Here is a 144,179-nt window from a genome sequence, read left to right as displayed (position 1 = left end):
AGTCAGTGTTCACAGACAGTATGTACAGTAGCTATACAAGCCTGTGAACAGTCAGTGTTCACAGACAGTATGTACAGTAGCTATACAAGCCTGTGAACAGTCAGTGTTCACAGACAGTATGTACAGTAGCTATACAAGCCTGTGAACAGTCAGTGTTCACAGACAGTATGTACAGTACCTATACAAGCCTGTGAACAGTCAGTGTTCACAGACAGTATGTACAGTAGCTATACAAGCCTGTGAACAGTCAGTGTTCACAGACAGTATGTACAGTAGCTATACAAGCCTGTGAACAGTCAGTGTTCACAGACAGTATGTACAGTAGCTATACAAGCCTGTGAACAGTCAGTGTTCACAGACAGTATGTACAGTACCTATACAAGCCTGTGAACAGTCAGTGTTCACAGACAGTATGTACAGTAGCTATACAAGCCTGTGAACAGTCAGTGTTCACAGACAGTATGTACAGTACCTATACAAGCCTGTGAACAGTCAGTGTTCACAGCTTGTATAGCTACTGTACATACTGTCTGTGAACAGTCAGTGTTCACAGACAGTATGTACAGTAGCCTATACAAGCCTGTGAACAGTCAGTGTTCACAGACTGTATAGTAGCTATACAAGCCTGTGAACAGTCAGTGTTCACAGACAGTATGTACAGTAGCTATACAAGCCTGTGAACAGTCAGTGTTCACAGACAGTATGTACAGTAGCTATACAAGCCTGTGAACAGTCAGTGTTCACAGACAGTATGTACAGTAGCTATACAAGCCTGTGAACAGTCAGTGTTCACAGACAGTATGTACAGTAGCTATACAAGCCTGTGAACAGTCAGTGTTCACAGACAGTATGTACAGTAGCTATACAAGCCTGTGAACAGTCAGTGTTCACAGACAGTATGTACAGTAGCTATACAAGCCTGTGAACAGTCAAGTGTTCACAGACAGTATGTACAGTAGCTATACAAGCCTGTGAACAGTCAGTGTTCACAGACAGTATGTACAGTACCTATACAAGCCTGTGAACAGTCAGTGTCACAGACAGTATGTACAGTACCTATACAGCCTGTGCTGTGAACAGTCAATGTTCACAGACAGTATGTACAGTAGCTATACAAGCCTGTGAACAGTCAGTGTTCACAGTCAGTATGTACAGTAGCTATACAAGCCTGTGAACAGTCAATGTTCACAGACAGTATGTACAGTAGCTATACAAGCCTGTGAACAGTCAGTGTTCACAGTCAGTATGTACAGTAGCTATACAAGCCTGTGAACAGTCAGTGTTCACAGTCAGTATGTACAGTAGCTATACAAGCCTGTGAACAGTCAGTGTTCACAGTCAGTATGTACAGTAGCTATACAAGCCTGTGAACAGTCAGTGTTCACAGTCAGTATGTACAGTAGCTATACAAGCCTGTGAACAGTCAATGTTCACAGACAGTATGTACAGTAGCTATACAAGCCTGTGAACAGTCAATGTTCACAGTCAGTATGTACAGTAGCTATACAAGCCTGTGAACAGTCAATGTTCACAGACAGTATGTACAGTACCTATACAAGCCTGTGAACAGTCAGTGTTCACAGTCAGTATGTACAGTAGCTATACAAGCCTGTGAACAGTCAATGTTCACAGACAGTATGTACAGTACCTATACAAGCCTGTGAACAGTCAGTGTTCACAGTCAGTATGTACAGTAGCTATACAAGCCTGTGAACAGTCAGTGTTCACAGTCAGTATGTACAGTAGCTATACAAGCCTGTGAACAGTCAGTGTTCACAGACAGTATGTACAGTAGCTATACAAGCCTGTGAACAGTCAGTGTTCACAGTCAGTATGTACAGTAGCTATACAAGCCTGTGAACAGTCAATGTTCACAGACAGTATGTACAGTACCTATACAAGCCTGTGAACAGTCAGTGTTCACAGACAGTATGTACAGTAGCTATACAAGCCTGTGAACAGTCAGTGTTCACAGACAGTATGTACAGTAGCTATACAAGCCTGTGAACAGTCAGTGTTCACAGACAGTATGTACAGTACCTATACAAGCCTGTGAACAGTCAGTGTTCACAGACAGTATGTACAGTACCTATACAAGCCTGTGAACAGTCAGTGTTCACAGACAGTATGTACAGTAGCTATACAAGCCTGTGAACAGTCAGTGTTCACAGACAGTATGTACAGTACCTATACAAGCCTGTGAACAGTCAGTGTTCATAGACAGTATGTACAGTAGCTATACAAGCCTGTGAACAGTCAGTGTTCACAGACAGTATGTACAGTACCTATACAAGCCTGTGAACAGTCAGTGTTCACAGAAAGTATGTACAGTAGCTATACAAGCCTGTGAACAGTCAGTGTTCACAGACAGTATGTACAGTAGCTATACAAGCCTGTGAACAGTCAATGTTCACAGACAGTATGTACAGTACCTATACAAGCCTGTGAACAGTCAGTGTTCACAGTCAGTATGTACAGTAGCTATACAAGCCTGTGAACAGTCAATGTTCACAGACAGTATGTACAGTACCTATACAAGCCTGTGAACAGTCAGTGTTCACAGACAGTATGTACAGTAGCTATACAAGCCTGTGAACAGTCAGTGTTCACAGACAGTATGTACAGTAGCTATACAAGCCTGTGAACAGTCAGTGTTCACAGACAGTATGTACAGTACCTATACAAGCCTGTGAACAGTCAGTGTTCACAGACAGTATGTACAGTACCTATACAAGCCTGTGAACAGTCAGTGTTCACAGACAGTATGTACAGTAGCTATACAAGCCTGTGAACAGTCAGTGTTCACAGACAGTATGTACAGTACCTATACAAGCCTGTGAACAGTCAGTGTTCATAGACAGTATGTACAGTAGCTATACAAGCCTGTGAACAGTCAGTGTTCACAGACAGTATGTACAGTACCTATACAAGCCTGTGAACAGTCAGTGTTCACAGGCTTGTATAGCTACTGTACATACTGTCTGTGAACAGTCAGTGTTTACAGACAGTATGTACAGTACCTATACAAGCCTGTGAACAGTCAGTGTTCACAGGCTTGTATAGCTACTGTACATACTGTCTGTGAACAGTCAGTGTTCACAGACAGTATGTACAGTACCTATACAAGCCTGTGAACAGTCAGTGTTCACAGACAGTATGTACAGTAGCTATACAAGCCTGTGAACAGTCAGTGTTCACAGACAGTATGTACAGTAGCTATACAAGCATGTGAACAGTCAGTGTTTACAGACAGTATGTACAGTAGCTATACAAGCCTGTGAACAGTCAGTGTTCACAGACAGTATGTACAGTAGCTATACAAGCCTGTGAACAGTCAGTGTTCACAGACAGTATGTACAGTAGCTATACAAGCCTGTGAACAGTCAGTGTTCACAGACAGTATGTACAGTAGCTATACAAGCCTGTGAACAGTCAATGTTCACAGACAGTATGTACAGTACCTATACAAGCCTGTGAACAGTCAGTGTTCACAGACAGTATGTACAGTACCTATACAAGCCTGTGAACAGTCAATGTTCACAGACAGTATGTACAGTACCTATACAAGCCTGTGAACAGTCAATGTTCACAGACAGTATGTACAGTAGCTATACAAGCCTGTGAACAGTCAGTGTTCACAGACAGTATGTACAGTACCTATACAAGCCTGTGAACAGTCAGTGTTCACAGACAGTATGTACAGTACCTATACAAGCCTGTGAACAGTCAGTGTTCACAGACAGTATGTACAGTAGCTATACAAGCCTGTGAACAGTCAGTGTTCACAGACAGTATGTACAGTACCTATACAAGCCTGTGAACAGTCAGTGTTCACAGACAGTATGTACAGTAGCTATACAAGCCTGTGAACAGTGAGTGTTCACAGACAGTATGTACAGTACCTATACAAGCCTGTGAACAGTCAGTGTTCACAGACAGTATGTACAGTAGCTATACAAGCCTGTGAACAGTCAGTGTTCACAGACAGTATGTACAGTACTTATACAAGCCTGTGAACAGTCAGTGTTCACAGACCGTATGTACAGTAGCTATACAAGCCTGTGAACAGTCAGTGTTCACAGACAGTATGTACAGTACCTATACAAGCCTGTGCACAGTCAGTGTTCACAGGCTTGTATAGCTACTGTACATACTGTCTGTGAACAGTCAGTGTTTACAGACAGTATGTACAGTAGCTATACAAGCCTGTGAACAGTCAGTGTTCACAGACAGTATGTACAGTAGCTATACAAGCCTGTGAACAGTCAGTGTTCACAGACAGTATGTACAGTACCTATACAAGCCTGTGAACAGTCAGTGTTCACAGGCTTGTATAGCTACTGTACATACTGTCTGTGAACAGTCAGTGTTTACAGACAGTATGTACAGTAGCTATACAAGCCTGTGAACAGTCAGTGTTCACAGACAGTATGTACAGTAGCTATGCAAGCCTGTGAACAGTCAGTGTTCACAGACAGTATGTACAGTAGCTATACAAGCCTATGAACAGTCAGTGTTCACAGACAGTATGTACAGTACCTATACAAGCCTGTGAACAGTCAGTGTTTACAGACAGTATGTACAGTAGCTATACAAGCCTGTGAACAGTCAGTGTTCACAGACAGTATGTACAGTAGCTATACAAGCCTGTGAACAGTCAGTGTTTACAGACAGTATGTACAGTAGCTATGCAAGCCTGTGAACAGTCAGTGTTCACAGACAGTATGTACAGTAGCTATACAAGCCTGTGAACAGTCAATGTTCACAGACAGTATGTACAGTACCTATACAAGCCTGTGAACAGTCAGTGTTCACAGACAGTATGTACAGTAGCTATACAAGCCTGTGAACAGTCAGTGTTCACAGACAGTATGTACAGTACCTATACAAGCCTGTGAACAGTCAATGTTCACAGACAGTATGTACAGTACCTATACAAGCCTGTGAACAGTCAGTGTTCACAGACAGTATGTACAGTAGCTATACAAGCCTGTGAACAGTCAGTGTTCACAGACAGTATGTACAGTAGCTATACAAGCCTGTGAACAGTCAGTGTTCACAGACAGTATGTACAGTAGCTATACACAGTACCTGAACAGTCAGTGTTCACAGACAGTATGTACAGTACCTATACACAGTACCTGAACAGTCAATGTTCACAGACAGTATGTACAGTAGCTATACAAGCCTGTGAACAGTCAGTGTTCACAGACAGTATGTACAGTAGCTATACAAGCCTGTGAACAGTCACAGACAGTATGTACAGTAGCTATACAAGCCTGTGAACAGTCACAGACAGTATGTACAGTAGCTATACAAGCCTGTGAACAGTCACAGACAGTATGTACAGTAGCTATACAAGCCTGTGAACAGTCACAGACAGTATGTACAGTAGCTATAGACCAAATCAGCGGGATGTTTACATTTACTTCCGGGTACCCCTGAGGTCCACACATTATAATGGCGGTGGACGGCACAAACTGACGTGTTGAAGACAAAAACAGACAAAGAAGACAAAAATGGTTTGTCCGTGTTGTGTTGTTGTTTAATATCATTCATAACAACACTTTCACTAACGTTAGTGGAGACCAGACTAGCTAAATTACCTGTTGGACCAGACCAGAGTAGACTTGAAGCTAAATTAAATTAACGTGGCGTCATGAGCTCTGTCTGTAACGTTAACAAGTCTGCAAAAAAACAGCGAGTTTGACAGACAAACAAACGTTATTAGCTAGCTAACACTACATAAAACAAACACAGAAGAAAGGCTAGATACGTCGGACAAGCATGTTTACCAACCGTTTAACCATTTAAATTGAAAGTAGTCGGCCGAAAACAACGAGAGGGTTTGACAGCATTTATTTGACAACACGCACATTTAAACCTGCCGCCTTCCCCAAGTGGTACCCGGAAGTAAATTTGTTTACATGGTGACGTCACGGTGATTTGGTCTATACAAGCCTGTGAACAGTCAGTGTTCACAGACAGTATGTACAGTAGCTATACAAGCCTGTGAACAGTCAGTGTTCACAGACAGTATGTACAGTAGCTATACAAGCCTGTGAACAGTCAATGTTCACAGACAGTATGTACAGTAGCTATACAAGCCTGTGAACAGTCAATGTTCACAGACAGTATGTACAGTACCTATACAAGCCTGTGAACAGTCAGTGTTCACAGACAGTATGTACAGTACCTATACAAGCCTGTGAACAGTCAGTGTTCACAGACAGTATGTACAGTAGCTATACAAGCCTGTGAACAGTCAGTGTTCACAGACAGTATGTACAGTAGCTATACAAGCCTGTGAACAGTCAATGTTCACAGACAGTATGTACAGTAGCTATACAAGCCTGTGAACAGTCAGTGTTCACAGACAGTATGTACAGTAGCTATACAAGCCTGTGAACAGTCAGTGTTCACAGACAGTATGTACAGTAGCTATACAAGCCTGTGAACAGTCAGTGTTCACAGACAGTATGTACAGTACCTATACAAGCCTGTGAACAGTGAGTGTTCACAGACAGTATGTACAGTACCTATACAAGCCTGTGAACAGTCAGTGTTCACAGACAGTATGTACAGTAGCTATACAAGCCTGTGAACAGTCAGTGTTCACAGACAGTATGTACAGTACCTATACAAGCCTGTGCACAGTCAGTGTTCACAGGCTTGTATAGCTACTGTATATACTGTCTGTGAACAGTCAGTGTTTACAGACAGTATGTACAGTAGCTATACAAGCCTGTGAACAGTCAGTGTTCACAGACAGTATGTACAGTAGCTATACAAGCCTGTGAACAGTCAGTGTTCACAGACAGTATGTACAGTACCTATACAAGCCTGTGAACAGTCAGTGTTCACAGACAGTATGTACAGTAGCTATACAAGCCTGTGAACAGTCAGTGTTCACAGACAGTATGTACAGTACCTATACAAGCCTGTCAACAGTCAGTGTTCACAGGCTTGTATAGCTACTGTACATACTGTCTGTGAACAGTCAGTGTTTACAGACAGTATGTACAGTAGCTATACAAGCCTGTGAACAGTCAGTGTTCACAGACAGTATGTACAGTAGCTATGCAAGCCTGTGAACAGTCAGTGTTCACAGACAGTATGTACAGTACCTATACAAGCCTGTGAACAGTCAATGTTCACAGACACTATGTAAGGTAGCTATACAAGCCTGTGAACAGTCAGTGTTTACAGACAGTATGTACAGTAGCTATACAAGCCTGTGAACAGTCAGTGTTCACAGACAGTATGTACAGTAGCTATGCAAGCCTGTGAACAGTCAGTGTTCACAGACAGTATGTACAGTACCTATACAAGCCTGTGAACAGTCAGTGTTCACAGACAGTATGTACAGTAGCTATACAAGCCTGTGAACAGTGAGTGTTCACAGACAGTATGTACAGTACCTATACAAGCCTGTGAACAGTCAGTGTTCACAGACAGTATGTACAGTAGCTATACAAGCCTGTGAACAGTCAGTGTTCACAGACAGTATGTACAGTAGCTATACAAGCCTGTGAACAGTCAGTGTTCACAGACAGTATGTACAGTACCTATACAAGCCTGTGAACAGTCAGTGTTCACAGGCTTGTATAGCTACTGTACATACTGTCTGTGAACAGTCAGTGTTTACAGACAGTATGTACAGTAGCTATACAAGCCTGTGAACAGTCAGTGTTCACAGACAGTATGTACAGTAGCTATGCAAGCCTGTGAACAGTCAGTGTTCACAGACAGTATGTACAGTAGCTATACAAGCCTGTGAACAGTCAATGTTCACAGACACTATGTAAGGTAGCTATACAAGCCTGTGAACAGTCAGTGTTTACAGACAGTATGTACAGTAGCTATACAAGCCTGTGAACAGTCAGTGTTCACAGACAGTATGTACAGTAGCTATGCAAGCCTGTGAACAGTCAGTGTTCACAGACAGTATGTACAGTACCTATACAAGCCTGTGAACAGTCAGTGTTCACAGACAGTATGTACAGTAGCTATACAAGCCTGTGAACAGTGAGTGTTCACAGACAGTATGTACAGTACCTATACAAGCCTGTGAACAGTCAGTGTTCACAGACAGTATGTACAGTACCTATACAAGCCTGTGAACAGTCAGTGTTCACAGTCAGTATGTACAGTAGCTATACAAGCCTGTGAACAGTCAGTGTTCACAGACAGTATGTACAGTAGCTATGCAAGCCTGTGAACAGTCAGTGTTCACAGACAGTATGTACAGTAGCTATGCAAGCCTGTGAACAGTCAGTGTTCACAGACAGTATGTACAGTACCTATACAAGCCTGTGAACAGTCAGTGTTCACAGACAGTATGTACAGTAGCTATACAAGCCTGTGAACAGTGAGTGTTCACAGTCAGTATGTACAGTACCTATACAAGCCTGTGAACAGTCAGTGTTCACAGACAGTATGTACAGTACCTTTACAAGCCTGTGAACAGTCAGTGTTCACAGTCAGTATGTACAGTAGCTATACAAGCCTGTGAACAGTCATTGTTCACAGACAGTATGTACAGTAGCTATGCAAGCCTGTGAACAGTCAGTGTTCACAGACAGTATGTACAGTACCTATACAAGCCTGTGAACAGTCAGTGTTCACAGACAGTATGTACAGTAGCTATACAAGCCTGTGAACAGTGAGTGTTCACAGACAGTATGTACAGTACCTATACAAGCCTGTGAACAGTCAGTGTTCACAGACAGTATGTACAGTACCTATACAAGCCTGTGAACAGTCAGTGTTCACAGTCAGTATGTACAGTACCTATACAAGCCTGTGAACAGTCAGTGTTCACAGACAGTATGTACAGTACCTATACAAGCCTGTGAACAGTCAGTGTTCACAGACAGTATGTACAGTAGCTATACAAGCCTGTGAACAGTCAGTGTTCACAGACAGTATGTACAGTAGCTATACAAGCCTGTGAACAGTCAGTGTTCACAGACAGTATGTACAGTACCTATACAAGCCTGTGAACAGTCAGTGTTCACAGACAGTATGTACAGTACCTATACAAGCCTGTGAACAGTCAATGTTCACAGACAGTATGTACAGTAGCTATACAAGCCTGTGAACAGTCAGTGTTCACAGACAGTATGTACAGTAGCTATACAAGCCTGTGAACAGTCAGTGTTCACAGACAGTATGTACAGTAGCTATACAAGCCTGTGAACAGTCAGTGTTCACAGACAGTATGTACAGTACCTATACAAGCCTGTGAACAGTCAGTGTTCACAGACAGTATGTACAGTAGCTATACAAGCCTGTGAACAGTCAGTGTTCACAGACAGTATGTACAGTAGCTATACACAGTACCTGAACAGTCAGTGTTCACAGACAGTATGTACAGTACCTATACAAGCCTGTGAACAGTCAGTGTTCACAGACAGTATGTACAGTAGCTATACAAGCCTGTGAACAGTCAGTGTTCACAGACAGTATGTACAGTAGCTATACAAGCCTGTGAACAGTCAGTGTTCACAGACAGTATGTACAGTAGCTATACAAGGCTGTGAACAGTCAGTGTTCACAGACAATATGTACAGTACCTATACAAGCCTGTGAACAGTCGGTGTTCACAGACAGTATGTACAGTAGCTATACAAGCCTGTGAACAGTCAGTGTTCACAGACAGTATGTACAGTACCTATACAAGCCTGTGAACAGTCAGTGTTCACAGACAGTATGTACAGTAGCTATACAAGCCTGTGAACAGTCAGTGTTCACAGACAGTATGTACAGTAGCTATACACAGTACCTGAACAGTCAGTGTTCACAGACAGTATGTACAGTACCTATACACAGTACCTGAACAGTCAATGTTCACAGACAGTATGTACAGTAGCTATACAAGCCTGTGAACAGTCAGTGTTCACAGACAGTATGTACAGTAGCTATACAAGCCTGTGAACAGTCAGTGTTCACAGACAGTATGTACAGTAGCTATACAAGCCTGTGAACAGTCAGTGTTCACAGACAGTATGTACAGTAGCTATACAAGCCTGTGAACAGTCAGTGTTCACAGACAGTATGTACAGTACCTATACAAGCCTGTGAACAGTCAGTGTTCACAGACAGTATGTACAGTAGCTATACAAGCCTGTGAACAGTCAGTGTTCACAGACAGTATGTACAGTAGCTATACAAGCCTGTGAACAGTCACAGACAGTATGTACAGTAGCTATACAAGCCTGTGAACAGTCACAGACAGTATGTACAGTAGCTATACAAGCCTGTGAACAGTCACAGACAGTATGTACAGTAGCTATACAAGCCTGTGAACAGTCACAGACAGTATGTACAGTAGCTATACAAGCCTGTGAACAGTCACAGACAGTATGTACAGTAGCTATAGACCAAATCAGCGGGATGTTTACATTTACTTCCGGGTACCCCTGAGGTCCACACATTATAATGGCGGTGGACGGCACAAACTGACGTGTTGAAGACAAAAACAGACAAAGAAGACAAAAATGGTTTGTCCGTGTTGTGTTGTTGTTTAATATCATTCATAACAACACTTTCACTAACGTTAGTGGAGACCAGACTAGCTAAATTATCTGTTGGACCAGACCAGAGTAGACTTGAAGCTAAATTAAATTAACGTGGCGTCAGTAGCTCTGTCTGTAACGTTAACAAGTCTGCAAAAAAACAGCGAGTTTGACAGACAAACAAACGTTATTAGCTAGCTAACACTACATAAAACAAACACAGAAGAAAGGCTAGATACGTCGGACAAGCATGTTTACCAACTGTTTAACCATTTAAATTGAAAGTAGTCGGCCGAAAACAACGAGAGGGTTTGACAGCATTTATTTGACAACACGCACATTTAAACCTGCCGCCTTCCCCAAGTGGTACCCGGAAGTAAATTTGTTTACATGGTGACGTCACGGTGATTTGGTCTATACAAGTCTGTGAACAGTCAGTGTTTACAGACAGTATGTACAGTACCTATACAAACCTGTGAACAGTCAGTGTTTACAGACAGTATGTACAGTAGCTATACAAGCCTGTGAACAGTCAGTGTTTACAGACAGTATGTACAGTAGCTATACAAGTCTGTGAACAGTCAGTGTTTACAGACAGTATGTACAGTACCTATACAAGCCTGTGAACAGTCAGTGTTTACAGACAGTATGTACAGTACCTATACAAGCCTGTGAACAGTCAGTGTTCACAGACAGTATGTACAGTAGCTATACAAGCCTGTGAACAGTCAGTGTTCACAGACAGTATGTACAGTAGCTATACAAGCCTGTGAACAGTCAGTGTTCACAGACAGTATGTACAGTAGCTATACAAGCCTGTGAACAGTCAGTGTTCACAGACAGTATGTACAGTACCTATACAAGCCTGTGAACAGTCAGTGTTCACAGACAGTATGTACAGTACCTATACAAGCCTGTGAACAGTCAGTGTTCACAGACAGTATGTACAGTACCTATACAAGCCTGTGAACAGTCAGTGTTCACAGACAGTATGTACAGTACCTATACAAGCCTGTGAACAGTCAGTGTTCACAGGCTTGTTTCAGTTTCAGCCATTGTTTTGCACGTGTGTTGAAACCCTTCAACTCTGTCAGTTGTTTAATGTCAGATGCTAATGTGTTCCACAGCTGTGTACCTCTTAAGGGGCGTTCACACCGAGATATTTATTTTTCGCTCTGTCGCTCAAGTCAACCCTTTGGAATCGCTCTGTCGCTCTGTTTAAATCGCTCATCAACAGGCACACGAAATGACGGACATGTGGGGGATATAACGTTACGCAATGTCATGCTGTTTGTCCACTACGAGCCACCGTCATTGTTTACAAGCTAAGCCTATCAGCGTGCTCCTAATGCGAGCTGCATACCGGTAGGACAGACTTCACTTCATGTCAGCTGTCAGCCTGTCAATGCGGTTTGTTGCCACACAATAAACCAGCTGTTTGTTCCAAGCCAGTGTGATCCTTGACTCGCTCTCACACGGCAGCCAATCAGCATTGAACAGCGAGCGACTGATGCCAGCGTATTTTCGCTCGAGTTGGAATATTTCATCTTGAGCGACGAGCGTATTTTCTCCCTATCGCTCTGTCTCTGCCGCTCGGACGCCCAGCGATTATTCTCCCAGGCGAATATACGCTCAATCGCTCGTTTGCATTGACTTCGTATGTAAACTCGACGCCAGCGACAAACTTTAATAGGTCGGTGTGAACGCACCTTTACTGAGAAAGATGACTGACCATGTTCTTCTGTGTTTTGCTGCTCTACAATTTCCACTTGTTGCACCTCTAGTTCTGATCCCACTGTCTTGTTTGTTTAGCAGTTGACAGAATATATCTGGGGGAAGGTTGTTTACACACTTAAAAATCTGTTTTATCAATGAAAAGTCTATGAAACTGTCAAAACTTAGTAGCTTATGTTTCTGTAGAATTATGCAATGGTGCCATCTGACTGATGCCTGTTTATACAGTATATAAAGATCTAATGGGTGTAATTGTTGTTTGGTTGGACTGGCCCCAGACGGTTATACAGTATGATAAATGAGAAAATATCATGGCATGCATAAACTGCTGTGCTGACATCAGAGGTAGGCTATATGTTCTCTTATTAAGCGGAAGCACTTAAAATTTGTTTTGACGGTTTTGCACAACTTCTTTACATGTTGTCTGTCCAACTTAAAGTCGAGCTGAACCCAAAAATGAATTTTCTTTTCTTTTAGTTCAAATACCTGGGTATGCAGTGCACCTATTTAATAATGTATGCAAAACAAATCACAACAATCTAATTTCTTTAGTTTTTCACACTTTTTCACATCAAAAGTTCATTTTTCAAGATTTCATTGATAACAGTAATTTACAGTTTGCTGACGTCACCTAGTACTATCAAATTTCTACCCCATTTCAACCAATCATATCACGACATGCAGCTGTCAATCAAATCTTCATTTCAGGATCATTTTCTCTTCCAAATGAAGGGGAAAATGGCGCCTAGTGCCTGTCATCTGGCAGAGTTTCTAGCCCATAAACTAACTACTAACTTGAGCAATTATGCAAACTAATCAAACGGTAATTTCTAACAATGCAAAGAAATGTAACTGGCTTGTTAAAACACGCATTCCAGGAATATTATTTACATTTATAACGATAATGGCGCGCGCCTGACAGCCTGACAGCCTCCCTGGCTGTCAGGGGTCGTCTCTCGGAGATTCCAGGCGGGCGGGCAGCACCCATGCATCGGATTGTCCGCTCACTCCGCACGAAGCCGGTGGCTGCTTGGTATATGGTCCGCCTCTCAATTTGTTTTCAGTCTGAAACGGACTCAGATGCACGTGACGAACGGGTTCACCTCGACTTTAACATGGGAATCTAAAATAACACCTAAAAATTTAAACTTATGTACTTCATCTATCTCTTTCTCATCAGCATTATGGCTTCTCTCCAGTGTGAATGTGTTCATGTCTTGTTAGGTGTCAAAGAGAACGGACGTTGAGGCTTCCCCAAACACAACTTGTCTGTGAATGCGTTGATGTATGAATAGGTCACTTGAGAGACTGAAGCTGCCCTCACATTGGTCACAGGAATATGGCTTCACTCCACTGTGAAAGCATTGATGATGTGTTGTTAGGTTAGCTAACCATCTGAAGCTGCTTCCACATTGGTCACAGTGGTATGGCTTCTCTCCAGTGTGAATGCGTTGATGTGTTGTTAGGTGAGCTAACCGACTGAAGCTGCTTCCACATTGGTCACAGGAGTATGGCTTCTCTCCAGTGTGAATGCGTTGATGTCTTGTTAGGTTAGATAACTGCCTGAAGCTGCGTCCACATTGGTCACAGGAGAATGGCTTCTCTCCAGTGTGAATACGTTGATGTTTTGTTAGGTTAGATAACCGACTGAAGCTGCTTCCACATTGGTCACAGGAGAATGGCTTCTCTCCAGTGTGAATGCGTTGATGTGATGTTAGGTTAGATAACTGCCTGAAGCTGCTTCCACATTGGTCACAGGAGAATGGCTTCTCTCCAGTGTGAATGCGTTGATGTGTTGTTAGGTGAGCTAACACACTGAAGCTGCGTCCACATTGGTCACAGGAGAATGGCTTCTCTCCAGTGTGAATACGTTGATGTATTTTTAGGTGACCTGACCCACTGAAAGATTTCCCACACTGCAGACAGTGGTGGTGTTTTGGTCTGTTGGTGTTTCTCTGTTTCATATAGAAAGATATAAAGGATATGAAGTCATTACTATCTCTGACTATTAAGACTAAGTATTTTATGATATGAAAGCATGCTAACAGACAAACATATATCTTGTTGTATGTACTGTGTAACATATCAGATTATCACATCATACAATAAATGACATCATATTTTCTTTCATCCAGATCTGGACAACAGCAGCAGCTTTGCATTGTAAAATATCTCATCATAAATGTATGAATAACCAAGCCAACATGCTAATGTTACCACAATTAAGGAGGCAGAGAGAATAATTAGCGATCATGCTGACGACGTACAGTACAGCATCCTATAAATAAACGAGCTAACGGGTTAATTTCTTTTCTTTTTATTAAAGCAGCTACGAGCAACTTTTTCGATTGTTATTCAACAGTATAAATTTAATATCAATGCATCACATCTTACCTCTAATAGTCGACGAGACCAAAGCCGTGTGTATCTGAGATTGCTCCCTTAGGTGATTATTAAGTCTATAGTCTGTCTAAACTCGCGCCAACAGGGGGCTCTCTAGAGCGACCGGACCGGGTAACCCGGAAGTGAAACGCGGAAGTGAAACCAGGAAGTGAAACGCAGCTGCCTTCCTACGCCGTTTGCGCTGCCTAGCAACATAACATAAACAATGTGAACGCCACGCATACTCGCGGGAACATCTCTCGTTATATTCTAACAGGTTTTTTGGAAGTTATTTTGTGGTTATGGCCGAAGTGGCTGCTGCAAACCGTTTCATTTCACTTCCTGATCTGCCCTGGCTACAGACACACTAACACTGGCCGATTCACTCGGGGTTCAAGCGAGACTACTCTGCGTTGGTCCGCGGAGACTATTAGAGGTAAGATGTGATGCATTGATATTAAATTTATACTGTTTAATAACAATCGAAAAAGTTGCTCGTAGCTGCTTTAAGTTTCACAAAAAACATTCAAACATTTCATAGTCAGTTGTGCACATTTCGTTCAAACCCCCACCCTCCACCCATACACTTCTACACAACTACGCCACAACAAAACACACTGGAAAGAAGGAAGAAAGGAACACACGCGCACACACACACACACACACACACACACACACACACACACACACAAATAGAACAGGTTAATTTTACCGACAGATTCAAATTTTCTCACCTCTTCTGAAGAATTCATCTTTCTCTCTTGCTTTCCTTCTCCACCAGATCTCTTCCTGCCAATCAGCTCTGACATAATCAAGCAGAGACCGTTGGTAAAACAATATTAATAATAATAATAATAATAATAAAAACACTATTTGTAAAGCACGTTTCACACAAAGTACATAGCAAATAAAAAAAAAAGCTGAGAATTCCAACAACAGTGCTGTGAAATCAATGTAGTGGAGTAGAAAGTACAATCTTCCCCTCTGAAATGTAGTGGAGTGTTGCTAGAAATTAATTTGTGTCATTCATGTCCAGGTTAACGTTAGGCCAAGTTCAGCAGCTGCAGATCACGAGTCAGGGAGAGGCAGGAGGAAGCAGCTCTATCTGACTTATTTCCTGTGTGTTGAAATAGACTATAGGCCCACAGCCTGTTCAACTATAGACATTGATCACAGAACACTGAGTGTGACTTCTACATTATAGATGATCTCAGACGGTGACTGGCATCGACTACACTACAGCATGTCCAGCAAGAACACGACGAGACGATGTACACTACGTTACTTTATTTACTGTCCTCTTCTCTTTCCGTTACAACTAGGCCTCTATTGTTATGTGTGGTTCTACAGAAAGAAAATACCAGATTTAAATTGCTGTTATCATACAGATGCAAATGACTTGGCATAGCAACAAAATTAAAATAAATTAACTCTTATTACAAAGGTTATTGCAATTGATATGACTTACATTTACTGGAGCTGCCCGCACAGAGACTCTGAAAGTAGAAGTGACGAAGCAAATGGAACAAGTACACCGCTTCTTCTTTTTCCTCTACTTCCTCTTTTAGGTTTTATGGCGGTTGGCAACTTGTGTTGCATTACACTCCCACCTAGTGTTTCACATTTCACATTTCAAACTACTATAATATGTGTCCTATTCACCCAACTGTCCAGACTGTGACCCAAAGTGTCTACGCTGGTGAGAACGCTTCATTCAGTTTTCTGTTCAGCTCGTCTGCTGAAATGTCCCCAATGTTTAAGAACCTCCTGGCAGCGTCCAACACACAGGCACACCACATGGTGAAGGTCTGGACTTGTAAATGTCCAATGTTGCACCATGCCATATTGTTTATATAAAGTTTGTCACAAACAAACAAAAACACATGGTGACAGTGAAAAAATAGTGGAATATTAGTGCGCATGTATTCGTACTCCTTGTTATTTTATACATGCAAAGTTACCAGGAGGCAGGAAATAATCTCTCTGGATGTTAACATTGTTGAGTTTAGTTGTGAAAATCTGTGGCCCTGTCCAATTCTCAAGTGAACGAGCTATATACAGTAGGTGGCATTTCTAGGTAGGAAGTTGTAATTAGGCCGTCTGAAACCAGTTTGATACATAAGTTCACTGAATTTGCAACCTTTCTAGGTACCTGGTTTTGCCCAATTTTCGAGGAACCATACAATGGTACCGTTGATGGGTTAGGATATCCCATAATACAATTGCGACCCTTCCAATCGACGAAGAAGAACAAAGATCTCCCCCCAAACATTATTTATTATTCATTTATTATGTATTTGTTTATTTGACAGCCAATTTGACAGTTTATAAGCCAGGGTTTCCCAACCTTTTTTGGCTTGTGACCCGATTTTGACGCCACAAAACCCTAGACATTCAAATTGCGGTACACCATCAATAATATCATCAGTGACATCTTACATGTAACAGTATGCTTCTTTTTCCCCTCACAATTCTGACTTTCATCTGAGAATTATGTCTTTCAGAATTCTGACTTTATTTTCAGAATTCTGACTTTATCCTAAGAATCTTGATTTAAAGTTATAATCTCAAAATTTTTCATCTAAAACATTTTAAATAATTAAAGTCACTGATAGTCAGCCCATTGACACTGTTTCACCTGCAATTACCACTCATCGCCATACTGTAGGTGTCACCCAAGAGAACAAAACTGAAGTCTTAGAGATGATCACTTTCACTTTAAACTCAGAACTAAAAAAATATCTAAAAAATGCAATTGACCCTAATCATCTTGGCTAGTTTTAAATTGTGTGTGGTGTATTTTTTCTTCTTCTTTTAGACATTTCAGGTGACCTTATTTGAATTCCAGGCGACGCCAGTGTCACGACCCTAAGGTTTGGAACCACTGGTCATAAGCATTGCTACATTTAAAATGTGCAACCGATGCAGTGTATATAGGACTTCTAGCCATACTGTAGCTAATTTGCAGTCCTTGTCCCTGGTTAGGCTTTTGGAAGCTTGGATGCACATAGATATATAAAAACACATAGGACTCAAACTAAGTAAAACTAAACTCATATGCAGAGAAACAAAACAACCATTACAACAGTAACTGAGACAACAATGAGTGAAGATGACATTTGAGGGCAACACAAGGGAAATAAAGTATGTACAGTAGCTATACAAGCCTGTGAACAGTCAGTGTTTATTTATTTATTTATTTATTTATTTATTTATTTATTTATTTATTTATTTATTTATTTATTTATTTTTTGCACATATTAAAACATACAGAAATACTGAAAGTTACCAAGATAAACAAAAATAAATAAATGTGCAAAGTAGAGGCAAGAGACGTGCAAGGGCCTATACGAGGCCTCTACTTGTGAATAAGTATAACATAAGTAGAAACAAAATCAGCAAGTATGAAATCAAATAAAAATTTAACGAGAAAAGAAACGAAAGTAAGTGTTCACAGACAGTGTACAGTAGCTATACAAGCCTGTGAACAGTCAGTGTTCACAGACGGTATGTAAGGTAGCTATACAAGCCTGTGAACAGTCAGTGTTCACAGACGGTATGTAAGGTAGCTATACAAGCCTGTGAACAGTCAGTGTTCACAGACAGTATGTACAGTAGAGCCTGACCGATATATCGGCCCACCGATATTGGCCGATAACCGTTATATCGGTATCAGCCGATATGTTTGCCGATATGCAGATATTTTTTTTATTTTGTATTTTTTAAGTCATAGACAACATGTTGTGTATATTTGATCTTTTTTCTTAATTCAAGTTATATTTTATATTTGTTATATTTGTGTTTTTGTATTTCTAGTTATTTATCATTATTAAATCCCCATTTAAGTTCACTATTTCATTGCATTGATGTCAATTTGGACAATAAATTTGATTGATATCAATCAATATATAGTTGTTTTTTCCACGGGAGGTTCTGGTGAGACGAAGGAGGTGCCCGGCCTGGAATCACCCCACAGGGCCTTAGACCTCCATCCACCGAAGGTCTCTCAATACTGCGGTGTAGCACTAAACTCTATTGCAGCGGATTGGGCGTGATCAACCCTTCCTCGGGCAACGTTGCAGACAGAGTAGGAAGGCTGATCCGTGAGCGGCTGCTTCTTGGACGCGGGTCAGGGTCGTAATTGGCCTCGGCTGGGTCTACTGGGCGAGGGTCAGGGCCGCTGCTGGCCATTTGGGTGCCCTAAGCGTAATTGTTTTGTGGTGCCCCCCCCCCCCCCCCCCCCTCACATTACATTACATGTGGCAAACAAACAATTGTTAGAATTACTGTACATGTCAGCAAACAAGCGATTGTTAAACTGTACATGCAAGCAGGGGCGGACTGGGATCATAATTCAGGCTGGGCATTAGATACCAAGCAGGCCAGGCCGATATGGGCCGACGTGCGTGCCGGCGTCCGAAGGGCGGCGGCGTAAAATTTGGGCTGTTTGAAGCCCAATTTGGGCCGTTTGAAGCCCAATTTGGGCCGTTTGAAGCCAGATTTGGGCTGTTTGAAGCCAGATTTGGGCCGTTTGAAGCCCGATTTGGGTCGTTTGAAGCCAGATTTGGGCCAGTTGAAGCCAGATTCGGGCCGGTTGAAGACAGATTTGGGCCGTTTGAAGCCCAATTTGGGCCGTTTGAAGCCCAATTTGGGCCGACTCCAATTTTACAATGAGATGCACCCACTTTAACCCTGAATAAAGTAATAAAACCACTAGTAAACCAGTAGGCGGCGCCTGGCCTGCTGTTCAGTGAGTGGCCTGACTGAGGGCACCAAATTTTTTTTTTTTTTTTTTTTTTTTTTTGGTGCCCTCAGTCACATGATGCCCTACGCAGTCTCCGTACTCTGCGTATAGGGTGCGGCGGCCCTGGCGAGGGTGTATGATGTTGACAGACCCGAAACACCCCACGACCCCAGTTAACATCACTGATGACGCATGCAGTAGTATGTATATTTGAACAGAACGATAAGCTGTAAAATATCCTGCCTACATTACATATCTTAAGTCATGTCAAGTCATATCTTTGTCAAGGGTTTGATATTTGAGGGATCATTGCAAAAACATTGTGTAATATAATGTGTATATTTAATATAAGAATATCGGCCGATATATCGATATCGGAATTTTTTTACTCCCTAGTATCGGCATCGGCATCAAAAATCCAGTATCGGTCGGGCTCTAATGATTACTTTACAGCGGTGCATTAAAAAATAAGGTGGATAGAGAGCCAAAGTGAACGTCACTTCCTGCTTCAGCATGCGTACCAGAGATTTTCATCCGCAATTTATTTTCCCATAGACATTTCGGAAAATGCTTATAAAAATACTTTTACTTGTTCAAACCAAACGATTCAGCTATATTTAGAAACAGGGAGACCACAGAACATTTCACTCTGACCAAAACGTAAAAAAACTGCAGATTTAAAGAAAATATCTTTTAGATGTTTAAAGTTTTGGTCTCAATGAAATGTTCTATGGTCTCTCCGGATTCTAAATATAGCTGAATCGCTTGGTTTGACCAAGTAAAACTATTTTTATAAGCATTTTATGAAAAGTCTATGGAAAATAAAATGACAGATGAAATCCCTTGGTACACATGCTAAAGCAGTGACGTTCACTTTGGCTCTCTATTTAGTGTGTAGTAGTTAAATTTGCACAATAATAGAACCTTTACATCCTTTTATTACATAGACTAGTGCAGTGCCTGTTAGCCTGACTGCTTTATAACAACTGTGAATGATGTCATAATAGATTGTGATGTCATTGGCAAAGCAGTGTTCTGATTGGGAAACAACAGACACAATCTGTAGTCAGTCATTTTCTGAACATCTGCTGTGAATCATCATGAGGTTTGTGCACAGTACTAAAAGCTGTGTCCTTGTGTGTTTTCCCAGGGAGCTGGAGCTGCCACCTGTGCCTGGCTGTGCTAAAGAATAAAGCCTCCATATACCAGAGAACCAGAGCTCCCCCCTCGAGTGACATCCACAACGCCAAGCCCCGCCCCCTCGGCAACGGGACAATACAATACAAATTGAATTAAGTAGTTATTAAAATAATGTAACTGAGTATAGCACAATAATCCAAAATCTAAATAATATCACAAGCCTCAAGAATAACATAAAGATAGGCTACATGACGGTACACAGCTACAACAAGCCCTCTTCCAATCAAATAAATTATGTCGCAATTACAACTTATGCCCACATGGCGGCAGCATTGACCTTTCCGTAATTCTTATTAATTGCTATAAGCCATGTTCGTCAAGAAAAGGAAAGAAAATGATTGTGGCTACTATCGTACTTTAACTAACATATAGCTATGCTTTCAAATGAAAATACTCATAAATATTAACTATAACAGGCATCAATTTCGACTGTATATAGTGTACATCCAATACTAGCATGCATGGAATTTCAATGACCATCATCATAAAATATAGTCAGAACAATTCGACAGCTACAGGGAACTAGTCACACACAGCAAACTACTCTTTCTATGTTCGTCTCAGGACTTCACTGTAGTAAGAGCCCTCTTACCGACCATAGGATTTTCATTAGACAATCTGTGTTGGACATTAAACTCACCTTATTTCTGAAAAAAGTGAGCTGCTGTTCTTTTTATTTCAGCAGCAGTGGTGCACCGCTGCTGAATCCATATTGGGGAAACACTAGGCATGTTTACATGGACCATAATAATCGGCTTGAAATAGGTGTAACAGCCCAAACTGATTAAAAATGCTCCATATAAACATGTCAATCGATTTAAACAAGCCCAAACCATTGCAGAGGGCTAGTTTAAACCTTTTCATAAACTGATCAAAGGGAGAAATTGTATCATGTAAACGATGGAACCAAATTTTGTGTTAAAACGTTAACGAACGTCTTCATAATAATTCTGTGATTACCATTAACGATACAAGTCACCATTTTGATGTGGCTGTGACGTCAACTCGGACAAACCGGAGCTCTGGATGATACCCGAATTTCTGAGCTGTAATATCGGCCTGGACGACCGTTCAATTCGCTTTTTACAGGTCGGAACTAATTTCTTCTGGTGGTCCGAGTTGTTTTGAAAGGGGTCTGTAATATACAGGGCTACCCCAGACTTTGTCATTTGAATTGTCATTTGAAAAAAAAAAAAAAAAAACTAACTAACTTCACTTTACCACTATTCCTTCAGATGTTGTAGTTGTAATAGACTGTGTTGCATAGTTGATCGCTCTATTGCTGACAAAAATGTGTTATTGTAAGTCGCTTTGGATAAAAGCGTCTGCCAAATGACGTAATGTAATGTAATGTAATGTAATTTACACAGTGCACCAAGCCTGACATGGTCGTAGCTGCGCCTGGTCTTTAGGCTGCGGACGTGCGCGTCCACGTGAATACGTGCTTGTTGCCAAGCAACACGCTTCTCTCAGATGAGCTGGAGACAGCTGACAGACAGCTTCAACTCTCCTCAAACTTATAGAGTTGTATTCAAAGCATAGAAAAGTTCTCACAGCTCAATTTAACAGCACCAACACAAACAAACAGAAACAAGATGCATGAAATTTGTTCATAAGTGCAGTCAAAAATGAATGTGATGGCAGACGATGAAGTCAGGAAGAAATGGAGAGATCTTCGGAAGCATCAGCGTTTAAAAACACCTAGAAAAAACACCTAGGCAGTAGGGATGGGCATTTCTAGCAAAAACACTATTCGAAATTTGCTGGCCAAAGTCGACTTTTAATCGAAATTCGGGGGGGGGGGGGATGTAATTTTTTTTTTTTTTTTTTTTTTTTTTTTTGTGTGAGTGAAATGTTGCATTGTCTCCCCTGATTCTAAGTCTAAGGCTTTATTAATTAATAGAAAAAGCTTCTGCTGTGGATTTTTAGCTCAAATAAGCATTGCACCACTGAAGTAAAGAACATGTTACATGACATTGACATTTTCGAAAATAAAAAACAGTTTTGACAATCATGAGTGGTTCATTAAACATTTAGTAGGCTCAGGTCTGAGTGCCAAAGGGGTGCCAAAGTCACCCCCTCTCCCTCTTCATGGGATTTCATCCGCCATTCATTTTTCCATAAACCTTGCTTAAAATGCTTATAAAAATTGTTTTACTTGCTCAAACCAAGCGATTCGACTATACTTAGAATCAGGGGAGACAATGCAACATTTCACTCAAAAAAAAAAAAAAAATCGAATATCGACTTTCAATAATAAAAGTCGACCTTGATAATAACAACGATCATTCGAAAATTCGAAATTCGATGCCCATCCCTAACGCCCAGTTGGTGCACTCTGCTCCAGATGTCACATGCTCCTGACAAAATCCTGAAGAACAAGGCTCTGCTCTATGAGCCTTGTTCAATATGAGTCTTCCCTGCATCCCTCTCCATGACCACTGATGGGTCAAACTGTGTGCTCGTACTGAGAAGAACATGTGCATTCAACATCAACACATACATGCAGATTCAAATGTAATACTTGCTCTCCTATCTTCTTCACTGTATAGTATCTTTGCCTGCGGTAAAATATTTACTCCATCGCAAATATGGCAGTGGTGGCCTTCACTGGCCTAAAGGTTATATACAGTATTTATAAAACGGCTCTCTCAAATCAAGCAATCTGATTGGTTCACAGCCATTGTATAAATCCAATAACCCACTCCAATAAGGGTTATTGGTTGCCATGGCAACTCTCTTACTAAAAGCCTTTGGTTACCTCAAAAAAAAACAAATGGCGGAGACAGCTGTCAGATCCTTGTGAATCGATCTTCGCTTATAACTTTACTAATACTTCGCAGAAAATTATGTTTTGTACAAGAATAGATGCGGGCTAATGTCTTCTTTGCAAAAAAAAGGCTGTTAACCCCGCATTTAACCCCGTAACGTTAGTTGGTGTCGGGCTTTGCAGAAAGCACTCAGCTTCTCAGCAAGCGCTGAGAATGCAGCGCTGCGCTCGAGCTGCCTGTCGGGGTTTCCAGAAAGCTCTCAGCTTCTCAGCAAGCGCCAGGATTGGCCAATGTCAACTTCAGTCTCCAGAACGATCCAATCAAATCACCCGCACGTCTATCTTCTTGCTAGAGGTCCTGCCTTACAGTAGTGTTTCAACTGACTCTATCAGAATACCATGCCAGTCGGACTTATAGTATTATTATTATATTTATATTATCATACTTGGAAACCGTTTTATAAAAGCAATATAGCACTCGAGCAGCGTGTGTTGTGGCATATATCCCGCTGATCAGTTGTTATCCCACGAGGCCGCGAGATGACCTCTTCCCCAGTGCTAGTGTTTCTTCTGTAATCTTCTCCCTGTTGGCTTTGGGGTTCAGGGGGGCGTCTGTGAGCAGGACAGGGTGCTCCTCAGGGGCCACTCTCAGCTCATTGTAGAAGGTGTGATGCCAGATCTTCTCCGCTCCTGGGCCTGCCCATACCGGTATGTGCAGCATCTCCAACACTCCGTGTGTGTGTGTGTCTGTGTGGAAGAGATGGGGACTTGGACTTGAGTCGCACTTAAGTCTCACTCAGTCAGTGCGTTTACATGCAGACAATAAACAGTTTATTAGCGGATTTCGGGAGTTACCTGATTATTCAAATGGTCATGTAAACAGCATAAACCGATAAGCTTTATCCGTTTATGGCCGTTATTGGGTTATGAATAAACAGATAAACATACCTAGGTTTTTGGCCAATAACCCGTCTTTTGAGTGCATGTATACAGCGTATCAGGTTTCTTGTGGGTTTATACATCTGCGCATGCACAAGTTGCATGTAAAAAGTTGAATTACCGCCACCTTCTGGAGAGCAATCCGACTAATTGACTGAATCATGTAAACCCGGGTTTTTCCTATTGTCGGATTATTAAAGTGCATGTAAACGCAGAAATCGAATTATTGCCATAAACTGATTACTCACAGTTATCAGTTTATTGGTGTGCATGTAAACGCACTTGAGACTTGACTTGAGACTCGTCCTCAAAGACTTGAGACTTGACTTGGACTTGAGTTTTGGGACTTGTGAACAATCTTTATTTTTTCTATTATTTTTTGGGTGCATTAACATTAAGGAACTCTATAGTGATGTCATCCAATCAATGCTGTTACTGTATGCTAATAGATAAAGGAGTGAGGATAATACAGTACATGCTTTGAATCCCTTAGTTTTAGCTCTGCAGTGTTCTAAAGGTGCGTTCACACCGACCTATTAAAGTTTGTCGCTGGCGTCGAGTTTACATACAAAGTCAATGCAAACGAGCGATTGAGCGTATATTCGCCTGGGAGAATAATCGCTGGGCGTCCGAGCGGCAGAGACAGAGCGATAGGGAGAAAATACGCTCGTCGCTCAAGATGAAATATTCCAACTCGAGCGAAAATACGCTGGCATCAGTCGCTCGCTGTTCAATGCTGATTGGCTGCCGTGTGAGAGCGAGTCAAGGATCACTCTGGCTTGGAACAAACCGCTGGTTTATTGTGTGGCAACAAACCGCATTGACAGGCTGACAGCTGACATGAAGTGAAGTCTGTACTACCGGTATGCAGCTCGCATTAGGAGCACGCTGATAGGCTTAGCTTGTAAACAATGACGGTGGCTCGTAGTGGACAAACAGCATGACATTGCGTAACGTTATATCCCCCACATGTCCGTCATTTCGTGTGCCTGTTGATGAGCGATTTAAACAGAGCGACAGAGCGATTCCAAAGGGTTGACTTGAGCGACAGAGCGAAAAATAAATATCTCGGTGTGAACGCTCCTTTAGCAGACTGGATGATATGCAGCAGATGATAGAACGCTCATCCATAAGAGACTTGAGACTTGACTTGGACTTGTGACCAAAGACTTGAGACTTGACTTGGACTTGCACCTCAAAGACTTGAGACTTGACTTGGACTTGAGCTCAAAGACTTGAGACTTGACTTAGACTTGCAAAAATTTACTTGTGAGCATCTCTGGTGTGGGGTCAACCAAAGACAATTTTCCACCCTGGTGGACAATAAAGTTATATTAATTTTGATTCAATTTAGCCAAGGGAGTTAGAATATTGAAGATCCCCCCCCCAATATGTCTCCCAGTCTTCCTGCAAGGCTGGAGTGTATCATGGAAACTGTCCAGGAGAAGATGCCCTCTGACCCCGTTGAGGCAGAGCTCATCCTCAAGATTGAGGCTGCGTTCCGATCAGCTAGTAGTTCCCCTTCGAAGTGGACTGCATATAGCATATAGCTGAATACTGTGTGTGCAGTCCACGTCGCAGGGAGCTACTAGCCCAGGGGTGGTTGTGGGCCAAACAATATTAAGCGCGGCAGTTTTTGCGGCAAAAAATTGGACCAGAAAACCCTTGTGCGGCCTCGTGGGATAACAGCTGAGCAGCGGGATATATTTGCCACAACACACTGGCTCTCATGCTATATTGCTTAACACATTGACTGCCAGCCTTTTTTCAATGCTGTAGGTAGGTTCTGCCAGGGGGGTTTTTGAGGATTCTAGGCTCATTTTACAAGAGCCGAGGATTCTTTTCTGTTAGGACTTCGTGAACACCAATCATCTAAAAAGAACTAATATAATGTGTGCTTTCTCTGTCTAAAAGAGTTAGTTTGCAGAGTTAGTAGTTATGTAAGCATTAGCAGTTGAATACAGCATGGTGTCAGCGTCAGAAAAAATATTCAGAGATAAACGGCTTTTTGTGAATTTCGATAGAACAGTCACTTTAACCATTCATTTTTGGCATCAGTAAGACCTAAACAATAGTTTTGAACAGTAATTTCCTCCATAACAGCAGGAAACTCCCCTCTGCTTCCAACTCCTCCCTCCGTGGGCGTTCTTCTTGGCTGCAGCGCCGTGTCACAAGCACTTTCCTACCTGTGCAAATGCACTTTCTCATACTCTCGACCTCTCAAATAAATTTCTGAATAGAAATTAAATTACTCTAAATTAGAGCGAAAAAGAAACAAAAAAGAATGGGTTGAAAATCCCATTCTAAAAGCCTTTTATGGCTGTTTCCAATTTGGTGCTATTTTGCAAGGCAAAATGGCCTGCTGCACCACAAGCTTGTCACCAGTCTCACTGCTTTGCTGCATCTGTGCGGCTGTGAGCCTGTCTGCGCGGCCGCTCTTTGAGGAAGTCTGGTTGGACTCGCTCGCTTCTTGGAGTTTTGGTTGAGAGCTTTGATAAAGCTTTTGCGATTCTGGTCATATTTATGCTGCGTGTTTCAAAGTGTGTTCCATCCGTAATATATTATGCAAATTTGCAATCCCGCACTGCCAGCAATCAGCGCGAAAACGAAAGCCTTTTCGCCAATCCATTTTCATGAGAATGGCTTCGTCACACTGCTTTTTGCTTGCCTTCCTCCTTCCTTGTCGCCACTTAGTGGGTCGGTGGAATGGGTTGTACACGTTGTACACGTCCAATACTTATATAAGAGATGTAAAAGGGTTAGATGCACATCCCACCGTCAAAAAAAAAAAATCGATTCTGACGACGTGTTAACACGTCGTTGGCAGTCAACAGCTGGATTCTGAAAACGTGTTAACACGTCGTTGGCAGTGAACGTGTTAAATATATCATATGATATAATATGATATGATATTATTTATTATTGGCTTTTGCACAATGGTCCATCCCTAATTTGGAGCGCTTAATCAGCAGGGCTAGTTGTCTGAGCCCCTATTTGAAATTGCAGCTGGTGAAGAAGGCATTATTTGACCTAGCAATTAGAATGTGATGACTGTAATGTTCCCCTCTTTCAGGTCTATGTATCTGTTTGGGGGGCTTCTCCAGCGTGCTGCTCAATGATGTGCTTGTCTACCGGCCCCCCAGCAGAGGAGGGGTGTGTGAAGACCATGCAGGGGGTCTGCTGCATCTGGAGCAACGGCCACTGTCTCCCCTGGTAACCCAGCAGGGCTAATGGCAGCCTCATTCCTTTTTTTTTTTAAAGTCCCTGATACTTTTGGCCATCAGGGGGCTGATTTCTGAGAGAGAGAGAGAGAGAGAGGAGGGGGGAGAGGGAGGGGGAGAGGGGAGGAGAGACAGAGAGGAGAGAGAGAGAGAGAGGGGGGAGAGAGAGGGGGGGAGAGAGAGAGAGAGCACCAGGACTCATGCATTTTTGTGCTCTCTAAAGCTGTGTTCACACCGAAATATTTATTTTTCTCTCTGTCACTCGATTCAACCCTTTGGAATCGCTCTGTTTAAATCGCTTGTCAACAGGCACAATAATTGACGGACATCTGGGGGCTATAACATTACGCAATGTCATGATATTTGTCCACTACGAGCCACCATAGTTGTTTACAAGCTAAGCTTATCAGCGTGCTCCTAACGCGAGCTCAATACCGGTAGTACAGACTTCACTTCATGCCAGCTGTCAGCCTGTCAATCAACTGTCAATGCGGTTTGTTGCCACACAATAAACCAGCGGTTTGTTCCAAGCCAGTGGGATCCTCCTCTCACACGGCAGCCAATCAGCGTTGAACAGCGAGTCACACATTTTGGTCCTCTGCTGACGCCACTCTCTAAATTGCTCTGGGTTAAATGTAGTTTTCAAGACATGTGATCGATTAAATGCATCGTGATTCGTTGAGATGCACGTGGGGGAGGCGACCGCCTCTCCCAGGAAAGTCTGCAGCCAGCAAGAAGCGATGGTACCGGCGCTCTGCTTCAAACACACCTTGATGCTGCTTGGACAAGAGAGTCTGAAGCACTGGGCAGCAGGGCTGCGTGTCTGAGCACATATGATTGAAAGGTGTGGACCCACATAAAGCACTGCTCTTCTTGTCTCCTCTGTGCGGTGTTTAGATGCTGGAGATGTTTGAGAAGGATGACACTGACATGCAGAAGCTCCAGCACAGACCTTGTCCCTACAGCCCAGTACCAGATGCTTAGGAGGGACTTTGAAGCACTTCAGCTACTCTCAGGCTCAGGCTTCAGAGGCCTCCAGCATGGCAGAGGAGTGGTAAGATCTCTATATATTTGTCATGTATTTGTTGACATTTTGGTCAACATTAAAGTCCACACAAAAAGAAAAGCACAAATGAAAATATCCTACAATAATCCAAATAAACATCGCAACCCTGACAAAAAAGAAAAATAGTGTCACATCAGCAGCACACAAACACAGTTACAAACGCACACCGCATTTACATCGACTTAGAGACAGGAGAAACATCTTCACATCATCACAACTTCTTCCGAGTGACATCAGTGATGGCACCCACAGAACCGCAAACTCATCTTCGACGTCACCAGTGACATCGCATCACGTGAGCAATTGAGGCATGATGATGTCATGGATTTGAATCTGACTGTTGACCTCTGTTACATGATTTCTTCTCTTTCTAACATCTTCCCTGTTTCTCTCCACTCTCAACTGATAAAACAACAATGTGTATGTGTGTGTATTATAAGAGGTTGTGCTTATGCACTTTAGTTGGTAATGTATTGTACATTTTGATGATGATGCTTTCTTCGTTGTCACAAGTGATTAATTAATTGATTCATGGCTTGACTGATTGATAACCATAGTCTTGTTTTGCTCTCAGGTCTCACAATCCAAACAGCTGATGGTCAGAGTAGAAGAACTCCAAGCTGCACTCTGGCCAAGAGAGAGTCTACGAAAGAGGAAGGAGGAGAGGTGGAGACGGAAGTCAAGGTGGCTGAGTTGGAGGGAGCGCTGGCAGAGAGCAGGGCGTCAGGGAGGCTGGATGCAGGGAAGGAGAGAGGAGGAGATGTGGAAGGGGATCTGGTGCGTCGCCTCCAGGGGCATATGGGAGAGCTGGAGGGGGAGCTGAGGAGGTTGTATATGATATTCTATGATATTTATATGATATTCTTATAATAAAGATGAAAAACAAACTACTCTCCTGCAATTGAGCCTGTTCTTTATACAACCGTTCATATTGACATACTGCCTGTTTTGAGATTGAAAATGTTCACTTCTTGTTCTGACAAACTCTTTCTGACTGCAACACGAAGTAGTAGGGGTGCTCCGATCCGGCTAAGCCACGATCCGATCCGATTCCGATTCCTGGGGTCACGATCCGATTCCAGAATCGATTCTCGATTCCAACGATTCTCGATTCCAGAATCGAGAATCGATTCTCAATTATGTAGTTTTATATTGCAATAACACACAAAGGTAAATATAAGACAAAAAATGACAAATGTATTAATGCTGAACTTCAAATTGAACTTCTGTATTACAGTCAGGGCCTAAATTCATTTTGCAAACTAGGGGGGAATTCCCCCCTTATGTTCTTCAGATAAGATGGATTTATAGGCTGGGGGGGATCTGTAGACTTTGAGAAGGATTTATAGGTTTTGGGGGGAATACATTAACCAGAGTTCTTAAGTGCAAGAGGTGGTGGCACCGTGGCAGTACAGTACACAAATGACATGAACATTTGGACACTTATTCAGCCGGTATCTTCCATGTTGCGTTCAGGTGCAGTAAAAAAAAAAAAAAAAAAAATTTTTTTTTTACAATTTTAAGAATCGATTCTTGGGAGTTTGGAATCGATCCAGGAATCGTGGCATTAAGAATCGCGATCCTTTCAGAATCGATTTTTTTGGAGCACCCCTACGAAGTAGACAGAAAAGGAAATGGTTTAAAAGCTAGACATTAATGTTATTGTCACATATTATATCACATTCACATTGAAAACAAATATAATTATTTTTCATTATTTCAATGTGGTTGCTTTCACTGAATTCAAGCAAAGTGTTCTCTAATAAACCTTAAAATGCTTACAGGATGAGGTTAGGTGCGCTTCACCCAAGCAGCCCAGCAGGTTGGTCCGATGCTCTCAGAAGAGGGCAGTTTTGCAGGAGAGACTTCAGATAACCAACGGATCAAGTGTAGAATATAATTTATTGACGACTTAACGTTTCAACACTGAGTCTGAGTCTGTTGAAGACGCACATGGAGTTGAAACATTACTCCTCAATAAAAGTATTTTGTGGGGTTCCCAAACTGGGGTCCAGGAAGTTCCAGGGCTCTTAGTAGAGAAACTGAGGAAATGTCTTCTACTGTGGATCTATTTAGAAATATATCAGATTGCTGCTGTTTAACAGCCGGATACATAGATAGATGAGCCATAGATGGATGGATGTTCAATTTAAGATTAATTTTAGTTTACAAGTTTAGATCCCCCCCCCCCCCCTGTTCAGCCACTAGAGAGAGGAAGAGGTCTGATGGTGAATGCAGAGCAGAATACCATCTGAAGAGCATGTGTGTCACAGTGTAAACACTTTAATCTAGATTGTTGTGAATCCACTTGTGTTCAAAAACTTATTTTGGCAGCAAACACACACATACAGAGAAACAAACATGGGGAAACTACACAACTACCCACAGAAGCACAACAGCGCAACACACACACTGGCAGAAACACCCTTATGGTTGCCAGTTTGTGTTCACTATAATCTCTCTCTCACACACACACACACACACACACACACACACACACACACTAATGAGCTACAGCCTGATGTTTTGATGTGGAGTAATATTGTTCATTACTTTCTGAAGCTGTCCTCTCCTCAGGTCAGAAACCTCCCAGTTCCCACTTGTCACTATAAAGCGTGTAAGAGGCAGATGATAAGTCACACAGGACACAAGCTGTCCTCTCCTCAGGTCAGAAACCTCCCAGTTCCCACTTGTCACTATAAGGCATGGCGATGAAGAGGATTACGAGGACAAAGCAACAGAGATGAGTAGCTTCAGAACCTGCCTTAACTCCCTTTTAAGGCTGAAAGGGGAAGAACACTATTTCCTATTGTCCGGCATCATCCGATCAATATGAAGCAAATCAGCAGTTTATGTCTGATGATTTCACAAGTTTGAGGAGAAGTTCTGTCTTGAGTTTTTCTCTTCAAAAATGTGGATTGTAGGCTACTGTACTATGCCAGAGCACAGGTGTAACATGTAGAAGTAGTACTCCTAACAGGTGAACAACTGTGCTCATCCTCCCTTCTGCAGAACACACATCACAGGTACAGAGAGAGCAGCTGATATAAGCAATAAAAACTAAGCCAGTAGTAGAGAAATACATGGGAGACCAATGTGGGAGACCCATAATAAATTACCTATATAAAATAAGGAGTTGACACACTTCCGGGTCAACAGGTCTGCGCCCGCCCACCCTGCTACCTCATTGGTCGGGGAAGAGAGGTCAATTTCATCCCGCGGCAAGTTTGAAACCAGTTCGATCCGGTCTCTTCATTAAACTGCAGCAATGAAGGATTACACCCTGAGTTCGGCACCGTCTTTCTTCACAAAAGCAAGGTAATGTTACTTAGCATTTGATGGTTACATCACTACAAAGCTACGAAATGTTTTCCGGGCAATATTTGGAAGAAAACTTTTGTCAGCTAACATGACACAAAACGCCAGTCAGTGTGACAGATGGAGAACGTAGCTTGTCAGTAGGCCTAAAGGGGCTGAATAACGGTCAAAAGTGTATTTTTTTGTATTTCATAGATTAATAACATTGGATATTTTAATAACGCTAGCTGCCGCAAAGTCCTACACTGCTGTCAATTTAATCAGTTGACAGAAAAGATCATTCTCAAAGCTGGCTAGATGTATGCTAGCAAATTCGGTAGCTAACGTTAGCATGCAGGACAACTTGCGCACTAGTTAATTGGCGAGTAGTAGCTAACAGTCCAACCAATGTATCTTGTCATCTGGTTAATGTTTACATTTAACGACTGACCTAAATACGTCTTTGGCACAAGACCGGGGAGTTTCTAAAAGGGGATGGTTAACGTTAATGCAAGGCCTGGCCAAAGACGTCCAGTGCCCGTTTTTACCTGTCCCCGATTTCAGAGGCTCTAGAAGGCTAATTTTTAAAGCTGTAGTGAAGTTACTCCGCACGGTTCGGCACGCAAGTGAACCGAGGATGAATTGCTAATTTAACCATCAGTGCGAAATACAGTTTAACTGCCGCTATTACTTTTTTGAAAGTGTAACAATTACGTTACATCTCCATGTGCAGTGAAAGGAGACGGATGCGTCAGGTTTGGGAAGGAGAGGGGGAGAGCGAACGACTGATTTATAATTGAGTGACATTCCATATAGGCTGTGAAGTTCGGGCATTTTCAGTCGTGTAACTGGGAAACTGGGCATGCTTGTTGTACTCATTGAAATAGATCACAAGATTGTGATGTTTATATGCAACTGAACCTACACGGCGATATGCTGCCTGGCTGCTGGCTTCCCCTCGAAAAACAGACAGAGACAGCTCCACTTGCTGTGAAGGCAGGGTGTGTTCAAACTGTAAAACGGTGTGCACCTTTTGCCACAGTTCCAAAGTTGTTTTCCTCCACGTAGTCTCGTAGAGACTGAGAACTGAGTCTATCCTCCACGATTCAATGCACCGCTGTTTCAGTTTGATACTGTGGTTCTCAACCTATGGTAAGGGTACCACCAGTGGTGGTACGCGGGGCTCCCTTCCTATACTCGGGCCTGGCTGAATTGGACCAGCTGTCTCTTTGCCTGTCTGTGGCATAGGCGTGTAATTAATCAGCTGTCTGCATCAGAGTCAAAGTAGCAGATAATTATTAATGGAGTTTATTTTGGCTATCTAAATGTTTTGGAGTAAATAATTATTACATTTATTTGTTTATTTAAATTCATATTCTTGTTTCTTTGTATAGGCTACCATAGGCTATGATGAGAACATCTGCACTGTTTGCATAGCCTATTTGAATATTTTTTCTTTAATCAAAGTAGCACATTTTAAAATTAATTAAAAAAAATGCTGATCCGAAAAATGATCCAATCCATGGCATCAAAACCGTGACACGATTCGATCTGTGAGTAAAATAGCCTACATGATGACACTGGAATTGTCCCCCTTTTTTATTTCATAGATAATAACATTGGATGTTTTAATGATATATTGACTGCCGAACTGGAAATGTCCCCGATTTTCATTTCAGAAATCTGGTCACCTTAAGCTAGCATGACATAGTTGTGGCCAATGCATGCCGTAGGTCCTCTAGTTTCATATGATACCAGTATATTCACTCTAGCTTATGAGCCCGCTAGACGAGAGCCTCTGAAAGACGGTAATCTCGGCCGCGGATGAGGATTAGAAAATCGGGGACATTTTCGGGGACAGCTCCAGCCGGGGACAGCTCACCAAAAATGGGGACTGTCCATCGAAAATCGGGGACGTCCGGTAACCTTAAATTAGACGCTATTTGTCTGTTTCTTTGCATTTTGTTGCTAACTGAACTCACTGCTACTAGTGCAGCAGGCAGCATCTTGGCTGAGTGAAAATGTCTTGATAGTTATTGCTCATATGTCTATTTTTATTCCTCTCCATTAGAAACGGAATAGTCATGAGTGGTTGAAGAAAATACATTACATTACATTCAATGTAACGTACTTTCGTGTACACTTTTATCCAACGTGAAATACAATATCACATTTGTCAACAATACAGAAATCAACTATACAACGCAGTCAATGACAGCAATGTTTTGATGGAATAAAGTAGCACTGTAGAAAGTAGTTTGAGGAGGAAAGGAACCTTCCCCATCTTTCTTCTTTTTAAAAGAGGGAGAAAGCTGGAGTGTAGCCTGAAAAGTTGATTAGTTATACATTAGTTACACTATTCAATTATTAACAACTATTCTACCTGTTTTAAGAAAAATTAGTACCTCAGCTGAATCTAAAATCATGTATTGCTTCTCTGTTGTAGGATGGCAGAAAAACAAAGTCCTACTTTTAAGGAGGTGACCTTCTCCCACCTCGGTCACAAAATGAACGAGCCAGTCTTGGGTCACCTCTGTGCCAAGTTTGGTGAGGTGGAGGAGATGGAGCTCCTGTTCCACCCTAAGACGTGGCAGAACCTGGGCCTTGCCAAGGTGCTGTTCACCAGCACCAGAGGAGCCATCGATGCTGTCAAAGGCCTGCACAACACCTCGGTCATGGGCAGCATCATTCATGCTCAACTCGATATCGAAGGTAATATAACGCCTTATCTGTGGCGCCTTGAAAGATTGAGCTGATTCTGGTTAGCAGATTGTCAGTGATGCTGCAGACACTTAGCTGTGTGATTTATACAGGAACTCATGAAGAACATAATGTAATATGTAATAAAACTTTCAATTCATTGAAAGAAATGTGATTTATCTGCGTTTTGCATAGATATTACGCCTACGCATGTCAGATTGTCAGGCAATAGCAGTTCTAAAAGCCTTCATTTAGTTTAAGGGCAGGGAAATGTGCAGCAGGCATGGATGTCTTCTTGTGTGTGTAGACAATAGAAGTTGCAAAGCAATTCCATTTAGTGGCTTTCAAAGCACCTTATCTCCAAGTTGAAAGGTTGATGTTTTGTATTTATTTTGTGTTTGTCTCATCAGTTTTCTCCAACAGCTTGCCAATAGTCATGCTAGAAATATCAGTTAGGAGTCACGTCTAACATTCTTGCATGGTTGACATTGACTTTCAACTTCCAGTTCAGACCCTGGATCATACATGTAGGCTTCTGTGTTCTCTCACTATTTCAGTTTTAGATACTAGATTTAATTAGCTGCTCAGATCATCTGACCATCAAATCACCCTTGTAAACTTACCTGCAAACACATTGGGAAATATATATCATGCACACTGAATTACATCCGACAGTGTTTGACTTGAATGCTACAGATGACGTTAAAACCTAATAGTAAGAGCATCTGACTGACATCTCAGACTGTTAATATACGTCACAAGTTGTCCCTGTGTTTATTTTTGTGTGCCTTTGTTTTGTTACAGGCCAGCAGAGGAAGAAGTATTACGACCTGATGGTAGGCTGTTCCTACCCTCCTCAGACGGTCCCCCTCGGAGGCAAGGTTCTGACAGAGGGGCTGCACCCTCCGGCCACCACACAGCCTGGCACGGTACAGTTGCAGCATGATTATCACTGCAATTCTTTAATGATCAAGATTCAGCATCTCAAATGTACTCTGTGAATGAGTATTTAATTTACTCTGTGAATGAATATTGAAAAGCAGCAAAACAATTGAATGGCCATCACCTTCTGTAATTGATCTGTAATGAATCAAATCAAGTTGAGTTATGGAGGCTTTTAACAAACATTATTGTCAGACATAATTAATTGAAGATGTATTTCTCCTCACAGTCGTCAGATATCAGATGGAGGCCCTCCATCACCCCTTGCTCTGTGGGAACGGGCTACAGTGATCAGCACCTGGACATGCCCCCCATCTCCATGGCACGCCCCTACACTCCAGGCTCCTCTGCCTCCTCCCAGTGCAGCGGGACACCCTGCAGCTCTCCTTTCTCACAAGACTCGGGCTACACCTCCAGCAGGTTAGTTGTTTGATATTTAAACCCAACACATTCAAAACTCTTGATTTTTACCATGGCACTATTGCCACAGCGTCATCGTTGTCAAGACTAGAGGCAAATTCAGGTATTTGAGTCAGAGATGGGTACCTTCACTTCTCCATACCTGTACATGGTCAAACTGCATCACAGTTTACAATATTTGAAATCATTTCACGCATCATGTCTGTCCCCATTGAGCCGCGCCAAAATTAATACAAGTAATTAAACATAATGTTATTATCAAAACCAGAAATTTTGCTCACTGCGCACAATCGATTCCTGGGGTGGATACCTTGTTCATTGTTTAAAATCACTTTACTTTCTGTAGAAACAACTACAGTATATACTGTAGCAGTGATACTCAACCTGCGGCCCGCAACAGGGTTCGGAGTGGCCATTTTCTAATAATTTCAAGTTATAAATAAATAAAGTTTGACTGAGCTCCAGCTAAATTGTCAAGTACCACCGTCTGCTCGCTACCCAGGCACTTATGTATGTACTTAACCTAACTAACTATCCGGTGTGCACAACATTGTCAGATTAAACTCCGGCTTACACCCCAAAAACCTACAATACACTACAGAAAAATGTATATTGTTTGTTTATTAACTGGCCCCTGGCCTTCTATCATTTCACGAAAGTGGCCCCTGGACAAAGCAAGTTGACTATCCCTATATAGCATAATGCTGAATGAATTTTTTCCTATGTTATGCAGTAGGTGGCAGCAAAACCACACATTTAGCAGTAAGGCTTTGTCTAAAAACTTTAAGTTGTTTGACTGGTACACTGCGATTTGACACTGCGCCATCCTTTTGATGGATATGGGCAATTTCAATTTGATATTATTTACAGTTGGGTCCATATATAGATTTGGACATTGGACACCATCGTCATCATTTTGGCTCTGTACACCACCACAATGGACTTGAAATGATGTGCTGTAACTGCAGACACCTAGCTTTAATTTGAAGGGATTTACATCAAAAGCAGGTGTACTGTAGGAATTACATGACATCCTAAGGGCTCAAATTACATTTGAAGGGACCAAATAAGTCATTGGACAAACTAACATAATCATCCAATTGTCCAATGATTTCTGAAGCATTTGGCTGAATATGAGCAGATAACATTGCCCGGAACACTTCAGATTGTTGCGTTATGTTTCATGTCATGTTGTGTATGCTTCACCCTCTGCCTGTCACTCACAACACCCGATCCTCACTCCACATCCAACTCAAAATTCCCAAATCCACCACTTCCCTTGGCCGTGCATCATTCCAGTTTGCTGCCCCCTCTGACTGGAATGCTCTGCAAAAAACCCTCAAACTGGACAAACTCATCTCCCTCTCTGCCTTCAGACTCACTATTTCAGACACCCTCACTGATTCTTGTTCATGCTTCCCTTCTCTGTAGGGTAGCACTGGCATCACTTCCATTACACACCCCCTCTGTCCACCTTTACTTGTTTTTATGCCCCCTTGCGCTCATGTCTGTTCACTTTCTGATTTTATACCTCTCTGTGTTATTGTTGCTGTCCTTGCGTTGTTGTGTTATGTGCTTTTTACTGCTGTGTTTAATGCTTATTGTTGTTTTGTTGCATCTCATTTAATTGTCGATTTTAATTGTAGTTTTATGTGCTTTGTTTTTAACATGTTTTGATCTTTTAGCCCTCCTCCCTTTTCCCCTTATGAGGCAGGCCGACATTGTAAATAAGAATTTGTTCTTAATTGTCTCGCCTGGTAAAATAAAGGTAAAATAAAATAAAAGTTTATTTAGGCTACATTTTGTAACTACAACACTGCAAAAGCATGCTTATATGCTAAAATATGTCAATTACATTATGAATCTGAATAGACAAGTGTAACTTTGCATTGATACCAAATTAAATGACTTCAGACTCATACTGAATTACTTCCCCAACTATTTTTCCCTGCAATCCATATCTTGCATAATTTCCTATTGATAATGACTCTTCACTCTGTTTAGGAGTGACACCTCTGACGAGAGCTTCGACGACAGCCATGTTGGAACAGTCATCAAGGTTGAAACAACAACGGTCATTCCACCTGATGTGCTTCACTCCATCCCAGCCACCCAGCTCTCCACACACATCGATGCAGCAGTAGGTGTTGTTAATGGTTCCTCAGTGGCTTGTACAGTAAACATAGTAACGTCATGACAAGAACTTATTTAAATTATGAAATCAATTGTTTTTGAGAGTACACGCATACAGAAAGGGGGTCCTAACAGCTTTCCCATTACAAAGTAGGAAACATTTGGACTTTTCCTCCGAAACTTGGTTGGATGTTTGGTACTTCAGTAAATGTAACCCACTGCTCAATGACTGAAGCGTATTGATGTAAATCTGTTGCTCTGTGCAGGTGGATGAGGCCTGGTTTCCCTTCCTCAGCGACAGTGAAGACGGCAGCAGCTCTGAGAGCAGCTCTGACAGCAGTGACTCTGACAGCAGCTCTGACAGCAGTGACTCTGAATCAGGTTAGCTGCTCTCCTCAGCACTTTTTTGATTTTTGATTTTGCCTTTATTTAAACTGGTAAATCACATTGAGACTGAGGGCTCATTCTCAAGTGTGACCTGTTCAGACAGCAGCAGGTACAACAGTTACAATTAACAGACAGACATGGTGACGTTTTAAAAACAAACAAAAAAGCAGGTTTGCTAATGTGTATTTCAGGGTTGTTTAATGTGAACATGACAGCTTTCCCTCTGTGTGTAACAGATGAAGCCATGTCAACACAGCTAGGCTACGTGGGGCGCCTGAGTGACACCAGCAGCTCGGAGGAAGACTGCAGCGATTCAGGAACAGGTTAGCTGCTCTCCTCAGCACCACTCTTCACTTAAGAGAGAGAGAAGCTACAGTATAGGCGTGTCCAAAGTCCGGCCCGGGGGCCAATTGCGGCCCGCAGACCGATTTTAAGCCGTCCTCGGCTTGTCTCTCACAATATACTATATGTGGCCCTCCACACAGTAAGCTATTGGTTCATCAAGCAAGTTCAATTTGCGTTTCTTCAGTTCACCTAACGACAACAGCACTATCATACAGTTTGTAGACAAGCGCCAAGTAGGAACAACACAGGCAGAATCATGTTTTCTCAGATGGTAAACAAAATCCTTAAAGTACAATTGTATTGTATGTGATTTTTATTGATTTATTTTTAATAACCTATATCAGTGATACTCAACTTGTGGCCCATGATGGAATTGCATTTTTTTTTTTATAATAATAGAGTGCACCTGAATGCAACATGCAAGATACCCCCTGAATAAGTGTCCAAATGTTCATGTCATTCTGGCCAATACTCCACTTCTGTTATAGCATTTCAGTCTGGAATATGGAATATCTTTCAATAATCTATGATTTAGCTGCGGAATTGTCAAATACTGCCGCCTGCTCGCTACCCAGGCACTTATGTATGTACGTAACCTAACTAACTTAACCTAACTATCCGGTGTGCACAACATTGTCAGACTAAACTCCGGCTGACACCCCAAAAACCTACAATCCGCTACAGAAAAATGTATATTGTTTGTTTATTAACTGGCCCCTGGCCTTCTATCATTTCACGAAAGTGGCCCCCGGGCAAAGCAAGTTGAGTATCCCTGACCTATATGATGCGAGAGGCAGCTGACCCCCCGCTATTTTCACGTGATCTAACCTGGGCCCCATTCAAAAAAGTTTGGACACGCCCGCCGATATTGCTACAGTTCACCTGTGTGTGTAGTTTATAAATATGTTGACAATGTTTGTCTGTAACTGTGTTTTACTGATGTGCTCCTCACATATTGTGCTGAAGAGAATTGACTTTATTTCTTCGACAGATTGGTCTGCTGCGCTTTCAGCAAAGGAGACAGCTGCTTGTCCTCCAACTTCTCCATCCCTGAGATCTCCTTCCAGTCTACGTGAGACCAACTCCTTCCAGCCTACGTGCAAAGGTGACTACTTGGTGTCTTGGTTATTAAACCATTTTTACATGTTCCTTTTTTTTCCTTCTTCATTATTTCATGCACACTTTCATATCTTTACACTTTCATATCTGCCCTCAAGATATGCACAGCTGTCACAAAGCCATCCCAGATTATTGGAGTAAAACATTCACATTTTATTTAACTTATGCCTGACATGCTCCTTCAATACTACTATACTGTTGGCTTCTGATAAGCCATTCAAAGCAAAAATAGATCAAATGTTATACAATTGAGATGTGGGCTAGATTGGTATTTGCAGTTTTTTGATGAAACACCACTGTATGGTGCTGTGCACACAGGACATGTGTATTTGAGCTGCCAGCGCCTTTCTGCAATTCATTCTCTATGGTACGGACACTCTAGGAGCGCTCCTCTTTCAAGGACCGCACCTGGGGCCGGTTGCACCAACTGGTCTTACACTGGTCTTAAGCTAATTTGGTCGTAACTTTACGACCTAACAGCTACGCCGGTTGCACCAAGACGACTTAAGCCTTATTTTCACTAAGACCAGGCGTAACTCCTACGCCTCGTCAGGAGGAGGCGTAGAGCCTGCCTGTAACAGAGATCTCCGCGGAGACCTTTTTGACCGTCATCGTCGTAACACCGCCAGTTCGCCGTCTTTGAAAGCACGACGTTAGATTATAACTAACTAGTTAACCTAACCCGCCTTCCAAAATGTTGCCGTTAGTTTTTTAGAAGTTAATACATAGAATTGGGAACGTTACATTCAATTTCATTCAGACTGACTCTGTCTGCTCAATAGCCGCCATTTTTCCCCCGGAGCGAGGGAGGATGGGAGGAGGGAGGGTGTTTTACAGTAGTGGCTGAGAGAGCGTAGTGGCTCAGTGCTCCAAGCAGGTCGCGAGGCACATTTTTTGCAACATCATCCAATCAGCGTGCATTCCCTGGCAATTCACATGGACGCGCATTGCTACGACCAGCATAGTTAAGACCAGACATAAGCCGTGTTGGTGCAACAGGCGTAAGTCCATGGTCTTAACTAAGACCGACGTAGGAGTTACGACCAGGCATAGTTAAGACCAGTTGGTGCAACCGGCCCCTGGTGTTTAAGCGCTCTTGGCGGCTAGTTGTTTTTTTGCCGGAGCGCTCCGGGCGTCTCAAGCTGAAAAAAGTTCAACATTTGGAGGAAAAGTGCGCTGCTTGTCATAATGTCACTCCTCCTACCTGTCCTCCTGCCAGCGGGATCTTCAACCTCCGCTGCTGCCAGAATTGCCAATAATCTGGCTTTCATGTTTACAGTGCGAACAATCAACAACATCAAACAGACGAAACCAGCTGGCTACCTGCCGTGTGTGATGTGTGTGTGTGTGTGTGTGTGTGTGTGTGTGTGTGTGTGTGTGTGTGTTTGCGAGCGACTGTGCGTGTGGTTTATAAATATTTTGACAATCTACATTTATCTGTAACTGTTTTACCGATGTACTCCTCACATACCAGTATTGTGTTAAAGGTAATTTACTTTACTTTATTTCTTCAACAGATTGGTCTGTGCTTCTAGCGCCCCTGACCGCTCCGTGGCCTGCACCTGCCCTGGACCGCTTGACCAACAGCCTTGAGGTACTTCTGATCACACAGCAACACTTTTTTAGTCCACTGTTGTCTGTGACATTCAAATGTGAATGACACCATTTCTGTCACTCTGGAGCTCTCCGTGGTGCTGAACATGTGCTGAACACTAATTATTATTTTTCTCTCCTTTCAGCCACTGTTGCTGTCCGTCGAGGCATTCACAGGTAGCCCTCCGCCCGCCACCTCCTCTGCCTCTTCCTGCTCCAAGAGGCCAGCGTCTGCCTCCACGCCGCTGTTACCGCAGAAACGCAGACGGGTAAGGAAGATGAATTTCTCTAAATCCATTTTTGTTCTATTAGTTTTCTAATTTCTCATCGTCTTCTAATTTAATTGTTTTACGTTTGAAAAGTTCTCTGCAAATGAGGCTTAGTGATTTTGTAAATATGTCGCTCTGTGCAGGTAGTCGTATGCGAGGAGGAGGAGGCCGTCTTCCTAAGGAAAGCCTGCAATCCGAAGATGGTCTCCTCAGGACCAAAGAGAGCATTGCAGTGCAATCAGGTAACACACACACACACACACACACACACACACACACACACACACACACACTCACACACACACACACACACACACACACACACACACACACACTCACTCACTCACTCACTCACTCACACCACACACACACTCACTCACTCACTCACTCACTCACTCACACACACACTCACACCACACCACACACACACACACACACCTCAAAGCTTCCACACAGGCTACTTGAGAGAATAAAGCAGCGTCTTGGTTTGTGATGAAAGGCTTTTGCAGGTTTTTGTCTGCTGGATCAGCTCCAAATGACGGCAGGTTTTTCTGTGTTGAGTTCCATCTGAAGTGTTTTCCCAGAGGTCAAATGATGACCTCATTTACCCCCCAGCATCAAATAACACAACAGCAGTCTAAATGAAAGTGTCTGTTGTTCTCTGCATCACAGCTGGCTCCCATGGACAGCAGCTCCTCCACCAAACCATCTCAGAGCTCCTCCCAGTCCCGCCCCACAGCACCCACAAGCTACACACGCAAGCCACAGGGGGGCAAAAGTAAGTGTTGGGAGTCAGAGTGTGTGTGTGTGTGTGTGCGTGCGCGTGTGCGCGCTCAGTCAACGGAAGTGAAAAAATATGACATTAGTTATCAAAAGGAGAACACAGAATAGCCTAAATGTGTGAGATTTTGTTAAAGAGATAGTCCAGAGATACAGTCGTTTTGTGGAATGTTTTTCCCACTTTCCCAGAGTCAGAACAAATAGATGCCTTCAGACACACCTATTTATGCATTTGGTTTAGTCTGAGGCATCATGTCAAACAGCAACATCAGGCTATCTTGTCTCTGGGATAAATAACATCATCATGATGCCATAGAGCAGGGCTATTCAACTCACTTGTTCCGGGGGCCACATTGTCAGAAACCTAAGGGACCGGGGGCCGGACCGTTCCCTGAGCCATTATATGTATATATAATATGTGTTCTATTATTAAATAGCGGGCAGCGTCGAAGAAAATTTGATGTTTTTTGGACTTTTATCCATATTTAGAAGAATATTTAATTTTAAATGAACATTAGGATTATACTGTTGTGATGTCATTATTCAGTATCTTCTCCTTTTCTCACTCACTTTCATGTAACCACCTGCTCTCCCTTTAGTCGTTTTGACTCACACATTTGACTTGGGACTTCTCCTCAAAGACTTGAGACTTGACTTGGACTTGAGATTTGAGACTTTATTTTTATTCTCAAATACACTACTGCCGCATGCGCTGGGACGCGTCATCAGTGATGTTATCTGGGGTCGTAAGGTGTTTCGGGTCTGTCAACATCATACACCCTCGCCCAGTAGACCCAGCCGAGGCCAATTAAGACCCCGACTCACGTCCCAGAAGCCGCTCACGGATCAGCCTTACTACTCTGTCTGCAACGTTGCCCGCGGGAGGGGTAAGCGAGAACGCCCAATCCGCTGCAATAGAGCTAGTGCTACGCCGCAGTATTGGCCCTTCGGTGCATGGAGGATCTAGGCTCTGTGGGTTACTCCCGGCCGTGCTCCTCCTTCGTCTCACCAGACCCTCCCGTGGCAAAGGCAATCCAGAGGCTGAGAGGATGCCTCAAGGACGCCTCAAGAGGGCCTGTGCGCTGCACGTCATTTACCTGCGTCGAGCACCTCGCTCTAGCCTGGAGGACCCCAGGCCGCGCCGATCTTTGCGCAGATTTTCAGGAGGCTAATCCGTAGCGTTCGTGGATTTCTCCCTCACGAGAGAGCCAAGATGGGGTGCTAATCCCATCCCGTACCGGTTGCCGTCTCTCCGGCCGTCAACTGTCTCTCCAGCTCGTCACCAAACTATACTTGGTTGTCACCTAGTCTTTCCTAAGTGTCACTGGCCAGAGGCAAGCCAGGGTTCTATATTCTCAAATACACTACTGCCGCATGCGCTGGGACGCGTCATCAGTGATGTTATCTGGGGTCGTAAGGTGTTTCGGGTCTGTCAACATCATACACCCTCGCCCAGTAGACCCACCCAGTAGTTACACCCTTTATTTGTGTGTGTATTAACATTAAGGAAAGGTCTACTAATAATAATCTACTAATAATCAAATCAAGTCAACTAATCAATGCTGATGCTGTATGCTAATAGAGTGAGGATAATACAGTAGCCTACATGCTTTGAATCCCTTAGTTTTAGATCTGCAGTGTTCTAAGCAGACTGGATGACATCCAGCAGATGATAGAACGCTCATCCATAAGAGACTTGAGACTTGACTTGGATTCTAGCTTAAAGACTTGAGACTTGACAAAGACTTGAGACTTGACTTGGACTCTAGCTCAAAGACTTGAGACTTGACTTGGACTCTAGTTCAAAGACTTGAGACTTGACAAAGACTTGAGACTTGACTTGGACTCTAGCTCAAAGACTTGAGACTTGACAAAGACTTGAGACTTGACTTGGACTCTAGCTCAAAGACTTGAGACTTGACTTGGACTCTAGCTCAAAGACTTGAGACTTGACTTGGACTCTAGCTCAAAGACTTGAGACTTGACTTGGACTATAGCTCAAAGACTTTTGAATGCAGTGTTAGAAAACATTCACATAAGTTTCTATTTGTTATTGATGAGTAACATTACAAGCAGACATTAGAAAAGAGTGAAAAGGTCATCACCAGGTGACGTTCCCCTGGATTCTGGAAACGCATGTAACAAATGCTCTGAATTGTGTTTTGAGACTGTCTATTTGACTGTTTCCTTCCAGTCATCTCTTTAATCATCTCTCTCTCTCTCTCTCTCTCTCACAGAAATCAGCCCCCTGATGGCCAAAAGTATCAGGGACTTTAAAAAAAAAAACACTGAGGTAGCACTGGGCAAAGAACACATCACATCAACCAAAGATGACTGTTCCCTGATTCCCCTCTCCCAGATTAATGACAAATGCTGCCATATGGTGTCACTGTAAATAGTTATTTTATTAGATTTTAATACATTGTATATGGTATTTCTTAATCAAATTTACTTTTTTTGTTTTTACAATGTTTTCTACTTTTATGTTCACTGTAAATAGTTATTTTATTAGATTTCATTGTATATGGTAATTCTTAATCAAATTGACCCTTTTTTATGTTTTTACAATGTTTTCTACTTTTCTACTTTTTTTCTACTTTTATGTTCAAAATAGTTATTTTATTAGATTAAAAAAGTTATATGGTCATTTTTAATCAAATTTACTTGTTTTAAACTTGAGTACAATTTACAAATGTTTTTATAATGAATTTGTAATGTTTTTGTGTTTTTGTTAATTAAATTAAATGTTTTGCCCTGATTTATGTCGAGAGTCATTTTTGTGTTGTGTGATTGAAATGTCCTGTGCAGTGGTGTTTGGTGGCAAGTGATCACAGAGCACGTTTTTGTATCTGTCATGGCTGTGTGACATTTTGTTTTCCTCCTCATGTTATGAGTGTGAAGTGGCAAACATGCTACATTGTGTCATTTCTGGTTTTCCAGCAAGGCACGATTATTCCTTCAAAATCAAATATTTAAAAGCTGCGGGCCAGTGCAGGATTTGCTTTATCTTGTATTATTATTACAGGATGAGGTCAACTGGGTTGGGAGGCTGCTCACTGTCTATTTGACCACTTTTTGTCCACCACCGGGGGGCTATGGATCTCCATCTGTCCATGTTGACTCTGTTACCGCACATCACTGGGGGACACCATGTTTACTATTTGTTGACTTGTATTACTTTTTGAGTCAGGCATTATCATTATGGTCTGTGGTTGGGTCATTTCTAGAGTGGAGACTGGGGATGTTGGTCTACTATGAATCCTCCATTCAATGGAAAGGAATTGCATACGATTTCCCCATTCTTTAGGATCGAGTTGTACAATCTCTCTCTACAACCCAGCTGGCACAGGTTACCTGGAATAGCCCATTTAAGGCTTCTCATTCATGTGTCACAGATATGAAACTACCTTCTCTCTCAATCTTGTCTTTAAGCCTTCTCATTCTTGCCACAGATATGAAAATACTAAATATCATTTAATGTAGTTGATGCAATAAAATTATGAGCAATAAAAACAAACTACAGTTAGAATTGCAGATTTTGGGGAAATTCATTGCTGAGGGAATGAGTCCAATGTCGTATTTGAAATCATCAGACAAATCATTTTTGTTATCAGTGTCAGTAGTAAATTCTAGACTGTCTCTTACAAATCAAGAGACATTGATATTGCTCAGAAAAAACACCACATCTAGGTGTCTTTTGTGTTTCTGGTGAATAAAACAATATTTGACTGAGTATTTGGTTGTGTGATCAGATAGTCACACTGTGATGTGCATTCCACGTACAAAGAGTACTATTATATTGGACGAGCACGTAAAAAAAAGGTGACAGCTAATCTATCCTTCAATTGCAACACCAGCACACACAGGCAGCAAGCCTGCTGCCATTTTGGCCTGAAAGAGACACCTCTGATTCGCTGTCACGGTCATGTGCTGTTGTCCCATTGGCCAAAAAAAGTAAGTGTTTCAACCATTCTTCCCTCCAACACTCTTTGGCATTTCTTCCCTCCAACACTCTTTGGCAGTTTGTGCCTGCGCACGCACGCCCACCTTCCCCAAACAATTGTTTGTTTTAGCAGCCATGGAGACAGTACAAGTTTGCTCTCTGAAATATGAAGCATGTTTATCCCTCTGGCCATGAAAAAAGAAGAAGTGTGACATGTGTTACTTGCACACTATTGTTGTTGTAACCGAGCGTTTTGGGTTCTTTATATATTGTTTATATGATGAAATAATGAGTCAGAGACCGCTTGTTGTTGGGAGCTGCTGCCACTTCTTTACTTGGTCAGGGGCGAGAGCGATAGAGAGTGAACACACTGTCCACTTCCGTTTCCGGACAGACCAAATCACCGTGACGTCACCATGTAAACAAATTTACTTCCGGGTACCACTTGGGGAAGGCGGCAGGTTTAAATGTGCGTGTTGTCAAATAAATGCTGTCAAACCCTCTCGTTGTTTTCGGCCGACTACTTTCAATTTAAATGGTTAAACGGTTAGTAAACATGCTTGTCCGACGTATCTAGCCTTTCTTCTGTGTTTGTTTTATGTAGTGTTAGCTAGCTAATAAGGTTTGTTTGTCTGTCAAACTCGCTGTTTTGCAGACTCGTTAACGTAGAAGAGCCTGGTGACGCGAGGTTACGTTAACGTTACAAACAGAGCTACTGACGCCACGTTAATTTAATTTAGCGTCAAGTCTACTCTGGTCTGGTCCAACAGGTAAATTAGCTAGTCTGGTCTCCACTAACGTTAGTGAAAGTGCTGTTATGAATGATATTAAACAACAACACAACACGGACGAACCATTTTTGTCTTCTTTGTCTGTTTTTGTCTTCAACACGTCAGTTTGTGCCGTCCACCGCCATTATAATGTGTGGACCTCAGGGGTACCCGGAAGTAAATGTAAACATCCCGCTGATTTGGTCTAATACCTCCCCTCCTCCAAAAAGAAACGTCCCCGTTTCAAATAAAATACAGTAGGCTACAACATATATACACATCCACAAACTTCCACATGCCTCCCACAATGCACAATCACACCATACCCTCAACAAGGACCATCCACGGGACCCCTAACCCTACAGGACATACAAAGTGAAAAGACATAACAGTGAGAAATATGCTCATGACAGTGAGAGGAAAACACGGTAGAAGTGGCTCCAGGGCACCGATGTACGTAAATGGAGGCAGACTTCTGCTGTCCTCTTCCGCTCTATTGCACAACCATAACCACAGTCTCAGTACAGTATACGTTTTCAGTGCATGTCATTGGCTGTCACCACCTGTGATGCCTTCAGGTAACATCCTAAATTACCACGTTATACAATTGAGAGCATATTTCTCTTTTATATCAACACAAGCTGCGTCTTCCACTCCACATCATGAAAAATACCCATAACGTAAATTAAAGTGGTCTTAAAAATAACTCTTGTTGTATTCTCCTTAACTTCATGTTGGTATAAACATTCTTATCTGGTTATCAATGGTAAAACATGCTTCATCTAGTTAAATAAGGGTTTTAGCCAGGACTCTTGACCAGGACTCCCTGGAAGAAGAGATCTTGTATCCCAATGGGACATTCCTGGATAAAAAAAAAAAAAGTAATCCAAAAGTAACTGAAAGTAATCCCTACTTTACTTTTAAATAGTGGTAATCGGATTACGTTACTAAGTACAATTTTTAACAAGTAACAAGTAACTTTAAGGGATTCCTATTTAAAAGTAACCTACCCAACCCTGAACACATTTAAAGCAACCAAAGTTTTTGGCTATCTGCATTTTGTGTGTGTGTCACACAAAGGCACCTAGAGTCTAGGTGCTTGGCTGTTCACCTCATCTGTCTAGATCCTAGACAGATCAGACTAACCAAGATGAGCCTGCCAGATAGCCTTCTGGACTAGAGTAAGGAAGAAACCAGGTCATCTAAGTGAACATGTATCTGGGGAAGAGAGTGAGGATCAGGTATCAACAAACACATTACTGTTACAGATTGATGTGTAACCTTCACCAGACATTCAGAGAAGCTGTAACCTCAACTAACTTGAAGGAATGGGTTGAAAGAAAATCACACATTTACTCTAACCAACTTGCCTGAGTGAGAAAGCAGTGGGGGGTAGATGGGTGTATAGGATGCGATGCAATACTGTACCTTTGTCCACAAGTGGGAAATTCACTTGTTACAGCAGCTCACACACAGAAAATTGACACGTTAAAAGAACTCTAAAAGTAAACACAGATATATCCAATATACACACTGTTGTAGAAAATTGAAGTTCCATTGGCATAAGCTATAATTGCATACGCATAATTAATGGTATGACTTATTAGTGACATCTCACACATACATTCACCCCAGTGGCATTGAGGATTTCTCCCTTTTGCTGAAACAATGGAACTTCAATTTTCTACAACACACACTAAAAACAAAACAAAAAAATGCTGACCGCAAGTCGCACAGCATAGATTGAAGAATTGCACAGTATAGTATATTGCACAAAAAATAAATAAATAGTAAATGGACTGCATTTATATAGCGCTTTACAATGTGGCTACATTCACCCATACATAAAAAAAAAAAATTGAGGTAGTGCAGATCAGCGCAAAACAACCGAGAACAATAAAAAAAAATGTAGAGGTACCGTAGTTCAGAACAGTGCAAAACAGCAGAGAACAGCAGCTAAAGTGACATTACAGTTTGTCAACTATTTTTTCAAAAAGGCAGAGGAAGCGCTCCGTCTTCGCCTCGCTCTCCTCGTGGCGCCTCTGCTCCCTCTCACTCTCCTTCTTCAAAAAATCCACTACGGGATTTTTCTTCATTTTTTTCTTTGGTGAAGGGGTTGGGGGACTGGCGGAGGTAGTGGTTGAGGGACCGTTGGTTGAGGTGGAGGGACCATCATCGCTGGTGGAGGGACCATCATCGCAGGTGGACGGACCATCTGCAGCGGTAGTTGATGAGGTGGAGGGACCACCAACACACATCGCCTGAAAAAAATAACCAGGTGACATGGTCAGGACTGAGTGACAACAACCATCTGTGGAGGGTGTGTGTGCGTGTGCATACATGCACGTGTGTGTTTTCACTAGTAATAACTTGCATGCCAACCTGCACACTCACCCTGTTAATTCCCAACTAAACACTAGTCAAAGGATAACAAAGAGAGGTCATTAGAAAGAAAGAAAGAAAGAAAATCTTTGTGAATAGGAATTGTTAATATTCACAGGGATGTATTATCGATCGGGCCTACCGGGCCCAGGCCAGGGGCCCAAGAGTTCAGGGGGCCCATAACCCAGAGCCTCTTCACAGGGCCACCACGTCTCTTGCCCAGGCCTGGGACCAACTGATCCCTTAGGGCCCCAACCGTTTATTTTTTATTAAATGTTCCATAAGTGTATGGACAATTATAGAGGGTTACTGTGCTTTTGGCTTTAATTGAGTCTACCTGTGCTGTAAATCCTGTGTTAGATACAAGTGAGTTTATTTCTTGTTATTGTGCTGTTGGCTTTGAGTGTTCAGGTGTCTGTGCTGTAAATCCTGTTGAGATGCAGGTGAGTGTATGTCTGGTCTTTTGCATATGTGTGCTGTGAGGGGGGCACTTCATACATCCAGACCCAGGGGCCCGGGCCCCTCATGTCATAATCCACCTATGAATATTCAGAATTGTCCACAAGGATGTATTGTGTATTGTGTAGGATGTAAGGGTGTATTTCATTTGATGATAGTCAAATAAACAGACTGAATATCAAGTTTTAATATTGATTTACCATTATGTTTTAAACACACATTCAAGCACAGGAAGAGGAACAACCGACATAATTCATTCAAGGATAACCTTTACTGTACATTTTAAACGCTGCATGTAAGATTCATGTTTTTATTAGCTCAGCACACACTTCAGACACTCACACATTTCAGGTACTGTAGCTTAAGCCTCCACATAACAGTCAAGTTCAGCCGTATCCAGCAGACACACACCTGCTCTCTGTGTGGACATCTTCACCGCATAGTGGATCAGGCCTGAGGGCGACCCCCTGCTGTTATCAGTTATATATACTCTTCTATATAAACTACCTCTAGCGGTTGGAGGTAGTTTATAGGCTGGAGTCAAGCCTATGTACTGTACAGTACATGTTACTCTGCCTCAGAATAGCCTAGTTCATATTAATGTGACACTACTGACACTTATTAATATCAGATCACACTCCAAGAAGACTTGACAATGATTTTATTGCTTCTACAAATTCTAACCCCCTGTGTGGCCCATGCTGGAATTGCAAAAAGAAGAGCAAATGCTCAGATATTGGTGGTTAAGACTGAATAATGACATCACAACTGTTAATTTAAAATGAGTTATTTCTCTAAATCTGGCTTCAAATGTCCCACATTTTTCGATGGCGCACGCGCCAGCCCTGCAGTGTGAAGGATATAATGGGATGTGTGGGAGCAGTGGAGGGAAATAAACTATACTGGTCCGTTTTTGAGAGAAACTGGACTAATAATTAACAAGACTGTAATGGAGTAGGGAAACATTGGATGGATTAGTCCAGAAGGAGGCGGTAATGCAACATCTTGGATGCCAACCGCCGTAAAACCAAACAAGAAGAAGAAGAAGAACACGATATTTTTTCCCCATGATAGCGAAGGCATGACCCGCCCCTCTCTGCCTCTGATTGGCCCAGCGTCAAACGTTCATCCAATCACATCCGCTTGGCCGAATGCAGTCAGCCAATCAGAGGCAGAGAGGGGCGGATCACGCCTTCGCCATCATTGGAAACAAATATCGCTTCCCGGACAATAGACCAGGAGGAAACTACGTTTCCCATGATTCTCAGCCGTTGCCGGTTGTCGACTTCCTGTTTACATTTTTTTCACTAGCAAGGATGTGCACGCCACTGTCAAAGAGTGGGAACGTTTGGCTTATTTATCCGAAATGGCTAAAAATAGTAACGTTGTGTGGTTACATAGCGGCGATATTTTACAAAAACGAGGTGAATGTCAATTCACTCGTACTGTACGGGCTTATTTTAGCCGAAATTGCTAAACATAGTACGGTATGTGGTTGCATAGCGTCCGCTTTTGTTTTGAAGGCTAAACGTCCAAACCGGAACTCTTATTATTTGGTCATTGAACGGTGCTTTCGCGGTCTCTCTCTTTCAAGATTCAAGATATTGTCACTCCGTTTTGTACAATTATGCACGTGTGAAATTATTATGCAGGGGGGCTCCATTACAAGACATAGGTAGGTACAAAGTCACAACAATTATTATGATTATTTTCAGTCTCTTTCGCTATGAACGGTGCTGGGCGGAAACAGGCAACAGCAGCTGGAAACAGGGAGGGAGGGTGTCATGGAAGCGCCCACGGTCTCATCAGGAAACTCGTGAATACATTGTTGAGATCACTAAACTAACTATAGTGACCAAGTGAGTATCTCACAAGGTGATGTAATAGAGACGAGCATAGCACAGTAGGATCTGTCTGTGAGTGATGGTTATTCTCCTGTTCCACTCACTGTGACGTGGAACCCTGGATCTGTCTGTGAGTGATGGTTATTCTCCTGTTCCACTCACTGTGACGTGGAACCCTGGATCTGAGCTTCAGATGAAACCGCTCAATCAACTACATCTCTCGTCTCACATACTATTTACGTAACAACAGCATGGCCTGGCATGAGAGAAAGTTATGACGTTACTTATGACTGTTTTGTGTAGTCTTTCTGATTTATAACTTGTAGTGCAAAAGTTTTATGACAAATGGTGACTTTCCTGACATGACATGACTTGCAAAGTTATCTTTTAAATTGACAAACGTGTACCTCGTGGCACAATTCTAAATGATTGTCTCACTATTCACCACATTCATATTTTTTATCTGATCTGATTGTTATTCTATGGCTCAATCTCTGCTCAGCAGCTGTTCTTGTTTACATGTTCATGCTCAATCCCGCTTTGGTGTTTTGTTTCAGCCATGCTGGGCCTGATGTATGTTTACTGGACTCACCTCAACATGTTCCAGACTCTGAAGTACCTGGCCACCATCGGCAGTCTAACTTTCCTCGCCGGGAACCGTATGCTGGCCCAGAAAGCAGTCAAGAGGTACGCCTCCTGATGGCGCATGGCCACACAGGCCAACACATGGTTTCTAGAGAGCCCTTGATACCAGGAAGAAAGGCTGGTGGCCACTTCCAGATGGAGAAGGCCCCTGGTCCCCCTGAGGCCTCTCTGTAGTTCTTAAAGGGCCTATTCTGCACCGCTAGCTCCTCAGTAGGTTCCCCAGAGGCCGACGGCAACGCCAGGCTCTCTGCTAGTGGAGTGTAGCCTTCATCTGTAGAGGGCGCAGGCCTACTGGGACCAGCAGAGAAGTGCTTCCCAGGCAATGTTACCCAGGTTATGATCTGAGTGGGCAATTTCTTCAAGCCATCAACAATATGCAGAGCCCTCAAAAGGCTAGAGTGACAATTGTGCGCCCTGTATCGCTGGCTGAAGATGTCAGCCTGTAATTGCTCACCTTTACCCCAGATTAACCAATGACTCCTGTCATTTTTGCCATAGCCCATTTAACCATATTTTTTAGTAGATTGCAATTAATGATGGTCAGAAATGTCATTTTCATGTCCCAGCTAGTTTCCATTCTTCTTGTAGTTGGTGCCTCTTTTTAACCCCTCTCTCAACACCCTGCTGTAAATGTCTCTTTACTCCTCTTTCAGGATTGCCGCAGAGCAAAGTAGTAGGTTGGCAAAGTATAGGAGCCTACGATAAAGGCCTCATTTGTAACAAATGGTCGGGCTTCAAGGCTGAAGTAAGGGCATCCTCATGGACTGCATCCCAGTGCATCTCCATATGGCCGGCAGCGTGCATGGCTGTGTGGTGCTCACTCATTCTAGTGCCGAGTGTTCACGTGTATTTGACCTTTGACCTCCCCTGGTTTGCCTCTCACTCATCCCACCATGACCATTACCATCACGGCCGTGCCAGCACATTATTAATCCCTCCATTGTAGGCTTAGTGCCCATGGTTTTGGTTGTACCATACTGTTTAATTATGTTTTGTGTTCATGAGCCAAGATGTGCATTGTCCAGTGCTTAGACATTCACCTAGCCTGGTATCCTCCAGACCCATATGAATCGCAGTTGTCACACTCTTCATCTGGGCCTGGACCTACGCCCATCCACTGCGTTTATTCAGGACACATACTGTCTGGGACACCTGATTGGCTGGTCGACGTAGGCAGTGGGACCTTATTACATGTAAATAATTAATCTAACATTACGGATAATAATGCGATAACGCATTGCCGAGTGCTGCTAGCTAGGCTAGCTAGCTGTTAGCATGTTAGTTATGTGGCAGTAAAACGCCACTGAATGACCAGTTTAATATAACTGTCAACCAGTTCGAGTGACGCTCTTACCATAAAGCCCACCAGCTTTGATATATGTTGGCTATTTGTTGATATTTATAACAATATTGTGGCTCTAAAGTAAAAATGTTATCAATGCGGGCAGACTGTCATGGCGGCTGTTTCCGGTCTTCCAGCTCTGGACCAGAAAAGAGTTTAACAAAGTGAGAACAGACACACAACACTGCTGTCATTAGGCTGCAGTGGAATAATCGTTGCAACAAAGTATTCGCTTCAGGTCTTATCCATTTAAGTTCTTTGGCGCAGAATTGTCGAAGTAGTTCGATGATTGACACAGATACCAATCAGTTTGGGCTGAAAAATACGTGGCGGATAGCAAAGCGTCCAGACCCTAATGAAGGATTCATTTGGGCTGGTTACCAGGCTAACATTCACCATGAGAATCTCTGTGTTCTTGGCAAGTGACGTCTTTGTTGTGGAAGGCTGTACACAGTAATGCATGAGTCAGCCCTTGTCATCAGATGTTAAGTATGTGTGATGGTGATAGAAAATAAAATGTCTTATTCTCTCCTGTTGAAGTAACTCAAAGTATATTCTCTCTCTCTCTTACAGAATTGCAAGCAAATGAGGACAAGAAAATTAAAGAAGACACGGAGGAAGGTCTTACATTTTTTTCTTTTTTGTTTCCAAGGAGTCATTGAGGATCACATCAGACTGTTGAACATGGTATTTCATGAATCCAATTGACAATTTAAAAATGCAGTTTGTCCTTTTTTGCCACTCAAAAGAAAACGCTCACTGACAGATACTCCTACTGAGGGCTGTAAAGCGAACGATTGTTGCACTTCATTTTCCTGTGATGTTTGTTTTCTGACTGTCCGACATGCTAATGTTTTATCAGTGAGCTAGGATCATTATTTGTGCTTTTTCTTGATGGAATTTGAGTTGATTTGTGTTTTTTGTACATTCCTCTTTCCTGTTGCTCAACACCCGCTCTCATCCTGTAATGACGTTTAGCCATGCGTGTTTGCACCGAGGCTAAACCATCAACAGTAGCACTGACACATTCATCATTACTAACCATGCCCGTGTGTTTGCCTGTTCAGTGCATCACATATGGAGGATGAGAGGTGTTCTCCTCTCTGTTAAGAAGAGTTGATTTCCCCAAGAAAAAAAGTTTAAATAAGTTATCGGCAATTCTTCCAAAGGAGATCTTTTTGTAATGAAATGAGGAAATAAAGAAATTAAGATGATTTGAGTTTCTTCACGTTTTCTTTAGTAAGATGAGGAAACCACTGAGCAAATTTTGAAGAGACAGTCAAGCACTTAAGTATTCCTTTTCAATCAATAGACAGTGGAAAGCGGAAGTTTGGGAGATGCAGGAGTTCTAGTAGAATCTGATCCTAGACCAGCAGGAGTGCATCAGGTCTCGAGGTGCATCTTTACCCTTACACCAAGAGTGGGCCACACCCCCCCCCCCCCTACTGTGTTAGAATGAAAATATTTACTTACATAAAACAATTCACTTAAAAGCAGTATCACTAACCTACATTTTGCCGATGTGCACCTCTGCATAGGTCACTGATGAAGCATTGTATTATGTTATAAATATGGACCCAAGGCAGACTGACTTCAAAATGTAATAGATAAATAGTACTACAGACTTATTTTAATCATTCACTTTTTTTCCCCTTTGACGTTGTGGGCTGCAATGAGATGGTCCACAGGCCGGTTCTTGCCCTGCGGCTGTATTTTGCCCATGTCTGCCTTACCACTGGGCTTAAGCATTGTTATTCAATATTTCACTAGTGAGATTATCAAGTGGCTAGCATTTTTGTGAAAAGAAAACCGCACAATCATAAATTCATCTGCTTAATTGACTCCAGGGTCAAGAGCTCAACCGTAGTTTTTCTTCACAGCTTTAATTGGAAAATATAATTTTAGTCCGCAAAGAAGAGATCAGAGGGAGACGGGGAGTATTTAGAAAACAAACTAGTGGTTTTGAAAAGTCGAGTGGTTGTTGGGCGCACCGGCTGTATTCAGCTTCTCTCGTCCGGCATTCTCAACTCAATCTGTAAATAACAAAGATTGGGATGAATGATACTAACATTATGCAGAGTTATGCTTAAAAACTTGTCAGCTTTCTGAATGTCTCTAAGCTCTAGAGTGCATTTATTAGAGGTTTTCTGGCATGTCTGGCATTTCCAAAGTAAATGACAAGGATGGATTCTATACGTCATGATTATTGGAATTTGGAACTATTTTGGAATTTGACTTATGTTACATTTGTGTGTGTTTGCTTAATGGCTTGATTTTTTTAAATGATGCATCATATAGGCAATCGTATGTGGCAATATGAAATGGTTTGATTCTTACTTGTTGTGGTAGGGCTCATTGTAGTCGTTGATGAGTTTTGTTCAACAGTGATTTGCACCGGCATATCTACGGCTCCTTTACGACACAAATACCAACCACTGCTCTCTATCTTCAGTTCACTCATAGTCACATTGAAGACAGAGGCACTCGCATTGATTGTCACATTAGTTCCATTTAAATATCCAGACTGCCCCACACAGACACCGTCCAGTCCACACCACGCCATTTCTCCAGAGGAATCAGTATGGCGGCAACTGGCAGTCACGCTCCCTCCTTCAAATCCTAGTATCTCCTGTTCGTCCACATAGAGCAGTGGTTCCCAAACTTTTTAAAGTCATGTACCCCCTGGAGCATTCAACCTCCTGTCGTGTACCCCCTAGACCTCCACAGACGGGCAACTCTCATATGATGTTAAATATGAAGACATGACAGTGTTTTTAACAATTTTGCTGTTTATTCAGCCTCATAAAAAGTCATCTTAACAAATGACATGTACATTTCCTCAAGCACAATATGAATGACTTCTCTGGAAAAGTTATACATAAAATATGAAAAAAAATCCTCATAACAGACATGCATAATACCTAAAGCACAAACTTCTCTGGAAAAGTCTCAAATAAAATCTGAAAAAAAGGGTCCTCTCATAACAACTGATATGCATAATACCTCAAGCACAGCATGAATGACTTCTACGGAAAAGTTATAAAATAATATGGAAAAAGGTTTTCTCTTCATTCAGCCTTGTAAAAAGCCCTCTCATAACACAGGGATGCAAACAAATTCGCCTTTTTTTTTTTAAAGGTGACAGACACACACTGACACACACACACACACACACACACACACACACACACACACACACACACACACACACACTAGGGCAGGAACAAACAACTCAAATCTTAAGAGCCCTATTTTGGGATTTAAAAAAGGTGACTGTCACCTAAATGTGACTACTTTGCATCCCTGATAACACGTGACATGCACATCAGCTAAGTACAAATGACTTCTCTGGAAAAAATACAGAAAATTAAAATGAATAGACTTTTCACCACAGACTAATGTGAGGGGTGTGCTTGACTTGATGCACATAACTCTGCAATTTTGGGTTGAATGGAAGACAGTTTCAGTCTCAAATCATTTTCCACGCACAGTTTGTGCCTGAACTTAGTTTTCATGCCAGTGAGGGCTGAAAAGCCACTCTCACACATATTGTTGCAAAGGGCATTATGGTCTTAACAGCACGATGTGCCAGGGCAGGACACTCTGTGCACAGTGCAATCCAAAAGTCTGGCAGTGGCTTGTGGTTAAACTCCACTTGTACAGCCCTGTTTGTATTGGTTTAATACAAGTGAAGCCCATAGTAATGTAGTTCTCGTCATCTCGTCTTTTTAGCGTTAACTTCCCTGTCTCCTCTGGACTTTCCTGGGACATCTTGGGCTTCGGGCTCGGATTCACCATCACTTTGACCAGCGCAAGCGCCCGTGTTGACACTACTAGCTGCGAGGCTAGCACCGCTAACGCTACTGTTTGCTCTGCTAAACATCGCTCCACTTGAGGCCCTGGATTCCTCCGCCTCTCATTGGCTAATACTCGTTACATTCGTTGGTAGATTTGATTGATTGATTGATTTATTTTGGTGAAAAAGTCAACACAGATACAGGGAACAGACAGTTCACCGAGGATTGAGAGCCAATCAGAGGCAGAGTAGGGCGGGTCTAATCAGAATGCCGGTGTGTGTGTGTGTATAGTGTGTGGCGGGTCATATGTCTGGGTTTAACTTTGCCAGAGGGGGGGGGGGTCAGATTTATTTTGGCGTACCCCCTGTAGTACCTCCACGTACCCCTAGGGGTACGCGTACCCCAGTTTGGGAACCACTGACATAGAGAATGGGCTTATCTTACAAACAAAGGCATAGAGGAAGAACATGAGTATAAAGTATAAATAAAAGCAAAACTGAAAAACATCTTACATTTCTACAGACCGGTGCAAAAGGGAAAGTCCATTACGCTCCTACAAATGCACCCACTGTACATGCAAGGCAAACGAGGTGATCTTACCTGCCGAGACATCCAGGTTGAATTTGTTTCTAACATGTGGCAATATAATCCTCTCCACAGCACACCAGAAATAACCAGTGTTCTGTGGCACCAGGTCATTAATGGTCACAGTGAAGATTCTTTGGTCGGTGTTATCAGATATAGAAAATCTTCCTGAAGGACTTTGTAGGTTAGTTTTGACCACAGGACTGCAGCCGTTGAAGAAAAACCCTTGACACAAGTACTTCACATTGTTTATGTAGCCTACTGTGCATTATAGAGACAAGGAATGGAGATGGAGCCTCCTGCCTTCACTGACACTCTCCTCACTGTAATGCTGTGAATTCCTGCAACAACAACAACAAGAGGTAGATTAGTTTACAATAAGGTGCCTTCATATGGCTGCCTCACATAGCTCTCTGTCACAACTATACCATAACCATAAACATGTCAACTGTAACGTCATTGAAACATAATGATGAGGAAAGAACAGTTTATCTTATAATATTAGAGGTTGGCTGTCACTTTAAAGTGATAATCTCCAAGATGTCAGTGTTGTTCTCTTGGGTGACACCTATGGTGATTAGTGGTAATTGCAGGTGAGATCCAAACTGTTGCATTACCGGTATATAATGTGTTCAGCCATAGTAGCCATAGCCCGTAATGCTAGCAGAGACCTGAAAAATGCAGCTTGTTATCCTACTTCACACAAGAGTTGTCTGGAACCTACAGTAACCTACAGAGTGAGTCTATTGTGTTAGCTCCGCCCACCCTGTGAACCTACAGTAACCTACAGAGTGAGTATATTGTGTTAGCTCCGCCCACCCTGTGAACCTACCGTAACCTACAGAGTGAGTCTATTGTGTTAGCTCCGCCCACCCTGTGAACCTACAGTAACCTACAGAGTGAGTCTATTGTGTTAGCTCTGCCCACCCTGTGAACCTACAGAGTGAGTATATTGTGTTAGCTCCGCCCACCCTGTGAACCTACAGTAACCTACAGAGTGAGTCTATTGTGTTAGCTCCGCCCACCCTGTGAACCTACCGTAACCTACAGAGTGAGTCTATTGTGTTAGCTCCGCCCACCCTGTGAACCTACAGAGTGAGTCTATTGTGTTAGCTCCGCCCACCCTGTGAACCTACAGTAACCTACAGAGTGAGTCTATTGTGTTAGCTCCGCCCACCCTGTGAACCTACAGTAACCTACAGAGTGAGTCTATTGTGTTAGCTCCGCCCACCCTGTGAACCTACAGTAACCAGCAGAGTGAGTCTATTGTGTTAGCTCCGCCCACCCTGTGAACCTACAGTAACCCGCAGAGTGAGTCTATTGTGTTAGCTCCGCCCACCCTGTGAACCTACAGTAACCCGCAGAGTGAGTCTATTGTGTTAGCTCCGCCCACCCTGTGAACCTACAGTAACCTACAGAGTGAGTCTATTGTGTTAGCTCCGCCCACCCTGTGAACCTACAGTAACCTACAGAGTGAGTCTATTAGTCTATGAGTCTATTTAGTGAGACTAAACACGGCAATGTGCGACTGGATCCTGGATTTCCTGACAGACCGCCGCCAGGTGGTGAGGGTGGGCAACCTCACCTCCTCCCCACTGACCATTAGCATAGGAGCGCCCCAGGGGTGCGTCTCCAGCCCCTTCTGGTACGACCTCTACACCCACGACTGCGTGGCGACTCAAACTTCAAACACAATTGTGAAGTTTGCAGACGACACAGCGGTCGTGGGGCTGATCTCGGGGGGCGACGAGACGGCCTACAGAGAGGAGGTGGGGGTACTGGAACAATGGTGCCAGGACAACCACCTCTCTCTGAACGTCTCCAAGACCAAGGAGATCATTGTAGACTACAGGAGAGGGGGGGGCACACACCCCCCAATCACCATCAACGGCACAGTGGTGGAAAGGGTGGACAGCTTCAAGTACCTGGGAGTCAACATCCACCAGGACCTGACCTGGGCCGGCCACACCGCCACTGTTGTCAAAAAGGCCCAACAGCGACTACACGGACTCAGGCGCCTGAAGAAATTCGGGCTGAGGAAAGAAATCCTCGGGGACTTCTACAGAGGCACCATTGAAAGCCTGCTGACAGGCGGCTTCACCGCCTGGTACGGGAACTGTACCACCATGGACCGCAGAGCGCTACGGAGGGTGAGGCGCGCGGCCCAGCACGTAACAGGGTGTGAGCTGCCAGAACTGCACGAACTGTACAAACAGCGGTGCCTCAGGAGGTCCCTGAAGATCATCAAAGACACAAACCATCCCCACAACAGCCTGTTCTCCCTGCTACCCTCAGGGAGGAGATACAGGGTTCCAAAAACACGCACAAATCGCTTGAGGAACAGTTTCTTCCCGCAGGCCACGAGACTCCTTAATATGCACAAAATAGTGCAGTAGTCGTACCGTACCGTACTGCAGCTGCTACTATTACGGATGCCTAACGTTTAATTGTAAATTTAAGTGTATGTTTAATAAGGTGCCTAACGTTTAATTGTAAATTTAAGTGTATGTTTAATAAGGTACATGCTATTTGCACATGTATGTATAAAACGTCGAATTTGGAATGTCTGAACACGTCTAACGTAAGCACATGACATGTGCACCTATGTGCAATGAATATGCCACTGTCGTATAAGCCACCGACTTGTCTTATTGCTTATTGATGCCTATTTCTTGCCTTATTGCTGTCTTATTGCTATTGATGCCTATTTCTTATTGCCTATTACTTATTGCTTGTTGCCTATTTGTACTATGTCGTAAACGGAGTCCACTGCACAAGAATTTCACACGTGGTATTTGTACCATGGAGTGACAATAAAAAAAAAAAAATCTTGAATCTTGTGTTAGCTCTGCCCACCCTGTGAACCTACAGTAACCTACAGAGTGAGTCTATTGTGTTAGCTCCGCCCACCCTGTGAACCTACCGTAACCTACAGAGTGAGTCTATTGTGTTAGCTCCGCCCACCCTGTGAACCTACAGTAACCTACAGAGTGAGTCTATTGTGTTAGCTCCGCCCACCCTGTGAACCTACAGTAACCAGCAGAGTGAGTCTATTGTGTTAGCTCCGCCCACCCTGTGAACCTACAGTAACCCGCAGAGTGAGTCTATTGTGTTAGCTCCGCCCACCCTGTGAACCTACAGTAACCCGCAGAGTGAGTCTATTGTGTTAGCTCCGCCCACCCTGTGAACCTACAGTAACCTACAGAGTGAGTCTATTGTGTTAGCTCCGCCCACCCTGTGAACCTACAGTAACCTACAGAGTGAGTCTATTGTGTTAGCTCCGCCCACCCTGTGAACCTACAGTAACCTACAGAGTGAGTCTATTGTGTTAGCTCCGCCCACCCTGTGAACCTACAGTAACCTACAGAGTGAGTCTATTGTGTTAGCTCCGCCCACCCTGTGAACCTACCGTAACCTACAGAGTGAGTCTATTGTGTTAGCTCCGCCCACCCTGTGAACCTACAGTAACCTACAGAGTGAGTCTATTGTGTTAGCTCCGCCCACCCTGTGAACCTACAGTAACCTACAGAGTGAGTCTATTGTGTTAGCTCCGCCCACCCTGTGAACCTACAGAGTGAGTCTATTGTGTTAGCTCTGCCCACCCTGTGAACCTACAGTAACCTGCAGAGTGAGTCTATTGTGTTAGCTCCGCCCACCCTGTGAACCTACAGTAACCCGCAGAGTGAGTCTATTGTGTTAGCTCCACCCACCCTGTGAACCTACAGTAACCCGCAGAGTCAGTCTATTGTGTTAGCTCCGCCTACCGTGTGTCACCACAGACAACAATTTCATAAATGCTGCAATACTGAGATCACTTTAAATCAGGATTCTGAGTTTAATGTCAGAATTCTGAAAAAGAAAAAGAAAAAGAGAATAATCAGAATTTTGACGGAAAAAAATAAAAATGATAAGATTAAAGTCAAAATTATGAGGAAAAAGTCTGCATACTGTTACATGTGACATGATCACTGATGATGTTACCATAACCGATGTTGTACCGGAATTTGAATGTCTCGGGTCCCTATATTTTTGTCACATCAAAGTGGGGTCACAGTTTTGTTCCCAAAACAGGTTGGGAACCCCTGCAGTAGATATTTAACAATATATTGTGTAATTACCATGGTGGTTTCCCGCTGCGTTGAGACTCTTGATAATGGCAAAGCTGTCAGTGGATCTGTCAGAAACTGCTCGGCCTCTTGTCCCCCAGCTGACGAACACCGACTGTCAACTGCTTAGCCACCCGACTGTTCTATAAGACGGAGAGAAAAGACGGAGAGAAAAGACAGGCTTGAACCAGGTTTCTTCAGAATCGGTGTTACAGCAGCGGATTTGAGAGATGATGGGACAGAACCAGAGGTGAGGGAGGAATGGATGATTGCAGTTATCAGGGGCAGGAGAGAGGGGAGGGAGGCTATAACCAGGGAGGAGGGCAGGGGGTCAAGTTGGCAGGTGGATAGCTTGTATTTCCGGATGAGTTTTGATAAATCAGCAGAAGAGGGGAGATGGAAGCAGGAGAGAGGTGCAGAGAGGGGGGGGGGGGGGGGGCTAGGGGAGATGGACAACCGGACATGAGAGGGGTCAGTTGCTGGTGGATATTGGCTATTTTTGAATTGAAAAATGACATCAGGGAGTTACAGTGGTCAGTGGAGTAGAAGTGTGGGGGAAGGGAATCGGGGGGGCGGAGTGAGTTGTATTGGAGGATATGGGCATGGTGCATCTGTTTGTTAACACGTTAACTGCCAACGACGTATTGATACGTCAAGCAGAATCCAACCGTTGACTGCCAGCGACGTATTGATACGTCAAAAAAATCGTTTTTTTTTTTTTGACGGTGGATCGTTGATCTGGCCCTTTTGCATCTTCTATTATACTGTTAGAGCCGCCGGGCGTGTGCAATCCATTCCGCCGACCCACTGAGTGGCGACGGTGCTCAGACTATTGAGTGTTGTTTGGCCAGAAACGCACGCATTCCAGCTGAGCTCAACCGAGGACCCAGAAGCGAACGAGCCTCATTCTCATACTGTAGGCGAAAACCTTTCACACGGGCGCACGGCGGTGGGGGGTTCCAAAGGTGGACTGGGTGGAAAGCACACTTTGAAGCGCGCAGCATAAAGCCTAGAGTCACACAAGGCTTCGTCAAAGCTCTCAACCGAAAATCCAAGAACGGATTAAGCCACATCCACGCTCGCCGACGAGGGGCCGCCAGAGAGGGAGGCTGCTGCTCACTGCTCAGACAGGCAGGAGAGACTGGCTTGTGACTGACAAACGCTGCTGAAATCCACCAGACACGCCCACGGAGGGAGGAGTTGTAAGGAGAGGGGGTGCGGGTGCTGCTATGGAGGAAATTACTGTTCAGAACTATATTGTTTATGTCTGATGTCTCACTGATGCCAAAAATAAATGGTTAAAGTGACTGTTTGATATTGAATTTCACAAAACTGCGATTATCTCAGCTTTTTGTCTCAGACGCTGAAACCATGCTGTACTCAACGGCTAATATCTACATAACTACTAACTCTACAAACTAACTCTTTTAGACAGAGAAAGCACACATTCTATTAGTACTTTTGTGAACTTTGTGTTGACAAACTCCAAGCAGAAAATTATCCTTGGCTCTTGTAAAATGAGCCAGAATCCTCAAAAAAACCCTCTGGCAAAAGCTACCTACAGTAAAAAAAAAAGGCTGGCAGTGAATGTGTTAATAGTGAGTCCGGTTTTTCTGGAAAGCCGAGCTCGAGCTGACGTCCGCTCCGTCATTAGCTTAAACGACGATTTCAGACGGCAGCCCGTCTTTATTGTCACACGAACACACTACAACACATGCATGCGGCCACAACACAGACTCATGCTGACGGTGGCCGGTGAAATATGTCCTCTGCATTTGACCCATCCAGGCTTGTCCTTTCCTCCAGGGGGCAGGCCAGGAGCAGTGGTCGCTATTTCTTTCCAGCGCCCGGGGACCTTCATTGGACCATCATTGGACCAACTCTAGATGTTGTCGTCACTGGTCGGATGACGATCTTCTGCATGTTTTTAGTGGGGGGTTATGTACGGAGGAACCCCCTGGGGGGTACGGGGAGAACATGCAAACTCCACACAGAAAGGCCCTTTCGACGAGATAGCCCACCTGGGCAGTAGGCACTGAAGATATGGGGGGGTCACAACTCCAGCGCCCACAGCGTCCCAGGTGGGAATCGAACCCAGGACCTTCGAGCTGTGAGGCGACAGCGCTTACCACTGCACCACCGTACCCCCCCACTAGCTATTGTAGCGCTGGCTTATGTTGTATTGTTGATTTTGTATTTCGTGTGTCTTGTAAGCCCATGTGGGCGGGGCACTGTCAACAGTGCACGACACAATGACTAAAACAAATCAATCAATCAAAACCTACAGCAATTTCCACAAGAATGTGTTCCACGATTCACTTGTTGTGACCCTCACTAAAGTTGGTATAGTAGGAAGGTTATTTTTCTCAGTTATGTCATGAATGAATAGCGTATGCCAGCCCAGCATATTGCCCTCAGAGCTTTAAGAGCAAAGCCACAATCACCTTTGGCTTTGAGTCTAGAGTTGGAATAGTCAGCAGTTTCTTGCCTTAAAGGTCCCATATTGTGTAGTTTTCTGGTGTTTTAAATGTTTGTCAGGGGTCTTAAGGTCATGCATTCTGTTTGGGATTTGGAGACATCTCGATTTTTTTTCTTTTATTTACCCTCTGCAGCTCAGTATAGGCAGTTTTTTCTACAAAGGTCCTGGTCTGATTGGCCGATGAGGCGCTCCGGTGAGGCGCCCCTCTGATTGGCCGCCTGATCTGTCACTCAAAGCAAACGCTGACTGAGCCTAGAGCAACTGACTGGGCCAGCTGTCTGTGCCTGTACACTGCCTGTAGCCTCCTTTAGCTAGCTGCACTGATCGATGACGATACGACTTGCGATAAACAAATATTAAAGTATGCATATTAGCCATACAGTTCCTATGTCTTTCTGCTTTAATAATGTTAACATAGACTCCAAACATAGCCTATGCCCACTGAATAAAGAAATTAAATACACACTGACTCTAGCTGAAACTACACACAGCGTGTTTGGGCTTTGGCAGAGGGGCGGAGCGCACTGTTGCAAGGGAAAGGTGTACGCTGGATTTACAACACAAGACAAAATGATCAGGGCCCGTATTTATCAAGCTTCCTAGAATTACTCCTAAGAACACTGCTAAGAGTACACTTATGAGCAAAAAAATTCCCAGCCAAAAGCTGCACTTAAAAGTCAGTTATTATGCATCTCACTCCCTCTTTCAGCGAGGTGTAGGACTGAATCTTAAGTGTCAATCTCAGAGCTGATTTACGACAGGTGTGTGTGTGTGTGTGTGTGTGTGTGTGGTGACAGGTGTGTGTGCCGTAAAGGGAAATGTTGATGACGCAAGTATGTGCAAATTCCAAGTACACAGGAACGGCCAATCGCTGAATGGAATGCACGAATATCCTAAATAGAGATGATTCAACAGTGAAATGCACAATGGGAGTGTAGCAGATTTCAGAAGAAATTATCAACAAAATAATACAAGATAGCCTACATTGAAAATGACTCAAGAATAGGCTAAATGTTTCCTAATCCACCCAATTTACCTAATCCCACAACTGACTCGAAACTGGTGTGCTGTCAATTGACTACCCTATATAGCCAGGTTCTATAGGCTGTATGATGAGCAAACATGGAAGCCAAAAGAAAGCCGAATTGGAGGGAGGATGACACGCTGTGCTTAGTGGAGTTAGTAGAGCAGAGGAAACAAATAATCAAAGGAAAGTTCAGCCCAACTCTCACCAGTCGAGACAAGAAGAAGGCATGGGAGCATATTGCATTGGAGCTGAATGCATCACAAGTACATTGTGTTCGCTCACCAACAGACTGTGAGAAGAAATGGTACAGTGTCCTATCAACATTGCCCTGCTGGCAACTCCTAACCACTTAGGACACCTCCTGAGGACTCCTAAATAGCTGGGGGAGTAGGAGTGTTTCCTAGTCTTAAGAAGGTTGATAAAAAGCTTTTATTCTTAAGTGTGAGAGTAGAGACTAAATTTCACAAATTCTCAGCACTTACGACTAAAATGGCACTCTGAGACGCTTGATAAATACGGGCCCTTGGCCCGTATTTATCAAGCATGATGTTGACATCATGGCATTCAGGAGACAGAGACGTGCGCGAATCTTCAGAGAGCGGAAGGATGTACTTGAATTATTTGACAACGAGCAGTTGATCAAACGATATCGATTAGACAGAGCGGGCATCATCTATGTGACCGATTTGATTTCAATCATGAGAGACCAGAGGGTAAGGTTAATCAGCAAGCTTTATTAAAGTATGGCATGGCGATAGGATTCATGGCCTGAAGCGGTATGGCATTAGTGACTCCGTGGCAGGATGCCTCTCTTCTTGAGGCGGGAGGGCATCTGCTCGGAGAACCCCCCCCCGTGGCAGGATGCCTCTCTTCTTGAGGCGGGAGGGCATCTGCTCGGAGAACCCCCCCCCCGTAGGGGATTCTTCGGGAGTCAATACATTGGTGGTGGACTGGGGAGGTGGGTGGGGTGAAACGCGGCTTCCAGAGAAGGAATTGGATCAGCTTAGTGCAGCGGCTAGAGGGCAGGGAACAAGGGCTGTGGTGCGCTCGGCGTGGCTATAAATACTGTCACGTCATAGCTTCGGTACTGACGACATTAACGCCGTCACCTAGGCAAGTGCGTCACTACTGCACTGACGGCATTAGCGCGTCACTCTGGGATTACTGCACTTGATGTCACGCTAGCATTACATGTGATGCTGAGGTCGCTATGTTTCTAGATTACGTGTGGCGTGAGGCAGCGTGTCTGGTCTTCGTCTTGAAACTAGGTCGAGACCATCATTAGGGACATCATCACACCACTGACCCTTCGCAGCAATGGCATAACAGCAGAACATGTTTGCTCATCATACAGCCTATAGAACCTGGCTATATAGGGTAGTCAATTGACAGCACACCAGTTTCGAGTCAGTTGTGGGATTAGGTGAATTGGGTGGATTAGGAAACATTTAGCCTATTCTTGAGTCATTTTCAATGTAGGCTATCTTGTATTATTTAGTTGATAATTTCTTCTGAAATTATTGGTGAATATATGCTACACTCCCATTGTGCATTTCACTGTTGAATCATCTCTATTTAGGATATTCGTGCATAAGGGATTCCATTCAGCGATTGGCCATTCCTGTGTACTTGGAATTGCGTCATCAACATTTCCCTTTACGGCACACACACACACACACACACACACACACACACCTGTCACACACACATACACACACACACACACACACACACACACACACCTGTCACACACACACACACCTGTCACACACACCTGTCGTAAATCAGCTCTGAGATTGACACTTAGGATTCAGTCCTACACCTCGCTGAAAGCGGGAGTGAGATGCATAATAACTGACTTTTAAGTGCAGCTTTTGGCTGGGAATTTTTTTGCTCATAAGTGTACTCTTAGCAGTGTTCTTAGGAGTAATTCTAGGAAGCTTGATAAATACGGGCCCAGAACTCTAAACTCCCCCTGCTAGCACCCCCCCCCCCCCCCCCCAATATAGACTTTGACTTTTCTCTGCTGCTGTATGTTTCTCTGTGCGTGCTGTAATGTTTATGGTGTTGTGTCTGTTTGTCTACTTCTTGCACTGAAGCTGAGCTACCATGCTGTACCTAACAATTACCACCAACATTGTTGTGTGGCACTGATAAAGTATCTTATCTTATCTTTGAAAATGGCCATGCCAATTTTTTCCCCTTGCCAAAATTTAGCCTAACTTTGGAGCGTTATTTAGCCCCCTTCGCGACATGGTAGGTTGGCTTTAAAAATTAGCCACAGCCTCCCAAAGACAGTAATAACATCAATCGTGGATTTTCGGGCCCACCCAAAAAGTGGTGGGGACAATTTTAGCTGCTCTGAAAATTCCACCATAACCTGCGCCCATGGTTGTAGCAAACCCTAAAGTAGTTTGTTTCTGTTTTTACATTTTGGGAATGGACTTTAGGTGAATTTACTGCTAATTTGATTAGAAGGGAATGGACTTGTTTGTTCTTATTTCAGAGTTCATCTCAACAAAGCCAAATCCATCACATGAACTCCTGTTATCCAGATGTGACAGCTTTGCTATCACGCTCAGTGGAAAACTAGCTCATATCCCTCTACCACTAGATGGCACGTTTGTGTTGGGATGAGGAAAGGAAAGCAACAGATTATTTCTGATGTTTATTTATTTATTTCGGTGTGAATCAATCTGTAGGGAAATTAGTACCAAAATGAAGATTTTCATTTTAAAATGAGTGTGAAAACTGACAAAATGACTCCTGAGAGTGAACTGCACTAGCAACTGCACTATTAAAACTGCACTATTAACTATCTTGCACTCTTACAAACAGCAACATTTTAAAGGACACACTTAAATATTAAAAAAATCACCATCAGGGTGCAGTTTCCCCCAAAATGTACATGTAGTTACATTTACTTTTAAATCCAACCCCCATTTTATTGACTCTTTGACAATATCCTGCAGTGTTTTATTTCAAGATCTTTTATGGGGTGGATGGGGGGGGTAAGAATCTTCCATAAAACTTCAAGCAGATTTGTCCTATCAGACTAATTGAACAGCTGAACCTGCACTGATTCCTATCAGGAGAGAGAGAGCCAATTACTGATGAGAGCTGATCAGCAACAGCTGTGGCAGCAGTAGGAAGTGCTTTTATAAGCCTCTGCTGTGGCTCTGGTAGTTCAGTTGTTTTGTCTATTGGTGATCAGCAGAGCAATGGAAACTTTTTGGGCTTTGGTTCTCTGTGTGCTGACTGTTTGGCTTGCTAAAGGTTTGTATTTCTCTATAATGCTGTTTACATCAGTTTGTATGAAATAGGAAATTAACTTGATTAAGGTGAGAGTAAGGCCATGTATAATTTCACAATATTCTGGGCTCTCAGCCTTGCAGCTTCAGGTTGTTCTTTATTGCATTGGACAAGGCAAGAGAAATATTGAGGCTTAATTGGACTGGCTTTGCCCTGTATTTTGTTATCAATAATGGCAGTAACCTGTATTAACTGCAAGTGCACCATCTATTCTACAGGACCTTGTTCACCAGTTGGGGACCCACATGAGGATGGTTTGAAGAACCTGGGAGGTAAATCAGATTTTCCACCATACAGGTTTCCAAATGGATTTAAAAAAAATCCACGGGCAGAGAGACTGTGAAGCTACCTGTACACAGGGCCTAAAATTAACACCCGGCCGCCAACGCCAAGCACCATGTTGGCGACTAGATTTTACGGTTGATGGGTGACGCTCCGGGGTCTACCGCCACGTGGCGCTTCCCAAAATAGTAATTGTGTAAAATTTAAATCTCTTTTGGTGTGCAGCCGGCTAACATGAGGGCTTTGTGAGACTGTCTCTAGTTTTCTGGCTGGGCGGGGTCCTTCGGGCTAACACTGTTTAACACGGGGTTCTACTCACACCGTCACGCGCAGTGAGAACAAACGCAGCCAGGCAGCAGACATGAGAACAAACGCAGCCAGGCAGCAGACATGTGACAGACCTGAGAACAAACGCAGCCAGGCAGCAGACATGTGACAGACCTGAGAACAAACGCAGCCAGGCAGCAGACATGTGACAGACCTGAGAACAAACGCAGCCAGGCAGCAGACATGTGACAGACCTGAGAACAAACGCAGCCAGGCAGCAGACATGTGACAGACCTGAGAACAAACGCAGCCAGGCAGCAGACATGTGACAGACGTGAGAACAAACGCAGGCAGGCAGCAGACATGTGACAGACCTGAGAACAAACGCAGCCAGGCAGCAGACATGTGACAGACCTGAGAACAAACGCAGCCAGGCAGCAGACATGTGACAGACGTGAGAACAAACGCAGCCAGGCAGCAGACATGTGACAGACGTGAGAACAAACGCAGCCAGGCAGCAGACATGTGACAGACCTGAGAACAAACGCAGCCAGGCAGCAGACATGTGACAGACGTGAGAACAAACGCAGCCAGGCAGCAGACATGTGACAGACCTGAGAACAAACGCAGCCAGGCAGCAGACATGTGACAGACCTGAGAACAAACGCAGCCAGGCAGCAGACATGTGACAGACGTGAGAACAAACGCAGCCAGGCAGCAGACATGTGACAGACCTGAGAACAAACGCAGCCAGGCAGCAGACATGTGACAGACCTGAGAACAAACGCAGCCAGGCAGCAGACATGTGACAGACGTGAGAACAAACGCAGCCAGGCAGCAGACATGTGACAGACCTGAGAACAAACGCAGCCAGGCAGCAGACATGTGACAGACCTGAGAACAAACGCAGCCAGGCAGCAGACATGTGACAGACGTGAGAACAAACGCAGCCAGGCAGCAGACATGTGACAGACCTGAGAACAAACGCAGCCAGGCAGCAGACATGTGACAGACCTGAGAACAAACGCAGCCAGGCAGCAGACATGTGACAGACCTGAGAACAAACGCAGCCAGGCAGCAGACATGTGACAGACGTGAGAACAAACGCAGCCAGGCAGCAGACATGTGACAGACCTGAGAACAAACGCAGCCAGGCAGCAGACATGTGACAGACCTGAGAACAAACGCAGCCAGGCAGCAGACATGTGACAGACCTGAGAACAAACGCAGGCAGGCAGCAGACATGTGACAGACCTGAGAACAAACGCAGCCAGGCAGCAGACATGTGACAGACCTGAGAACAAACGCAGCCAGGCAGCAGACATGTGACAGACGTGAGAACAAACGCAGCCAGGCAGCAGACATGTGACAGACGTGAGAACAAACGCAGCCAGGCAGCAGACATGTGACAGACCTGAGAACAAACGCAGCCAGGCAGCAGACATGTGACAGACCTGAGAACAAACGCAGCCAGGCAGCAGACATGTGACAGACCTGAGAACAAACGCAGCCAGGCAGCAGACATGTGACAGACCTGAGAACAAACGCAGCCAGGCAGCAGACATGTGACAGACCTGAGAACAAACGCAGCCAGGCAGCAGACATGTGACAGACCTGAGAACAAACGCAGCCAGGCAGCAGACATGTGACAGACATGAGAACAAACGCAGGCAGGCAGCAGACATGTGACAGACCTGAGAACAAACGCAGCCAGGCAGCAGACATGTGACAGACCTGAGAACAAACGCAGCCAGGCAGCAGACATGTGACAGACCTGAGAACAAACGCAGGCAGGCAGCAGACATGTGACAGACGTGAGTAAGAGGCCGTCACATGAAACTGCTACACTGCTTTCCTAATTTTCAACCCAGTGGGCGTCTCCACCTTCAACCCAGTGGGCTTCTCCACCTATTTTTTTTTTAACCACAGGTTGGGAATCACTGGGAGGGTAAATGGGTTCTCTGAAAATCCATAGCTAGCCTAATTTTGTGTGGCTTTGCCTTTTTAGCCTTTAATGTGGTAATCATGAGTGTTCAGTTCTCATTGTTTTTTTACTCTACAGTAGCCTATGATTGGAAACCAATGAAGTGGAAGCTGGTGCAGACACCCCCCCCCTTCCCCCCGTGTATGACCATGTGTACAACATGACTGCCTCATCTGACTATGCTGAGAACATGACTGACTCAGCCAACTCAACTAAGTTTTGGCCAGCATTAGGTTGGGGATTATTTATAGGGATTTTTCTTGCGGGTGGCTGAGTGACTACAGCCTGACATGGGCAACATTGGGCATGCATTTCTGCATACCTGCTCTGCCTCTACCTCAATAAAGAGTAACGTCTCATTTTGTCATTTCTGTATTCCTCAACACACAACTGTATGAATCATGTCTGTCCTGTGTCGGATTATGCTTCTGGTGTTTGGGTTTTCCGGGAACAGCTAAGCTACTTATTATGTCTATTCTAAAGTCATCTATTGCTCAGTCGAAGAGGGACGGAGGAAATGAATCACAGGGTATGAAAGGTTCATGTAAACCAGGGGTGGGCAACTGGCTTCACTCACTCAGTGTGGGTCAATAAAAAACTAACAAAACAAAAAACAAGGCAGACATTTTTGGTTTGGTTTGGTTAGAAAACCAAAATCTGTGTTTTTATTTTACTGTACATCCCAGAACATGGCGCTAATGGCGTGAGCATTGTCCACCCACATACTGTTTAATGTTAGCATTTGAGCTAACGCTATTGTAACTAACTATATACACCACCAGCATGCGCATTGCACATGCAACATTACTAATCTGATTAATATCACATATTTGGGTGATTTACCTCATCAAATTGCTATAGCGGGCTGTTTTAAAGCTGAAGCATAGTTTCTGGTGTCATCTGAATGGAAGAATGAATAAATTTGAATATGAAAAATATAAATGTTGTTGGTATAATAAATGTTGATTACCAGTCTTTTTCATCAAATTAGTAGCTATACAGTAATTGTGAGTGATGGTGTTGCAGTAGGCTACTGGTGGAAGTGCACGGTCACAATCTGGCCCTCTGGTAGCAAGGATTTTTTTGTGGCCCTCTCTATCATCAAAGTTGCCCATCCCTGATGTAAACAGAAGAACCTGAATAAGAGCTTAAGAGCCAGTGTGGCCAATAGCCTGGTGCATGGAAACATAGCCATTAGCCATTAGCCAGTGTTTTCAGTGTGAAGGGCGTTCAAGCCCCCTAGCTGTAAGCAACAGTTTAAGCAGATAATTGGCAGTTGTTGAGGTTTGGATGGTGAACTGACCGTGGTGGACCTGGTGACTCTTCCACTCCTGGTCCTCATGAGGGTCACCTCCATGTCAGACGTGTTCTTCACCAGAGTGTCCATCTGAAAGGGGACAGACAGATGGCCGTAACTCCACCGACCAGAAGAGCACTTGAAGTGGTCCTTCTCTTTGTGTTTACACAGCGCTGACAGACTCTAGCCTAGGTAAACCCAGCCCCCACGTGACCTGCTCTCTCAGTTCCCAGTCACTACCTAGTGACTGAGAACAGGTCTGAGAGCAGGTCACGTGGGGGATGGGTTTACCCAGGCTAGACAGACTCTGCCTTTACCCACTGTGTTGGCTGCTGTTGGTCAACAATCTCCACTGTCATTTGTGTTTATTTGATAACACAGCTTTGTTCAAGATGTAATTCTATCCAATAAAGACATTTTGAGATGTGTTTTTTCAGAGTAAGAGAGAGCTATATCTGACACCTGAAATAGATTTGGGTGAATAAGGTAAATGTCACAGTGTATCACTAAGAGGGGGTGGGGCGCTCTTCTCTGCTCCCACCAACAACACACATGCTCATTGTGTGTTGCTGTTAATGCCACACTAACCTGTGAGTTCACCATGACTTCTTCACACTCTATGTTCTCCTGGCAGATCATCTGGATCTCATCTGAACAGTCCATCCAATAAAAACAGCACAAAACACATTCAACCATAGTGACATTTATTTCAGTGATATTACCAATGTATATATATAAATGATATATTTTTATTGAGGGCTTGTTATGGCTTGCTACACTGTCATTGTCAAATCAGAAAAATGTAAAAGCTCAGAATTGAGAAGATCAGCATAAAACAGCGCACCAAAGAAACAGCATTTTGAAGACGTCTTTAACTGAAGACTTAAACTGCTATATTTAACAGTATTTAAGACAGGGGTGCTCCGATCACGTTTTTTTTTTTGCCACCGATCACCCATGAGAAATATCTTCCTGACCGATCACCAACTACAATTTCTTTTTTAAAGCAGCTATAGTCAATTATAAAACAGTTTCCATTTGACATAATAGGCCTACAATTCATGCATCAAATTGAAAGTGCAGCACATTTTCTTGTGTAGGCTAAAGGAAACCACCAACATGATTTCTTTGTGTGATATAACTGGTGCACAAGACTGTGTTGAGAGTAGAAACGGCTAGAAGACTGTTCTCATTTATAGTTCACTCCAGTTCCCTCAGTTCAGTTTATAAATGAACAAAAATATTCCACTTCGGGATTTCCATGTTACCAGTTCAATGCATTCAAGTTCACTCAACAAAAATACATTCTGGGATGTCCCTGTTGTTAGAGAATGTAATTTCCCGGAAATTCCATTCTCTAACACCTGTTATCCAAGAAAAATAACTTGGACCAATGCGACCCAAGGAAACTATTTTATAGATATATAAACTTAAGCTGGTAAAGCTAACCGAAGCTATTAACCAAAGCTTTGTCAAGTGGTCACCCGTCTATGCCAACGCACGGCTGCTGACATGCTGTTGTCAGTTCAGGTTAGTTCATTAGTTGGTTAGTCAATTACAAGATTAGAACAGCTGTCTGTCGGCTCCTCAATGGATTTCCTTGCGATGACGAGAGGATGAGGAGATATTTTGCCATGTTTAACATTATGAGGACGCACGCAAATTTGGATCAAACGCGGACTTAACACAGCGCAAATGCCTCTGTAGGCTGACTTATAGTGGATAACTGGAGGTAACTTCACAAGGGGCGTGTTGACAGAGTCTGGTGCGGTGTGGAGGTGAGTAAAAAAACACTGACGGAAGAGCGTGTGATTTGCAACACAATGCTATAAACGATAGAGCATAATATGAAAGTGAAACGATAGATAAATGTTTTCTATCATGAAAATGTTTGTTTTTTTCCGCGATTTGTCTCTCCCTGGAGCTCAAGGTCGCTCCCCGACCCGCTTCCTCAACTGCATCCTGAATGTGAGCACTCGGCAACGGGCTTAGTTGCACTGGAATGCCGGGGGGATTCCTGGAGCTCAATAGTCAGTCACAGTCCCTGGGCTGGCAAATGCCAAATGACACAGAGCATGTGTGAGTAACGTCTCATGCTGGAGAGGGAGGCGGCATCTTTTAAATCTCAGGTTTGACAGACAGCTGAGAGCTCCTATAAGATTAATTAGCATTTATGATGGGATATGGTTGTAACATCATGAGCCCTAAGTGTACCGCCCACTTCAACTCCAGTCTCAGCAAACAGTAAAAACAGAGAAATGGCAATATTTAGGATTTGGGTTGAAACTAATGTCTACAATGTTGATGCTTACAATTAGGCACATAAGAGCCTAAATTACATAGTTGGAAGGTTTTGGTGCATTTTAATACTTTCTCAGGATCTTTAAGACATTTTAATACTTTCTCAGGATCTGAAGACACTTTTTTTCTTCCTTCAAAATTTTACAAAAGCTGCAAGGGTGATGAACACTTTACAGACTGAAAAAAGTGGGACTGAAGCATTTCTGAAAGTGAACTCAGAGGAAGACGTACCAGAGTCGTCCGAGTTCTCATTGCGAGGCTTCTCCACGTCTTCAATCACATGACTCTAAAAGATGAAAACCATGTCAACAATGACCACAACAACATGTCAACAATGACCACAACAATATGTCAACAATGACCACAACAACATGTCAACAATGAGCACAACAACATGTCAACAATGACCACAACAACATGTCAACAATGACCACAACAATATGTCAACAATGACCACAACAACATGTCAACAATGACCACAACAACATGTCAACAATGACCACAACAATATGTCAACAATGACCACAACAACATGTCAACAATGACCACAACAACATGTCAACAATGACCACAACAATATGTCAACAATGACCACAACAATATGTCAACAATGACCACAACAACATGTCAACAATGACCACAACAATATGTCAACAATGACCACAACAACATGTCAACAATGACCACAACAACATGAGTCAACGACCTAATATGTCTGACCTGGTCACATGACTGGTCACATGACTAAAGATGAAAACCATGTCATGGGGGGGGCATAGCACGGACGTAGCACGTGGGAGGGTCACGCTATTCCCACCAGTTTCTGGGTGCCCAGATTGATGCAGTGTCGTGAACACATTTATTTGAGCTAACAATGACAACATCATAGTCAATGGAAAGATGTCCACTGCAGAGACGACAGAGATGCATTTTCAACTTGTAGAAATGTTCCTGGTACTTCATTTATAAAGCATTAATTGGGAAACTTCCATCTTACCTATCCTCACTCCTCTCTTGTAACAGTGGAGGTTATCAAACACGATCGCGGTCCTATATCAGACTGTCTGTCCCACGGGTGCGGACCGAACAAGGAAAGACCGCTTTTTCTTGGTTCGCCCCCAACAAATGGAATGTGCTCCAGGAAAACTTAAAAATGGATCACTTGATTCTTTTAAAGCACTTTTAGAAAGCATTCCTCATAGGGTGTGTTCATGTTTTCTTTGAAATTATTTAATTATGCTCTTGTTGTTCTTATTGTCTGTCTTGTTAACCTGTAATTTTGTAAATGCTGTATATATTCTTTGTCCCTTCCAAATGAGAGCTTGCTCTCAAGGGACTCTCCCTGTATAAATAAAGGTTAAAAAAAAAAAAAAAAAAAAAAAAAAAAATACTTTGGGGAACATTGTCAAGATGGCTCTGCGTTCTATATGATATGCATGAATATGTTTGGATCATAATAAAGCGCCTCTGATGAGAAGTCTTCATTTGCTAGTCTCCAACATATTGTATAGCTTATCTTTAAAGGATGGTTTTACCGATTATCAACCCACTTTGCATCTAATGTGGTTAACTCATTGAATGCCAATGACGACAGCTGTCGTCAATTCAAATACTGACGTAGAGTGCCAATGACGACGGTTGTCGTCAATTGCGTTTTTTGACGGTGGGACGTGGATCAATCCCTGATACATCTCTGGTACAACTATTGTAGCTATTGGAGGTCTATAACCTATTTTACAGAACCCTTAGGTGGCGACAGTGCTCTCCACATAACAGAAAGGCAAGGAAAAAACAAAGAAGAAGTCGTTATGGAAACGGAAATCGCATCGCATCCGTATGCATCGATATGCTGAAGCACGTTACTGCAGCTGTGCCTGCAGCAGCCAATCTGCTCCCACAATTGAGCCGCTCTGTGTCGGTTGCGACAGCACATCCGCACATCCACACCGTGGAGTTATTATTCTCAACTGGAAGCATCGTTGCCGGTGACAAACACACGCGGAACGCTGTAAAAAAGCTGCACCCTTCACTGTGCGCACAGCAAACTCAGCAGAGAGCCACCACAGACAGGAGGAGGAGTGTGCAGTTGAGGCGAGGCGAGGCGGGGCGGGGCGGGGCGGGGGGGGGGGGGGGGGGGCACGCAGAGCAGCACGCAACACCCAGACAGACCCAGGCAGCAGGACAGGATTGACAAACGCAAGCCAGAATATCCGATGCCCACCAGCAGCAAATCAAGACCAGCAAGAAGCTGCAACCAGCAGCGCACGCAGGGGCCAGCGCTGCTGGTTGTAGCTAAAAATATTATTCTGCCAAACAAAATTCCCTGGCCTAAACTGTTTTATTGAAGGAAATTATTTTTGAGGTGTGACTACATTAGAAAAGATTAGCTTCAGAGTCAGTGTGTGCTTGAAATGTTTAATTTCACAAAAGGCCAATTATCTCAGCTTCTAGAAAAAAATTGTTGTTTTTGGATGAATCAAGCTATCTTCTCCGGCTCATAACTAAAGAACGGAAAATGGGATCAATAAACTTTTTTTTGCAGATGATAGAATAGAGTCTCATCGTTCTTTGTGCGTGTTCAGTGTTTACATAGTAATATCACACAATATTCTGTGGGCCTCGAGAAATCACTGAAAACGCTCTGAAACTCTGGCACTGGGAGCGTCCGTTCTCCAAAAGTGGCTGGCACTCAATGAGTTAATATAAGCAGATGGGCAGTGTTTATGTAAAACGTGTCACAACGGAGCGTTTTGCCAGAGGAGGAAATGGGAGCTCTCCATCTGGAATACATATTCACCTTATGTTCCAACACAGGGGTGAGCCAGTAAACCATAGGACTACCGTATTCCTCTGCTAAACGCCTGCACAGAGCCGCAGCGCTGGATTACTCCGCAGATCAGCTGTTATTTTGGGTTATTTCTCCCGGTTTGTTATTGAAGACACAACAAATAGAATACACAAACGAAAATATGAGTGATTTTGATAGTGAGGACGATATGCCATTCACCTTGGTGACAAGAGGATACAATTATGAACCAGAGACAGTAATATACAGAAGAGGAACTTTTGCAGAGAGAGAGTGAACAGGCAGAAAGAGAGAGACGGGGAACTGCCATAATATGCTGCCTTACTGAATGCCAGTGTCCTGCAGACCTTTTTCACCATTCCCAGGATAAATTGTGGAAAACGTCCCAGACCAGAGAGGCCAGGTGACTTGTTGTCTCTAAAGTAAGTCAGTGTTTTGTCTCTCTTCTAAGCCTTCCTGTTTTGTAACTGGCAAGGATGATAATCTCACCACCTTCATCTGATATGTAACGTTATAATATAGACTACAATATTCTATAATATAGAGTAATCCAGCGCCGCGGCTCTGTGCAGGCGTTTAGCGGAGGAACACGGTAGTCCTATGGGTGGGAGGAAATGAAGTGCCGAATGAGAGGGCTGTTTGACGGTAAAGTAAAGCGCTGAAAATGGTCAAAATAGAGCGTACATGTACACTGATATTGATTTGTATATATGGGCGTTGTTTTATGTGGCTAAATTACATTTTAGTTCCTGGTTCCCTTAACTAGAGAGAGAGAGGTCTGGAGGCTGCTGCTTCAGAGTGCTGGGTCGCCATACACAGTGTGCTCAGCGTCCAGAACACTTTACCTATTTCAGTTAGTGTATGGAACTAGCTGATAGGACCCCACTTCAAACAAACCCAACTATCCCTTTAAATGTATTTGACTGTAGATATATTAAAAGACGTAGATCCATATCTAAGTTGTGTGCTGACCTGCATCACAGTGGCCTCCTCCTCCTCCTCCACGTCCCACTTGTCCCTGGAACACTCAGGCTCCTCCTCCACCTGCAGACGTTCACCAACACAGCTGTCAATCAAAATATAAAACCACCTCCCAGAAGCCTTGACTGTCATGAAGCGTGTTATTCACCGTCTTTTACTGGTCTTAACTCCAGAAAGGCCATTGAATTTTTGGGGCTCCAAGCAAAGGCCAAGAAAGTCAGTTATAAAGAGGGTCAATACAATTATTACGTTTCTTTGTACTGAAAGTGGCTGTAGGATGAGTCATGGAAGGACATTTTCAAAGTTATTTCTGTTCTACAATTCAAACAGCAGTTAACTGAGAGCAGTTTGGCCTTTCTAGTGTTAATGAACCCAAATACCGTTTCATTGTTTTCTCTTTCTATTGATTCCTGGCTGTTATGTTCATTTAGAGAGGTCAGAGGTCAGGCTCAGCCATAGAGCAGCCAGTGGAGCATTAAGGCGTTTACAGACTCGTCCGTCAGAGCCTCGCCCCGCCCTCCCCATATGACGGCGGGTGGAAGCTGTCATGCGGGGAGGGGACGACGTCGGCTGACGGGGGCTCCTCAAAAATGTAACTCAGCGGCGACGATACGTGTGTGACGTCAGCTGCACGAGAGTTGTGATTGGCCGTTGCCTTGGGCCGCATACGTAGCTTCTGTGTTTCTTTCTTCCTTCCTACATACAATCATATTTTTAGCTAACAATACTATTGTACTAGTTAATCACTATACTAAAATATATCACTATTGTTATCAGGGCTATCTTATATTGTATTGATTAACCGCAGTGCAGATTGGGTTTGTGCTGCACCACTCACTTGCCCAGCATGTAAACAAGGCCTGTGTTGTGTGATTCAAACGACTCAACCAACGTGCTGACTGACGTCCTAAGCATGTAGGGCTCGCTGCATGTAGCATGTAGCATGTAGGGGCTCGCTGCATGTAGCATGTAGGGCTCGCTGCATGTAGCATGTAGGGGCTCGCTGCATGTAGCATGTAGCATGTAGGGCTCTCTGCATGTAGCATGTAGGGCTCTCTGCATGTAGCATGTAGGGCTCGCTGCATGTAGCATGTAGCATGTAGGGGCTCGCTGCATGTAGCATGTAGGGCTCTCTGCATGTAGCATGTAGGGCTCGCTGCATGTAGCATGTAGGGCTCGCTGCATGTAGCATGTAGCATGTAGGGCTCGCTGCATGTAGCATGTAGCATGTAGGGCTCGCTGCATGTAGCATGTAGGGGCTCGCTGCATGTAGCATGTAGGGCTCGCTGCATGTAGCATGTAGCATGTAGGGGCTCACTGCATGTAGCATGTAGCATGTAGGGCTCGCTGCATGTAGCATGTAGGGGCTTGCTGCATGTAGCATGTAGCATGTAGGGCTCTCTGCATGTAGCATGTAGCATGTAGGGCTCTCTGCATGTAGCATGTAGCATGTAGGGCTCTCTGCATGTAGCATGTAGGGCTCGCTGCATGTAGCATGTAGCATGTAGGGGCTCGCTGCATGTAGCATGTAGGGCTTGCTGCATGTAGCATGTAGCATGTAGGGGCTCACTGCATGTAGCATGTAGGGCTCGCTGCATGTAGCATGTAGGGGCTTGCTGCATGTAGCATGTAGCATGTAGGGCTCGCTGCATGTAGCATGTAGCATGTAGGGGCTCGCTGCATGTAGCATGTAGGGCTCGCTGCATGTAGCATGTAGCATGTAGGGCTCGCTGGCGCCGGCAGACGGCGAGACGGCTCCAATTCGAGGCGGACGGACGAGTCTGTTGTGGCCTTTAGTGTCTCTCTAAAGCAATGGTTCTCAAGTGATGTACATATTATTACACTACCTGGGTGGTACACAGTGTGTTGTATCTTTAGCTCTATTATTTAATTTTGAGTAAATTCTGTAGAATATCGCAATATGTATCGCATCGCAATATATCGTGATACAATCATATCGTGATACGTATCGTATCGTGAGATCCTTGCCAATACCCAGCCCTACTCTAACCGGCTAGCCTCCCTGCTGCTGCCTTCAGTGAACATCCAAAGGTAGAACACTTCCCTGCTATTGCTACATACCATACCAAGCTTTTCCTGTTCCAGTTCTGTCCGTGGTTTTCTAAATGTTTCGAATGGCATGACTTCACTTTACACGTTGCTCAGGCATCATAAGCACATGGTGATTTTATTATAACTAGGGATCTCGTGCGCTATGCTCGCTCGATTCCTAGGCTTGCTAGGCCAATGAGACCAGCATCACTGATGATGTCATCAGTGTGATTTATGACATCACTGATGTCACAGTGGGATTTATGACATCAGTGATGATGTCACAGTGTATTTATGACATCACTGATGATGTCACAGTGGGATTTATGACATTACAGATGATGTCACAGTGGGACAGAGAAACAAACAAACAGAGCTCCCATACTGATGATAAAGTTGAACATTAGATGCTATAATAGACAGAATGAGGGGTGTAAATATATAGACAGTACAGGCAGTGCAGTGCGGCTGTACTGGGCTCTGTGGGGTAGAGTGGCCCATAGATCAACATTTTATGTATATAAAAGAGCCTAGTATATATAGATCACTAGTATACCGTATATATATTTAACATTTATTTACCAGGGAGGACCATTGCGAGCACACTCCAAGGAAGCCCTGATTACAGTGTAATCACAATTGAAACAAGTTAAAACAATTAAAATCAAGAATAAGATTGTGCATATAAAACAATGAAACACTAAAATGATAAACAATACACAGTAAAATCATATAAAATCCCTTATATATAATAGATTATAGATAGATTATATATTCTATATACAATTGAGTATGTGGGCTTTGTTTGTTTGTTTCAAGTTCTGTGTTCGGCCACAGCTACAGCCACCTTACTGAACCTCATATTCAAGCATCTAGAGGGCAGTAAGAATCACGTTAGACTGCTCTTTGCTGATTTCTCATCAGCATTTAACACCATCCAGCCGCACATTCTGGTGGAGAAATGAACCAGCTCTTTGGGTCTGGATAAGTGCCTCGTTGGTTGGATTCTAGATTTTCTAACGAATAGATCTCAGCAGGTGAGGGTCAATGGAATACTGTCCAGTATCCTATTGTCCTCTACCGGCTCGCCCCAAGGCTGTGTTTTATCTGCTTTCTTATATATTCTATACAGTAACGACTGTCGCAGCCGTTTCGCCAACAGATTCATCGTCAAGTACGCTGACGACTCTGTCATCGTCAGTTTGCTTGACGATGATGATGTGGGACACGGCCAAGTCATTGACGACTTCGTTTCTTGGTGCGAAAACGCTTCCTTACAACTCAACGTTTCCAAAACGAAAGAGGTTTGTATTGATTTTAGACGTTCCCCCCCTGTTCCCCAGAGCAGTATTGTCAACAGTCAGCCTGTCGATATAGTGACAGACTACAAATATCTGGGTACGGTAATTGACAGCAAGCTGAAGTTTGATCTGAATACCGACATGCTGTGTAAGAAAGGTCAGCAGCGCCTTTTCTGCCTTAGGAAGCTGGCCAAATTTCAGGTTGATAAAACTCTGATGAAAATGTTCTATAGTGCTTTTGTGGAGTCTGTCATTTCATTTTCCATAATCTGCTGGTATGGTAATCTTTGTACTAAAGACAAGAACTCCCTGGGGAGAATAGTGAAGGTGGCTTCAAAAATAGCCGGAACCTAGTTCAGAAGCCTGGACCAGATCTGTAATAACCAGGTGCTGAAAAAAGCTGTGTCCATCCGATCAGATGATGCCCACCCTCTGAGGTTCCAATATGAGCTGCTTCCTTCCGGGCTCCGCCTTCGTGCCCCCATAGTTAAAAAGAACAGATACAGAAATTCCTTTGTGCCTGTCTCTATCAGAGCGTTGAACGCTGCTGGGGTACAAATGTAATGTCCCCTCATCTGCCGTTGCTGTTATTTTGTTACTTATTATTTTATTTATTTTATCCTTTTATTCTTTTATCTTTATTTATTCTTAGGGGTACAGTACAGTATATCTGTATTTTATAAAACGGCTCTCTCAAATCAAGCAATCTGATTGGTTCACAGCCATTGTATAAATCCAATAACCCACTCCAATAACCCATGGCCATGGGTTATTGGTTGCCATGGCAACTCTCTTACTAAAAGCCTTTGGTTACCTAAAAAAAAACAAATGGCGGAGACAGCTGTCAGATCCTTGTGAATCGATCTTCGCTTATAGCTTTACTAATACTTCGCAGAAAATTATGTTTTGTACAAGAATAGATGCGGGCTAATGTCTTCTTTGCAAAAAAAAGGCTGTTAACCCCGCATTTAACCCCGCATTTAACACCGTAACGTTAGTTGGTGTCGGGCTTTGCAAAAAGCTCTCAGCTTCTCAGCAAGCGCCAGGATTGGCCAATGTCAACTTCAGTCTCCAGAACGATCCAATCAAATCACCCGCACGTCTATCTTCTTGCTAGAGGTCCCGCCTTACAGTAGTGTTTCAACTGACTATCAGAATACCATGCCAGTCGGACTTATAGTATTATTATTATATTTATATTATCATACTTGGAAACCGTTTTATAAAAGCAATATAGCACTCGAGCAGCGTGTGTTGTGGCAAATATCCCGCTGATCAGTTGTTATCCCACGAGGCCGCACTACTGTAAGGCGGGACCTCTAGCAAGAAGATAGACGTGCGGGTGATTTGATTGGATCGTTCTGGAGACTGAAGTCGACATTGGCCAATCCTGGCGCTTGCTGAGAGCTTTTTGCAAAGCCCGACACCAGAGCCGTATGCCGACACCAAGTAACGTTACGTCTTATTTAGAAATGCGGGGTTAAGAGTGAGGGCGCGCGAGAGAGGGGTTAAGACATTAGCCCGCGTCTATTCTTGTACAAAACATCATTTTCTGCGAAGTATTAGTAAAGTTATAAGCGAAGATCGATTTACAGTACAAGGATCTGAAAGCTGTCTCCGCCATTTTGTTTTTGAGGTACTTTTAGTAAGAGAGTTGCGCCATCATGCGTCCATAATGACTCATTGTACAAAGACTTGAAGGACTAGTGACCCTCCATACAGCAGATCAGGAGAAAGCTGTTTGGCTCGAGCGCAGCGCTGCCTTTTAGTAAGAGAGTTGCCATGGCAACCAATAACCCATGGCCATGGGTTATTGAACTCGGTTACTGGAATTATACAATGGCTGTGAACCAATCAGATTGCTTGATTTGAGAGAGCCGTTTTATAAATTTGCCACAACACACTAGCTCTCATGCTATATTGCTTAAATATACTTTGTCTGCCCTTTGGTCTGGACCGAGGTTTTTTCTTTTGTGCTTTAATACAATGATACATTGTAGCTCTTTCTTGTGATATAAATGTGCTGCTGAGAGTGAACTGCACTTTGCTACTACGCACTTTATATCTCTACTGTGCACTTTAGATCGTTGCTACTGTTGTCATTTGCACTTTAACTATTGTGTTGCACTTTAACCTGCTGCTCTAGACTGTTTTTACAATGTTTTTTTGTCTTATTTGTTTTTATGTATGTACTTCGTACTACGCTTTCTGCAATCCAATTTGCCCTTTTGGGACACTTAATAAATCTTGAATCTTGAATCTTGAATCTTTTACGTGCGATCGGGCTGAAACCTTCAGGGTGTGTAAAGGGCACCTGTGCGGGTGACCTGACGGAGCCGTATTTTTTAATTAGGCTAATTAGCTAATGATGTAATGTCACCAGTGATTATGTCAAAAGTGATGTCATAAAGGCGCATACACATGTGCACACACAAGGAGGCATTGTGACAAGACTGATCAGTGATGTCATAGGGGGGCACACACACACTGATGATGTCATCAGTGATATCATAATGGGGCACACACACAAGGAGGCATTGTGACATTACTGATGCATTAACATTTAGTGAGCAACACACAGCACGCGCCAATAGTGCAGGTGAGGTCACGCAGCAGCCGAGCCACGGGCGAGGCCACGCAGCGGCCGAGCCTAGGCATCGAGCGCGCTTCGCGCACGAGATGCCTAGTATATATATAATCGGCTAATAATACCTCTTCTGACCCTCACAGCTCACTTGAAGGTAAAGGCCTAAACATGGTCATCCGTCCGCCTCGAATTGGAGCCGTCTCGCCGTCTGGCGGCGCCAGCGAGCCCTACATGCTCGGACGCCACTACGCCCTCCCTCCTCCCACCCTCCCTCCTCCTGTGGAAGCTCCGTGTGAAAATGGCGGAGATTGTGTGCCAGGCAGTCTGAATGAAATTGAATGTAACGTTCCCAATTCTATGTATTAAATTCTAAAAAACGACCCTCAACATTTGGGAAGGCTAAGCCACACAACTAGTTCGTTATAATCTAACGTCATGCTTTGAAAGGCGACTTTACGATGATGAGCCAAGGCAACGGCCAGTCACAACTCTCCTGCAGCTGACGTCACGCACGTATCGTCGCCGTGAAGTCACATTTTCGAGCAGCCCCCGTCAGCCGACGGCGGCCCCTCCCCGTAGGACGGCGCTCCACCCGCCGTCATACGGGGAGGGCGGGGCGAGGCTCTGACGGACGACCATGTTTAGGCCTTAAGTTCAACCTTCTGTTTTCTCTTTCTATTTTCTCTCCCTCTGTCTTCTCCTGTCATTCACCTGCTCCATTCTGTGCTTCTCTGTGGTCATGTCCACCTTCACCCTGTGGAAGGCGGTGGACACCTCGCCCAGGGCCAGCTTCACCGGCTCCTTCTCAAACTCCATGCTGTAGCTGTCACCCTCCTTGAAGCCCGGAGGCTGGTAGTCCTGAGGAGTGACTGGAGGACAGGCAGACGAGGGACACAGACAGAGGGACAGACAGTGCTGAGACCATTAGTCCATTAACCAATTAGTTAATTGTCAGAAAATGTATTGATTACAATTTGGATAATTGATGAATGATTTTTGGCTACAATGCTAACATTTCCTTGGTTTTATTCATCTATTTTAGGATCCCCATTAACTGCCAATTTCCTGGGGTACAATACTGGGGTACAGATAATCAATGATAAAATAAGAGAATGCTTAAAATGACAAAAGTCAAATGTGCCTGTATGGACGCCCGACCAAGCTGGAGGTAACACAGGGGTTTGAACCAGCAACCCTCGTGTAGGTGGGCAGGCAAACTACCGCTGCATTACCCGGGCGCACTAAAGAAATTACTCTTGAGTTATGCAATTAATTTATGCTACACTGCTGGAGATTCTAACTGTGCTAAAGCTGTGTGTGTGTGTGTGTGTGTGTGTGTGTGTGTGTGTGTGTGTGTGTGTGTGTGTGTGTGTGTGTGTGTGTGTGTGTGTGTGTGTGTGTGTGTTACCATGGTCGTAGTAGGCCAGCTTCATGTTGAGGTAGACCTCTTCTGACAGAGGACCCAGGTTCTGCATCAGAGTGTAGAGCTTCCTCACCAGCAGGATGCTGGCCTTCTTGGTGTTCTCGCAGGCCATGGCCGACACCTTGTTGTTGTTGTTGCTGAGATTGAAAATGGCCGGATGACAAGTCAACAGCAATCACCAGCCCACTACTGCTGCTCAATGTGCCTGCTCTTTCAGTCCCTGTTCATTTAGAGAGGTCAGAGGTCAGGCTCAGCCATAGAGCAGCCAGTGTAGCATTAAGGCGTTTACAGACTCAGTCCTTTAGTCAATTAAAATGACTAAAACTAAAACATTTATTTCAGATGACTAAAATATGACTCAAACTAAATGGCATTTTAGTCAAAAGACCTGAAGACTGTGGTACACAGTTGATTTCACTACTATTGACAAAAATGTACTATTGTTGTAAGTGGTTTTGGATCAAAACGTCTGCTAAATGACATAACGGAAGCGTGTCCTGCAACGGACAATATTTTTACAAAACTCCTGTTAAAATTGTGCTTCAAACACTGCTACAATGATCATGTCATGTTTCCGTGTAGTTTAACGGCGAAAACGTTAAGTCGAACTTCTTTCTAGCAACATACCGTTGAAATCATTTCTTTTAGTTGTGTCTTTGATTTACCAGAGTCGGGGAACGGACGCTACCGCTGGCGTCTTAACTGAAAGCTGCTCTTGTCCTGTTACGGACAGCTCACTCTGCGGCTCTGCTGGTTAGCTAGCCAGCCTCTCTCTCTGACGGAAAGGAAGAGAGGCTGGCTAGCGAGACTAGCAAGCCAGTGGTTAGCAAGCCAGTAATAGTCAACAAAGAGTGGCTTGTAGTGGTCGCTGAGTCCCATTTTGCTGCATTATTGCCACATGCTGGCCTTGTTGTGTTTTAGACAAAACTAGCGTTAGCTAGCTAGCAAGCTAGCAACTTTAACGATCAGTAACTCTCGTCGCCCAAGCACGTCTTATGGCTTTCTGTCATCAAAGTCACTTTCCTAAAGTAATTTGACATGTTACCATGCACATATTCATATGAAATTCCACATATTGACACATATAGATGTATAAATTAGTTCCACTTTCACAAAGCGGCGATCCAGCATCTGAAATGCCTGCTAAAGTACCGGAAACCACGTCGAGAGACCTCTGACCCGGACGTGACGAAACAGGCGTCCAGGTGTCCGTTGCAGGACACGGTTACGCTAATGCAATAATTATAATGTCAAATGGTGAAAGTAGTTTGACGAAAAACGCAATTGACGAACATGTTCGTCCTTGGCACTCTACGTCACTATTTGAAATGACGAACATGTTCGTCCATGGCACTCAATGAGTTAATTAATAAAGCCTTAGAGTTAGAAAAGGGGAGACAATGCAGCATTTCACTCACAATTTTTTTTTTTTTTTTTTTTTTTTTTACTTTTTTTTTTTTACTTTTTTCCGAATTTCGATGCCAGCGAATTTCGAATAGTGTTTTTGCTAGAAATGCCCATCCCTAGTTGGAACTAAGATGAACAAATATGTAATAATTCATGCGAAGATTCAGCCAATCACAGTTATCAATTAACTCGCTAATCCCTAGGAAGTGAATGTGCCAACTAAGGAGGTTCTGAATGACACGCCCATCTTTAAATCACCACACTGCATGAACACACACACATGCTAAGTGGCACCATGAAATTTAGTCTCTGCATTTATCCCATGGAGGCATGTCCTTCCTCCATGGAGGCATGTCCTTCCTCCATGGAGGCATGTCCTTCCTCCATGGAGGCATGTCCTTCCTCCATGGAGGCATGTCCTTCCTCCATGGAGGCATGTCCTTCCTCCATGGAGGCATGCCCTTCCTCCGGGGGGCAGCCAGGAGCAGTGGGCAGCTTTCAGTGTAAAGCGCCCGAGGATCATCTTCAGTTCTCTGTCGTCGCCGGTCAGGTGACCATCTTCTGCATTTTTTTTTTTGGTGGGGGCCCATACCGATGTTGTATGGAGGAACCCCCAGGGGAGCACGGGGAGAACATTCAAACTCCACACAGAGAGGCCCTTTTGACGAGATAGCCCACCTAGGCACTGAGGACATGGGGGGGGGGGGGGGGGTCACATCCACAGCGTCCCAGGCGGGAATCGAAACCCAGGACCTTCTAGCTGTGAGGCGATAGCGCTACCACTGCTCCACCGTGCTGACTTCTACCATACTGCCAGCTGCTGCATGAGTACACACTGTATTTCCCTTATGGAAGGTTCTTACAACTCTGTGTGGCACACATAAACAACACGTACCATAATCCCCATAAGCAGTGTGTGCACTGTTACAAATCAACACACACACACACACACACACACACACACACACACACACACACAGCAGCTTATAGAGGTGTTCCTGTCCTCAGCACCTCAAAAGTCTGTTTTCTGCACTGATTTGAAGTAGACATTAAAAAATGTTTGCATAATCGTCATCCCACATGTTTCAATGAGTCAGTTAACTAACTGACTCCCAGCATAACAAATCCTACCTTTCAAAGGCCATCTGAGGTCCCTCTGCAGTGTATTCAATCTTAAACTGGTAAAACTCAGTCACTTTCTGGTGGTAGAGAGAGAGAGAGAGAGAGAGAGAGAGAGAGAGAGAGAGAGAGAGAGGGAGAGACATCTGTAAACATAGCAACATGGAGCCCAGCTGATCGGGTGTTAGAGAGAGAGAGAGAGAGAGAGATCTGTAAACACATAGCAACATGGAGCCCAGCTGATCGAGAGAGAGAGAGAGAGAGAGAGAGAGAGAGAGAGAGAGAGATCTGTAAACACATAGCAACATGGAGCCCAGCTGACCGGGTGTTAAAACATCAACAACTGCAAGGACTAGACTTGCAAATTACCTGGGGGTTTTCTGGATCAGTGTACATCTAGAAAGGGATCAAATGAATCCAACATCAGCACTGGATATTTTGGGATTTCCTTAAAGGAGAACTAACCTCCAAAACACTTTTTTTCAGCTTTTAACCAATATATATGACTTTGGGGGTGATGTGTGAAGAATTCTGGTCAGAATTTCCACATTTGACACCAAACTGTTGCCATTTTACCATTTGTATCATTTTTCAGCAGCATACCTGGCATAAGCGCCCTCTTAGGGTCAAAGACTGCTTTTTTTTTTTTTCTCAAATGAATGGGAGATTAGGGGCACACTGACGTCACAGTGCCCCCAAAGACTATGGGATTTCAAGATAATTACTCCCCTACCCCCTCTGTACCCTTTCGGCTCCTCAGAACTCCAAGCCTATTCTTATTGAAGTTTGCTCTTAAAATACTGAACCAAACGTTGTCAAAGTTGGCACATGTCTTAATTATAGTTAGTTTCCCGCTGAATGTGTCACTACTTTATTTATATCTTACCTGAATAAGCTCGAATGATGATGTATATATTATCAGTCCGAGTTGGAAGCAGCTCTCTCCAGCCCAGGCATGCGGGAGAGAGTCGTACTGTAAACCTCATGCACTAGCTCCAAGCTCCGCGGGCGCGCGCAGCAGAGCAGAGCTCTCTGTGCTCTGAGAGTAGAGAGAGCAGTCTGATATTTCCGCTAACAAATATGGTCGCAGTTTAGCGCACATGTAAAATATAACGCTATACTACGACGTGACAACGTGACAAAGCTTCTCTAAACACATCGGCTACTATCATTTCCCTGCATCCCTCCTACTGAGATTATATCGGTAATGATTTTGGACAGACTGAATGCGCGGAGGAGAAGGAGAGATCTGCAGCTCTGCCCTGAGTAGCCCTGAGAGACACTCGCCTCGCTCCGACTACTGTGCCCGTCTGTGAAAAGCGTCCTGTCCAGTCGCACCTTCGCAAACAGATGCGGGATTCCTTCAATCCTGTACCCAATCTCAGACTGTATTCTCTAAATCGCACACCAGCTATTTCTGTCTGTTTGTTTGTTGCTCCGTGAGGTTACAAGCGCCCCATGCATGCAGGAGGGAGGAGGCGCAGGCAGCCTGCACTGCGCTGAGAGGAAAAAACTTTTGCACAACTTTTAACAAGAACAACGAAAAGCCCCCAAACTAAAATGAAAAAGGGACTATATGGCAACTTGGACGAGGGAATGACGTAGAGAAATCTCGCATTGTGTTACCCCAGAACGGGGGGTTTGTCGTATTGTGCGGTGTGCTGCTGTAACGAGCCCATGCCACTTTGCTCTCGTAACGTAGTTTAACACACTGCCATAGGGTTACATGCAGAAAAATAATTAAATTTCTAGTTCGCCACTGAATTACCAAATTGATATAACTTTCAACCATTTTGAGCAAAGCTCTTTCCATACAGGCCACCAGCGTTGGCTAATTGTTGATATTTATACAGATATGGCCCCTCTCAAATAAATTATTTTTGAGGCAATAGGCAAACTGTAATGGCGTCGATTTCCGAAAAAAAATCTGGACTTCAACACAGCCAAAGAGTCCAGTATAGACAAGAGCATATGTCATTTCTTGGTTTTTTCCATAGGTATTTTCAAATCACTGTTCTAATACATATCTAGGGGGTTAGTCCCCCTTTAAAGAGCAAAGGCTGCCCCACAATAATCAGCAAGATTGTCAAAAGTATTGTAGATATCAATCAGGTCAAAATCTTTTGAAATCCATTTCCACTGTGACTTACTTGGTCAGCTCCTCACAAAGTGAATATGACTGTCACACATCATCCATAAACACCAAACAATGCGTTTGTCAATAGGTACCAAGATACTCACAGACAAAATGACTGTCCGCAGCTGGTGGAAAAACAAGTTGGATCAGTTACATGAGCAAAAGTGTCAATGAGGATGAGCTTTGGCAGTTGAGTGTATTTCTGACTTTTAGGAGTGGTCTCTAAGTTGATCATGACGCACCACCAAGCTGACATGACACATCTCAAAGCAGGAGGTGACTTACATACTTCTTTTCAATGGCATCAAAGCATCCGTGCATCCTGGAAGGATGAAATAAACACAGCCAGTTAACATGTTCTCTAACATCTTCTTAGAACGGAACTATGAAAAATGACTTCTTCACCTTTTTAGCTACTTATATGTATCATAATACATTACAAATATGTCTTGTACATTTATATCAATATGCTCTTGGTGTGGAATGGATCCCAGTACCTAGGATTTATCTAATGTCAAAAATCCAGATTTCAGAACTAACATTGAGTTCTTCCGAGTCACTTTCCATGTTTGTTTCCGGTCCAATCCGCCCACTTTTGAGTCCCTGTTTGAACTAGAGCTATGTCCCATTCCAGAAACAAGACCATCAAAAGGCCATTCCCCAGTCACTTTAAACAGTGGCTATGCCCCTTAAGTGTCAAACTGTACTGGAGTTATTTACCACTGAACAATCTGATTGGCACCAGGACAACTGCGGCCCTCCTTAAGAATCATCACTTTCTGATCTGTGGGAGAGGAAAACAAATATAAGTAGGGATGGGTACCGAGACCCGGTACCAAACGGACCCCGGGGCCGGATTTCGAGATACCGCAGGATCAAAGCTTTCACGTTAACGGTTCTCTTATCGGTACTGGAGAAATTAAGAAAATAGATTTCCTATTTATTTGCTACATAAACGTTGTTTTTTCGCACCAACTCCGTAAGACATGCCTGTGATGTGATTTTTGCGATTTCCGAACGAGAAATGAGATCCAGATCCTCTTTTCCGCGTTGCTTTCTCATCAGACGAGAGACAGGCAGCTGCCAGCGAGGAGCCGACACACTGACTGAGGAGGGGCGGGGCTGGCAGCACACACACATGCACACACTGAAGGGAAGGCAGCTGAGCCGAGGAGAACAGAGACCGCAACACGTTAAGAAAGAACGGAGATGTTACAGTGGGTTAATGCAGCAGTTCTCGCGTGCACTCCCAGAGTAGCCTAGGTAAACCCAGCCACCACGTGACCTGCTCTCTCAGTTCCCAGTCACTAGCGTCTAGACTCCGGGCCATTCAGATCGATTTCTGGGGCGATTGAAAGACCCGCGCAGACCCGCAGCCACCCCGCAGCCAATGAGTGACGGCGTGACTGCCAACATCAGTCCTGCCGTGATCGGCCAATCAGAGAGTGCGTCTTTGTCAATGACGTGTAACAGCTGCAGCGGCTTAGCACTACCTAGCCGTTAGCATTTGGCCTCTCTAAAGCATAGCTCCCGAGCTAGCTACTAGCTGGCTAGCTATATGGCTATGCAACTACGTGAGGAAATTCAAGTGAAAACAGCTGTTGAGGTTGAGGTCTGTTGATCAAAATAACACCTAGCGTTATCGAAATCGGATTTTAGCGGACCATACAAGCCAGGGCTTCAGAGCTGATCACCTGGACACATTTTATGGCGAAATTATCTGATAAACTTGTCTGTGCTGCTCTGTGGTGATCAGCTAATGTCTTCATAGCATTGTGATTATGATTTAATGCATTATGGAAGATAAACGCTGGTTTAACATAATTAAAATAATTCCCTACCAAACATGTAAAGTGACGCTTCTGGGCAGTAGACCATTTGGGCATAACATTATGTAATGTGACATGAGATCACCACATTTCAATAAATATAACGTTTTTGCACATTTGAATGCTGCTGGTCGTTTGTTTAATGCTGTATATATTGGATATTTAAAGCTGATACACTTTACACAATCAAATCTAACTTATTCACAGCAATACACAGTCCAGTAGTACAGTGGGCTAATTGTTTGAATTATATCGAAATATATTTGCATGGTGTAGCATGTAATGCAGATAATGTAGCTAGATACTCTGACACAGAAAGGCAGACAAGCTAGCAGCAGGGATCTTGTCACACTGATTCCAGATAAACTCCTCTGTCTAGCCAGCTATACAATATTGATCAAAATAACACCTATATCGAAATCGGATTTTAGCGGACCATACAAGCCGGGGCTTCAGAGCTGATCACCTGGACACATTTTACGGCGAAATTATCTGATAAACTTGTCTGTGCAGCTCTGTGGTGATCAGCTAATGTCTTCGCATTGTGATTATGATTTAATGCATTATGGAAGATAAACGCTGGAAGGCTGGGTAGCATTAGCTGACGTCATCCAGGCTACAGTAACATTAGGCTATAAGCATTCATTGATTGAAGCAGAGTGCTGGTCGGTTAAGTTTCTCTGTAGTCATGTCCTCCTCTGCTCCAATCTTCGTTCGTAGTTTCTTCTGTCTCTCGTCCAGCAGCTGCAGATGTCATCATTATCCACGTTATTGATTATTATTTATTAAAAAAATCTCGTGTAAATATTTTGTGAACGCACCAATAGTTAGAGAAGGAAACCTCTCTTTGCATTTTATTTTTTAATAAAAGTAGGCTACTTGTGATATCTCACGTGGTCGATCATCATTGCAAATTTATGTGGACAGCTAGGTTTAATGACAAATATGGAATATCACCCAAGGAAATACCACGGTTTAATGCCAACAGATAAACCATACAGATTTGTTGTAATTGTGAACACATAAGGGAGCAAAGACATGGTTTTCAAGCATAACACAATGTACAACTTTTATTCAAAGACAGGATTGAAAAATATAGGTCACTTGTATTCACTTCAGTAATGTCAGGTCTCAGTCGCATTCACGCTAACCTCTTAACTTCTAGCTAGGTCAAACACACCTTAACGTTATGAGTGTGGCCGTTTTGGATTAACATTAAGTCCACGATCAAGTCTAGCATTTCGGTATATTCCTACCTCTTAACATCTAGCTAGCTAGGTTGGATCTGGAATATGATATCGGCTTGATACATTTGATTGTAGCTACTCATACAGCCGTGTGGAGCTTATCTAGCTAGGTTGCATCTGGAATATGATATCAAGCCAGTAATGTAGCTAGCTAGCGTTAAATAGGTTTATCTGTAACCACGCTGAAATGTGAGGGCATTAACGTTAATATTTCTAGCTAGGTCAAACACACCTTAACGTTATGAGTGTGGCCGTTTTGGATTAACATTAAGTCCACGATCAAGTCTAGCATTTCGGTATATTCCTACCTCTTAACATCTAGCTAGCTAGGTTGGATCTGGAATATGATATCGGCTTGATACATTTGATTGTAGCTACTCATACAGCCGTGTGGAGCTTATCTAGCTAGGTTGCATCTGGAATATGATATCAAGCCAGTAATGTAGCTAGCTAGCGTTAAATAGGTTTATCTGTAACCACGCTGAAATGTGAGGGCATTAACGTTAATATTTCTAGCTAGGTCAAACACACCTTAACGTTATGAGTGTGGCCGTTTTGGATTAACATTAAGTCCACGATCAAGTCTAGCATTTCGGTATATTCCTACCTCTTAACATCTAGCTAGCTAGGTTGGATCTGGAATATGATATCGGCTTGATACATTTGATTGTAGCTACTCATACAGCCGTGTGGAGCTTATCTAGCTAGGTTGCATCTGGAATATGATATCAAGCCAGTAATGTAGCTAGCTAGCGTTAAATAGGTTTATCTGTAACCACGCTGAAATGTGAGGGCATTAACGTTAATATTTCTAGCTAGGTCAAACACACCTTAACGTTATGAGTGTGGCCGTTTTGGATTAACATTAAGTCCACGATCAAGTCTAGCATTTCGGTATATTCCTACCTCTTAACATCTAGCTAGCTAGGTTGGATCTGGAATATGATATCGGCTTGATACATTTGATTGTAGCTACTCATACAGCCGTGTGGAGCTTATCTAGCTAGGTTGCATCTGGAATATGATATCAAGCCAGTAATGTAGCTAGCTAGCGTTAAATAGGTTTATCTGTAACCACGCTGAAATGTGAGGGCATTAACGTTAATATTTCTAGCTAGGTCAAACACACCTTAACGTTATGAGTGTGGCCGTTTTGGATTCACATTAAGTCCACGATCAAGTCTAGCATTTCGGTATATTCCTACCTCTTAACATCTAGCTAGCTAGGTTGGATCTGGAATATGATATCAAGGCTTGATACATTTGATTGTAGCTACTCATACAGCCGTGTGGAGCTTATCTAGCTAGGTTGCATCTGGAATGATATCAAGCCAGTAATGTCAGGTCTCAGTCGCATTCACGCTAACCTCTTAACGTCTAGCTATAGCTAGGTTACATCTGGATTATATATACAGTATAATACTACGCTCACTACGTCATGACATTCACATTAACGCCTCCAAAAATCTACTGTAGCTAGCTAGCGTTAAATAGGTTTATCTGTAACCACGCTGAAATGTGAGGGCATTAACGTTAATATTTCAATTAGGTCAAACACACCTTACCGTTATGACTGCGGCCGTTTTTGATTAACATTAGCGTTAAGTCCATGATCAAATCTAGCATTTCGGTATATTCAGTGTGTGTGTGTGAAAAGGATGTTAGCATGCTAGCATTATTAGCACAGAATGTATACAGTCCATGGTACAACGTTAGCCCTTCAAGTCCTGAGGCGAACAGCACTGGAGGATGAAGTCTGCAGTCTGGCATTCAGTGTCCAGCATAACAAGCACGCCTGTTTCCTCATCAGGTTGGCAGCAGCTGTATAGATGATGACTGTTCTTCACAGCCACAAATATCTCTCCAGATCTGCGGCCATCTGCAGCAGGGATCCGTGTAGACTGTTGTCCTGTTCCTCTTTCATTCCCTGACCACCGTCACGCGATGTTCTCTCTTCTTGTAGCTGGTTGTAACCATTTGCGTGCTAGCAGTACTGAAATGAAAAGTGTTAGCTCGCTTGCTAACAACAAAGGTCGCAGAGCGATGACGCCATCTGCTGCACTGCGCATGTGCTCTGTGCACAAAGCTGGTTGGATGACGGTTGCGTAATGGAGCGGTCTATCGGGGGGGGGGCCAACAACCGCAGGAAATCGTTTAACAATGGTGGGAATCCAGACCATAGTGACTGAGAACAGGTCTGAGAGCAGGTCACGTGGGGGATGGGTTTACCCAGGCTACTCCCAGAGTAGCAGCAAGACGGAGGAAATAAATGTAAACGAGCAGTTTCTCTTTCTCTCTCTCTGTGCTTCTTTCTCACACGGAGCTGTCTATTCTTTGACAATGACACAGGGTCAGAGACACACACACACACATACACACATTAGTTTTCCGTGCATGTCATTGGCTGTCATCACCTGTGTTGCATTCAGGTAACATCGTAAAGTACCATGCTATACAATTGAGAGCATATTTCTCTTTGATATCAACAGGAGAGATCAAAAGTCTGGTTGTACTTCACTCGAGTTGATGCTGACAATTCACGTTGTCATAAGTGCGATAAATCATTCACTAGCAGCGGTGGAAACACGAGCAATTTGTCTAAACACTAAAGTGCATCAAATAGGTACAAACAGAGAAATGCACAGTTTTCGACAAGCTAGCTCACACGACTTCATCATCTGTCAATAATGACCCGGTTGTAGTTACCCATGATAAACGGACCCACCTCGTCATCAGGTAGGATGTGAACATGGATGATTAAGTCGAGAGTAGCTACTGTAGTAAACATTATCCAGCTGTTTGGGTGTGTTAATAATCAAAAACCCAGTCTGAAATAAATCAACAGAGCATCATCTCTCAGTTGTCCTAAAGAAATGTTATTTTCAGAGCAGGGGGGGATATTTATTTGATTTGATTTGGGGGCAAGTGCAGCAGACAGATACTGTCGTGCTTTATTGATGCTTTCCCTAGCTGAATGTTGGTATTGGCAGTGGTAGGAGATAATTCTTATATAATGCTGGATATTTAAATTAATAATAAAAACGCACCCATTAAGATTTTGCAACTATTTTTTCTTTCTCCCCTTAAAAATAACAAAAAGAACCGACAACAACCAGCACCATTTTTTTCTGTTTTTTCTCTTAAAAATAACAAAAAGTACCGATAAGAGTACCGTTAAAGTACCGGATCGATAAGCAGTATCGATAAGAGTAGTAGTATCGTTAATTCCTTAACGATACCCATCCCTAAATATAAGCCTCTCGTTAGCAAATCATCATTTGAAATGGCAAATGAGATGAAACATCAAGACAGCTAGTATCACTTCATCACAATAGGAAATTAACAGCAGCCAAATGTTGGTCAATCTTTGGCTGTGGGTGATCAGTTTGGCTACCAGCCACCGGCAAGAAACTGCCTCGTTTGTACTGTAGGTCGTATCCAGCTTTAAAAATCTAGTTGGCTGGTAAAATAGTGGAAGCGGCTGGTGAAATGTGGGATGTACCAGGTGCTGTGGTATGGAGACAAATACATTTTCATACAGTATGTGAATGTGAGGTACCTTGAACATATTTGCTGGCATAGGCTTTCTCTGGGAAAAGGCCCCTGAGGTAGGTGATGCTGGACACTGCAATGGCCAGAAGTTTCTTGACAACAAGCACGGACTGCTGCTCTGTGGTAACTGTGTCAAGCAACACCTGATGATGCTGTTTGAGTGAAACACAATGACTCACAGGTTGAATGTGTGGACCAGGTAAACATGGCAGCAATCCAGTAATTACTGTCTTTTGTTTTGTAGTTTTGCTTTTACTCGCCAGTTAAGACAGATACCATATTAGTCATGTAGAAGCTAACAACTTCAAGTCCAGGTGAAAGGTAATAACAAGCAGATAACTGATATTTTTCAATCTTTGTAAACTCATGCTGTAATGAAGTTGTAGCAGGGGAGGTGAAGCACACACACACACGCCTTTTCTTCTTCTCCGCTAGCAAAGCGTGCCCTGCCGGGAGGTTTCTATGGACCCGTTCCAAAGCAACCATTTTGAAGTGACAAAGCAGGAAGTAAAGCAGGTCTAACCAATACCATTCATGATTGTTCCATTCCATTTAGTGCCAGGGCCCTCATTAATGTCATTGATTACACCTGCTTTACTCCCTGCTTTACCACCTCAAAACGATTGTTTGAAATGGGCCTATCCACCTTATTTTTGAATGCCCCACTGTAAAAAATAATTGTGCGTACAAGGTCCGGTTTAACGTGACTTATTGTTGCAGCTTGCCATTTCCTAAATGGCTACTTGATTTGAAAAGATGGCCACCGGCACCTACACTCAGTCCCTTGTACCCTGGCTGAATTGAACATAACTTGGCCAATAAGTATGTAACATACCAAATAAAACAACCCGTAATATCTTAATTTTATGTAGAATGCAGAGGACATGTAACTGTTTAGTTAAACTTGCATTCCAGGAATATTGTGCTCTAAAGATGACGATAGTGGCTCGAGACTGTTTCGGCCTGAAACCCACACGCTTTGCGGTGGTGGTTTTAGCGTAACCTATGTGAGATTCGAGGCGTAACCTATGTGTGTTTTAGCGTATATAACTAACGCTAACATAACTAACTAGCGGCTAATATTAGCAACAGCAGGCGATTACCCATGAATGCACTGCGCTCTTAAAGGGATATTTATCGACGAGATTTTTGCCAAGCCGGACCTGATTAGTGATTTGCTCCGTTCGCCCAGACGGGTGTCAAGCTGTCAGCAACAAGGCTGGGAGGATCACACCGGAAGAAGCACCCATCAGGCAGATCAGGCAAAAATGGCCGCCAAAAATAAGGTAGATAGGTCTAACAGCACCAGAAGGGCTTTTGAAGCCTAAGTACAAATAGTGGAGTGGATAACATCAATATTTGAGGGAGGAATCATGCAAATTATGATACAAGCAGTAACTTATGTTGCACTTTATAATGAGAAGATACTCTTCATTCAATTTCATTCTCTGCCACGAAGCCGGCTTTTCAAAACAACGCCATTTAAAAATCGGTCCATCGGTTGATTTTTTTGAGGGAGACATCATCATCATCATCATCACTTTATGAACAGACACAAGGTCCAGTATAAAAACAGACAATACATAAAATCATAACATACACATACCCCCCCAATACATTACATTAAAAAGTTGTACCAATGTGCCCAAATACTAGACTGGTACTTAATAGCACTGAGACCAGGTTGAGACAGCAGCATGATAATCAGGTTCTGAGACACATTAAGACGACAGATAAACTTGTACGTCAGATTTCTCAGCAGGGCATGAAAGGTGTAGACTCCTGCACCACAAAACATTTCACTAGCACTGCAACACCTTGGCTTTCTGAGCAGAATCCTCATGCAGTCATTGTAAGCAACCTGAAGCTTTTGAATGCTAGTCAAGTCAAGTCAAGTCAAGTTTATTTGTATAGCCCTAATTCACAAGCATGTCTCAGAGGGCTTCACAGAAAATATGTCTAGCTAATTCTATCTGACACAACAGTAGCAAATTACAGTAGTAATCTATGGCCTAACCTAAGCTATTCTAACCTACCGGCAACCCTCAACCAGTGATGGAGAGCACCGATGCCCCCCACCCCCACACACATAAGCGTGCTAGCCTGCTTAAACTTGACCCACAGGGGGCAGTATAGAGAGGAGTACAATAGGCTCTAAACAGGCTAATATTTTCCCTCAGCATATTAGCTTGTGCATACAAGACACGCCGCTGCCTATACATGTCATCATCATCACTCATTTGATCAGTAAGAATGTGACCCAAGTACTTGGTTCTACAGCACACTTCAAGAACCTGTCCTGACAGATACAAAGAAGGGAAGGAGAGATCCTTATCATCTCGTGTTCTGCAAACCATAATGACACTCTTTTTACCATTATATTTCACATCAAAATCTACTCCATACGCAGAACAAATATTCAGCAGCTGTTGAAAACCAGCACTGCTTGAGACAGGATGGTCAGATCGTCAGCGTACATACAATGATTTATCCAGGTGTTACCCGGCCAGCACACATCCAGCTCTACAGCTACTGAGCTGTACAGAGAGGCCATTCATGTAAACATTAAAGAGGACATTTTGAGCACCTTTTAATATTGGAGGGGACATGTAGCCTACCACTTTTAATGTTTTAATGCTTATAATGTCAGATGTTATAATGTTATAATGTGCTGACATAAGCGCAAAGTGTATTGTTTATTACTGTGTGAATTGACCTGGAACTGGAAGCAATTACACAAAATAATATAACGTGACCTGCTGAATGCATAGGGGAAATATACCGTTATATGCAGTCATGGTTTTTGCAACGTCTAGGTCCAGTGGTTCTCACCAGGGGTTAGGCCCTAATGCGGATTTGTTAAACTTCAGCATTATTTAATTTACAAGAAGTGAACACAGTTAGAATGTAGCAGAATGACTGTCCTGACCAGTTTATCCGTTATCTCGCCAACGTCAACTGCACAGACATGAATTCTGGACAAAACTATATGCCAATAAAATATTCTCATATTTCTGTCAGAGAGAGTGTAGTATATAGTGCCCCGCACTGATATGGTGGACTGGGGAAGTTTGATGGTGGGGCACGAGTGAAGTCAGCGAGTGAAGTTTTCCAGCAGCGCAACTGTGAAACATTTGGAGATATACAAGGTGTTCACATCATAGCTGACGACATGATCATCGCTGCAGCTAATGAGAAAGAGCACGATGAGATAATACAGAAAGTGATGGCCAGGGCAAAACAAGCCAATGTGAAATTCAACAAAGAGAAAATATAATACAAGGTGAGCAGTGTGAAATACATGGGCCACATTGTCACCATTGAAGGAGTCAAAGTAGACGATGCAAAGATCAAAGCCATCACTGAGATGCCATCACCTACTGACAAAGCGGGACTACTGCGGATGCTTTGCATGATAAGGTATCTGGCACCATATATCCCTGGTGAGGCCACCTTAACAGCACCTCTGAGAGAGCTGCTACGGAAGGATAATGAGTGGCAATGGCATCATGAACATGATGATGCAGTCTTGAAACTGAAGGAAGCTCTGACAAACGCTCCTGTGCTCAAGTACTTTGATCCAAAGAAACAGCTCAGCATACAAGCTGATGCGTCAAAAGATGGCCTGGGGGCGTGTCTTTTACAGGAGGGCCACCCGATAGCCTACGCATCCAGGGCGCTGAAGGACGCCGAAAAGAACTATGCACAAATTGAGAAAGAACTATTGGCTATAGTTTTCTCTGTCAAGCGGTTTCATCAGTATGTGTACGGTGTGAGGGTTAATGTTCAATCTGACCACAAGCCATTGGAAAACATTATGAGGAAGCCGTTAGGTGCAGCTCCTGCCAGTTACTTCAGCTACAGCGCTATGATTTAAATGTCACCTACACGCCAGGTAAAGAGCTGCTGATCGCAGACACACTCTCACATACTGTCATACATGAACAACACACAGCAGTGGATGACATCACAGATGAGAAAGTTGTCTATGCTTTGGAGCCAACAGATGCCATGAGCACAGAGACTCTGGAGCAGCTCAAGAGCGAAACAATGAGGGACGAGACACTGCAGCTGTTGCATGACATACATCGACAAGGCTGGCCCCGACGCAGGAAGCAGGTAGACACAAGACTGATACAATACTGGCCAATAAGACACACAGTATCAGTGAGAGAGGGAGTGATGTTTGCAGGAGACAGAATAATCCTCCCAAGCACAATGAGAACTGAAATGCTACAAAAGCTGCACATAGCTCATCAAGGGATGCAGAGGACTAAAGCACTGGCCAAAAAGCACTGGTACTGGCCGGGAATGACAAGAGAGATAGAGCAAATGGTGGAGAGTTGTGGGACATGCCAGCAGTTCCAGCCCAGGAACCAGAAAGAGCCACTGATCTCACATAACATCCCTGAGCTCCCCTGGCTTAAAGTGGGAGCCGACATCGTTGAGATAAAAGGTCAGTCATTTCTGCTGATGGTTGACTACCTCTCAAAATACCCAGAAGTATTAAACATACGGGACAAGACATCACACACCGTCATCAGCAAGATGAAATCAGTATTCTGAAGAATCTGAATACCAAAAGAGATAGTGTGTGACCATGTTCCATTGAGTCAGGAAATGAGAGACTTTGCAACATCTTGGGGCATAAAACTCACTCACTCCAGTCCAGGTTATGCACAATCAAACGGACTAGCAGAGAGGACAGTAAAAACTGTGAAGTACGTGCTGAAAAAAGCGTATCAGACAAACGCAGATCCTCACCTCGCGCTTCTCACACTGAGGAACACACCTATAACAGGCATGGAGTATTCCCCAGCACAAATGCTCATGGGCAGGGTCCTCAGGAGCACTCTACCGAGCTCCAGCACACTACTACAACCTGCAGTCCCCAAAGGTGTACACTCAGCCCTGCAGGATCTTCAAAAGAGACAGCAGCAGTACTACAACAGAGGAGCGAGGCAGCTTCCAGACCTGCACCCAGGTAGTACTGTTCACATGGAGACAGCACAAGGTTGGCGTCCAGCTGTGGTCACCACACAGAGGAATGAACCACGGTCCTATGACATCGTGACATCTACTGGTCAGCGCTACAGACGCAACAGACGCCATCTGAGGAGAACGCCACACTGCAGTCAGTCACAGATGAACTCTGAGACAGACTTTGTGGATGACGAGCAGGTCAGTGCACCAGACACTGGCACAGCAGTGAGTGCTGACATCGAGCACTCATCCTCACCCAAACCAGCTCAAACCAGAAGTGGCCGAGTTGTTCGACCACCTGAGAAATACAAGGACTTTGTGATGAGCCAACAGTAAGGGGTTGTGCTCTAGCAAGCTCTTAAAAAAAAAAAAAAAAAAAAAAAAGAGCTGAGAGACAATAATGACTGTTTGAAATGTTTATGTAAAAAAAGGAAACATTTGTGAAGGAGAGAAATGTGGTTTGAAAAGTTTGGGGTATGTGTTGAATATTTGTTGTCTATTCTTACATGGAAGACGCTATATTAAGCTCACAGACATTGATTAGTCTTTGTCATGTTTACTTGCACAAGACAGTAACAGAACAGTTATATACCATCGGTTCTAGTGTGAGCGGAAAGTTCATCTATTCTAGTGTTGAAGTAAATGTGTGAAGGTATTATTTACTATAAGACACAAAGTTCAGTTCTATGCAGAAACTGTTATACATTCAAGTGCAACTTAAATGCTGAGAAAGGGGGATGTAGTATATAGTGCCGCGCACTGATATGGTGGACGGGGAAGTTTGATGGTGTGGCACCACCGGATATAGAGAGCGCAGTTGTGCGCATGTGTTAGACTGTTGCGGGTTCTGTAATAACCGAGCGTAGCTCATTGGAGTTAAAACATAGTCTCGTGCATATTCCTACAAGTCATCATGTACAGCAGTCAGATGAAACTATAACAAAGTCAATTGAAAGTCTCAAAATGCCAACCGCAAAGGCAACCAATGCATTGGATTTTATATCCCCCTGTGTGCACACACTAAATGGCCATTAGTGTAGCGCTACACATACCTCCATATCAATGCGTTGGGCGCCGTTGGATGATGATGCTGGTTGGTACGATCGGTACGATGCTCCATGCTAGCTTGGCACTAGCCCCGTAGCTCCTGCGTCCTCGCCCCCCATGGAATGGCTGCAGGCGTCCTCCCCCGTTGGCTCGTCCAGGCAGCTCCCAGCGGACAGCTCTCCTGGTCCTCCCCCGGGCGGACTGACGTCCTCCAATGTAGCTTCAAGTTTAATAACTCGTCGATAAAAGTCCAAGCAACTATCGGCAGCATAACGTTAACTATCGGCGCTGTCCCGACAGCTCTCCTGGTCCTCTCGCGTACGTTAAACGGTAAACTAAACAAACAAAACAAAAGTTCTTAGATGACCTGGCTGACGCGCTCGCTACAGCTGATGTAATGCATACGATAACATTGCATTGAGTGCTGCATAAGAACAACGAAGAAGGCTTGTCCTTGATGTTCGGAACCCATTCATTTATTCCATTATCACCGATGTGAATACAGCAAAGTTATTTTCCACAGAAAGTAAAGGCAGAAACAGCGCACCAAACAAATGTTCCCGCTGCTGGTAGCGACCATAGACTGTAAATATAAGGCAGCACATATAAAATGCCTGAGCCCAGGTAACATGGCACAGCGACACCCCATGGACAAAAAAAAATATGACAGCACACAAATCCACCAGAAATATGACCAGAACACATTTGGCACTTACAGACTATATTAGGTATTGAATTGGACCCAGTGCCATTTCTCCTCTGTCTTTCTAGTGTGCACATTATTAATGTACATCATAGAAAATGTTTTAATGTCCTGACATACTGTGCAAGAAAAAATCTCTTATTTAAGTGGATTTCTGATTAGGCTCCCACAATCTCTGGCTGGAATAGGATAATAGCTCTTGACCGGTTTAGTAGCCTACACCCAAGAGAGCTAACTTCAACAAGATGTGGGAACCATTTCTTGAATATGTTCATGTGAATGTATCTGCCATTCTATTTAGAGCTTTTATTGAAGATATGGAAATATATAGGAAAACTGTCTCTCTGTAAATCCATTGCTCCTGCAAAAGATGTGATTGGTTGATATTTTTGGCTGGGTATCACATGGTCAGTGGAGGATTGCTGCCTGCGTTGATGTTTTGTCTGATTCATAGAAATCATACAATTCCAGCACACGAGAAACAGTCAAAGTGAAATACATTGTTACAGTTCACAGCTAGAACCATGCAGGGTTAAGAAATCCACAGGAGTATCCACCAAGTTATTAATTCATTTATTTACAATATAAACGTAGAAACACACAAGACAGAAAAGACACGACTGGCAAATATATACATCATTATAAAAAAAAATCATTATATTATATACATTTATGAGTGCCAACAGTCCAGTCCTGGCAGTGAAGGAGTTGGTGTTTCTGTGATCCCACCATCCACCACAGCTGAATCAGATACAAAAAAACATCTGTAAAGGCCAGATCTGATCTGCTCATGGTCGTATAATCTCATTTGACCTCATCAGAGCTGTGCCAGAGTAAAATAAAACAGAAAATAGCTGTGTTGTGTGTCAGAGCAATAGAACTGATAGGTTCCTGGGCAGCATGCCGTAAAAACCGCTAACTTCACTATAGCTTTGGGGTCCTTTAGGGGGAGCTGTGACCTGTTTGAATCCACCTGGATACCCCGTGTGTGATGAGTAGACTTTCTGCTCCCAGAGAAGATGATGTGTCTGCTGCTCATTACGACAACATGGTCGCCACAGTCACTCAGAGCATGGCAGATCGGTTTAGTGGTGTCGGCGTCGGGTTCGAATGTGGTTCACGGCTGTCACTCTCCTTTCCCCTCGTACAGCCTGAAAGAATCACACAGTGCAATCATGTGAGCTATTATATGCAGGGCTGTATCCAAGACAACGTACAGTGTGTGTGTGTGTGTGTGTGTACCAGTACCAACCTGTTTTTTCAACCGCCTCAAGTAGTGCTGTAGTGCAGCCTGAGCCACCCGCTCCCGTCGTATCTGGAGGAGCTGTTTCCTGCTGTTGTAGTAACTCACTGCCTCCTCGTACTGTGATATAGAATAAACAACATAGCTTAGTGCTAAGACAGCACATGTAGGAAGATCACATGGCCAGTGAACACTAACAGACTGGTCAATGGACGTAAACATCCAACTATATTATCGACATTCATCAATTAAGTTAGAAATATGCACAAGAGAGAAATTGAAAACGGTGTAGTGGGGACTGTGTGAGCTCAAGTGAAAAATGAATAAAAAGCTCGCACACTGCAAGGGCTCCTAGTTTGTGTTTTTTATTTCAAACACCCAAAAAAAGTGACGTTTGGAGCAAAGCTCTTCATCAGACTGGCAAAGGACTGTGAGACGCCATCTTAAATACATACAGGTCAGGTCACATGATACAATTCATTCCAATGCAATCAAGCAGGATGGGTTACAGCTCAATCAAGCAGGATGGGTTACAATAAAAAACACAAACTAGGAGCCTTGCAGTGTGCAAGCTTTTTATTCATTTTTCACTTGTTGTTCACCTTTGAGCTCAGCACCTGCCCTACTTGGTTTTTGGATGTGCGTGTATTCTCTCTGATACTGTTGACTGTGTGAGATCACACTCACCATGTCACTTGACATCCGCCTTTTCAGAAGTTTGATGTCATGCTGAAGGACATCTCTCTCCTTTTCTTCTTCCTCTGCCGGAAAATACAAGTAACAATCAACTATTGGTAGGTTGGATAATGTTGTCTCAGTAACTTTACAATACTTTTTTTTTTTAATGAGAACTAAGCACTGCTGTTATAGTTCTATTTGTGGGTGTAGGAGCTGTGGTGCTGTACCAGAGAGCGTGGCTCCACTGTGAGTGCTGCCAGGAGTGGTGTCGTCAGGCTCGTCCTGGGGCAGCTCGCCGATGGAGAAGGAGGTCTTGCTGGGTTCCTCGAGGCTCGAGGTGTCGTCCCCCTCACTCTCCGCGGAGATGGCAAACTTGGGCAACAGGCCGGGGCGGGGGCCTGGATTCATACTCTCCACGTCCATCGAGTGGGACAGCGAGGGCCTGGAGGAGGGACAAGAGAGCAGAATCTCATGAACCAGTTCCAGGAGAGACTATCTGGGGTACAAAAGTACATTTTACGATGTGTGTGATTCTGTGGGGATGTATTTCATCAATTTGGTATCCAAATTCTAAATCATTAAAATGCTGCGCTTTTGAGGTTGTAAAAAGAGAACCACATAGCCTCCAGCTAGTAAGGATTGTGACTGAGAAATAGGAATCTCTTTAGGGGTCTTCTTTTGTACTCCATCAACAAATGTCAGGTGTGTCAACACTAAATGTATACAATTTAACTGCTAAATAATGACAATGTCTTTCATCAGCCTTGGAAATACCTTTTTATGATGCTAACCTGAGATCGAGTATATAAGCGATTTAGTGCCTTATTGTGACTTAAAAAGCCACAGTAGCCTAAATATAAATATCTAGACCATATTTATCCATAGAAGCTTACATGCACAGTATTGGACACAGAGGTGAGCAAACGGAGTACATCAGCCATATACAGTAAATGGGGATCTGGGCTGCTGCATTTGATATAAACTGGAGCAACTTACTGTACTTGTTTTAGGCTTAGGTTTATTAAATAGTCTGAATAGCACAGCCTCTACCATGCATTAGTGCTATAATAATAGTGGCCGAGTTGGAAACGTTTGGTTGATCATGAAGCATTTTCAGTATTTATAGTGAATGTTATTCTTCCTGGTGAAAAGGAGAAAGGAAATAGGGGGTTAATAATATCTCATTCTAAACTTGATGTCAGGGTTGAGGGGAGCATACATTTCAGTAAAGTCTGGTGTCCAGCTGAGAGTGTCCACGGTCAGCAGGCTCTCGCTCTTCTTCTCCTCCGTCTCGCCCTTCTCCTCCAGCTGCCCACGGGACAGATCCAGGCTGCTGTACACCTGAGCATCAGACACACCAAAAGATTTGCAAGCGGAAAATATATGCAAAGCTGAGATCTACATTTCATACTGTGGGGGGTTGGGGGGGATCCTGCTTTCGAGACACACATTTCCATTATGAAATAGCGATTGTAAATGTTTTCTTTCCCATGAGAAAAGGATGTGGATTACGGCGTTATCTCATTGACATCGCTACCAACTCTGGCGCTAACGATAATGCACTGTTGTTCGTTTGAGACTGAACACATGTGAGGGCGAAGACGGAGGACGCACCTTGGAGAATCTGTGAGAACAAGAGGAGAACTGCCGCAGCTCCACGTTGAAGTCTTCGTCGTTTGTGTCCTCCTCCTCCTCCTCCTCCTCCTCCGTCTCCAGGTGATGGTATCTCTCGGAGCGAGCTTGGGATAAAGTTTGATGTTTTTTGATTACACTCAGGTATTACTTACATCAGGTGCTACAGGGTTACTTGGAGAGAGGAACACGGGTCATACTCATAAGCAAAAGACTAAAAACAATGTAGAGCGACATATTCTTTTGTTTCTTTTTGTTGTGGGTGAGATCACTTACTGTCGAAGTAGCTGGTGTCGTCCTCAGACTCCAGCTGGGGAATAAACTCAGCCTTCTGACTCAGCAGGCTGTTCCAGTCCAGGTTGTCGAAGAACTGGTGGTGTTTCACCTCGACGGCCCCACCTCAAGGTGAAAAAATAAACAGACGAACAAGCGCAACGTTTGAATGGATTTGTCCGGACAAATGTGAAAATAAGTGTGTGAACACGTTTTTTTTTTCAGGCAATATAACCGACAAATACCTGCTTCTCCTGTCCAATAAGCGATAATACTGTAATTTCACATTTTTGTATTTAAAAAAGGAAGTAGTTTATGCACCCGAGTCTAAATTACTATGGCTTTTGTCGTGTGTCTTCTGCAGACTAAGATAGGCTTTTGGTTCTATGAAAGCCTTTATTTTTTGTATTGAGTGATACACTCTACTAAAACACTCATCATATCATATCAGAAGTGTTCTTTGTTTTGTGTTCACAATAGTGATGTCAGTTAGATTTGGTTAGGTCAGAGCTATGGAATATTAAATCATCCATCTTTGCTCACTACATCTGCCTTTCTTACTTACTGTCATTACTGGCAACTAAACCTGTTTGAATTTTGCATTGGGGAGAGTTCTATTGAAGTGACTATAAACCATCTGTGTGTCGTTTTACTTTTTATTGAAAATGCTTCACCGAGATTTTCACAGCTGTTTTATGAGAAACGCCATTTGAATGTGCGACAACATCGTTGACATCACTGGCCCTCAGCATAAGGAGGCATAAGGAGGATTAATATTAACGTCATTATCGATATCAGATTCTTCATCGTTAATAACATAACTCCAAACATCACTGACACTGACGTTACTCGGTGTTGACGTTTCAGCTAGAAGTGCCTTGTTGTTCGACGTTTGTTTTTTCTGAGCGGGTCCCCTTTCTGAGGATGTAGTTTTCCTTTTTAGCCAGCGATCTAACATGTTTGCAAACAGCTGTCTGTATCCACCGAGAAATCAGCAGAGGAGTGTTGATGTCAAGAGAGGACTGAGGGACGCAATGTTTTTTCCCCATGATGGCGAAGGTTTCGGGAAATTCGGGAAAATGTGCGAGATTCCCGCAATCCCGCGCCAAATTTTAAACCCTGCATTATGTCAATGAAAGTCCTCACAAGATAGCTATACTGGCTTGTGTGTGCGTGTGTGTGCATGAGTGTGAGTGTGTGTGTGTGTGTGTACCTGTGCCCATCCTCTCCAGGGGATTCTGTCTGAGCAGCAGTGTGATGAGCTCCTGAGAGTCAGGGGGCAGGGCATCCTCTCCCTCAGGCCAATTGATCTCACCTGTGAACAGACAACACAACCAATCAGCTTAATCTATATTTTTGCCAGATTTGTTTTTAATGCTTTTGTAAATTTAAATCCATTTGCTGCTATCATCATTGACAGCACAAACAAGGAGTTAAACTAGGGATATTTTAGACAGTGCATGTAAAAGAATAAAAATAATAATAATCCTAATGATACTGCTCTTGCTATGCGCTGTAATTAAAATGCTATATGTAACCGTTGCGGAGCTTGCCAGCAGTTGTCAAAGTTATTGCCTGAAATGAGCTAGGGATCCATTTGTCTTGTCAAGCGACACAAAGTAATGCAATCATATATGATATATTATGATACAATAAGCACGGATCAGCAGTATTGGTAGGGCAGAAAGGACATGAGATAAAGTGAGGTGAACTGACCACTGATGATCTCTCCAAACAGCTCCTCTGGTGTGTCTCCGAAGAAAGGCACGCAGCCCACCAGGAACTCATATAGGATGATGCCCATGGCCCACCAGTCCACCGGCTTCCCATAGCCCTGTCTGAGGATCACTTCCGGGGCAAGGTACTCTGGGGTTCCACACACCTATGTACACAAAACACCAATAGCAGACATAATGAGCTTATGGAAAAGACAAAGACAGGCGTATATGGTGCAAGTCCATAGTTAAATGAGGTTTACCTGCTTATCAGAGAACTCCCTGGCATCTTTCTCTATATGACCCTCATTAGTGGTCATGTTCATCAGCCCCACCTTGGACAGCCCGAAGTCTGTCAGCTTGATGTGCCCCAGCAAGGTCACCAGCAAACTGGAAGGAAGGACAAAAGAAACTGACATTTGATGATTCTCTCTTCCACACAGACCAGAAATGTAGATGTACAGTACGCTCAATCGCTCGTTTGCATTGACTTTGTATGTAAACTCGATGCCAGCTAAAAACTTTAATAGGTCGGTGTGAACGCACCTTAAAGGCCTAAACATGGTCGTCCGTCAGAGCCTCGCCCCGCCCTCCCCGTGTGACGGCGGGTGGAGCGCCGTCCTACGGGGAGGGGCCGCCGTCGGCTGACGGGGGCTGCTCGAAAATGTGACTTCACGGCGACAATACGTGCGTGACGACAGCTGCAGGAGAGTTGTGATTGGCCGTTGCCCTGGCTCTTCGTTGTAAAGTCGCCTTTCAAAGCATGATGTTAGATTATAACAACTAGTTGTGTGGCTTAGCCTTCCCAAATGTTGAGGGTCGTTTTTTAGAATTTAATACATAGAATTGGGAACGTTACATTCAATTTCATTCAGACTGCCTGGCACACAATCTCCGCCATTTTCACACGGAGCTTCCGCGGGGGGGGGGCGTAGTGGCGTCCGAGCATGTGGGGCTCGCTGGCGCCGCCAGACGGAGAGACGGCCCCAATTCGAGGCGGACGGACGACCATGTTTAGGCCTTAAGAAGCTTTTGGGAAACCCGGCCAATGACATTATATATATATTTTTTTCATTCTAAAAATGCAGGCAGATTATTTTTGAAAATTTGTGGAAGGATGAGGACATTGCAATTACAGTGTTTAATTTAAAAATTTCTATTCAGTGGTGAAGGCTCCTGGCCTTTCTATTGTTGAACTGGGTGAGGACTAATGACTGGGGGCTGGTGGCTCTGTGGCAGACTAGGCACTCATGTAAACGCCACATCCTGGGTTGTAGTCTCGCCTAGGACCTTCGTCACATGTCGTCTCTCTCCTCCTCTCTCCCAGTCTTTCCTGTCTCTTTATACTGTGACCCATCCAACAATGGCAAAAGTGCAAAAAACAATCTTACTTGTCTGGTTTGAGATCCCTGTGGACGACGCCATGGTTGTGGAGGTACTCCAGGGCCAGGGCCGTCTCTGCAAAGTACATCCTGGCCATATCCACAGGCAGGGGACCCATGTTCTTCAAAAGGCTGGCACAGTCTCCCCCTGCAGCCATTGTGAAGATCAACAGTTATGTCACAAATGTGTTTGAGTGACCACACAGGAATCATTTAAAATATAAAGTGGCTTCTGCAATAGAACCACACACTGAGAACTTCAGTCACTGACCTTCGACGTATTCCATGACCATGCACAGGTGCCGGCGTGTCTCAAAGGAGCAGTACATGGAGACTACGAAAGGGTTCTCGGCAAAGGTGAGGATGTCTCTCTCCACGAAGACCTGCTGGATCTGGTTCCTCAAAATCAGGTTCTGCTTGTTGATCTTCTTCATGGCAAAACGCTGCTTGGTCTCCTTGTGGCGCACCAGGTAAACGGCACTGCAGGGGAAAGAGTTCACCAATCAGTCGGCAAAAGAATGGAGCGTCCTAAAGCTTTGCATGTACAGTAAGTTAACGTTACCAGATTTAGATCGATTACCAAGTCCCTTGTGGATGGTTACCCAACCTTTCTAATGATAATGCATTTGATTTGCACTGCACTTTTTATTCATAGTGAATTTTAAAGTGCCACTGAGTTAAAAATGTAAAAATACAAAAGAGATCGCTAACAAAGTTAACATGAATAAAACGTTTTTTTAAGTCCAGGTTCTGCCCTTGGATGGTTCTGAATGTTGTTGCACAAACGTGGAGCAGCCGAGCAAAAGGCCCGATCCCCCGTGCTGCGGAGCTTGGTACTGCGGGCTCAGAGGAGCAAGCTGTTGGTAGATCTGAGAGTGCGGATGAAGGTTTGTGGGGTAATCAGTTCTTAACTCATTGAGTGCCAGCCACTTTTGGAGAACGGACGCTCCCAGTGCCAGAGTTTCAGAGCGTTTTCAGTGATTTCTCGAGGCCCACAGAATATTGTGTGATATTACAATGTAAACATCGAACACGCACAAAGAACGATGAGACTCTCTTCTATCATCTGCAAAGAAAAGTTTATTGATCCCATTTTCCGTTCTTTAGTTATGAGCCGGAGAAGATAGGCTGTTTTGAGCAAAAAGACACTTTTCAAATTAGAAGCTGAGTTATTCCGCCTTTTGTGAAATGCAGCATTTCAAGCACATTCACTGAGTCTGAAGATAATATTTTCTGATGTAGTGACGTGGTGTAGTTGTGTGGTGCCTGCGTGCCCCACCCCCCTCTCCCCCCCTCAGCTGCAAACTCCTCCCCACACTAACACACAGCCACACGCACCCAGTCTATTTTCGGAGAGCTCCGTTTTTTTGCGCCGGCTCCCAGCGCGACAAGGAAATGCCAAACCGGACTGCAGGGAAAGGTTTGGCCCTTCGGCGTCGGGTGCTGCCTTTCTGGCGGCTAATCGTGTGAAGAAACTATGCAGACAGACAGACAGAGGCAGAGGAGCTCAGTTGTGTGCGCGGATTGACTGCTGTTCGCAGCCAACAAGCAACAGCAAGTCAGAGCCATCTATATGGCTCTGACTGCAGCATGAGCGGTTTCTCTTTGATCACGGAGGTTTTTCCTGCTGTTTTCGGACCTTGCTCTAATCTGGAGAGCACTGTCGCCACCTAATGGGTCGGTAAAATAGGTTATACACCTTCAACATGCCCCAAAATTTTACAGGAGATATATTAGGCTTTGATCCACATCCCACCGTCAAAAAACGCAATTGACGACTTTAGTCGTCATTGGCACTCAACGTTACTAAAGCAATTGACGACTAAAGTCGTCATTGGCACTCACTGAGTTAAAGGTGGGAACTTAGGAAGGTGCATGTCTGTTAATGCTTTTGTAGGTAAGTAGCAGGACTTTGTAGTCGACCCTGAAGGAGACAGGGAGCCAGTGCAATGAAAACAGAGATGGAGTTATGCGTTTGTGTTTCCGCACTCTCATCAGGATCCTGGCAGCACTGTTCTGAATATACTGGAGCTTCTCGATGTTGGTGCCAGGGAGCCCACTGAAGACTGCATTGCAGTAGTCCAGTCTTGAGGAGATCAAAGCACGGACAAGCTTATCTGCATCTGACAGGTTTGGAGTGGGAATGTTTAGAGGTCGTGTACGGATGTTTTATATATGGTCAGGGAAAGTCAGGTGAGGGTCAAATATTAACAGCAAGATTAGTGAGTGAGGAGGAGGGGGATGCCCTGGCCGTCACACAGGTGAGATGAGGTATGGGGGATGACTAAACCTGGTGTGGAGTGCCAACAAGGAGAGCATCAGTTCTGCTGCCATTTAAACTGGAGGAAATTGTTTCTCATCCAGGCTTTTATTTCCTCAAGGCAGGTGCTGAGGCAAGACAGAGCTGCAGAAGGGCTTTGGGCTTTATATGTTGTATTTGCTTCAAACATGACTGTGTCTCTCTTGATTTAGCGTTATCATTCCACAGTGTGGTACATACAGTACACCAGTCACAACATGAGCTTTTTGGCACTGTTGGAATGTGTATTTTTGGTGACTGAACGGGCGTAGGCTAGCTGGACCAAATGACTACCATTCATTGTGCTAAGCTAACTAGCAGGAGGGGCGCATCGCACTTTCTACTGCACGCACAGAGAAGAGAAAGGCATCTATATTCTCGTCTTACTATCAGGAATATGGCAAATAGGCCAATCTCACAAAATGTTGCCGTGTTCCTTTAAATGAACTATTTTGGATTAAAAACGACAAATTTGGATGAAAGGTGAAAAAGTGTGCATGCCTGCAGGGGAATCAGAAGAGAAGCGGACCCTGCAGTTTACCCAGGCTACCCTGCATCAGCAGCTCATTCCTAATCTTGAGCAGAGCTGTGCTGTGGGCTGAACGAAAACCTGACTGAAATTCCTCAAATCGGTTGTTCAGGTCAGATGATCTGGCGTGGAATGAGATGGCCTTACTTACCCGTAGGCACCATTGCTGATGAGTTTTGTCATCTCGAAGTCCATTTCACTGGGTTTACAGAGGCATCGCCAGGAAGCACTCAGGCTCTGAGACTGAGGGCAGGAAGAGAGACAAACTGCTGTAACACACAGTCTGTATTTCACAAACACATCTGGGCTGAAGATACACACTCTAACACAGTCTGTATTTCACCAACACATCTGGGCTGAAGATACAGGCGATCAGGACAATGTAAAACTCATTCACACTTACAGACTTGTCCGTCTCAGGAGTCTCTGCGATGCCGCTGTCACAGCTGGACCTGCAACAGGAATAAAGGCAAATTAAAGTATTACATTTGAATGAAAAATATTGTTCCAACTAGGGTTGTCCAAAATAGTGGGAGTTTGCCTCTCTGTATTCAAATGCTAGCCTTACACCATTTGAACACATTTGATAAATCAGACAAACAAGGTGTCAAGCAAGATCAATGTGAGTCCAGAATGATACCTAGAGGGAGTAGCCACAGTTTGCAGCTCCACATAGTAGGGTGTGTGTGTGTGTGCACAGCTCTGAGTAGGGATGTCACAATATATCGTCCCACGATATATCGCGAGATCAAAACGTGACAATACGTATCGTTGAGATGAAATCTCATATCGCGAGAAAAAGAAGCTGAACATGGTGGCACTGATCTGCATCTGATTGCATGCTTGCTCTCCTTTTCATTGCTTTGTTTGAACAGACGAGGGACGTTACAGACACGGAGGATGAAAATGGTGAAATTACTCAAATTAGCGTGAAGGATGCCCCCTCTACTTACAAATCGATCGCAAAAAAATATTGTTAAAATATTGTATCGTATCGTTATCGTGAACCCAATATCGTGTATCGTATCGTATCGTGAACTGAGTGCATCGTGACACCCCTAGCTCTAAGCCATCAGCGCTCACCTGTAGTCGCGGTGCTGCTCGGGGGAGAGGCAGCGGGCCAGCACCTGCCCCACAGCCTGCCCTCTGCGGTCCACATGGTCCTTCAGGTCCTGGGCCTCAGACAGCTGCCGCATGAGCTGACGCTTCTTCTCCAGCAGGGGGAGCTGCAGGCAAAGAGAGAGAGAGAGAGAGAGAGAGAGAGAGAGAGAGAGAGAGAGAATATTGATGTTTTCTGACTACATACACACAAGTCTAAACACGTCCCATCTGATTGTCCTGTGCTACTGTTTCCATGCAGCACAAATCTGATACTTTGACTGTTTCTGAGCTGGTTGTTTTTAGCGTGAGGACTTGCATGTTAATTGAGTGTATAAATGCATTTCTTCATGCCTTCAGTAGTACAGTTGTGTAGTTTAACATCTTGTATCATTGTTATCCTGACTGACTAATATTAGTTTTGACATCATCATAATTTGTCTTTTTTTTAGGTAAATGTGTCAAAATAAAAGTGTTTGAGAACTCTAGTCTTTTCTTCATCCCTCACCCGCTCATGGTGCGCTGTGTCTGTGTCCAGTTTGTCCAGTGAGGTCTCCACCCTCAGCAGCATCCTGGACAGCAACAGCAGCAGGTTCACTACCTTGTCCAGATCCCCAATGAACATGCGGAACTTGTCTGTCTCATTTGGCTTGCATACCGCCACCACCATGCTCTCCACCTGGAGACAGACATGGAGACACAGAGTCAGAGACAAGACAAATGGACTTCAAGGCAGAGAGCGATGTAACTGAGGAGGGAATGGGGTGAAGCCTCTTGACGGCACATTTGGCATCCTTAAATAGCAAGCACTTGTTTATGTTTGAATGTTTGAGTGAATCCTTTGCTCATTTGATTCAAAAAAGCATCCCTCAATAGCAAAGCATTTGGTTTCAATTGAATTGGGTACACAAAATGGTGCGAGACGAGTGGAAATGAGTCAGCATGAAAAAGAAAGTAAGGAAGGGAGAGAGCGAGTGAATACTTCTCTTGATAACCCAATGGCCATTTTTCATGCCTCAAGAGACATTTGGCTATAATTGAATTGGCTATGCAAAATGGCACAAGTAGAGGTGAGTCAGCATGTCAGAGAAAGTGAGTGAGCGATTAAGAAAGAGGATTGTTGAATGCTTTGCTTTCTCTTGATGACAAAGTGGCCATTTTTCTCCATCAATAGCAAATGATGTGAATTTAATTGGGGTAACAAAATAGTGCAAGTGATTAAACAACTGAGTGAGTGAGTGAATAAATATGATATAAGGCGTGAGTGAATTAAGGTTCAAAATAAATTCACACTTTCACTCAGCATCACAGCAGACATTTTGCATCCTTCGTAATGTGACATTTACTTTAATTCAATGGCAGGAGTGAAAGTGACTGACTGGCTGACTGGCTGACTGACTGACTGACTGACTGGCTGGCTGACTGACTGACTGACTGACTGACTGGCTGGCTGACTGGCTGAGTGACTGACTGACTGACTGACTGACTGAGTGACTGACTAACTGGCTGAGTGACTGACTGACTGACTGACTGAGTGACTGAGTGACTGATTGACTGACTGAGTGACTGAGTGGCTGAGTGACTGACTGACTGGCTGAGTGACTCACTGACTGAGTGACTGACTGAGTGACTGAGTGGCTGAGTGACTGACTGACTGACTGGCTGAGTGACTGAGTGGCTGAGTGACTGACTGAGTGACTGGCTGAGTGACTGAGTGGCTGAGTGACTGACTGACTGACTGACTGAGTGACTGACTGACTGAGTGACTGACTGACTGGCTGAGTGACTGACTGACTGACTGGCTGAGTGACTGACTGACTGACTGAGTGACTGACTGACTGACTGAGTGACTGACTGACTGACTGACTGAGTGACTGACTGGCTGAGTGACTGACTGACTGGCTGAGTGACTGACTGACTGACTGAGTGACTGACTGACTGACTGAGTGACTGACTGACTGACTGACTGAGTGACTGACTGACTGGCTGAGTGACTGACTGGCTGACTGACTGACTGAACAGATGAGTGAATTAGCAGATTAAATCTCTCCCCACCTTGTCTCCCAGCTGTGTGTTGGCTCTGATGTTGTCCTGTAGGCACCTCTGAGCTTCTCTCAGCACCCCCAGCTTCTTACGCAGGCTCTCCCCGGCCTCCAGCTCCTCCTCCAGAGACCCACTCTCTGCCCTCGTCCTGCCCGAGGGTGAGGCCTCCGCATCGGGCAAGGTGTCGATGTCCGTCTCTAGGACGGTGACCGGCAGGGCCAGGCACGCCAGCTCGCTGCCGATTGGCTCGTCCTCTACCGGCAACGCCTGCTCTTCCTGGAAATCATCAATGTCCGTTTCCATGGGGATGTCCAGCTCCGCCTCCAGGCTGTGGGCGGGGCTTGGGCTGAGGGTCGTTTCAGATTCTGTTCGTGGTTCGGGCTCGGGGATCTTCTGGGGCTGCGAGTAACTCGGGAAGCCTCCGCTGATCCAGAGCTGCGGCTCATGGCTCATGGCCAAGTAGGATTCAGGAGATATGACTCTCTCCCACTCGGCCCCCGCTCTCAGATTCAACTGCTGTCTGTGAGATTTCAGGCTTGTTATTGTGTCCTGGTCCGAGCTGCAGCCGAGGTCCCACTCAGAGAAACTGGGGAGACACATGAAATTCAGGGACACAAAATTGTCATGTTTTAGGGGGAGACGTGACACTGGTCAAAATGAGTGAAATGTATTATTATTATTATTTTTAACACATTGACTGCCAGACGTTTTTTTTTGCTGTAGGTAGCTTCTGCCAAGCCGTTTTTTGAGGATTATGGCTCATTTTATAAGAGCCGAGGATTCGTTTCAGCTTGGAGTTTGTGAACATACAATATCTCAAAAGTACTAATAGAATGTGTACTTTCTCTGTCTAAAAGAGTTAGTTTGTAGAGTTAGTAGTTATGTAAGCATTAGCAGTTGAATACAGCATGGTTTTAGCGTGAAAAAGAATATTCAGAGATAAACGGCTTTTTGTGAAATTGGATGGAACTGTCACTTTAACCATTCATTTTTGGCTCTCTCTCTCTCTCTCTCCCTCCCCCTCTCGCTCTCTCTCTCTCTCTCCCTCCCTCTCGCTCTCCCTCCCTCTCTCTCTCTCTCTCTCTCTCTCTCTCTCTCTCTCCCTCCCTCTCGAGTTGCTTCAACTCCGCCCTCCGTGGGCGGACAAGCTTGTCACCAGTCAGTGCTTTGCTGCTCTCATGTGCCTGCATGTCTGCACGGCCGCTGTTTGAGGAAGTCCGGATGGACTCGCTCGTTTGGAGTTTTGGTTGAGAGAAGCTTTTGCGATTCTGGTCATATTTATGCTGCGTGTTTCAAAGTGTGTTCCTCTACCTGTAATCTATCACCCGATCATAGTAGATCGGCTGAATCTATTATGTAAATTTGCAATCCCGCATCGCCAGCAATCAGCGCGAAAAGGAGAATGGCTGGGCTGAGAATGGCTTGACAAGTTAAAAAAATGCTTTCCTTCATCTAGCCAGGAGAGCACTGTTGCCACTTAGTGGGTCGGTGGAATGGGTTGTAAACGTTCGGTGGCTCCAATAATTATATAAGAGATGTAAAAGGCTTAGATGCACAACCCACCGTCAAAAAAAAAAAATCGATGCCAAAAACGTGTAAACACGTTGTTGGCAGGGAACAGCTGGATTCTGAAAACGTGTTCATACGTTGTTGGCAGGGAATGTGTTAACAAAATAATGAAATCTGATGAAGAGCTCGAAACACAATTTGGTTTTTTTAGGTCGCTAGCTGATTTGTTTATTTCCTGATTTGCTCAAGTATATCAAGGCCTTAAGCATCCATGACTGACTGACTGATTGAGTGCCTGCATGTGTGAGTGACTGACTGTCCTTACTTTTCCATCTTATGACCCCAGTGGGGCCCAGTGCTGTGGGAAACTTAAAGCATGTATGAACCTGCTGTGTCTCTCTGTATGCTCCTGACAGGCTCACCTGCTCAAACTGTTGTCTGCTGGTGGCGGCGGTGGAGGTAGAGGTGGTAAAACGTCCACCCTCTCCCACGCCCCCGTCTGGCTACTGAATGGTCCTCCATCACCAGGCACAGTGACTGTGGCTTTAGCCACAATGTAGTCATTTCCCTGTTACAAACAAATAGACAGTCAGCAAGGCATAATACAACAACAACTATGCGGACATTTCTTTGATCGAGAAGAAACTGTTATGTCTGTTATTAGTCTAGAGCGCCTACCTCTTGCTGCAGGGGGGACAGTGGAGGGTTTTGTCTCTGGTGTCTCTCAGGTGCAGGTGGAGGACAAAGGACCGAGCCTATCCTTCTGAACAGACGTGCGACTTCCTGTCTCCACATGGGGGTGCTCCGGTCAGGAGATCCACGGGAATGCTCCGTCTGCTGCTTGTGAGCCAAAGAAATCAAGTGAAATGTGAGTATTTTGTCCTCCTTGACTTTGAAAACTGACATGTGCCCTTTCATCTTTTCTGCACTATATACATGGCTGTTTTATGTATGTGTGTATGGACATGTATGTGTTTGGTCTATGAAATTAATGCTATTTTTATGTTAGAGACTAAGCTCACCTGATTGTATTGTGACCCAACTTTGAAGGGGGTACCACCCATGTTGGCGACGCATGGCAGCAGGCCGCGCTCACGGTACTTCAGAGTGGTCTTCCCACAGGGCTTGCAGGACTCTGGCTTAATGACCTTAGGGAGAAACAAGACAAGACTTAGTCAAGATAGTGGGCCGAAAGAGGGAAACATACAGGGCCCTAACTTAGTTGGTACAGGCGCTATCTGCTTTTTGCGCTGGAGAAGTAATCATAACATCAACATCAACATAATTTCCAAGCTTAGTATATTTGAGTCTCACCTTGGAGGGCGGCACCCTGGGAGGAGGAGAGATGGAGGCAGAGGAGGCAGGCGTGGCGTGGCTGTAGCGCCCCTCCATGGCGCGGAGGTGTTGCAGCGTGGCCGTCTGCGTCCCCTCACCCTCGCTGGACGTTGGGAAGCGATCGGCGCCGGAGCTCGTACTCGACGGCGGCGTGCCGACAACAAGCGACTCCGTACCATAGCCATCATCTAAATCATCACAATCCATCATTAACTCACTGACCGCTACGTACCAGTCCTCTTGATCCTGCTGCTTTTCAGCCACAATAGCAAAGTATTGCTCCTTAGTAGTATAGAGGGCAATGAGGTGCTTGTTTTTACAATCTGCCCTTTTGTTGACCGTGAAGCACTGGTGGAGGTAAATAACCCGTTTCGGTGGAGGCGGGGCAGCAGAGCTCCTGAATTTCTTCTCGCTGTCGTAGTACTCCAAGCGGCTCGGGCCGAGGTGGCTGGCCGCGCGCAGCACAAAGAACCTCTTGCGTCTGTGTTTCTGCTTTCTCAGGTAGCCACATTTGCGAATATCGTCCACGACGTCTGAGGTGCTGTTGACAGAGGCGTATACATGGCTGCTGTTGGCGGCGGGGGGAGCGTCAGGGTCCTCCTCGGCATGCGTTACCTATAAGATATAAATATAGCACATGAGATTATCAATGAGCCCAGACATGTCCTTTGTGACTGCTTTAACCTAATGCCATCAGGAATGTGTTTTTAAACTGCCTGCATATCAAACAAACAGAAGCAACTTTGCTTTGATTCCAGGAAACATTAGACTTGTGAACCGCCACAGTACAAGAGGAAATGTTCACTTTGTGTTCAGTGTTCAGTGTGTGAACACATCAATTCATGCAGTTGCACTTTGACTCTTGTGCCTTTGAGCTGTTGGATATTGTTGGCCAACTATAGACGGCCCGGTGCCATTAATCCTTGTTATGATATTACCATATTTAAATGTGTTATAAATGTGTATGAATGAACTGTAGAGCTGTCTGTGCAACGCTACTTGTTTGCAAAGTGTGCTTGCCTCAAATTGCCCCCCTCTTTTGAATTGAAATGACAATTCAAGAGTGCAGGATTGAATGAATAGCTGTTCTATTAACTCATTTTTTTTAATATCCTATTGTAGACTATAGTATTCCTACCACACAGTCTTGTGTGTATGGTGTTCAATTGTGAGTTTCTAGTGGCCTGACTAATGTTAGGTCTACTTTATCTCTTAGTATTAATAAGGTGTTAATATACATTAAAGCACTGTGGAGCAGAGTAGAAAGACTGTCACAGGCTTGAGCGGTATATATTTTCTCATACCATCCTGACATTACACTTTGAAAACTGAGATGTGCTACCCTTTCATCGTTTTTTGCATGGCTGTTTTGTGTATGTGTGTATGACATGTATGTGTTTTGGTCTATAAAATGAATGCTGTTTTTATGTTACAGAACCTGCTCACCTGATTGGATCCTGACCCAATTTTGACAGAGGTGCCACCCATGTTGAGGACGGATGGCAGTGGGCAGCGCTCACAGTACTCTGGGTGCTTCAGAGTGATCTTCCCACACGGCTCGTAGTACTCTGGCTTAATGACCTTAGGCAGAAAAAACACAGCACTTAGTAAATAGATAGTGGGCCGAAAGTGGGAAACATAGTGTTCCGTGAAACCTGGGGAACACACTGAGCAGGGCCGTAGGTATAGACATAGGGTGTAGATATAGGGTGTAGGTATAGACAGTGCAGGCAGTGAGGGTGCACTGGGGCCCCTGGGGTAGAGGGGCCCCTGGAGAGAGCAGACTCTCCATCAACATATTGAGCAGAGAACAGGCCCTTGCAAATGACTCAAATTGCCACCCCAGAAATACGTCAAATAAGAACACACATTACATTTATAGTGGTGCCATTTGCAATATATTCCCTCAAAAGGCAAAACCATCTCTGACATGGTTTTCTTTTTTGTAACATAGTCATTAGCAATCTATAACAAAATTCAATATCAAATCAACACATGTCAGCGGTCATTTCAGAACCACAGTGAAATATACTGCTCCTCTGCTCTCAAGTGCTGCTTCAATACTTTGACTGTCTGTTACCAGGAGTCAGAGCGCTGCTGTCCATGGTTCTGATACTGTAGCTTTTTCTTACAGGGGAAGTCAAGATTCAAGATTCAAGATTCAAGATTCAAGATTCAAGATTTTTATTGTCACTCTATGGTACAAGTACCACGTGTGAAATTCTTGTGCAGTGGACTCCGTTTACGACATAGTACAAATAGGCAACAAGCAATAAGTAATAGGCAATAAGAATAGGCATCAATAAGCAATAAGACAGCAATAAGGCAATAAGAAATAGGCATCTATAAGCAATAAGACAAGTCGGTGGCTTATACGACAGTGGCATATTCATTGCACATAGGTGCACATGTCATGTGCATACGTTAGACGTGTTCAGACATTCCAAATTCGACGTTTTATACATGCATGTGCAAATAGCATGTACCTTATTAAACATACACTTAAATTTACAATTAAACGTTAGGCACCTTATTAAACATACACTTAAATTTACAATTAAACGTTAGGCATCCGTAATAGTAGCAGCTGCAGTACGGTACGGTACGACTACTGCGCTATTTGTGCATATTAAGGAGTCTCGTGGCCTGCGGGAAGAAACTGTTCCTCAAGCGATTTGTGCGTGTTTTTGGAACCCTGTATCTCCTCCCTGAGGGTAGCAGGGAGAACAGGCTGTTGTGGGGATGGTTTGTGTCTTTGATGATCTTCAGGGACCTCCTGAGGCACCGCTGGTTGTACAGTTCGTGCAGTTCTGGCAGTTCACCTCCTGTTACGTGCTGGGCCGCGCGCCTCACCCTCCGTAGCGCTCTGCGGTCCATGGTGGTACAGTTCCCGTACCAGGCGGTGAAGCCGCCTGTCAGCAGGCTTTCAATGGTGCCTCTGTAGAAGTCCCCGAGGATTTCTTTCCTCAGCCTGAATTTCTTCAGGCGCCTGAGTCCGTGTAGTCGCTGTTGGGCCTTTTTGACAACAGTGGCGGTGTGGCCGGCCCAGGTCAGGTCCTGGTGGATGTTGACTCCCAGGTACTTGAAGCTGTCCACCCTTTCCACCACTGTGCCGTTGATGGTGATTGGGGGGTGTGCGCCCCCCCCTCTCCTGTAGTCTACAATGATCTCCTTGGTCTTGGAGACGTTCAGAGAGAGGTGGTTGTCCTGGCACCATTGTTCCAGTACCCCCACCTCCTCTCTGTAGGCCGTCTCGTCGCCCCCCGAGATCAGCCCCACGACCGCTGTGTCGTCTGCAAACTTCACAATTGTGTTTGAAGTTTGAGTCGCCACGCAGTCGTGGGTGTAGAGGTCGTACCAGAAGGGGCTGGAGACGCACCCCTGGGGCGCTCCTATGCTAATGGTCAGTGGGGAGGAGGTGAGGTTGCCCACCCTCACCACCTGGCGGCGGTCTGTCAGGAAATCCAGGATCCAGTCGCACATTGCCGTGTTTAGTCCCAGATCCCTGGGTCTCTGAGAGCTCTCACTGAGAGCAATGCTCTCGTTTTCAGGAGTGCCCTGTTCACATTCACACACACATTCATACCTGGAAGCTGACCAGTACAACCCAATAATGTATCATATTATGCATAAACACGTGTATCTATATCCACTCTGCTGCATGATGGGCGATCTTCATTCATCTTCATTCAAAGCACATAATAAATATACAATAATTTCCTAATCAAATTGTTTTTGTATGCAAATAACCACTATAGAAGCCAATAACAAAGGAAAAGGTTAACATTTAGAAGTTTGGACGATTTACACTGACTTCAAGACGGTTTAAATTATTTTTCGGGATGGTTTCGTGGTGGCAATGTCATTCTGCTGCTGCAGTTATTTTGGTGAAAGCAAAAGGAGTGTAATAAGTAATGAGTTACTCTACACAGACAGTAATATTGTAAAGTAACGTATTACTTTCAAATGAAAGTAACTAGTAGTATGTAGTACCTATATGGCATTTTGAAAGTAACTTGCCCAACACTGTCTCTCTCTCACACTCACACCAGAGATGGGGACTTGGACTTGAGACTTGGACTTGAGTCACACTTAAGTCACACACACAGTGACTTGACTTGAGACTTATCCTCAAATACTTGAGACTTGACTTCTACTTGAGGTTAAATTGGGACTTGTGAACAATCTTTATTTTTGTGTGTATTAATATTAAGGAAAGGTCTACTAATAATAATGTAATCTAATCAATGATATTGTATGCTAATAGATAAAGAGTGAGGGCTTAGGATAATAACATGATATGCTTTGAATTCCTTCGTTTTAGCTATGCAGTGCCCACCTACGCAGCAGTCAAGCGCTGGGTTTGGCCAGGCGCCCATGCGTATTTTAAAAATAATCTGACTCACAATGTGTGTTTACAATAACGTCCCGGTAGACAACGTCAATGGAGCAAGATTAACGTTAAATACATGTCCAAAGTCTGCATTGATTTAGCTAGATGCCACAGTCCCAAAAGGGGCTAGAGATGTAACATTAACGTTAAAATATCAGTCTCAGACCTGAAACAAATCCTCATTCTATGTTTCATCATTTCATCATGTTGAATCATATGATTTAGCTGTTAGCTCGAATGAATTACGTTTTAGCTAACGTTAGCAATAGCTAAGATTAGCTAACATAATTCAGTAAAGTAAAGTAAGCCAAGTACAAAAAAACAAAAAAGCTAATGTACGCTATTTCAAGTTGTAACAGTTTTAACCTACTTTCTTTGGTGAAAGAGAGTCTGTTGCTTGCTTGCTTCGAAGTTGTCTAGTCGATTGACGTCTGTTCAAATTCGGCGCTGTGCATTTGATAATTCCGGGAGATACTATGGTCGGAGTTATTGGAGTATATATTATTACTAGGAACACAGCGCCGGGCTGTGAAGGGAATTGGTGGCCAAGCTCGGTATTGCAGGTCACGTGACTTGAAGTTACCTGCCAGTGCGGCTGTATGAACATAAATAACCCTTGTAATTTATTTTATTTAGCCGGAGGCCCGCAGCTGTGCACAGACAATCAGTGTGTAGTGCACTGTGCAGTGTAGACTGGTCGGGAGCATAGACTGTAAAATAAGTCTGTAGCTACCTGGGTCACATGACGATCCGGCAACCAATCACACCTCGAACTTCCGGCAGCTGCGTCACCTGCGTGGGCGTGGCTCACGGCATCAACAGCATCCTTCAAACTCACAACCAGTCCAGATGACTGGACACTGATGCATAGCGATCATTTCACATTTAGACAGGACGACAGAAAAGACAGACATGGCTCTCATCATCAAGAACATGACTTACGCTACCACCAACATCGACAACAGCATCAGAGAGGTAGAGATAATTTGATTATCTTATCATGTTTAACATCAACCGTTATTATACCATCATATTCCCGTTTTCCACCTGTTTACCTTCATGTCTTCACGGCCGTTATGCCGAGTGTCGTCGGAACTATTTCGGCTAGGTATGCTAGCTACTTTCTAGGGTAGCTAGCATAGCTAGCCGAAAGAGTTCAGACACCGCCACGGGGCTAGGTACTACTAAGGTAGACATGACCTGCAGGTCAGGGGGTCTGTTCTGGCTCATGGAGACCGACTTTGATGCATAAACTCCGCGTCGATGTGACTTCCTGCTGGGGGCTCTCTCGGATACAGGTGACCGGCCTGGGGGATGCTCATCTTGGGCTTTCACCTGTTCGGGTCAAATTGACGGTCGAGCGGGTGGCACAGACTAGCTTCCCAATGGCTCATTGAAATCCTTGAAATGTTGTGAATTTGAGGGGGGACATAGCCTACATTTGGAAAATAAACAAGTGCTTGAACGTGCAGGGTTCCTACCTGTTTTGAAAATGATTGATGAACATAATCTGGCATTTCATCTACACAGTCAGTCACTCATGTAAACCAAACACATTTTTATTGTTTCCTCCTCCCACAAGACGGAGTAGACAGGGCCGTTATGTTAGTAGGCTACAGCGGAGTATGAGAGGTGAAAGGATGTTGACATAGGCTACTATACACCAGAAAGTTTGCTGCTGTGCACATGACCGTCATGACGCAACACTAGCTAATGTCACACTGATGTTCTCTTTGTTTCAGGGGGTTCATCCGCCATATAGGACAGTGGAGGACTTTAACAACTTCTGCACCATTGTCCTGGCCTACGCTGGTTACATCCCATACCCTCCAGAGGTGAGTCATCAGTTAGATCAAGCGTGTGTGGTGTCACTTGTGAGCTGAAAAGTGGGTAGTACTTTACATTACAGCTTGGTAACATAATACAGTAGGAGGGTAATAGTGTGAGAATAATATCATGTCATTCCCAAAGTAATAATAAGCAGGTAATAGCTTGGTCTAAAGTAAACTGGTGTTTTTGGTTTGCAAGCGATGCTAGAAGTGTCACAGGTATTCTGGACAGAGTAAGCTTTACCTCCTTGTTGTGATCTCATACTCACTAACCCTCCACTTCTCTGTCTGTTCCAGGACTCTCTGCCCGGCAGCTCCAGTCCCCCTAAAAGTAGTGATGGCTGGATCTCTGGACCCCCACGCTCCTGCCCCCAGCACCCTCCTAAAGCCCCCCAAGTCAGGGCCAGGAAGCGTCCACACCCAGGGGCCACATTATCAAACCACCCTTTGAGAGATGTGAGTTTATGTGATGTCTTTTAAACCAGTATATATTTGAACCTTCAACCCCTCAAATTAGACCACGCCACAATGTTGCCATAATTTCTTACATGTATATTTACTGCTCTACAGCACACATACAGCACCCTGCACTCAGATGACCGCAGGCAAGCTGAGAAGCAGGAGCCCAGGAAGCGGGCGTGCTGCGACGGCCAGCAGCTACAAGAAGACACGGTGAAGGTGGAGGGCTTCCCTGGGAAGAAGAGGATGTTGTCCCGCCAGGGGAAACAGGTGGTGTTCCAAGATGCAACAGCTCGCCGCTCCCACCGCTCGTGCATGGCCCCTCTGCGATATCGCTAGACTAATTTATTTTTCTTTTAACATTTTAGTATTTTTATAAATTTTTATGATGTCCGTTCTTTCTTGTTCATTTTAATACCCGGTGATTTTATGCCTTATGTTTTATTTTTGCTGCATTACTGCATATCAATAAAGTGTATTATTATTATGATGAGATCCTGTGGGTGAAATGTTTGTCAGTTTCTTGTTTTTCTACTAGAGGATGAAAATGTGCATGGTTGCTGATTAGGAATTGAAGTGTATTCTATTGTTGCAGTCATTTAAAGCTGCAGTGGAAAAGAACACCGGCTGTATGCCTTCGATGTGAAATGCATCATAGGTCAAAAATGTGTTTCAATAGGAAAACCGGTTTAAAGTGCACTTTAAAGATGCAGTGAAAACGACTCCTGACAGCCATCGACAATCTATCATGGAAGCATGCTGATTTTGGAGAACAGCAAAAAACAAAACTCTTTCCTTCACCTGAGCTTTTTATGTTTTTTTATACATCAAACACGATTATAAGCTTAGTACAACCAGTTCCATCGTTACTTAGGTTGGCACACAGACACAAACAGCAAAATAATATATATTTACTTTTTATTGACAGACTATCAAATATTTGCATTGTGTATTCAGACATTGCATAATATGAACTCTCAGAATTACCTATACATTGTTGTTTACTTTTGATATACTGTCATAGGATTTTGTTTTGAAAAGAGTATATAAGAAAAGACAAGACAAAACCACAACAGCCACAACAAAACAAACAAAAACAGCAAAATAATGAAAGGTATAATAATGATAAATCTACTGTATACAAGGTCCTGCAACTGCCAGGTCACACTGTAGCACACAGCCGTTCATTGAAGCGGGCTTGTGTTTGGTATCCAGACTGATGTTGAACATCTGAGTGGGAAAAATAACTAAGACTACAGGTGTACTGGCCAGTCTCCGGTTTGAATTTGTGTAACAATGATAAGCAAGCTACCTTTCTACACATGCTATTAGCTGGTAAAATAGCAAACATGGCTGGTGAATGTTGGGATGCACCAGTCACTGAGGCATACATCCTATAGTGTTAGGAGACATTGGGGAACTCTTAAATACAGGACTCTGCTACACACCAACTGACCTCATCAGGAGCCAAGGGTTGTTTACTGGACAAGACCAAGACCTCCTCAACTCCAGCTATTGTTCATCTTGGGATTCCCTCTCCTTCCTCCTCTTCCCTGTCTGTGTATGTGGCTTCCGTTGGAGGGGCTCTGCGCGGCGCCCCCTGCGGGCGTAGCGAGGCTGTCACATAGGGCTACAGCATCGGTTCTGGAAGAGCTGCTGGATGACCAAGGAGTCGGCCAGCAGGATGAAGCCAGCAACAATTTTAGGGTGCGGTTGTTTCAGGTTGTTTTAGGGTTAGGGTCAGGGTTGACACATGTCTGTGCTGAATGAGTGAATATTGAATAAACAGCAGCATTATTCATCTATAAAGGAGAACTGTGGAACACACCAGGGGTCACCTGGTAAAAAAAACAATATAGTAGCTCAGTGGGCAGTTTTATTACAATTTACTCCTAAACTGCCCATGGATTAAACCATGTGCACAGATGACACTGTCGGTGTGTGAATGGGTGAATGTGAGGTATTCATGTAAAAGCGCTTTGGGTAGTCAATAGACTATATAAAATGCGCTCTATAAATACAGTCCATTTACCATTTACAGTGAGCCAGAGCCATTACACACAGCTTGGCTACATACTGTGAACTCTAATAGCCATTAGGCACCTGAGCATGTGTGAACCATAACCACTGATTAATCACAAAATCACATCAGTAGGTTGAATTTATGATCCAATGTGTGTTTTAGTGACGAATATGAATGAACCTGTTACTCCCTATACATCATGCTTGTAGATAATGCATTACATTGCTTGATTGTCTTTATTTAAGTGTCATGCTTCCAATGAAGCCCCGCCCACATGGGCTTACAGGACACTTTGACTGTTCATCATTTAAACAAACAATGATCAAAACATAAAACCAACAGAAAACACCCAACATACATACAGTAAAGTTGTACAGCATGAAAAACCACAGCCTGAACCTACTTAAAGAGCTGTGCTTGCCTTCTATTCCAGGCCCTAGAGATAAAGTTAGCAGCCTTAAATACCTTAGTCGTACAACCACTCCAACTTCTGGCCGTCATCTGCCCAGAAGAGCTCAGGTCTTTGCTTTTGCATTTCATCAAATAAGGACATCCTCAAATCATCATATAAAGTACAATAAAACATGAAATGAAACTCATTTTCAACATCTTTTAGATCAGACATTGCATATCCTGTTCTCTTCTGGTATAGCTGTGAACCGCCCTACTTCAATGGCAAGAGGCAGAATACCAATTCTCAGCTGAGCACATAAAGACCTCTGGTTTCTGCTTAGAAAGGAAGTGACATAGGGCTCAGGACCAAAACGCTGCTTCATCTGAACATATGATCTAAGCTTAGGTTTAGACCATATGCCGTTTGCCCATTGCTCTCTGTAATTAAGAGATAACTTCTGTTTCAACATATTAACGTTACAGCAAAGCATGTTGTGAAAAATATATGCCAGGTCTGCCTCTCTAAGAGTAGAACAAATTCCCTTTATCCAGGGGTGACTGTGAGCCTTGTCCCAGGTGAAGACCTTCTTTGTTAACCTACTCTCTGGCATATTAATGAAGCGGTTCCATAGCCGTATCATTTCTCCCTTTAGTCTAATCTCCACCGGTTCCCAACCCATATCACCCTGTATGGCAAGAGTAGGGCCAAATGCATGTAGGCCAAGGAAGCATCTTATGGCTCTATTCTGGATGGAATTTACTTTTTTGCAACCCCATACTCCAGCTGCATAACTAAAAATAGGACAAACACATGCTTCATAGAGCTGTGAGTAGAGCTGTTAACACAATCAAAAGCCTTCTGGAAATCTATAAAGCATGCATCAGTAGATTTTCCCTCTTGAATTCTCGCTCTAATAACTGTAGTTACAGTGTATATATGGTCAATACAGGCCCTATGCTTCATATATACACTGTAACTGTAGTTACAGTGTATATATGGTCAATACAGGCTCTATGCTTCCTGAATCCATTCTGTTCATCAGACATCTCCAAATAAGGTGAGAGCCTGTTGTTCAAAATACTTGAATACATTTTGTAAACGGTACTCATGAGACTAATGCCCCTATCATTTAAAGGGACCCTTGGGTCATTCTTGGCAGACTTAGGAATGGGCTTGATAATAGACTTATACCAAAGAGAAGGAATAATTCCATATAAGAAACATGTCCTAAATATACTGAGCAACACAGGAAGAACCTTAGGAGATTTAAGAAGTTCATTGTAAAGGCCCTCTATCCCTGCTGCTTTTCCATTATTTGCTTTAGCAATGGCCCTTGTAACTTCTTCTAAGGTAGACTGACAGCAGACCTGACAGACACACAGACACACAGGCAGACAGACAGACAGAGAGACAGACTGACAGCAGACACACAGACAGACAGACAGACACACAGACAGAGAGACAGACAGACAGACAGACACACAGACAGACAGAAGACCTGACAGACAGACAGACACACAGGACATGGAACGGGGGAGTGAATGAAAGAAAAGCGAATCTGCCACTTTGGAAAATGTTTAAAAGAGTCAAAAACAACTTTGCAACCATCACTCTCCAAACATGTGATGTTAAATTGTGTTGTAAGTTGTGTGTCTGGTATATTCTCTACCTGCTGGTGGTGTCGATGGCCTCCTGGTTTGGCGGTGGGATGGTGAAGCACACCGAGGGGACCATGGCCTCGTTCCCACTGGCACTGATCACCTTCCACTTGGTCCTCTGGGAGTTCTCCTCCAACACACACTCCTCTCCTCGGCTTCTGGTGATCTGAGAAGGGCCAAGGGTGCAGGATGGAGAGAGACACTTTTAGACACACTCTCAAGTCAAGTCAAGTCAAGTTTATTTATATAGCCCTAATTCACAAGCATGTCTCAGAGGGCTTCACAGAAAGTATGTCTAGCTGATTCTAGCTAACACACAGTAACAAGAATATACAGAATAAAGATAACATTTGAACATTTGAAGAAAGCAGGAGAGTGGAGGAGGGAGGGAGAGGGAGGAGGGAGGAGAGGGGGGAGGTGGGGAGAAAATAGGAAATGTGGAGGAGGAGAGAACAGAGGAGGAGAGATGAGGGTGCAGGGGAGGGAGAGCCAGGGTAGGGGTAGGGTCTAGGGTTGGGGGAGGGGAGGGAGTAGGATACGGGCCCGGATTAGGGCGAGGGTGGGGAGAAATGGGAAATGTGGAGGAGGAGAGAACAGAGAAGGAGAGGGTGCAGGGGAGGGAGAGCAGGGGGAATGTGAGAGGGAGGAGAGGGCAGAGAGGAGGAGAGAACAGAGAAGGAGAGGTGGGAGGGCGCAGGGGAAGGAGAGCAGCGGGAATGTGAGAGAGGGGAGAGGACAGAGAGGAGGAGAGAACAGAGAAGGAGAGGTGGAAGGGTACAGGGGAGGTAGAGTAGAGGTAGGGTCTAGGGTGGAGGGAGGGAGTAGGATACGGGCCCGGATTAGGGCGAGGGTGGGGAGAAAATGGGAAATGTGGAGGAGGAGAGAACAGAGAAGGAGAGGTGGGAGGGTGCAGGGGAAGGAGAGCAGGGGGAATGTGAGAGAGGGGGGAGGACAGAGAGTAGAGGTAGGGTCTAGGGTGGAGGGAGGGAGTAGGATACGGGCCCGGATTAAGGCGAGGGTGGGGAGAAAATGGGAAATGTGGAGGAGGAGAGAACAGAGAAGGAGAGGTGGGAGGGTGCAGGGGAAGGAGAGCAGGGGGAATGTGAGAGAGGGGGGAGGACAGAGAGGCAGAGAAGGAGAGGTGGGAGGGTGCAGGGGAAGGAGAGCAGGGGGAATGTGAGAGAAGGGAGAGCAGGAAGTGGCAGGGATTCAGGAAAATAGGGGAGAAGAGGAGAAGGAGCAGAGGGGGGGAGAATGAGGAGAGAGCAGGAGAAGGGAGGGGGGGGCGGTGGGATGTGGGGGAGGAAAGAGCATGGAAAGAGAGGAGAACAAGAAGGGGGAAGAAGGGAAGAAGCGGGGGAAGGGGGAAAGAGAGGGGGGGGGGAGAAGATCAGACAACTGACTACTCTAAGCATTAACCAGAGCTAACTGGGACATAGTATCTAGCTAATCTACAGCCTAATCTGGCCTATCCTACCCTGCTCTAGTCTGATTTTAGCCTGAACACTAACAGGTCAGCCTTAGGCTGTAGCTAATCTATCGCCTACCTAAGCTGTTCTAAACCAACCGGCAGCCCTCGACCAGTGATGAAGAGCACCGATGCCCCCCGACCCGGCCCCCACCCACATAAGGCGTGGGAGGGAAGGCCAGGCCGGGACACAGCGGCACCCCCTCACCCCCAGTGAACGCAAGAAAACCTGTCCACCATATGGTGGCAATCCACACATGGATCGCCACATGGATTGCCCCAGTGACTTGGCTGAGGAGGAACACTTTTAGCGTCTGTGCGCAGCAAGAGCAATGCGCGCACGGGAAGTGTCCAATCGGGGGGGCAGGGAGTCAATAGTGCACTGTGCGTTAATGGGAGAGTGTGTGGTGTTAACTAGTCTGTCTCTGATATTGGGGGTGTGTGAAGGCACACATAGACATCAAAGGGGGCTGGAGCCCCTGTCCCTCTGAGAAAAGGGCCCTTGTCCAAGCGCCCCTGGACTTGAACGCAGCATTTCTAGGTGAAAGGATAGCTCTCCGTACATAAGTGCCGTCCTTCCGCGCTGCACCTGAAGGCAGCATTTCAAAAATGCATTGTGGGGCGTGTCCCCAAGCCCCCCACAGCACATATACACGCAGTGGAGGGAGAGGGAGAGGGAGGGAGAGAGGGAGAGGGAGAGAGAGAGAGAGGGAGAGAGGGAGAGGGAGAGAGAGAGAGAGGGAGAGAGAGAGAGAGAGAGAGGGAGAGAGAGAGGGAGAGGGAGAGAGAGGGAGAGAGGGAGAGAGAGAGAGAGAGAGAGAGAGAGAGAGAGAGAACGCCCCTCGTCTTTTCGAAGCAGCTTTTGCGAGTGACTGAGAAGCAAGCATGGGAGAAGCACAGTGGCATCTACTGTGAGTCAGTGAGCTCACAGGGCTGTTTGTGTGACCGTGTGTTAAAGACAGACAATACCAGCCAGCCCCCGATCACACATCCAAATCTGTATTGCAAAATTGTCTGTTTTGACAATTAGTCAAATTCAACTATTTGTAAGTGGTATCATAATGTCTTATTCCTGTGATGCAGAGTTTCACCTCAGAATATTTTCCTCTTAAGCCCATGGCACACCAAACGAACATTCTCAAACAAACACAAACAAACACGAACAAAGACAAATGTTCGTTTGGTGTGCCATAGCTGTCTGTCCTTGTCTGTTCGTGTTTGGCGATGTTCGGCGATGTTCTGTCATGTTTGCCAGGATTCGACTTGTTCAATCCGGCGTTGTTCGCTGTTCGCTGTTGTCTGGTAACTTCCCATGTTTTCAGTCGCGTATCCATGGAAACGGAGCTCACGCATGCGCGCCTAATGCCTGCGGTTGTCTGGTCAGTTTGGTCAGAGGCAGAGCCTCCTAACGTTACACGCGACGCAGCAAACATACGTTTCTCTGCCAACCATGTGCCATCACACTGGGCATCAACAACACTAGCGGGAGACTTCTCCCATGCACTCCCGCAAATAAGTAATGTTTTGCGCAGCAAGGTTACATAATGAGGGGGAGAGAGAACATCCATGACGGCTAACAACGAGCTATGCTAATAACTAGCTAGCCGTTCAGAAACACATGTAAACAGCCGTGTGATCACTGAGAACGTCAGTAAAATAAGGAGAGAGCTGCAGGTGCTTATGCAGAACTAGTGCACGATTAAGTGCACAGTGGGTAATGACCCGCTGTGATGAAGAATATAGCGAGATTAACCAGGTTGATAGCAGAGAAAACACTGTTGCAGCTGCCATCAGCAGGACCTCCAAGCTTCAACTAGCGTTGCCTGCGGTTGCCTGTCACATGACGCCTTCATGGTCCCTCGATAAAGTCTGCAGAAATATGCACGTTCCCTCACCTCTCTCTCAAGAAGCGTCACGTGAGTGTGGCGTTTAAGGCCATCTGTCGCTACAAAAGAAATAAACTGGGTGTATCATTGTATTACTCGACAGATGTATAACTAACTTTGTCAGTCTGAGCCATCTTCTATGTGCTGTAACACAGTGCAGTTTCTATTTTTCTGGTGTTTCTTTTTTACATGTTTGGGACTGTTGTGCTGAATATGTTTGGTCGGTGTGCCATGCTTTCAAACAATCTCCAACATCTGCCAACATTCACAGACAATTGTCTGTTGGTGTTTGTTGGTGTTTGTTGGAGAATGTTTGATTGGTGTGCCATGGGCTTTAGAGTGGAGAAGCCTCTGACAATTATTTACTTTTCAACTGGGTTGCAACTCTGTCAGGAGAAACACTGCCGCGACATCAATATTTTGTTGAATTCTCCATGTACCAGCAGTGTCCCGGTGCATTATGGGCAGTGTAGTCACCTACCTTGGGCTTGGCTCTGGGTTTCAGCTGCTCCAGTTTCTTAGCTGCAGCTTCGATGGACGCTGCTGCCCCAAGCAGCTCCGTTTCTGCAATTACGGTCAGATCCTCGGGGTCGACCCACTCCGAACCTGAAGCACGCATACACACCCGCAGGCAGACACACACACACACCCGCGCACACACACACACACACACACACACACACACACCCGCACACACACCCGCGCACACACACACACCACACACAACACAGAGTCAGCGCGTGGATGTGATAAAAAACCTTCACAAAGCAACACAGACCATGCCTCACAACAAGAGCACCAACACAGTGAGCACACACAGACAAAAGAGGAGTGCCACATACAGACAGTATCACCATGTCCCATCATGCACTGCAAACTGCCATTCACTGAAATGAAGATGGACTGATTTGGATGATGAGATGAAGCGTAAAGTGAAGCGTGATGATGGAGGTGATTCTGCGTATCAGATACTGGAGCAGCCTGATGATTTCAACATGTGATGAAATGATTGAATGAAAGCTGAAGGTGTTCCAAACCGGTCAACTCAAGTGACAGTACAGACATTCCTGACTTACCTCCATCTGTGGCAAGAGAAGGGGGACAGGAATGTTACTAAAAGGTGCTTTAAAAAAATCTTTCTGCTAAGGATCTCTAAATCCATCATTTCAGTTTCATTTCAAGACAAAGCCATTGTCCTATTTATCACTCTACGCTCAACTGTATGTCCCTCACTATGTGAGAGGCTTCTATTGTCTGGGGACATCAACATGAACAACAGCAATCAGCTGTTAGAGACACAGGCTCTGTTGTACCTATTTGGGAAAGGACATGTTATAGGAGCCTCTAACTGGAGGACCATCTACAGTACAATCCATTAACTACAACACACACTACAAGAAGTACGTCATAATATGACGTACTTATAATATGATATGATATGAATAATATAATATGACGTACCGTAAATTCCGGACTATAAGCCGCACCTTTTTCCCCGTTTTGGGGGCTTTTTTGGCCCCTGCGGCTTATCTATGGATTTTTTCAAAAAAAAAAAAAAAAAAAAAATCTGTCTTTTTTAGCACTCTTTCTAACTATAAATCCACTTCTGTTTTAATTTCCTCTCTTGCCCTCTTTTCACCACACTGTATGACACTGTATGACACTGTGTGCACTGTAAATAACAACAGAGGTGGTGTTGTGTTATGTTGTTTTGTTGAAATGTTAATAAATGGGAGCTTCCTCAAACAGCCAACACCTTACATATGGTAATTAAACATTAAAACACAAAAAAAAAAAAAAAAAAAAAAAAAACATTAAAACACCCGCGGCTTATAGTCCGGTGCGGCTTATATAAGAAAAAAATAGTCAACTTTGCAGGTGCGGCTTATACACCGGTGCGCCTTATAGTCCGGAATTTACGGTACTTATAATATGATATGATATGAATAATATAATATGACATACCCCAAGCTGCGTTACTTTAACAAAATCAATCAAAGTCAGCACTTACTGATTTAGGTTTGAGTTCAACACATGATTTTGAAAGAAGTCATCAAGTGTGGTGTCACTATGTGTGGGTGCGCGCATGTGTATGTGTTGGGCTATTATTGCTCGTCAGTGTAAATGAATCCTGCTCTGTGTGTGTGTGTGTGTGTCATATTCCTGCTCTGTGTGTGTGTGTGTGTGTGTGTGTGTGTGTGTGTGTGTGTGTCATATTCCTGCTCTGTGTGTGTGTGTGTGTCATATTCCTGCTCTGTGTGTATGTGTGTGTGTCATATTCCTGCTCTGTGTGTGTGTGTCATATTCCTGCTCTGTGTGTGTGTGTGCGTGTCATATTCCTGCTCTGTGTGTGTGTGTGTGTCATATTCCTGCTCTGTGTGTATGTGTGTGTGTCATATTCCTGCTCTGTGTGTGTGTGTCATATTCCTGCTCTGTGTGTGTGTGTGTGCGTGTCATATTCCTGCTCTGTGTGTCATATTCCTGCTCTGTGTGTGTGTGTGTCATATTCCTGCTCTGTGTGTGTGTGTGCGTGTCATATTCCTGCTCTGTGTGTGTGTGTGTGTCATATTCCTGCTCTGTGTGTGTGTGTGCGTGTCATATTCCTGCTCTGTGTGTGTGTGTCATATTCCTGCTCTGTGTGTGTGTGTCATATTCCTGCTCTGTGTGTGTGTGTCATATTCCTGCTCTGTGTGTGTGTCATATCACCTTTCATGGCCTCAGCTGATTGGATGAGCCCGGTGACGGCTGCTTCTGCTCTACAGTGGGCTTCTGGAGGACCTGGACACACACACACACACACACACACACACGTCTGACAAATGTATAGCAGGTGCACCTCCTCACATAAACTTCTTCTGGTTTGTTGCTCTGCCAAAAAAAAGAAACACTCCAAAAACACCTTTTCAAAGATTAGGAGGGAAAGACTTTACCTCAACTCCACCATGTTTGTATTAATGGCCAACAAATACAGTTTATTATTAAGATCATAAAGTATTTTGGCATATGGCTTTATCAGAGCATCCTTCATACTGTATGGACTCACTTCATCCACACAGATAAACATGGTCACAATTGATTGATTACATGTATTTGATAATTCATAAAAAGATACATACAGTGTCCAGCAGGAATACATACATGTACATTTAAATTACACTTAAATACACACAGAGATACTCACATAAAAACAACAATAGTGTCCAACCTACCAGCAGTACATGCTCCAGTAGGTCGATGTATCTAAGGAGGGAACAAGATATAAGACCTACCAAGCCATCAACCCGGATACATCTGTTCACCCACTTTATACCAGCAAGACACAGCGTACATTGGAGACTACCTGCGAATAACCATCACAAGGTTCAGACTGTCCTCTCACAGACTGCGAGTAGAGATGGGAAGGTGGAGTCGTACACCACCAGAACAACGGGTGTGTTCTTGTAAGACTGGCATCCAAAATGAAGAACACATATTGGTGTGCCCAGGCTGTCACGCAGGACATTTGTGTAAAATACTGTAAGGACATGACTCCACTGAACTGAGCTGACTTTTCATCAACACTAATAAAAGAACCCTAGTGATGATACATGCCTGCCTTGAGCTATGAGAGCACCAGCAAGCTTCTATGGAGTGATGGTATTACTTTGTGCTGTCAATTGTACTGAATTACTTTTTATTACTTTTACTTATGGGTTTATCATATTCATGTGGGGGTTTTTTATGTTTGGACCCAAATGTTTTAACTATTTGTGTCAATAAAAATAACTAACTATCCTGTTGTACACTCTGTTCCAAACATCAGGGCTCTGTTCCTCACCTCACCACTGACCTCCGGATGGTACGCTGCTTGCTGAAGGACAGTAACACATTATACTCACGGGTCAATGGGAGCATAACTATACAACTTTACTTTGATGAGTCAAACTCACTGGGGATTGTAAAGTCATTAGAGTCAATGCTGTGGAAAAATATACATTTAACCCATTGATACCTGATGCAGAATTTGTGTGTGTATCCCTTTAAGACCGCGGACCGCGTCATGCGGTTCGTGGTCTTAAAGGGATACACACACAAATGAGGGATATACACGCAAACGCTGCTTCAGGTACCGAAATTTTTTGAAAAAATGGCCATTCATGTACTCCTCGGATGGTCCTATTTTCAGAGTTGGTAAGTAGTTCTTCTGACGTTGGTGTGTTCATGTGCTTGTGGTGTCAAAATGATCGCAATGTGACAACCAAATCAGGATTGATGCTAATAGGTATCCTTTCTAACTAATCTAGGCCACTCGGACCGCAAGTAACGTTAAAACCATATTACAAATGACGTGAGCAAAATAAAAAGGTTCTTGTCATCAACAAAGCATCTACTTTTGTCTGCCATGTTTGTTTTGTTCGCCATGTTACAAAGTGAGGCATTTTAACAGGAACAACGGGACTTCTGAGTCCTGCCTCAAGTGGCCATTCGAGGAGTTACAGCTTAAACAAAGACTTCCATCAGTGGAAAGGGGGTGGGGTTGTTTACTGGTTATGAGCTGTTGTGTGTGTCGGGGTGGAGGCGGACCTTACAGGTGGTGAGCATGTCAGACATGGCTTTGCGGCTGAGGTTGGCTGTGTGGATGACGTCCTCCTGCCGGGCAGAGTTCCCAGCAGCCACTGCTTTAGCGGTTGCTGTGGTGATGCCCTTAGTCATGTGGATGAACTCCTCGGGCGTGGTCGACTTGTCAGGGACATCTTTGGACTGAAACAGCTGCGGGCGACAAAGTCATCGGGCTTCATTTGACAAACAGTATACAAACAGACTTTACAGGGAAAAGTTGATGTTATGTTCATATTTTCTCTGCATTACATTGTGATTCATATGTTGTCATGACAAACATCTCACTGGCTTTATGTTGGCCTTTTGGTGATGATACTGTATATTATGAACACGAAATAAAGGATTTACACAGTTGAAGCATCTTCATACACGTTGGGATGTTTAAAGAAATCTGGTAAATTATGTCAATAGCTTTTAGCATTCTGAGCGTGCAAAATGAGTATAAATAAAATCTTACATTGAACAGACTAACAGAAGTTTTATTGTGTACAAGTACTCTTAATTCTTGCTACTCCAATTTGTTTTTAGTAGGACCCACATTACCATCACAGCTGAACTAACAGTGCTGAACACACTAATATTAACTCAGATTGAAAGTGATTGTAAAATATTTAAATGCATTCAGAAATGACTTGGCTGAGAGTGCTGTGAATGTGTGTGTTCATTTAACAGTCCTCTGTTCTCTCTCTTAAGAAAACACCGGGGACAAGTCCTATGGGACTACTGATAAAAACCCAGCTTATCACCATCACAAACGTAATGGGGTGTGCTGGTCCAGTGTCAGCCTCTTAAGCTAGGCAGACATGGGAGTGCGTTTCTCTGATTACCCACTATAGCAATGAAAGTGAATGTGAACAGATCAGCAGGGTAACTAAACAGTGTTGGAAAGGATATATGCTCATAAACGTTTAAATGTAGTGAGACTAGTGAGAAACAGACTGTTGTTCAATAACTATCTTTTCACCTGTCGGGTTCAATCAAAATAATGAACCACTGAAAACATCATTCACTGTCAATCAATACATCTATCTGGGCGATAAGAAGACATCAAAGGGATCTGACAGTCCTGCATGTTTGTAGTGTAACATCCACCCACCCATGTTTCCATATTCACATGTCCCCCCGCTCGCACCGTCAGTTCCTGTTTGATGCACTCTGTGGTGGCCTCCAGCGCCCTGGTGCCCCGGGTGGCCTCGTCCTCCACAGCCTTGACCGTCTTCAGCAGGGACGTTACATTGGTCACCATCACCTGAGCATGACGGGTACAGGACGCAACACAACGTTAAAAAGGATGCAGTGGGTGATCCCATTCAAATGAACTTTTAGTGCTAATTAGAGAAACAGGAGTTTTCCCAGCATGTTCATGTCACAAACCTCCAAAGAGACAAACAAGTGACCACAGACCTCCATGTGCTGAGATTTTGTTTTTTGCTCAGGCAACCCAGGAATCCTCTCAAGGACCCCTGGGAGTCCTGGGATCCCCATTGAGAACCACTGCACTAAAATGTTTGCCACAGAACATAATATAATGAATATGTCAAGGGCATAACCAGTTGGTACAGTGCATGACATTGTGATTAGTTACTGTGCCAAATACATCATTTAGCTGATCATTACATCACATTTCATCATTTAGCAGACACTTTTATCCAAAGCGTCTTACAATAGCACATGGTGGCGCAGTTGGTAGCGCTGTCGCCTCACAGCTAGAAGGTCCTGAGTTCGATTCTCACTTGGGACGCTGTGGGCGCTGGAGTTGTGACCCCCCCATATCTTCAGTGCCTACTGCCCAGGTGGGCTATCTCGTCGAAAGGGCCTTTCTGTGTGGAGTTTGCATGTTCTCCCCCTACCCCCCAGGGGGTTCCTCCGTACATAACCCCCCACTAAAAACATGCAGAAGATCGTCATCCGACCAGTGACGACAACATCTGAAGTTGGTCCAATGATGGTCCAATGATGGTCCCCGGGCGCTGGAAAGAAAAAGCGACCACTGCTCCTGGCCTGCCCCCTGGAGGAAAAGGACAAGCCTGGATGGGTCAAATGCAGAGGACATATTTCACCAGCCACCATCAGCATGAGTGTGTGTTCTCTGTGTTTTGGCCGCATGCATCTGTTGTAGTGTTCGTGTGACAATAAAGACGGGCTTCCGTCTGAAATCGTGTTGTCAACAGTAGTGAAATCAACTGTGCAACACAGTCTACGTCAACTAAGAATTAAAAAAATAATAAAGTAGCATTTTGTTTGAAGAAGGAATAAGTAGCATTAGTTGTTGTTTGGAGCTCGTTCCACCATTGAGGCGCCAGGCCAAGAAGGGTTGTGACCGGGGATGAGCGACTTTTGAGCCCATGTAGGGAAGGAGGGGTGAGGCAAGGGTGGAGGGAGTGAATCGAGGTTTAGAACCTGATGAGATAGGGTGGGGCAGTCTGGTGTGCTGCCCTGTAGGTGAGTACCAGCGTCCTGAATTTGATGTGTGCTGAGATAGGAAGCCAGTGAAGGGACCAGAAGATCATCCCAGTGGCAGTACTTCTTACTCCCATGACAACACTCAACAACACTCAAAGTCGATGGTCTGAGCCAAATCTAAGCCATATTAGGTCCATCAAAAGAAGAGGACCACGATCAACTGGGAAGTACACTTTCTATCCATTCTAATTAGGGGTGTCAAAAATAATCGATTATAAGATGCATCGCGATGCGGACCTGCACGATTCTGCATCGATTCACAAATGTCAAAAATCGATTATTAAAAAATATTTTTTTTTTATTTTTTTAGATAATCAAATAAAATATAATGGAAGTACATGCAGTTGTTTATTTTAATTATGGATCATAATACAACGCAATTCTAAATGCACTTTTATTTTAAAAGTAGCCACACAGTGAGAAAAAAGAAAGTGAGAAAAAAAATCATGTACTGTATTCAGGAAAAAAAGTGATGCATTGATTTAAGATGCATCGCGATGCATCGATAATCGTTATCGAATCGAATCGTATCGAATCGTGAGGCCAGTGAAGATTCACAGCCCTAATTCTAATGCAATGGACAGAAGGAAAGTTTCACTTCAGGAGCACTGTGTGTGGGTCGTACTATCTCATTGTTCTTCCTCCCACACACCTCTGTGTGTGTGTGTGTGTGTGTGTGTGTGTGTGTGTGTGTGTGTGTGTGTGTGTGTGTGTGTGTGTGTGTGTGTGTGTGTGTGTGTGTGTGTGGGGGGGGGGGGGGGGGGGGGGGGGGGGGATTAGAGCTAGTGGGAACTATTTCAGTCCTTCATCTGCTATGAATCGGGCAACCAAAGTGGATTGTGTACAATTTACATTTTGCTGGGCAGCGGTGGGCAATTATTTGTCCTGGGGGGCCACATGAGAAACCCAGATTGTTGCCAGGGGCCAAAGAAATATTGCCATGCCATAATCTCTAATTTGATCACTAGATAAAATTATAGAAAACATACTGTGCACTTATTCTTCAGAATTTATTATATTGAAAATCACTCCAAACAGCCAATTTTGGTTTTTCTAGCATCATAAGTAAAATGGTGTGGTTTGCCTTATAGTAGGGGGAATTAAGGGCAAAAAATGGCCAAATCGTTACGCGGTGGATACAAGCACCAAATTTGGTACACACATTCTTTAGGGTGTATCTCACCATCTCAGAAGGGGTGCCCAAAAATTCGGACCCATTAAATGCTTTTTAAAAGGGAAAATCCAAAATGGCCACCAGAAATGACGCATGATTCAAAGAGGTGATATAATTCTGACATTTTGACTTAATGTGCTAATTATAGATTTGACATTTATAGTAAATAGACGAATAATAAAGGATTTGGCCAAAGCCACCAAAGAAACATGTGTTAAATATGTTTTAAACGCCTTTAAACACAAGAAATAGGCTTAAAATGTACTCCGAAAGACATGACCTTCCACATTAATCCTTCTCTGAGTGATATATTGTTAATGCCCGATATACATCATTGTTTTTAAAAACTTTTAATAGGCCCTATGAATGATTAGATAATATATTGTGACAACTTCATATGACCATAGATCAAGCCCTCTAGTGGGTCACAGGCGAGACATGGCAGGTGACTAGGGTAAAAAAAATAACTAACAGCTATCACAATGAAACTTCTCCAGTTGATTACTTACATTAAGACTAAGATTTTTTGTATTACAAGTTTTCTGAAATTATATGTTTAAATATGCAAATTAGGCAATATATGTGCTAATTTGCATTCATTTGCATACATTTCAGGGACGTAAATGCGACTAAAGGTATACATGTGCTTTCATCAGGTGCTCTAGCCACAATGCCAGACTGTGACCATGAGGAGGCAGACACTAGAGTATGCATCCATCTGAAAGATGCTCTAGAAAAGGGTGCACAGACAATCGTAATTCGAACTGGATACGGATATCATAGTGATTCTCGTGGGTCTGTTTGGACAGCTAATTGAAGAGTACCCAAATATAGGCCTCTGGGTTGCTTTTGGTATGGGGAAAAACTTCCAGGAAATATGCATCAACACAATTTTCAACAAGCTGGGGAGGAAAATTAGTTTGGCTCTACCGGGATTCCACTCATTCACAGGCTGTGATACAACTTCGCAGTTCCAGGGAAAAGGCAAAAAGACAGCCTGGGCTGCATGGAAATCATTTCCAGAAGTGACAAATGCCTTCACTGCTATGATGGTTAATCCTTTTGAAGCACTTAGCCAGGAATCAAACAGTTTTGCAGTGCTAGAAAGATACAGTACACCTGTGTTCTGTATGACAAGACAACTGACATTGAAAATGTCATTGAGCTAAGGAAAAATGTCTCTCAATGGAAAACATTCCTCCCACACAGGCTGCGCTGCTACAACATTCAAATCGAGCAGTTTACCAATCTGGCATTTGGTCCAGAAGCCTGAAAGCTATGCAATGTCTACCATCTCCTGAAAGACATGGATGGATTAAAGTTGCTGATTCTTGGACACCTTTATGGACACTCTTGACAGAGGCTGCCAAAGTTTGTAGAGAACCCCTCAAGTGTGGCTGCAAAGCTGAGCCTCTCTGTTCGAGAAAGTGTATAGATGCCGGGATGCTGGGTTACCTTGCACAGCATTATGCCAATGTGCTGGTAATTGCGAAATAGCACACACATGAATAGTTACCAAACACTAATCACAAAAAACAGT

At 43.9% G+C, this 144,179-nt stretch overlaps 1 protein-coding gene and 1 long non-coding RNA gene across 2 annotated transcripts; one reads left to right on the top strand and one right to left on the bottom strand.

Annotated features, from left to right (window-relative positions):
* Positions 1–51,878: 51,878 nt before the first annotated feature.
* Positions 51,879–55,134, top strand: LOC310770836. The gene is made up of 3 exons (XR_014552357.1): positions 51,879–51,974; positions 52,517–52,646; positions 54,520–55,134. It is a non-coding gene; the product is annotated as an uncharacterized lncRNA (long non-coding RNA).
* Positions 55,135–69,323: 14,189 nt separating this feature from the next.
* Positions 69,324–98,112, bottom strand: LOC310770834 (HORMA domain-containing protein 1-like; the record flags this gene model as incomplete). The annotated part of the gene is made up of 14 exons (XM_083663544.1): positions 69,324–69,347; positions 73,089–73,172; positions 73,671–73,732; positions 75,615–75,669; positions 79,162–79,233; positions 85,822–85,979; positions 86,519–86,670; positions 89,072–89,139; positions 89,429–89,455; positions 91,301–91,321; positions 91,482–91,518; positions 91,917–91,980; positions 97,832–97,976; positions 98,101–98,112. The coding sequence occupies 14 exons, from the start codon at positions 98,110–98,112 to the stop codon at positions 69,324–69,326; spliced, it is 981 nt and encodes a 326-aa protein (XP_083519670.1).
* Between the last annotated feature and the right edge of the window lie 46,067 nt (positions 98,113–144,179).

Source organism: Poromitra crassiceps, assembly GCF_964638095.1.
Source record: "Poromitra crassiceps genome assembly, contig: HAP1_SCAFFOLD_244, whole genome shotgun sequence".
NCBI lineage: Eukaryota > Metazoa > Chordata > Actinopteri > Beryciformes > Melamphaidae > Poromitra > Poromitra crassiceps.
This window is presented reverse-complemented; position numbering and strand designations above follow the sequence as displayed.